Here is a 143,221-nt window from a genome sequence, read left to right as displayed (position 1 = left end):
GGGCAATTTGAGTCCTCTATCCATTTTCAGAGGCTATAGTAGACAAATATTGTCTCTTCCTAGCCTCTCTTTGATGTGGAACACAAAATCCTTACCGGTCCTTTTAAAAGAAGAAAGATTAGCTTTTCTACTTTTTCTGCTTCTGGTCCAAAGAAAATAAATGTGCCTTTCACATTTATGTTTCTCTGGTTGTAGCCCGCAAGAAGGTAAAGACCTACTAAAAGCTCCAGAAGTCAATTTTCTATGCCAGGAACACAGATCTCAGATGAGCTTGGCGCAGCAGCACACGGAAAGCTATCTGCCTTATCCCTGGGCTCAAAGCAGACCTCTCACTTCCAGTGGGAGGGTGGTGCCGAGCTGGCAGGAGCAGTGTAAGAAGCCAACCACCTATCTTCTGATGAGCAGATAAAAGGCATCACATTTCATTGTTTCAAGGGAAAGTAAATGGAAACATTAAAGGAAAAATCAAAGGATGAAGAGGAAGAGGAAATCCCCTGAGTGTATAGCGTATGGATAGTACGTAGTAGGCAAAGTGGAGCAGCTAAGAAACTGTGCATTATGTGATTTATGTTATCAGAAATCCTCTTGGACTTTCTAGAAATCAACTATGTAATCCTTTACTTCATAGGTAAGAGAATCAGTGCCCAGAAACCTCAAGGTCAACCCCAAATGTACATAGTTAGCAGAACTAGAAATTGAATTAAGCTCTCATGATTCTTCTTATTATGAGAAAAATCAGTATGAAATGTAGGTTCTGTCCTATGCTAAATTTCTGACCTTTAGGGTACATGTGAAAACACCAGGCAGCTATTTAAAAATATACTGTAGGAGGCAACCATTTAATGGCATTAAAAGTAGGTTAAGATTTATAACCAAGAAAAAAGAAGGTTAAAATGTCACATGTGATATGATCTATTTTATTTTGTACGACATGGAAAATACCTATGTGCATAGAAAAGACTGGAAAGAAATTATCCATTGAAATGTTATCATCAGGTATCTCTGGGTGGGGGAATTATAGATGAATTTAATCTTCTTGTTTTGACTTTTTCCATATTTCTCAAATTTTAAATAGCATGTAGTAGTTTTAGATTTAAAAAAGTAATAATTATTTGGAAAAAGAGAAGACAGAGTTGCTTTGGGATTCAAAATCGAAGTCCTTGAATTTCAGTCTTTGAAAGTGATTTTAAAAGAAGAGTATAATTTCAATATAAATTCTTCACCCTAAGCTTTCCTGAATTTTGAGCACTTTTAGGGCCGATCTTCTCCACAATCCAGACAAGCCCCTGTTCTCTGTGCCTTGACCCACCAGAAGACTTAGCTCTACTCTAAGCAGTGGGCGATGAGACTTTACTTTTATTCTTTTTGCTTCTTTTATCCTTTTTAGGAGTATCTATTATTCAAACACCCCGAATTTCTAAAAACTCATTTTTGAAATGCCACCAAAATAAGATAAGAAATGCTGGACTGTATCATGTTGTGCTTTGGCCAGGAATGAGCTCTGATGCAAGTTGCAAGAAACAGCCTTAATTAGGAGTTCAATTTCATTAGCTAATGAGCCAGATTCCTCCCGGTCACAAGCCTCTCCCTGGGAGTAAGGTCAGGATCTTTGGCTAGTCCAGATGCTGTCTGGTTGGTGCAAGGGTTGAGTTCAAGTTTATGTGATTTCCTTGGCTGGCTTCTTAAAAAATAATGGTGCTGCAAGTAACAGATTGGTATGCTTATTAGGGAATTAAAATACCAGATTGTACAAACAAAAGGTTTCTTTCCATACTCTATGCTTGTCCCAAATCAGGACGGGAATCCCATCTCTACACACCTGCACAATGTGAAGAATCTCCTGTAGCCAATAGCCATTGATAAGAATGAGTGACGTATTTCAGGTGTTTTTCAGACCTGAAATTCTTGGAAAAGAAACTAGGAGGGAAATAAAACCCCAAAGTGTAGTATTCAGCCCAGAAATCACAAGCCAATTTCTTCTATTTTACTTCCTTCTTAAGGAAAAGTGAGGGATGTATTGAGGCAATGACTCAAATAGTCAAGGAAAAACACACCAGATGTAGACTGAATTACCAGATAACAGACAAAAAGAAATCTGGTGTGAAGGGTGACTCATTCTGTCTGTTTACACAGCCCAAATTTTCTGGTTAATTGTCAGCTCTTCACTTTGCTTTGTGCTAAGTAAAAGATAAATTATTCTCCCGACAGGTTTATTTTTGTGTTGCCTGGAAAAAAGTTCATGCTAAAGCAGTTGTGGAATGTGGCTACAGGGACAGAGCTGGGTGCTAGAATTGAGTATTACATTGTGTAACCTCAGTAGAAACAATAGGAAAAGGATGAAAGACCAAAGAGCCAAGAGTTAAGAACTTATTAGCTAAATTAGATCATATATATCCAACTTTCAAATGCCCATTCACCCATCTCTTCATTCATCCTTCCATCCACCCACCCACCCACTTAACCATTCATCCATCCATTCATTCATCTAAATCAAATGTGTATTTAGCCTTTACTTTAGGTTTTAGCCACAGTGGTAACTGTTGCAGACACGATGGTAAATAAGGCTGATCCATTCCTTGACCCCATGATTTTGCAATAAACAAAGAAGATGGACAATGCACAAATAATTACAATATAATTCTTGCCACAAAAGGGGAAATAGTACACTGCTGAAGCATATAATAGAAAGGCAAAATCTAGTGAGAGAAGGGAGATGGGGTGGTCAGTGAAAGCCTCCTTGTGGAGGTGGAATTTACGTCAAAACCAGATGTATAAATGTCTGAGACATCTGGGTTTTCTTAATTTGTCTCCCTGAGCCCCTGAGTACACAGATGGTCTTGGCTACGTTGAGGAAGGACAGAAGGATCCAGGATAAAGATGTCAGTAACAAACCCAGCATTTGGTTGAAATGGTGCTCCAAAAAGGCTCAAAAAGAAACCAGTCTATTTCCAATCATTCATCAGCACCAGGCCAACATAACGAGCACCTTAACAACCTATGAATGTGGCTTTCTGTCAATCTCTCCACACTCATGGGTGCCTGTGGTTACTGGACATCCGGCCCTGGGCACATTTAAAATGGCAAAACTCATGAGCATGCTCTGTGGTACGCTGCGTTGCTCCTTCCTTTCCCCAGTCTGCTGGGGCCTGAGCTTTCCACGGAAGCCCCAGCCATTTAGTGTGAAATGGGAGGATTATTCTATCAACACATCAATCAATCTGAGTTTTGCTTCTTTAGTACAATTACCCTAGCTCCAAACAGACCTATAGACTCACAGAAGGTGCTCAATGTACAGTTGACGGTGGATCCTACAAATAACCCAATCATTTAGCTTTGAAGGGATGCGGCACATTTCTTGGTCAGCTTTCCCTTATTCAAGAGATTAATCTCTGTTTCTGTTTACTTATCTGAAAGGTGATGAGGTTGCAGAATCCCCACAGATTCTTCCCAGCCCACAAACTCATGGCTTCTAGAATTCTTGGTCCGGATGGTCCTGCCTGGGAAATACCTTGTTGGAGGAGACGCTGCCGAGTCAGCTCGTCTCGCACGGGGCAGGCGCGGCGATGCCCAGGGCACAGGCAGAGTGTGCAGCGGCGCTGAGGGTGGCTTCCTAGCTGCCTGGAGAAAGCAGGTCTCAGACTCTGCCCCAGCGCCCTTGTGGCCTCCCGCACAGGAGGGGAAGACTAGGATCATTTTATCCAATATAGATCAGGAAGTATCTTAATGGTCTCAGTGTCCCTCCAGTGAAAGTGGGCTGCCTTCTAAATTTGGGACTGGAAAGCATGCCTGGGGAAACTAAGAAGGCTGGCCCTGCTGTGGTTGTCTCGCGGAGGAGGGCCTGACTCCAAGACTGGGCTGGGTCTGTAATCAGTGGAGTGTTTCAAAAGGAAAAATTAACGCCGTCGACGTTACTTGGTGTGAGCCGTGAAGACACAGCTGCAGCTGTCCTTCCCACAGGCTCAGCAGGCACCTCCCCCAGCAAGTGCGTCCCAGCGACATTACTGGGTCTGCAGCAGTCTCTTCTCCCCTGAGTAGCAGACCAGTCCCAGCCAGGAGGAGCGTCAGCCCCTGTGGCGATGCTTGGAGTGTGGGGACAATGGCCCTGGATGGGGAACCAGGGACTTGGCCCTGGGCCTGGCCCTGCCACTGGCCGCAACAGTCAGTAGTCATTGAGTCCGAATTCGGTTCCAAGCATTGAATTAAATATTTCGCACTCACTACCTCCTGAATCCTCACAATAATCCCTGCGGTGTATGGTGTCATTACCTTCATTTTACATGTGAGGAAACCGAAGACCAGAAACCTTAAATAAGATGCCCATGGTAATACAGAAAGGGGAAAAGCTGGGATTTGCAGCGGAAAGTTTTGACCTCAGAGGCCGTGCTGTGACGCTGTGCTATGGTGTCATCTTAATCAGGCCAATAAAGTCACACATTTAAAAATAAAGTTTTCTTTTTTATTCTTATTACAAATGGAATACAACATTGTATGAAAGTCAGAAAACACAAACACATAATGAGAATAAAACAAAAATCTCCCACATCACCAGAAATGACCATAAATACTTAGACGACTTATGCTTTTAGATTGCAAAAACGGCATTATACTGTACATAACGTACTTTCAGCTGTCAAGCCACAGCTTTTCCTGCTCACCCAGCCCGCGTTATGCTCAAGGGAGTGCGACTATTGGTGATAAGGAGATGTCAGAAGCACAGGCCCTCCCTGCCCTCCCAGAATCCCATTCTAGTGGGACAGAAGGCAGGAAAGAGTGGGAGGAGATGTGAGAACTTAAACAGCACATTGACAACACAGGGGCAAGAAATGGCTGCGTGAAAAAGCGCAGGAAGAGAGGACAGAGGAGGGAGGACTGGAGCTGGAACTTAGCGGAGCCAGGAGAATGGCTGGGGCTTGCTGAGGTGCACGAGGTGGCTCTGGAGGGGCCGGCATGGAAGGACAGCACCGCTGAATCCACTGCCGACGCACAATAGCAAGTCGTGGAACAATACCTCTCGCACAGGCCCATGAGAAAGGTCTAGTATTGGTATAAAAACTGGGGGCAGTCTGAGGGTTGTGTATCAGACCCCGGGCAGTAGTTGGCTTTTTGGGATGAGAGTGGGGAGAGGGGGGTGCCGAATGGCTTCACATGCTGCAAGCACGTGCTCATCTTGTAATTACATTGAGACTGAAAAATAACTCTGTAGGAGTTAGATTGACAGAAAAAGTGAAAGGTATTTTGAGGGAAATGGGACCGGGGGACAGAGTGGCAAAAAGTGCAGAGAAAGGAACAGAAGTCCAAGAAGGAGATGGGAAGAGAGGGGTTTTCAGTGGGCTATAATATATCCCGCGATTGTCCCTCCTGTTGGAACTCCAGGCTTGTGGGAGCCAAAGGATGTTCAGCAGGCCCACTAGAGAATCTTCCACAAGCCTTATCTAAGCTACTTTGCAGGGAACCCGGTTGGGGCCCCATGCCTAGCCCATTTTATATCATAGAGAGGAAGAGAAAAACAGCGTTGGTGCAGGGAATAGTGGAGCAACGCATTACAGGGTACGGGAGGACTATGCCAAGAAATCAGCTTCTCCATAGGCGCTCTGGCACACACCGAAGGACAGGCACCTGCGTACCAGATGTGTGCACATGTATGTGTGCCACTGCAGTCGCATCTGTGGCTCAAGACAAAGGCTTGGCTTTTGATCATGGAAAAGAGAGACATTCATTACAAAGAACAGGATAAGAAGTTCCAGAGCTGGAGTGTGAATAGACAAAGTTCTCCGCTCTTTGGTTTCCTTTCATCTTATCTTCTGGGTCTCTTCGATAGTAGGTGACAACTGTGCTTCGAACAGTATCTGGATTTTATCCCACTAAGTCTTGATAGTTTGTTTAGATATTTCTTCCCTGCGTGGATGGAGTCCTCTGAAGCTTCAAAAGTTTTTTTCTAAATGAGATGGAAGGAAGGAAGAAATAATATGTAAAATGTAACAGGTATCTGATGTTTTGCTTCGATTTTCCTTAAAGTTAGTGCCATTCTTTATGTCAAACTTAACTCTTTTTGTGTGCACAGAGTGGTTTAAAGAATGATCATAAGTTGCTGTGAAGAGGGCTCCTGCATTTTGGGGACTTGGGGTGGGAGAGAGGGAAGGTTGGTGGTGGAAGTGTTGAAGACCCTTGGGAAGCACAGGTTCTGGAACTCACTTCCATTTTTCCTCCTAGGAGATACTAACTTGCAGTTTAGCTTGTTATGCTGAGAAAAGGAAGAAGGTGTTTTCATAGTGAGAACAGTAAACAGCTCGGGTAACTAGTCTAGAAACTCATTGGGCCTTCTGTCAATTGTGTCTAAACTATGCTGAGCTGACTGTTTAGGCTGTGCAGTGGAAACACTGTTTCAGAGAAGCAAATAACTCTTCTCCTTGGGAGCCAAAAGGTACGCATGTCCTTAGATTGCTGACTTTGTTTTTCTCTTGAGAATCATAAAGGTCATATGGTCATCTCAACGGAGGCCCTTCCTCAGAGAATTTAGTGTCACAGGACATGACAAAGAAAGCCCAGCACTGCCTTGCACTGATCACACACTCATCCAACTGCACAGTCATCGCAACCCCACCCCCCCCCCCCGCCCCGCGCAGTGGCCTGGTGTTATCACCCCCTTTGACAGATGGCAGGACTGAGGCTCGGGGAGCCCCTGCGGGGCAGTGCAGCAGATGCTGCGCACTTTCCCACGAGTTCAGACCCCCTCTGCTGGAGGACCGTTTGCTTTTGCGCTGTTCCATCCATGTGGATCAGGAAGCAGTCCTTCTATGGGAGCCCTACTTAGCCCTAATGCTTTATACTTTTTGCCTTTGAGACGGTGTATCTTTTTTCTTATGGTGAAATACACATAAAACTTAACGTCTTAGCCATTTGTAAATGTGCAGGCCAGTGGCATTAAGCACATTCATATGTTGTGCAGCCAACCCCACCGTCCACCTCCAGAGCTTTCTTATCATCCCCAACAGCAAAATTCTGCCCCAGCCCCCCAGCCCCCACTAACCTCTATCCTACTTTCTGTCTGTATAAATTGTAGCGTTCTCAGGACCTCATATGAGTGGAATCACACAATATTTGTCCCTTTGTGTCTTGCTTATTTCATTTAGCATAATGCACTAAAGTTTCACCCATGTTGTAGCATGTATCAGAATTTCATTCTAAGGCTGAATAATATTCCATTGTATGTATATGCCACATTTTGCTTATTCATGCATCTGTGACTAGACACTTGTGTGGTTTTTACCTTTTGGCTATTATGAATAATGCCGCTGTGAACATCAGTATACAAATATCTGTTTGAGTTCTTGCTTACAATTCTTTTGGCTGTATATGTAGTAGGGGAATTGCTAGATCATATGGTAATTCTTGTTTAATTGTTTTAAGGAACTGCAATTCTGGTTTCCACCATGGCTGCACTATTTTACATTCTCAACAACAACGCAAAAGGGTTCTAATTTCTCCACATCTTTGCTGTTAATTCCTGTTTTTTGGATAATAGGAATCTTAATAGGTGCTAAATGCTATCTCACTGTGGTTTTAATTTGCTTTTCCTAGATCATTTGTGATGTCGACCATCTTTTCATGCTATTATTGGCCATTTCTGTGTCTTTGGATAAAAGTCTACCAAAGTGTTTTCCCCATTTTTTAATCAGGTTATTTGTTGTTGTTGCCATTGAGTTACAGAAGTTCTTTATATATTTTGAATATTAATCCCTTGTTAGAAATATTATTCACAAATATTTTCTGTCATTCTGTGAATTTCCTTTTTACCTTCTTGATAGTGTCCTTTAATGTAAAAAAATTTTAAATTATGATATCTAGTTTTAAATTTTGATATGTATTTTTTCTTTCTTTTCTTTGCTATTTGACTTTGCAATAATCTATTTTTTTTGTTGTCTCTGCTTTTGGTGTCATATACAATGAAATCATTGCTAAATCCAAAGTCATGAAGCTTCCCTCTATGTTTTCTTCTAAGAGTTTTATAGTTTTAGCTCTTATGTTCAGATCTTTTATCTATTTTGAGTTAATTTTTGTATATGGTGTAAGTTAAGGGTCCACCTTTATTCTCTGACATGAAGATACCCACCTAATGATCTATTTTTCAAAGTACTGTTTAAAACAAAACTTACTGCTTTGCTGAGCATGCTCTAGGCAATTTACAGCAGTGGTGGCTTATTTTGTACCATTCAGAGCTCTAGGTTACACTCTTCCACACCATGAGAAGTAGTGAAAGAGGATGGAGTTAAGGTCCTAAAGGGTTGCTGTCTATATGAACTCCACGTAGACAATCCCAAACTCCAGAATTGCTCAAAAATCACACTGTACACTTACAGGGCAAGAACCCAAGTCTTTTCAACATTGATTTTTTCAATTCTCTTACAAATATAGTGAATACAATTGTAGTTAGTTGTGATCGATATAATTGACCATGGGCTATTTAAATGGGGCAACATACTGGAACTGACTGGCCGTAGGAGACTGGCTGGAGCTTCCTTAGCTCTCTTCACAGACATCTGTCACAGAATGTATTGCACTTTTTGGAGATGGTTGATTTATGTGTGTGTCTTCTCACTGTCATGTGAATTTGCTGTATTCCTAGTGCCCAGCACAGTGCCTGGCATGGACATTTATTAAACTCAACTGAACAAATACCCTCTCTCTTCCTTTCTTCCGAGTTAAATGTGCAGAAGCAAAAGATGAGCAGTAAACTCTTGTTTTAATTATGACACCATCTTAACTGCATTATTAGCTTTATACAGTGAAGGATCATGATGTTGCTCTGAATGACATTTAGTAGATTCTCATGAACTTTCAGAGTCTATGTCTTCATTAAAAAGGGAAGGGAGCCAACCATGACAAATTTTAACTTCCATCTACTACTTGAAGAAAATGGAATCTTTGGGGGTAAAAATCTTAGATTAAGCAGCCCAATACTAACTTTTCAAAAACAAAAGTCTCCTTAATGGAATAATTCTACTCACCAAAATGAGATTACACTGTAACATGCTTACCATGGTCCTGAATCTATGTATAAAAGATATATGTTCCTTTAGAGCAGACGTAAAGATTTTCATATTGTCTACATTTTCTTCAAATGGGAAATGTATGAACATTCCTGCCCTTTTATTCTTACACCATGGACCATGACTTGGGGCCACTAAAGCTAATCTTATTTCAGAGATCACCTAAAACCAGACTTACATGAGGAGGGCATTTTAGCTTTATTTTTCAGAAATCCCAACTTCTTATTTGATCCATGTAATTATTTTATTTTTCTTAGGAAACATCTCATTTCACATCAGGTTACCAGAGAGCGACAAGAAGCCAAGCAGGTGACGGGGTGGTGGAGCCCTGCTTGCTGCCAGACCTGTTTCCAAAGCAAGCCTCTGCCTCGCCTCAGTTAAAACCGAGCGTCACCACTGGGAGCATGACAGGCACTCGCAGGGAGCAAATCTGGCCATCAGGGACGGACGAGACAGCCTTACCTCGCTGAGTCGGTTCCCTTTGCTCCTTCCCCTCCCGTTCAGTGCCCACGCTGCTATATTTGGCTGGAGCATAATTGGGAGGATAGAAAATGAGGTGTGATTCGGGGGGTGTCACAACCAGTAACACCGTCTGCTCCCCACCTGCACCGCCGCGCCCCCCGGGGCGGCGGGCGGAAGACTGCCTGTTTTCCAGCTCTCCCGGGCGTGACCACACCCCCGGTTTGAGGAGGCAGCGCTATTAGAAACATTATGGTCGTGCATCCTCTTAAGCCATGAGCGGAGGGTTCCCGCAGGTAGTTGGAAAGAGACCACAGACCTTGCGGGAGGCTCACTCAGGACCTGTGCTTCACCCTCTCTCTCCGCAAAGTAGTAAGTGAGGTGTGCGTGAGTTTCCGTCTAGAACTTTCAGTCTCTTTTCCTTTTCCTGTTTTTTTTTTTCATTCTGTGGAATTAAAGGGTCAATTGATGGGAGCGTTCAGAATGCAAGTGGGCAAGTTTTCTCTTTCTCTTTTCATATTTTTCTGTGTTCCCATTCAATTGTTTAATAACAATTTTCAAAAATACTTCCTCAGCTTATCAGAAGCGTCTGAAATCAAGATTGTGTTTCATTCTTTTCCCTGCTTCGTAAAAGCAAAATCATGCATGTTTTGGATACTCACAGATTACTTGTCAGAAACTCTGAATTTTCTTCCCAGATTGGAGCAGTTCCAAAGAAATAAAGCTGTAGTTAAACATAGTAATTTCTTTTTTGTCCTCTTTCACTCCTAGCGAGCCTTTTGTTTTACTTTTTACTTTTTTTTTTTCTTTTTTTGCCTGGCAGCTGAATGAATTGCTTTAGAAAGGAGATTGCCACGGGTTTGAATCTTGCAAACCAAACTGGCCTGTTAGGTGTTTTCCCCTGTCGAACCCCTAACTCAGAGCGCTCCAGGGATCTGCCACGTCCTTTGGGACTGCAGTTGCGACGTGCTGTGTGTGGGCAGGGGGCGTCTCAGAGTTGGGGGGCACGTCTTCCCCCCCGCAGTCTGTGCTTCCGCGGTGCTGTGTGGGGGCAATTCCTCGCCATTCGGTGTTTTATCCGGCAAGGCCCCTTTGTGTGTGGCTTCTCGTTTACTGTTAAAACATCTCTGTTACCACCTTTTATAGTATCATTTTTTGTTGGCAAAGTCTTAAAAAAAGATGCGGGGCTACTGATATCAGGGCATTAACTGCGGGTCTCCCTGTTACCTTTTGGATAGGTGTTTTTTCTCTTTTAAATCTCAAGGCCATTTTTATTTGTACCCCATACCACTGCCATGTGACTGGAAAAAAAAGATTTGTTAAACAACAGGAAGCACAGATTCTAAAATGCTAACTCTGGCAGCTCCATGGATTTGTAAAGTTACTGATACTGCAACCCTTTGGCCATGTGTGGTTTTCAATTACACGGCCTCCTTCCTTTTGCTCCAAGGGCACGGGTTGCACGCAGGGACTGCTGGGTGGCCGCTTTGACGGTGGAGATTCTTACTCACCTGTTCCTGAGTGAAGGGAAGGGAGAGCTAATGAGTTAATGTCTGCAGAGTGCTTTGAAGATGAAAAGGTCTTTTCATGTGTTCAATAGTGTAGTTATTAATATTAATATTTGAAGAAGCATGCTGCTTCTAATTGTAAATCAACAGCCTCCATCCTTGCCAGCTCAGTAGTGAAATAACAAACAGTGCAGGCAGCCTCTTCCGTCCTGGTTCCGCCGCTGCGGGTGCGGGAAGCCCAGAGTCTGAGGACAGAGGGGCATCTTTGTCCTGCAGGCTTCTTGCACGGAGGTGCTAGTTGCTAGAGGTGAGAGGAGGTCCGGGAGCAGAGCCGGGGGGAGGGTGGCAAAGGGGTGTGATGGTTCAGCACCTGGCAGTCTGTGACCTTGGAGAGGCAGCCAGAGTGTGGACCTGGGGGCCCAGATGATGGTGGAGTTCAAAGGCGAGTAGGGTCAGAACTGGAACCAGCACTGGATTTGGAGTCGGGGAAATGGATTTGCACTGGGATTCTGTTAGTGATTATCTCCGGAACTGAGAAGTTATTGATCACGACTGGGCCTTATTTTCATCTGCTCTAAAAGGTGAATAAGCATTTGCGCTCCACCTGGTTCACAGAGATGAGAGAATGGAAATAAACAGCTCAGAGCTTTGGAAATTCAAAGTGCCAGTAGGATTAAGGACAGTCTGAAGTAATAGTGCAACACATTTGGTGTGTGGGTGCAGGTCCCTGCGAGGCGCGGGGTGGCGAGACAGCAGGGAAACAAATGCTATGCGGCAACGCAAGCAAGTGGTGGACACTCACGTTGCTCTCCTGGATTGCACACGGTCTGCCACGCACTGGCGAGTTTCTTCCTGACAACTCGGGTTCTGCGGTACCTCATGATTTTATTTGTTGGTGCACAGATCTATTTTGCACAGCAACTATCCTTTTCTAATTACCCATTCAGAATTCCCAATTATGCACACCAAACAGCAGAAGTGAATGGTTACATCTCAGAAGCTGGGACACCCTTCCTTCCTTCCTTCCTTCCTTCCTTCCTTCCTTCCTTCCTTCCTTCCTTCCTTCCTTCCTTCCCTCTCTCCCCTCCTTTCCTTTTTCTTTCTTTTCTTTTTTTCTTTTCTCCTTTCCTTTCCTTTTCTTTCTTTCTTTATAGAAATTATAAAGTGTTTAGCATTTGAGCAAAACTAATGTGGTATGCAGCAATTTAGTGGCATTTGAGGCAAATCTTGTAAGTTTCCTCAATCCTGGGGAAACCTAGATATGAAGACATAACTCATTTTCTGTCTCCTCCTCTCCTTTCTCTCTGCTGTACTGAAAATGTAGCTTTACAGGACTCAAACTTTTAATCTAGATGAGTCTCTGGAAACCATACCTGATTTTCTCCACTTTATCTGAGGAAGGATAATTATCCCTAATGTTTATTGAGCACGTAGTATGTTCCAGCGCCCTTGCTAGGTGCTTTGCAGGGACTGATTCATTTAATTTACAGTGAGTCTTTGAGCTGCACTCTCCTTATCCCCATTTAACAGATGGGGACTCTGAGGCTCAGTAAAATGCTCTACTTAGTTCACGGTGGAACCCTGATTAGAGCCAAGAGCAGGTGAGCCCAGAGCTTGTGGTTGGAATTGCATATGGTAGAAACCTAAGTAACTCTTGAGACACTTACAGAAATTTAGGCTGGATACTTTTTGCTTAGACTGGTGATCTTTTTATTTGGGAGAATACTGAGGATTAGGCCTATTTTGCAAAGGGGAATCTGTGGATTAATTATTTGTTGTTAGAAAGATACTGACTCTGAAGAAAGGCTACGGGGCCTAGTTGGCTGGGTGAGTGAATCCATTCCTCTTGTGACAAATCATTTTTGTCCAGCCTCGGGTTGGGAGCTGTGACAGACACAGAAGAAACAATATGTAAGCTCCATTTTCTAAACTCACATAATTTATTTTAGAAAGTGACCTTTTCTCTGAAAAGAGGTTAAAAGAACAGTGTAATTGCTGAGCACTGTAGTATAGTTCATGAATGCTTTGGGTGTTCAGGTGGGAAAAACGGCATCTAGAACAGCGCGGGAAGGATGTTTCCCACCCATCGTTTTCCTCAAAGCAAAGGGTTGATTTGACAGCTCTGTGACCAAGTGCTGGCACTGCCTCAAGCACTCTGAGGTGACAGGCTAGATAGTACTTACTAGGATGAGAGTAAAGCAGACATTTAGTGCAGATGTCAGGAACATATTCTCAATGGGGAGAAAGAAAAAATACAGACTCTAGAGAGATGTGAAAAAGTAGAAGTCACCAGAATTTTAGTCTTTTTAGACATTTTTAAAACTTTTCACTTTGGAACAATTCCAGATGCACAAAATGTTGTAAAACATAGCACAAAGAATTTCCAAAAGGTTTGAGTGTTTTAAAATTGTGAAAAATATAATGCAGATCACTCTTCTAAATCGTGTTTTGGTACCTCCTGTGATCTTTGAGGCAGTGGCTCCTGTCGTTGGGAGAGAGAACCATCGCCAGGTTCCTGCTGTAAGAGGCTAAATAAAACAGCTACAACCATGTCTTCTTAGGACAGGCAAGAGGGCTTGACAGATGTTTCTCTTGTACGTGGACACAGACAGGTCCCTGGCTGGGTTTGTGTTGCACCTCAGGTTATCAACTGCTCAGCCTTGGCACAGATGCCTTCTTGCCTGTTCCTCGGTGGGCTCTGCCTCCTAAACACCCACCTTGTTAGAATTATTTGTGAATTCAACCAAATTAGTGCAGATGCTGCCTTTGCAATGCACAGTGAAGTCCTCCGACCTGCAGCATCACGTGGGAGCTTGTTAGAAATGTGGAAAGTCAGGCCCGGCAGACCTACTGCGCAGACTCCGCCTGTAACACGATCCCCAGGTGATTCGTATGCACATTACAGTTTGGGAGGCACAGCTGTAAAGAAAAGCAGAAACAAAAACAACAAAAAATGAAAAAACAAGCAAAAAGCCTTGCAATATTTTCTGTAAGACTTTACTGCTTCCTTATATTTATGTCTAGTTGCTAAAACGTTACTCCACAAAAGATTGACATTATATCAAAAAGATGTCGGTTTAACTCAGGAAGCTGCAATATTTCCCAATTTTTGCAATGCAATCTTTCATAGAGTTTGTTCCCCAATGTAAGAAAAATGCTTACGTCTTGGTCTCATGCATAACAATGGCACAAACAGGCTGCCATTTAGCAGAAACTGTGGCTCTTTTCTCCTGCAAAATTCTTCACTGGTGCTATCCAACCTAAGATAAAGAAAGGCAATCCTTTTTTGATGACTGAAATGCCAGTCTTTAGAGAAAGAGGGGAGGGGTTGTGGCTCCACCTGGGTTCTTGCTCTGATGCATAGTTAAATAACCTGTGCCATCTTAGACAGGTAAAAACATAATAAAAATTACTGGTACTGCTAATTAGTAAATGCTTACTTAGTAACCAGGCACTAATTGATAAAATAGCAATAATAATATTTATTTATTGACCATTTTACCATGTATAAGGCACTCTGCTAAGTACTTGTATTTTGTATAATCCCCCTTGATAATCCTGAAAGCATATTATAATTTCCATTTAAGGGTTGAGGAAACTAAGACTGGGAGGTCAAGACATCTGCCCAAGGCTGTACACTGAGTAAGGAGTGCTGCATTCATCTGTGGTGTGTAACCCCAGAGTTCTTGATCACTGCTAAACATTTACCCTCTCAGAGCTCAGTTCATTGAAGTAAAAAATGAACAGATTTGATGAATTTTTTTCCAACTCCAAAATGTATTCAATTTGAAAAATCCCCTCTTATATAAGAATACCAGCAAGCTGTTTAGCATTATACTGAGAAATTGGAACCTTACAATTTGAGCAATAAAACAAATGAAACTCCACCATGAAAATCACAATCAGACATAGTCCAGGAAGTTGCTTGCTGGATTTGCGAGATCTAAGGCAGCTGGTGTCTTTTAGTTCAATCTTAAAGGGGTGTTATTAAAACGATCCAGTCCCTTTAATTGCTTTCCCCACATCGATCTATGTTTATGGTGCCTTTCAGGTTTGCTGAGAGCTCCCTAGGAGCCAGAACCAAATCTAAACTCTAGATTATATCCAACATGCTCCACACGCTATGAGTTGAAATTATTTAAAATTCTAGGCTCTTTGAAGATTTCTTTGGAAGCAAGCATCACGTTAGAGTTGATATTTTTAATCTTGCTGCCTTTCTTTGGGTTTGAGTTGGCCAAGAATCTCCCATACTGTGACCTCTACTGCAACCATTGTGAAGGGAAGAGTCCTTAATATCATTCCTCCCACTTGTTCTTTTCTGTTCCCAGGTTCTTAGTAAAAAAACAATCCTAATTTTTTTTTATTCAGTTATATATGAGTACCTACAATGTTCACGGCACTTGAGTATCTCTGAAGGCTAAATGTGATCGTTTGCTGAATTTCATGGTCAAAGTCAGGATTTGAGGAATAGCATTGAACACACACTATGGCCACTTTTACTAAAAAACAGTTTATTGAATGCTGCCCTTTGATTTTCTCAAGGATCTTCTCACATGAAGGCTGATTCCTAGAAAAAGTGGATTACTAGTTTCTGAAATGTTTCAGAGACTAGAATTGGCATTGTCCTGCTTAAATTCCCAGGCAGGTTTTAACTTATTCCCTTGATGCTTAGGAGAAGCAACACCTTTCTGCCCATTGTTGACATGCCGTTGCAGCAGGGTGATCCTGAGGGATTTGTTTTCAGTGAGGAGAGACGTATAAAATAACCCACCAAGCATTCCTTGTTTCCTAACTGCTATGCTACAGTAGAGGAAAACCATCTTTTATTATCTCACTTTTTCAGGAGATATTAGTGAGTTACCCATTGAGGAAGGGTAAAAACAATATACTCTTGTAATATTATAATAACATGAGTCCCTTTTAGTATTCTAAGACTGATTAGGTGACCTATGCCAATTCAGATAGGGCTTGAAAGTGTCATGCCTTGTTAGGAGATGTGTTTATTTTTAGAGAAGTAGGAAATGGGCATGAGTCATTATCATTTAAGTAAGGGTTAGGGGAATAATTACCAGTGAAGTTGGGGAGAAATAAGACTGAGATGTTAATTATACTGTGAGTTGCTGCTTTGTGAACTTAATGAAAGAGTAAGTGGACTTAGTTTAAGACACGAAAGCCAATAGCACGTAATTCAGAACATCGCTGTTACCGGTCAGTGTTGGCTCCTGACAGCAGGAAGGAACATTCCCTACTGTGATGGTGGAATACTTAGTCAAAAAAAATAAGGTTCTTATAGATTTAGGTCAGACAGAGAAACCATCTCAAATTCTTCTAATCATTTTTCTTTTCTGTGCATTGTAACCACAAAGTTTCCATGGGGGCGTGCGGAATGTTCAGTTTTCTAAATAAGATGTATCTTAAATTCTAGTTCCTAGAGAGTTGGACTTGGTAGCTTTTGTTACACTGACAGATCAGAGGAGACATCTACTAAAATGGTTTGAGAAGGACGAATGGACTACTCGTGAGAGTTAGAAGGAAAACACCGCAGGACAGACAAACCCGTCAATCTAGCACATCCATTAGTTTAAAGAAAAACACCATCTTGCTTGTAGTCAACATTTAAGAAGCCCAACTTCAGGACTGCACATGGACACACTTTACCATAGGTTGTGACTCTTCTTTTTGTCCCAAAGATATCTTCGCCCTCTTGGGTGTGCTTGGGCACTGACACACAGCTGTAGCACATACTAACTCTGTTACGGACACTTTATTACTTTGCTTCATTTAGTCAACAAAGACCTGTTGCATGGCTCCTGTGTGTCATCCTAAAGGACACAGTCCCTGCTCTCAAGTAACTTATGATTCGGGAACAGAAACAGACACAGATACAGGAGGTATCATGGATTTTGTTGCATTTTTAGAGTTAAATCCCACGGAGGAGGATCAAGGATGTCTGCATAACTGCCTAGGAAGATCAGGGAAAGCTTCCTGAAAGAGGTGAGGCTCCGAGTCTTTAAAAATACATGTATATGGTATTTAGAAGGAAGATAAAAGTCTGTACATTGCCAGTTAAAGATGTTGCCTTGATAGCAACGGTATTGTCTTTAGCTTAGCAAAGGTGCCATTGTTTGGAGCAAGTTTCCTTTAAATGGCTAGTGCTTTTGATCGCCAATTTTTTTCTCTCCTGCATTCCAAGCCAAAAGGATATCCTTTTTGTAAAAGTTGATGGGAATTCTAAATTGTTGATATTAGGAGAAATGCTAATTGTAAATCTATTCGAATTTTGCATAGCTTTCAAAGAGGAAAGGCTGGGGGAAAAATCAGCGTTATTGCACTTTTGTATTCGCCATGTGCAATCTTCATGCTAGAATGTGTTTTAGCCACAATTCCTGGCCTGTGAAGCTAGCATGAAGACAAGAGGGTAAACTGAAATTTAAAACACAATGCCTTTGTCAGAGGGCTATAATTTTGGCTTATCTATTATGGAATGCAGTTTGTCAATATGTATTCAAACACAGAATGCACACATTCTCTGTCCCAAAAACACTACTTTTAAATAAGGAGAATATAAATATTTTAGGAATTTTTATAATGACAAGGGATTGGGGACAAATTAATTAAACAATAGTATTTATTGACATAGGAAAAGGTCCATAATAGCATTATGCCAAATGTCAATGAAAAACGCAGATTATGAAACGTAGTGAATAACATGAAGGTGTAATTATCATAACATGTATGTGTCACGTCTATATTTGTATAGATACATTGAAATATCCAGAAGAAAGGCTGGGCGTGGTGGCTCACGCCTGTAATCCCAGCGCTTTGGGAGGCTGAGGCAGGAGGATGACTTGAGGCCAGGAGTTCCAAACCATCCTGAGCAAGAGCGAGACCCCATCTCTACAAACAATAGAAAAAATTAGCTGGGCATGGTGGCACGTGCCTGTAGCCCCAGCTACTCTGGAGGCTGGAAGGATTCAGGAAGGATTCCAGGCAGTGATAACTTCTGAGATGAGCCTAAAAACTTGAGGAGGAGGGTTCACTAGATGTGAGGAACAGGAGGGTGGGTGGGCATTTCTAGCAGAGGGGATGGCACCAGAAGGCCAGGGGAGTGAGATGTGGCACCGTGTGTTTAAGGGAACAGCAGAGAGTTCCCTGTTTTGCTGGAGGATGGTGAGAAGGGCAGCCTCATTTGGGACCCACTCATTCCGACCCACCCACAGCTCTTGCGGTGCTGGTCCCATTAAAGTAAAATGAACTCAGCTCTTCAGGAACGTCTGTTGCCAAGTGTCCAAATTATTTCGGCACCATCCAGACAGGTCTCATGGATGCTTCTTGGTTGGAGTAAATCTCAGAATCACACAGTTGCTTTGTATTTAGGTAATAAACATGTGCACGTGCCAAGAGGAAAAGTTTGTCCAGTTGATGTTCAATCAGTTGCCATGTGGGAGGAATTCTCTCCGGCCAAAAAGCCAAAAAAAAAAAAAAAAAAACAACACCCCACAAAACATCCACCTAAACACTCCTTTTACTTCTGAAAGGCTTTATGTCTCTAGCAGCTGTTCTGTGTCACAATCTACAAGTGGAAAAAGGGCGGGTTCTTTTTTTCTTTCTCCAAAAAATAATAAAGCAGCGATCCATTTCTGTCCCAGAGTTATTTCCTGAGATGACAGCCCTTGAGAGCCCCAGCGACTCCCACTTGTCAGTTTCCTCTCTGGGCAAAGGGCTTTTCCCCAAGGGAAGTGTTGTTCATATAGTCAGAGCTTCAAGAATACGGTCCAGCACAGAACGCACCAGATGTTGGGCCAGAGGTTTCTTCCCTCCCTCTGTCAATTAGAAGAGAAAACATTTCCACCAAACCTTTTTCCAAGGGTGTTGTTATGAGGGGGAGTGTCGTCTGGCCGGCAGACCAGAACTCTTGGTGTCCTTAAGCTGGGCCTTCAGGATGTGGCTGCCAATTTCAAAAGTTCTTTCTCTTACAAAATATAAGTAAAATAGGCATTCCGATGGGGAGAGGTCCTTTGCTGCTTGTGAAAGCCTAGGGCTGGTTTATGGGGCCATGCGGCCACACCAAGCTTTGTGTAGTCTCTGCAGTGCCTGTTCCCTGCACCCAGCAGAACTGTGTGTTTGCTTCCCATTTTTTTCCATGTTGCTGGCCAAGTCCTCACCACGTTATGTGATGGTTATACATGAGGCTGTCTTCTCCACTGCCTGAAGATAGAGCCTCGGTCTTTCTCAGCTTTGTGCTGAGTCTGATAGAATCTAAGGGCCAGGAGGTCAGGAATCTTTGTTTACCAGTGTGTCTCAAGTGTGCAAAACAGTGCCTGGCACATAGTAGGCACACAGTAATTATTTACTGACTGAATAAACAAGTTCCTGACACAGGAAGCCTACTACTGGGTTGTTGACTACATACAGTTGTAGCCCTTATCATCTGAGGTCTTGCTTCCCAAAGTTTTAGTTATTCCTGGTCAACCGGTTTGAAAGCGTACAATGAAATCTTTTGAGAGAGAGAAAGAGAGAGTTACTATAATAGTTACTGTTGCTAATCTCTTACTGTGTCTCATATGTAAATTAAACTCTCTCACAGCCACATATGTGCAGGCAAAACCATAGCATACGCAGGGTTTGGTACTGTCCGAGGTTTCAGGCATCCACTGGACGTCTTGGAACGTAGCAGCAGATGGGGGCCACTAGAACTGAGGTCTGTGAGGATTCAGGAGCTCCTTGGGACTTTTTTGGAGGAAATCAGAGAGGCGAACAGCTTGCATAAAGCCAAATTCCCCCCTCTCTGGGGGGAATTCCAAAAGGTACTCATTTCCAAAAGATGTAAGTTGCCCTGCAGGACCCTGGAGGGATGATCAGCTTTTCCCTAGGGGATCTGATCGTGGCTAAGCTGTTCTCAGTATGACACAGTCAGTCTTGTTAACTTTTAAGTCACATCCATGAGCAGATCAGAAACCTTGAAGTGGGGATATATCGTTTGATGACGATTTCATTAGGGATTTAAAACTCGATTTTAAGATGACAGATTAGGAATGTTTCGCTGGGAAGGGGCCATCGAGCTCATCGAGATGACCCTCACCGTGCGTGGTGAGGGCAGGTCCGTGTGATCTCTGTCATGTGCACCTCGTTCTTATTTCACGCCCCGTGTCCAGCTCGGAGTCTGGCACGCAGCAGCTGCTCGCTGTTCTTAGAATCAAACTCTGAACAGGTGACCACCGATCTGGGTGTCGACAATGTTCCCGGACTGGCGCACTTCGATCTGTCTCTGCTACTCGGCTTCACCGCGGAGGAGCCCTTCCTGGGGCTGCTTTGCTGCAGTAGAGACCAGTCCCTTGGAAAACCAGAGGCGGGGATCTTGATGAACGTAGCCTAGTTATCCAAAACCCTTAGTTATTTGTTTTTTAAAAAAATTAATGTTATTTTGACTGTATTTCTACCTTTGGGAGGAAAGACATCATAAAAAGGCAAAGTTTTACTTAAAACAAAAAACGCAGTTCTGAAATGTTATGTCTTTGGGAGGTTTTTAGCTTACATCTCTCAACCGTATGGCATCAGCGGCTTTGTGATTGTAGCCCTTGGGCGGTATAGTTTTATATTGCTGAGCCTGTTTGTATCATTTAAACACATTTCCTGTGAAGGAAGGTACCTCTAACTGGCTGTCCTGTGGTATCCAGATGGTGAACCGAAACTGAAACTTGAACATGAGACAAATCTTAGTATTCTATTCTTCTTGAAATGTATCCATTGCCTTAAATGTTAACAAGGGTAAAGGAAAAGGACGCACCAATGCAAACGGGAGAGCAGTGAAGTTGAAATGTCACCTCCTAACAATAGGAATTTGGCCTCTGAATGATATGCCTAGAAATGTAAGCTCTTAAATCATTGAACAAAGACATTTTTTAAGTGTATAGTATTAAATTTATGAAAGTGTATAAACTAATGCACTTCAGAAAGCGTGTAGAACAACAGAAATGTTCGATGTGTGATCGTGGGCAGCAGCTGGCTGGAAAATCTGTTGGGCCAGAGCACTGCCCCAGCAGTCTGGTCATTCGCACTTCCAGTGTCCACGATGGCTCTCAGCAAGAGTTACTTAATAGCCCTTCTCCTTTTTTAAAAGATGAATACTGTTCACTCCCTTTTGCAAAGCTTCTCTCTGTCTGTCTGTGTCTTGGGGTACTACTGCTTGACGTGCCTCTGTAGGAGAACTAACTCCATCCTTCCTTTCTCTGATCCTTTCTCTATTCATCCTTCATCAATGAATTTATGCCGCAACTATGTATTGTGTGTCTGCTATGTGCCAGGCCTGGTTGGGGGTGGAGGAGGGTGGCACGGGATGGAGATTTTATTTAAAAAGGCACACGAGACCTGGTCACTGCCCAGAAACCCAGCACAGGGCGCCTCCTGTATGTGCTTTCACTGCCGTTGTCCGCGGCATGCAGACACAACTTTCTATCTATGTTACCTTGCAGCCAGGGGGCTGCTTCTGCTTACTGTCTGCTCACTCTGTGCTGGGGTCGGTCCCTTTATCTTTCTGAATTTCATTTTCCTTTTCTCCCACACAACAAAGTGAACTGGTTGGTTCCTAAAGGAGACTTCTAGTTCTGAGAGTCTTACCGTCCTCATGGGTTCTAGGCCACGTATCATGTGCACCCAGCGGCTCAGCAAACGCTTTCTCCCACCAGGTGCTGAGAGCAGGATGAGCTACTTTGTGGATCCCGCTGTGAGCAGCCCTGCCCCGTACTCAGCAGCTCGCCCTGCAGCGGCGGTGAGTGGCGGCCCCTTCCCTGCCCCCCACGCCCACAGCCTTCTCCTCACCTCCCCTTGCGTCCTGAGCCCTGACTGTCCTGGGCAGGAGAGCCAGGGACCTGAACTCCACGGTGGGAATCAGCTTTGAATCTTACGCAGAGGCTCAATCGTGAGATTATCTATCATTTTATCAGCATATGAAGGAAAATCCAAGATTGACAGATTTGCCAAGGAAGAGTTTTTACTATGTTTGAATTTCAGAGAATATGACTCAAACTTGATGAATAGTTAAAGCCAGTTGATTTTTCTCTGCTCAGTTCATTTGGCGAAAGTTTTTCACATATTGATGTACCTTAGACCTATTCATATCATAACTTAACTTGTATTTGGTCTCAGACATAAAAATTCAGTAATGCAGATTTTCTAGTCACAGAAACTGAAAGTGAAAATGAAATGTGACAACAAATTGATGGGAAAATTTTATGAATCCTAGAATAAGGGAGGTAAGTGGAACTTTACAATCAGACTCTATAAAGCTTTTTGTCTCTAGGTGAGAAGACCCTTGCCCAAGCTATATGCTGATCAGTAGAAACGCTTCCATAATTTTTTAAAAATTTACTGTATAAGAGGTCCTGTGATGCTTTCATTGATTCATTCCAATGCTAAATGAAACTTTAATGTGTTACTAACTCTTCTTTCTAAATTCTAGTATGTTTCTATACAAAGATAGCCATCGTAAACTTTGAATTTTTCTTTTTACTCTGAAAATGAACAAATAAGATTATCATTATTATTATGATTAACTCTTCCCAGTACATTTATGGATGTAAATGAACACCAGTCAACCCGAGCTCCTTTCTGACTTCCGTCTTTGTCCTGCCTCAGGTTCTGTGTCGTTTTCAACACTGGTGCCCTGAAGTTCACGTGACTTCACTGTAATTTTATGTTAAAAGATCTGAATTGTTCGAAATTCTTTTCTGTAGTATTAAAAATAATTTCTCAGAAGCTATTCTATGTTCAAAGGAAAAGACACACTGTAAGGATGATGAATACTTCTCTCTTCATTGGCTGCTTGTACCACATTTTTCTTCTTTTGGAAACGGCTTCTGTTGTCATGTAAGCACCACTCACTATTCTAAAAACTTAGAATCAGAAATATGTTCTGATTGCCCCCCCCACGGCACACACTGCAGGTTCAGGCGGGGGGTCGCTCGTGTCTGCCAGCAGATGTTGCCAAGGGACTTCCAGGTGAAGGTCACATCCAGGCTGGAGCAGCTGCCAACAAGGGTTCCTCTGGCTCCTCACATGGAGGCTAACATCTGAAATCAACACAAATTAACTGGATTTTTCTGAAAGATGATATTGTAGAGATTTATTAAAAGGAATAATCATATTGTGATTTTAGGCAAAATGTGTCATTGACTTAAAAAAGAAGATTTAAAAGCCAGTCCATGTTAATTCTCTTTACCAGTATTATAATCAAACCCAACCAGATTAATATCTTGGCTAAGAAAGGAATGCCACACAAAGGCAATGAAATTAAAAAATGGTGTGTGTATACAAGGTGCAGGTATAATATGATGTTATCCTAGACAGGGTATCTTGAAATTGTAGGAGAATAAAAATCCTAAAACCAAATCACTCTAATTACATATTTTCAACTAAAGACTCCTCTTCCCAGTTGAGTACAGTAGATATTTTTAATACATTTTTGCATGGTTTTCATTGGTTTCAAAACAAAGAACCTACCTGTACTCTACCTGACAGCCATATCTGAAAAACATTATCCACATGTGAGAGTCTTTTCCCTACAAATTTCAAAGTTGCCGGAGTAAAAGCAGAAGGTGCATAAGAGAGCTGCTAAATTATTGTTCCAGCACTTTCACTCATAACTTCTTCCTGGGCCTCAGTTTCCCCATCACTGGAACTGTTAGGCAACCTCTGAGAACCATAAAGCAACCAAAGAAGTCCTTTAATTTCTTCACATACACACACTCTCTCTCTCTCTAATAAAAATAAGTAAATAACATTTAGTTATTTTTATTTTTATTTTTTTTGAGACAGAGTCTCACTCTGTTGCCTGGGGTAGAGTGCCATGGCATCAGCCTAGCTCATAGCAACCTCAAACTCCCAGGCTCAGCCTCCTGAGTAGCTGGGACTACAGGCATTTGTCACCATGCCAGGCTAATTTTTTCTATATATATTTTTAGTTGTCCGGCTAATTTCTTTCTATTTTTAGTAAAGACAGGGTCTCGCTCTTGCTCAGGCTGGTCTCGAACTCCTGACCTCCAGCTATCCTCCTGCCTCAGCCTCCCACAGTGCTAGGATTACAGGTGTGAGCCACTGCACCCAGCAAAAACATTTATTAGTACAAGCTCAAGTTCAATAATCCAGCTTTAACAGATAAACTCCAACTTTGGGCGGAGCTGTAATAAAGAGAGAATCTGTAAATTGGTCTACAAAATATAAGCTTGGGGTACTGGCACTAGGGATACCAGCAAACAAGCCTTAGCCTCAATCCCGGTCTGCGACTTCGTGCAGGAGCGAGTGCAGCCTGGTGAGCTCTCCCCCATGAGGCTGTCAAAGCCCCAGGCACTGGTGTCTTCTCGCTTCTGCTGGAGCCTCCTTTCCTGGAGCTCAGCCCATGGTGTTTAATCCAATAATCCAAGTCCTCCTGCCTACTGCTCTAGTCTCTGGCTTAGTTAGACTGATCCACCAATAAAAGAAACTCTGTCCCAGGTTTGGTGATTTTGAGAGCAAAAGGAAAACCATGACATTAGCGGGGTTTTCAGCAGAGGGAGATTTTGCCCCCCAAGGGGATATTTGGCGATGTTCGAGGACATGTTTGGTTGTCAGAATTTGAGGAGGGCTACTGGTAACAGAGGGTAGAGGTTGAGGGTGTAACTAAACACCCCACAGCACACAAGTTAGTCTTCCGTGACAACAGACCATGACCAGGTTACCTGGCCCAAAATACAAACAGCGCTGAGATTGGGAAACTCTGGCCCGGAGTAGCCACGGTCAAGTCCGAAGGCAGGACGGCGCTGTGTGTGCAGGCCGGTCTAAGCAGGTCCTGGCTACTTACACATTATTGCTTTAGAAAGAGAAATCTAAAACAAGAAGACAGTGAGAATGTGTTCCTGCTCTGAGAGGCTCTATTTAGCATGCTGTGTCGGTTGGCCAGTAAATAATCTTCTAAAATATTCTAAAATTTTCTAGCACCGGCAGATTGCTAAGTCTCAGATTTCTTGTTTATAAGTGAGAGGTTGCATTAGCATTATCTGTCATTTGCGGTGCTAGAAGAGTTCTTGACAATAATGACAGGCACAGTTGCTGCAATCTGTGTCCCCCTCAGGTCCTGCCCGCTTCACACAGAATGCACATTCTCTGCCTCAGGGCAGTTTATCAGAAGCAGGACACATGTTTTCCCACTTGAAAGGCCAGCCCCTCAGGAGACTAGAATGAATGAAGTGATGTCACAGCTGGGGAGGTAGAGGAACAACAATTTTGGAAGTTGTCTGGCCATTGTGTGGGAGAGGGTGACCCTTCCAGGTACTTGTATGGGTTGTGTGTCAGAGACCCTTTCATCCAAGGGGAGGAAGCAGTCCTTCCTGTTATGCTACCTCTGCCAGCCCAAGCCGGCGGGAAGCCCTGGAAGTCCCTCCCGAGGCCAGTACTTTTGTCCTCGCATGCGTCATTCTGTCCTCCATGCTGTAGTGCTGGCCCAGCTGAGGGAGGGCAGGAATGAGTGGCGGGGCTGTCGGAACAGAACCCGTCCCAGGCCTTGGCTAGCCCGCAGTGGAGGATGCGTGCAGGAGGGCCTCGGGGTGGTGATCCCCAGACCGCGCGGACTTTAGGAAGCACCGTGAGCGTTCAGAGGAAGGGGACAGATAGCATTGCCCACTCACACCCTCTCGGCTTCAGACTTTCGGGGATGTAGCCATACGCTCGGGGCAAGAGTGGCTGCCCAGAGTGCTAAGCTACATGGAGGTTACAGATGCCCAAGAGGTTACATGAATACTCCAAAATGCCAGAATTCCTGCGATAAGACCCTGGGTTTAGAGGACATTCCTGAAAGTTCGAGGGTGGAGTAACTGCATTTAAAACTTGCCACTCTTTCATCCTCTTTGGGTCAAAATGCTTCTCTTATAAATATGGTGCCTATATGTTTTGGATGAAAACAGGGGTTTAGAAACTGTCCAACAAAAGACTTTTTTCAGCTTGTGAATTCATGATATGAAAGACTTCAAAGGTGTGTAAATGGGATGCCATTTATTAGACACGTAATTGCTTTTATTGTATAGAATACAATGACATGACATGAAATCAGGGCTGTTGAAACATATGACCCCTGAGTGAACACAGGGATGGAAATGTGCCTGAGTTGGGCAAATTCTCTCGTGTACATTTTTCTTCCTTCCGTGATTGATTGATTGACTGATACACAGACCTCCATTTCCACCTTCAGGCACTCTGGAGAGACAGAAGGGGACCCAGCTTACTGTCTCCTTTACACCAGACATTGGCCGGAGCCTTTAGTCCTGGGACGGGCAGCTATGCGACGGGTCTCAGCCAGTGATAGCAGAGCACCTTGGCTTTAGAGCCAGAAAGACCCGGGTTAAATTCTGTCTGTTATTCCTTAGCCCCATGACCGTGGGCAAATTCCTTAACCTCTCTGAACCTCAGTGTCCTCATCTGTAAAATGGGCAGAATGTAACTCGCCGTGAAGGTCATGGTGATGGTTACGTGAGAGAATGCTTGTCAAGTGCTTTCACGAAGACGGCCTCAGTTAATTTCCTTTTCCGTTTTCGCCACTGTCTTGTCTCTTTTAATTCTAGACTTGTGATTGTGTTAGGTGGACACGTGGCTGGAGGAGTGGAGATGATTTCCACTGGTTGTCCATGCAGTTGTGTTGCCAGAACAAGATGGGGCTACCGGGGTGAAGATGGAGACATCCTCGTTGGGAAACCTCCTTGCCTCATCACCCTGCATGAGAAACACCCCCCTTGCCACCAGATCAGAGTTCTCCTGTTGTGGGCTGGTGGTTTACAGCCCCATTGAGTAAACAGACCTGGTCCTCTTATCTTGAGTAATTGCAATTTAATTGGGCCTCCCTGGGAAGCAGTTCCCTTCCTACCCAGGGCTCTGGCTGTGGCACTCTTCACCTCCACTTCATAGGCCTCGGCAGGTCTGCCTTTGCTCCTGTCCCCAGAAGAGCCACTGAGCCGTCCCTGCACTTCCCTGATTCCCTGCACTTCCCCCGGAATAAGTGATTGTGCTTATTCCATGAAGCTCCGGGCAGACAGCGTTTCCCTCCCTCTGGGAGTCCTGGAGAGCCATAGATAAGGTATTTGGGATTAGAGAAGTGGGAATTGTGTAAAAAGGTATTTAGAATCTAAATGGAAACTGGAAAAGAAATTTTTTCTTGTTGCTGGTATGGTGATGGCTTTACCCCTGGAAAGACTGCTGAAATATGACGTTTAGGAAAATTATTTATACTCATAACTCTTAGTGGTTGTCATAGAAATTTAAGGAAAAAAAGTAATAAAATATATTTTTTCAAGCATCTTAGAAAGTGAGCGTCTCTAAGCTACTAGGTTCAATCAGCACGAACTAGAGAATTTCAGAGTCAAGCCACAAGTTAAGGACCATCTCACAACATCAGGAAATTAAGGTCCTAAGAAGTTGAAAGAATTGTCCCAGTTTCCAAAGCTGGCAAGGGATGGGATTTGGTTGACATCTCCTGACTCCTGGCTTAGCGCTCTCCTGTCTTAGTGTGTTTGTGCTGCTGTAACAAAATACCCTAGACTGGGTGATTTATGAAGAACAGGAATGTATTGCTCACAGTTCCGGAGGCTGGAAAGTCCACCGTCAAGGCATCAGCAGGTTCAGTGTCTGGTGAGGGTCCCATCTCTGCTTCCAAGATTGTGCCTCGTTGCTGCGTCCTCACAGGGCAGAAGGATGGAAGGGGCTGAACCCACTCCCTCAAGCCCTTTTATAAGGGCCCTAATCTCATCCATGAGGGCTTTGTTTCAACATATGAATTTTGAGGAACACATTCAGACCATAACAAATGGTCCTTACTATCAAATTCATCTTATTCTCTCTGTTTTTTTTAGATTTTTGGTGATACAGAACTTATACTTTTATTCATGTGTTCATATGCCTTGTTTATGATAAACTGGCCTTCCCTGATTTAGGAAAAATATCACAACTCCATTTTGTAGACTGCTGAGCAAGTTGGAATCACTGGATGGTCTTTGGGCCATGCCAAGCTCTGCCAACCGTGTTCTGTGACAAGGTTCTGAGTCAGCCTCACCTCTATCCACACCATGGGGTGCCTGAAACTGTCACCTGTGGTGTCACTGGGCGTCTGAAGCCTTCATGCTAAGTGAGGAGCAACCCGGGGCTCTGCAGAGCCAGAAGCTGACAATGACAGGCACCTCAGCTAAGATCTCTCAGCAAGAGAGTGTCAACTGCGGGCCCAGGACTGTGGCCTGAGGTTCTGCCCACTCTCTGTCCCTCAGACATGTTGAGTTTCGGCTGTGTGTGGAGGCTGTTGTGCCCGCAGGCTGGTTTGAGGCGTTACAGCGTTTGGGGGGCTGCAGCACTCCACGTCGCCCCAGGTGGTCTGTGCAGAAGCCGAGCGCAGCCTTGCCACCAGGACACAGTTAGGTACCCCTTCTCTACAGCCCCTCGGTGCTTCAGCCTGGAAACCTGGGGGGCATCGGAACTGCACTTTCACCAACGCCCAAGCCCATGGCTCTTATTGTTTTTAAAAGAATTTCCTGGCCTGAGTCTAAAATTAAATTGCCCTTTGAGAGTTTCCTATTTTGTCTGTTCCTGCCTCTCCTGGTGGCGGTGCCCCCCTCGACCCCGCCTCCCCGATAGGCGTTCTCCAAAGAGCTGGGAGCACTTCTGCCCCTTCCCTCTGCCTCTCCAGGGGGCAGGACGGATGTGCCCCAGAAACCGCCTCTCCCTGCCTTTGCCCTTCCGAGGCCAAGCACGGTCTGACCCAAGCTTCCCCTTGGCGTTGCTTGGGGAACAGCTTATCCCCAAAGTGCTTGACAGTCGGCGTAAGGAGGTGCCGGCTCACCAAGCATCTTGCGAGGATGAGGGAGTCCAGATGTAACGAGAAGCCTGCGCAGTTGTTCAGCTCAGTGTCTGCGGACAACTGCATGCAATGAACTGAAAGGCTTTGGGCTGAGAAACGGCCTCTGTGTGTCGCACAGACTCTTACTGAGCCCCTGCCGGCGACAGCCTCTGTAACTGTCAGAGCCGGTCACTTCCTGAGCTCCTCTGCTCTCTGCTGAGAGCCGGAACGGGGTGGCAAGTCCTCGTTGGAGGATGGCTTCGGGGAGGAGTGAAGACAAGCAATGTAAGGGCTCTAATGAATTTTAAGGGGACAGTGAATGCCACACATCCGCACGATGACTCCGATACCTTTCGGCTCTGCAGGCGTCCCACTTTGGTGTGCCCGTTTATTAGACGAAGGCTGCGGGTCACAAGGTGGAGAAAAAGCGCAGACGGATCGGCAGGAAGGAGACGGCGCGGGCAGGCAACTTGGAGATCACGGAGCAGCGGAAGCAAAGGCTTGGCATGGCTGAGGGACAGGCCAGAGGCTACGCCGCTCCTCGGTGGCAGGGCAGGGCTTGAACCCAGGCTTCCAGATTTCCAGCCATCTGTCTTTCTCCCAGAGTGCGTGAGCGCCTGGGGTACTCGTAGGAAAGAAAGAACACAAAAAATCCAAATTGTAAAGTCAGGCTTGTTATTGCCGAGTTTTCCTTTTGCCTCGGGCCCCGGCGTGGCTCAGCCAAACTCTGCCGGTGCCTGTGGCCACCTCCTCGCTTCTGCCCCGGCCCGGTCCAGCCACCCTCGCAGTCTGCAGCGAGCCTTTCTAGAACGTGGTGATTCACCGTGTCACATACCTCACATGCAGCCTCCAGTGGCTTTTTCCTGAGGCCAGATTCCCGCCTGGCCTTCGTGGCCCTTTGGGCTGTGGCCTTGCCCTGCGCGCCAGCTTGCTCGGTCACCGCTCCGCGCTGCAGCCTCCTCCCTGCCCAAGAGCATGTCCACCCCGCACACACGCCACCACCAACAACACCGTCTTTATTTCTCTAAACACCTCCCTGAAGCCTTCTCATCACTCCTGTGTCACCTTTGGGTGTGTCACCTTTCTCTTCTTTTCTTCTCTTGGCCCTTCATTGAATGTTTTAGGTCAAATCTCTCGCAGCCTTACAGTTATCGCCTTAGTCTGCTTCCTCCAGGAAGTCTTCCTTGCTGGCCGCCCCCCCCCCTTGGTACTTAATCCTGTCACATGCCCTGCTGTCTTTTCCTGGTTATTGTCTGGGTGCTCCTAACATCACGGTTTATTTCTTGCCCATATTGTCTTCTTAACATCTAACATAATACTTAGCATAGACTGGGTGCAGCAGTCATATTCGTTCTGCGAGTGCACATTGCCGTAATTCACCAGTGCCTGTCACAGAACAGCAGCCACCGTTCTTGAGCAGCCCCTACTTCAGCCGTGCAAGCTGCATGCTGTACACACAGCAGAAAAGAAGGTCTGAAATCAAACAACCTGTGTTAGAATTGTCTCCACTGTTTCATTAGCTATGCGGACTTTGGAAATTTACTTGTCCTCTTAAAGCCTCAGTTTGCTCTTCTGTAAAATGGACATGAAAATACTAATCTGGCAAGATTGTAGTGAGGATTGGAACATCTCTGTACAATGCCTGGCACACCAGTGGGCACCGAGCCGGTGTGTGATGCATGATAGTTCTTTTCAGCAGTCACCTGTGGGGTGAAAGTCTGAGAACCTGTGTGATGGTCTCCTTAAAACTATGACAGAGATGAGGAGTGTTGCTGGCATCCCACTGACTCCTCTCCACTTGCAGCCAGGAAAGAAGGAAGGTGCCGATGAAGAGACTAAAAGGGCAGGAACCTGTTTTGGGTGGTACGTTTTTCAAGCAATGAGGTGGGGACTAGGCTGCCCTGGTTTCTGACCTGCCAACACCCTGGTTATTCTCTTCAACTGAGACAGTTTCATAATGAATTGTAACTGGAGATGTGGTTCTCTTAGTAAAAATATCATCTTCATACTCTATGAAATAGTTATCAATCTAGTTCATGAAATGTCTAATAAACAGGCAGGTGTCTAGATAATAAACCATGAAAGGTGTCTTAGGGCATCCAGTAGCAAAGATGCTTGTGGTTTATGGTAGGTTTGGGGTATGAGGGCCTTCTCATTCTTAAAAATAGGGTTGTCTGGCTTACTGAGAACAGCTACAGAGGAAGTATGTCCTAACAACACAGACAGTTTCATTTATAAAATAAAAAATGAACTATCCTTGTTGACAAAAAGCCTGGTTTGGGGGCAGGAGTGACTCCATGAAAAAAGCCAGTCAGATAAAACCAAGCTGATGCTGCACATGGTTGTTCCCCGAAGGCTGTGAGCTGGCCCACGACACAGCTGCACCGTCGTCCCCGGGCCTGGAGCTTCAGCACCGTGTACCTTACCCACGAACAGGCCGCTGCCTTCTTGCTCTCCTCTGTGCCCTGTCCCCAGATTGTCTTTCTTCAGCACGTCTTTCCATCTACACCTTGCCTTCAAGGGGCCTCCGTTGAGTAGAGAAAACCTAAACTTTTAAATAGGGATTCAGGTTCTTAGGTTCCCACCCTCCTAGCAGGGCCTGTAACAAGCTGCCCACTTCCAACCTCCACGGACCCTGTTTATGACCTACGACCACCTTGCAAGGATCTCTTGCTTTCTGCAAACCATGCAGAGACTGTCCCCAAAAAGGACAGATGTGGGTAACTTAGAGTTCTCCTTTGTATGATTTAGAATCAAAATTTCCTTGCTCGAGGCCCTATTCTTACGACTCTGATACTTGGTGTTGAACTTTGAGGAAGGCGCTGAAGCAACATGGCGGGACGGGGGTAGACACCGAGAGTGCACGGCTGGACTGATAAGTCTAGGAAATGTGTTTTAAACTGATCCACAGTATTGCTGAAGACCTGCTTACTGTTGGGAATTCAGAAGTGCTTAATGCGGCCGGTTCAGGAGCTTACAGTGTTCAATCAAATGTCAGCAAAATGGTTTGAAGCCAGAAGTAAGGAAACATTTTTTGACTGAAACTCCGTAGTGTATGCTTGCCGATGCGTTCTCTGAATCTCTTGGCCCCAAACACATATAGGTGGCAAGTCTGTCATGGCTCCGTTTACGTGCCCGTAGCGCTCGGGAAGGCCTCTGGGCTGTGACAGGCTGGGGATGTGAGCCTTCCGTACATGGCAACTGGCGCGCCTCCACGAGTCCCAAGGGTGTTAGTTTAACACAGTTGGAAAATGAACAGCCCCAAAGTAAACTTCCTTCAGCCTAGTTTGAATGATTTTATGAATATTATGGAAAATAAGGTCCAAATTAATGAGGTTTTGCAATGTGCATAAAACCTTCTTCCACATTTTGCATTCAATTGTCATTTTTTCCCCTGTGCCAATATACTCTCTTGTGTTATTTTTACTGAGATTAAGTGAATGGACTGTTGCAAAATGGGAGAAAGTAGATAGTGAGCACCTGAATCTAATGGAATAGCGCTGAATTCTTGTGTGCCCAAGGGGAGAGAGGACATAAGAGGTTCTCCACTTAGGGGATTGTCTTGAGTCTTAGCAAGATGCCCTTTGGGGCTGAGAATACCATCTTAGGAGCTACATTTGTTAGTACCTTAACATCAGTAAATTTAATCACATCAAATTCTGACAGTTTGATTGAGGTTTTTGTGTAGGTGGAAGGGCCATAAGAGAAGAGAGTAGAAATAAAACAGAAAAAAAGAAAGTTGAGGATGGGCCAGTATAGATTCCCATTCTCAAGAAATCTTTCCATGAATCTGCTGTTTTTCCTTTTGCATTTTAATTTTTAACTTACTCAAATCCAGGAATGTTAAGGGTCTCATATTAAGATGATACCTACCTTATATTGAGGACCAGGCTTCACATTATATACTATTTATAACATGCATTTCATACAATACATAATCTTATTAAATGCACTTTATATTTTATTTTGCTTTATATATAATTTTCTTACACATATTATTTTATTCAATCCTTCTACCTTATGAGGTAAGTATTATTATTCCTCTACTTTATTCTTCCAAGACGGGGTCTTGCTATTGTTGCCCAGGTTGGCCTTGAACTCCTGGGCTGAAGAGATCCTCCTGCTTCAGCCTCCCTAGCAGCTGAGATTACGGATTTGTACCACCGCTCCAGCTTCTATTATTACCATCTTACAGTTGAGTCAACTGAAGTTTAGATTAAGGAACAGGCCCGTTTGTAATTGGTGGAGCCAGGATTTAAATCTATGTATGCCTGGCTTGAAAGAATAGGATTTTAAACACCGCAAAATATGGTCTTCTACACAGCACATTTGCCTTCCCTAGAGAGTACTGGGTGGAGGGTATATTTTATGTGTTTCAGTAAACTAGTAGGATGGTGGCACAAGAGAAACAGACAATTCCTCTCTGGCAACCAATGTCATGAAAACCTACACACAGTGATTAATTGAAAAATGAAGTGAATTTTATTATGTAGGTCCAGTTTTTGTTTTTCCTTTGGTATTTGTAACCTATTAGTTCTATGATATTGGAATAAATTTTGTAAGAATAGCCTTTCATGGTGTTTTTACAGAGTAAGATACCATTTTTAAAAACCAGAATTGTATAAATTTAAGACGATCAACATTCTGCCCTGCTGTTAACCGTGGGTTCTTATTTGAATGTTAGAAACGGTAGTCTTCTAATTCTTGAAGAAATGGGTGAAGACAAAGGTATACATAGCCCAAGTCAGAAACTCTTCTCATTCCTTTGTGTCTTTTTTGTGGGTGGGGAAGTAGGGAATCAATAGTTGGTTCTGTTCTGTTGATCATCTATAGATGATTCCTGCTTATGTGTGATTGAATAATATGAAGTCATAATTCCATTAGGGCTAAACTTATAGCGATTTTCCTCCTAATATGTTTCCTTTTATTTTCCTGGTTACAGAGGCAGGGACCTGGCAACACATATGAAGATCTTCGAATGACCTGTGGTTTCCAGGCCAATTATCACCAGCAAAGACCTTGCTACCCATTCTGGGATGAGATGCCCATTCAGGAAGTTCCAACTGGTCTTGAACACTGTGGCTCAGGTAGGAGCATAAATGACAGCTTCAGCTGGGAATGAGGATAGAGCTGAAGGACAATGGAAATTCGATGAGAGCTGCATTCCTTGAAATGACAGCTGCCGTGGCTTATGTAGGTGCGATCCCATTGTTCTCTATGGCAAGTCCCAGTCCGCCTCAGTAATGTTGGGCTACTTTATCCTCGCACAGCAAGACTGAACTCTAGGAATGGGCCCAAGAAAGGTTGCTTTAAGTCTCCATTTTGTGACGAGTTCTGCCTGTGTGCATTTCCTGATACTCACCTGCTTTGGCTGTTAACAAAGAGGTTGGAAGTTTTGAACTGGGTAAAGCGGAGTGTGTGAGTTTAGCCTTCCTACAGGACACAATGTTTTCCATTCGTTCTCTAACTCTCTGCCCACGCCTGCCTGGGTCTGGCGTCGTTTCCCTCTGCCCTCTCCCAACCCTCCTGCTAGGGAAGCTCTTGCTCTCTCCCTTCTCCCCAGACCTCCTGCTGCGGTGCTGCCCTTGGTGGGGAGTCTCGCTCCTCCAGGGAGGGCTGGAGTTAAGGGATCTGCTGTCCCAAGGACCTGAGAAGTCCAAAGTCCTGACCTGGTTCTGTTTGCAGAGTTACTCTGTTTCTCACAAAATCCATTCGTCTTAGTTCGTCAGCTTGGGTGTTTTCTTAAAAATAATACAAAACGTTAAATTTGAATTTTGGGATTTCTGAAATGATTGAGTCAATTCTATTCAATTCAAATTGAGCTATTAAGTTCACTTTTCCATGAGACCATGATGTGGTGATATATCTGAATAGCAAAAAGCCAGTTGAAATCTGTGTTTTCTCCCGGGATGAATTCTTAGCACAAGAAATGGCATTACTCTTACATGTTGAAAAAATGTAATTTCTCTGAGGAATTACAGGGGTGGGCCAGATGTGGGGGTGGGTGGGTGGGGGCGGGGGAGGGAGGGAGTCCCTGAAACTAGCTTGAAAGGCAGCTTTTTTGGTCAGTGTCCCTTTGCCCACACAATCCTTTGGCAAACCACTTTTATGATAGGGAAGAAATAAAATAAATGTTTGCTTTCTTGTGCATGCTTTGCTGTTCATCAGAAATAGACAGAGAGACACGGGGCAGGCGCTGCAGCAGCCAGGAGGGTGGGTGTGGCAGGCGGGGAGGCTGGAGAGTGCTTGTTAGCTGCCTAGCTCCTCTCCAGGGCAGAACGAAATAGATTCCTGTGTCCCAGGCTCTCTGGACCCAGTAGCCATGGATCTTGGCGGTATTCTTTGTCACCCCTCTAGATTGCAGACATAACATTTGTGCTGACACGTTCTACTTGTCACGTTCTACTCTCAGTTCTTCCAAGCATAACTACAAATGTTTCAACTATCTACTCATTTTACAAGGAGGCTGGGAGGATTTTGTACCTGTTCACTGATTAGACTTTAGGACTTAAAGTTTGAGGACATGATAAAAGTGATCCTTTAAAATTCTAAACAAAATAGATTTTGTTTGTATAAGCCAAAGGTCAAAATGGTTATATCTGTATTTATATAATTCTCGACTCTTCTTAATGCCACAAGGCTTAAGACTTACATTTCCCAGTGCAACTGACATTAAAGCTGCCCTGCTGTAGCACTGTCAGCTCTGGATATGCTTCTGCCTGCTACAGGCCACACCTTGTTGTTACTCCACACTTGCCCATAGCCTCAAGGTCAGAATGTCTCTTCTCATGGCAAAGAGACATGATCCTTCTCTTCCTTAACTGAGAAGTACATCAACTCCCAAGTGGAGGTGATTTTTCATTCTCCTCTTTGTCAAAATTCTCGAAGGTAAAAATGTTTTTATTTCAGGGCCAATGAGATGTTGTCTATGAAGCATACGAACAACCCCTTAGGATGGAACTGCTTTAAAATGCAAGGACTGTTAGCACTATAATACAGTCTGCTCCCCACAGTCTATTTAGTGTTGCGAGAAGGATCAGAGGGTCTGGGCGCATGGTAGCCATTCCTAGAATGACCTGGGTTGCTGTCAGCTGCTGCTCAGAGACGTAGATAGCTTCCATGGGGGTGTGGCCCCTACCAGTTGGTGGCGTTCTCTCTGCAAATGTGATGGTTGTAGCTCCCACTGTCCTACACTCCCTCTGATGGATGGATTTGGCAAGAACCCTGAGCCTTCCCAGCCCCGCCTTTGTCTTTTGAGCTTTGCAGAGGAAGGAGTTGCAGGGATTATTTCTGGGCTGTGGTCCAGCTCTCCTCAGTGATGGGTGTCATTTGGAGGGGGATTGTGGGGGTTACAGGGAAGGGAGATGAAGACATAGATCCACCAACAATTTCTCCAGCTGTGGCATATTTCCTTGGAGATGTGTTGAATATAAAGAAAGAGAGAAAAAAATGCTCTCTCTCTTTTTTTTTTTCATCTTCTTTTATCCTATTTATAACTTGTTTCCTTCCCATCCTCTGTCTCATGGCTACTGCCCACCCCACGTTTCTGCTCCCAGAAGGGATGAATGAACTTCTTTGCCAAGGACTACACATCTGTCAGTGCGTGGAATACCGACAGGAGGGGCCATCAAGGAACGATTAGGCCCCTCTCGGCGGCCCGGCCTTCGTCTGAATGTTGTTCTGTTCACCAAGGGGCAGAGGCTGAGGAGGAGGAGGGCTGGGAGGGCTGGAGAGGAGGCGAGAGAGTCAGGCTGAAGGAAAACGTGAACGAGGGAAGAAAGCCTGGCCAGGTGGGTGGGGGAGAACAGGCCTTCCCCAGGGCCAGGGGGGCCGTCTGGGTGGAACAGACGGTCCGAGGGGTGCGGAGGAGGAAGGAAGACGTGGCGGATGGGCAGCAGATAAAGGTGGCTGTCCATAGACAGGGAGAGAATAATGGGAAGAGAAGTTGAAAGATGAATGGAAAGTGAAGTGGGGAGCCCAGAAAAAGACAAGGCAAGAAGGGGGGGGGAGGGGAAGACATGAAAGAGAAAAATAGATGAATCTGAGGACGTTAACTATGCAGCTAAAACGGGAAGCCGCATTTGCATGCAATTGCCCGTGCAGCTGTACATTTCTTCACGACAATCTTGTAGTCATCATTTTCTTTCATTTCCACCTCCTCCTCCCGCCCGCCTCTCCCCTCCTCCCCATCAGCCTGGAGCCATTAGCAGGAGCCAATGGGGCTGAGCGCTGTGTTCGGCATGAATGAATGGGCCCTTTCTGTCTCAGCTTCTCGTCATCCTCTGTCAGGGAACCTTGTGAATCAATGCAGCCTCTTACACAAGACATGGCTGAAATGTCTGTCGCTGTTTATAGTCCGCCTGGAGAAGGGCCCGCTGACCCTGCCTCCTCTCTGTTCCCTTCCTCTAGTCTGTCCCTCAGCTTCGGCCCTTCTCTCACCCATCATAACGAGAATCAATTTTATGTCAGTCTCTCACTCCCCGTCTGTGAGGACTCACTGACATTTTGCTGTCATTAATTACCCTAGTGGTTCCCAGCCACAGCCGGGCTGAGAAGCAACAGGGAAGCAGCGAGCCTGGGGGCGGGGGGGGGGGGGGGCAGACCTGGCTGGGGCCATGCGGCCCGCTTTCCACTGGGAACTAGAAAACTGACATCAGAGACCCAGCTGAACACCCAGGACACAAGACCACAATCCCTCCCATCAATACCTGCTGTCCTTGTTGGATTTCGACCTCACAGTTATGATTGTGAATGACCATCACTTGTATCAGCAAATATGACACTTACTTGGTATTCTTCCACAGTGATGTAGTTCAAACTATTTTTCATCTCAGAGATGGATGTGTCTCGAATCAGCCAAACTTATGGGTGTGATGTTGTGACCAAAGTACATGTTTGCAAAATACTTGCTTAGCGCCAGAAAGCAGTCTGCAGCTCCCAAACACAGCAGGCCCGGCTCACCCTCACGAGAATGAGCCCATGGTCTCATTCCATGGTCCTTGATTTAAAAAGCAAGATGATATCACTTTTTTTTATTCCTGTATTATGCATATTGGTATGTCTTTGGTCACTGAACACAATAAAACCCTCATCCACTCACATGCATAGCCTACCTGCCACTTGCCCTTCTTCATGAGAAAGGACATCTGCATAGTGTAGTGATAATAAAGAAACCAGACTCGGGCTGGATTGCTTGGGTCTGTGTGCCCTTCCTGACTGTGGCACCTTAGACAACTGGATCTCTGTCCTTCGGTTCCCTCATCTATACTGACGGTGCTCAAAGCGTGGTCTGGGACCGGCAGCATCAGTATCACCTGAGAACTTGTTAGAAATGCAAAATCTTGGGCCCTACCCCAGACCTATTGAACCAGAAACTCCTGAGTGCATGAGAATCACTTGCAGAGCTTGGTAAAACACAGGTTGTGGGCTTGTGCCCCCAAGTTTTCTGATTCAGTGGGTCTAGATCAGGGCTCAAGAATTTGCATTTCTAACCAAGTTCTCAGGTGCTGCTGCTGCAGGTTCAGAGATCCCATTTGGAGAAACACTGAGTTAATATATGGAAATCATAAAGCAGCGCCGTCACTCAGCAAGCATGGTACGGATACTTGCTGTTATAACTCATTGTCCTGAAGTGCTTTTTGGGAGTCCAAAGGCAGTCAGAGTATCATTGAGTCAGAAAGGGACCCACTTACTGGCTGAGCACGTTCGGGGCCAGTGCTGCGTACTGCAGACTGAGAAGACACAATGAGCAAGGGGAAGACCCAGTCTTTGTTTAAGCAACTTTTACCCACGTGTATGTGGGTGTACATTTACATGACAGAGCAAATGGTTTCCATATGAAATATTATACTTATTTACGACATCAAATTTGGCAATGTAAATGTGTGATTTCAGATCTCACTATTTAAAATCTCTAAAACAAATTTACTAACAGAATGGTGGAACTAAAGAATGCCTTTCCCAAACAAACTCTAGAAGTTCAAGTGGGAGATACGTGGCGAGTCCGAGTTCAGTCTCTCCTGGGGCTTTCTCAGATGGCCGGGCGGCTGGGAGAGATCAAACCTGGGCCAGTGTTTGGAAAGGGCTATCGACAACCAGGTGGGAAACTTCAGCAGGAAAAACATGCCTCCAAATTGGCTTTTAAGTGTTGAGAACATTGAGGGAATGCCAGACTGAGACAGAGATCCACCTTGCTCTGAAATGTTTATTCTCACAGCAGGTTTGTGCTTTTAACTGACCACCTCGGATGGCCCCGCGGTTCTACAAAATGGTGTTTTAAACTCTATCTGCTGCACATATCTGTTCTTCCCTCATTCAGGGTGTGCTTTTCTTTTCTAGAGGCCCTGTTTCAGGTTCCTTGTTCTTCAAACCAGTTCTAATCCTGTGAGTGTGTGTGTTTCAGGGATGTTGTAATATTGGACTACTAAAGTATTAGACTGATACTGTCCCGGAGAGGATGTTGAGCTATGCCTCTCAGCGGAAACTTACAGGTGGTCCCAGGGAGGTGAATTGGGAACCTGCTGGGATGCTCTAGTCTCAGAATTTTATTTTCTCAATTTTCCGGCTCAATGTGGAACGTCTTAAATTTTCAAGACACTAAGCTACAACTGTTCTCTAGCACAAGACTAGGGAATAGAACTCCTTTCAGTAAATAAAGTCCAAACTTAAGGAAGATGGGAAATTGTGGACCTTCTCAGATTCTGACATGACCATCCTGGTGTTTGGGAAGGAGCAAGCTGCAACCCTGTCTCAGGTCCTGGCTTTTCACCGGAGCCCAGGAGGACTGCTGGAGGAAGGAAGCAGGATTGGCCTAGCCCAGGGAGTGCATTATTGAGAGAATCCACGTGCAAAAAGTACCCCCACCCTTGTATCATATAGTTCATCTGATAACAAGATTTCGACCAATGCCTGGCCGTGTTCTCTGTAAGAGAGGGCGTGGCCCTGAGGGCCAGGGCCTGCAGTTAGTCCTGTTGACACTATGTTATATTGCCTCTTCCTTTCTGCTGCCACCGCCGGCTCCCTTGCCTGCTTTCCAGCCAGTACTATTTCACATTCAGATTACAAGAACTTTTGGTCTAAGTTTTTGAGTACAAGCTGAAGGGCATTGAGTCTAAGCAGGAGGCACTGCCTGGCGTGGTGGAAAGAGGGAAAGTATGCGTGGGAGTCCTTCAGCACTGCCCACTGCCCGGCACAGGCCCTGCGTGGCCTTGGTTAAGTCCTCTGAGCTTCCGGACCCTCCCCTTTAACAGGTGGGACACTGACACTCATTGCGAAGAGTTCTCGTGCCCATTAAATGGGGGTCGTATATTAAAGGTCAGGACGTATAGCAGATAACCAATAAATGCTGCCTTTCTTCTTTTTCTTTTCAGCATGGTTAGAGCGTGAATTTAGGTGAGTAGAAGGAGCCAGATGCCCACTCTTACCAGAGTCTTGCCCACCCGCATCTGGCTCAAGGCTAATTTTCTGCCACCTGCCAAACCTGAGGCCGTTCACTGTGCCTCATTTCACCAGCAAAAGGAGAGGCAAGCCTGGGGCACCAGGCAGAGCAGCTCAGCAGCTTAGAGACCCCGACAGCCCAGGGAAGTTAGGAAGTTTGTAAAAGGCTTTTACAAATGTTAATCACCTTTCCAGGTCCTTGGAAAAGAAGGTAACCAAGACCGAGAAACTGAAGGCTGCAGGCAGGGTTAGTGGAGCCACAACGGGAGAGCAAGGCTCCCTCCGCCGGCCTTCTGATGCCTGCTTCTCAAACGTCCTAGGAAGTAACAGCATTGCATTGCAAGTCCCAGGGGCTGGGGAGAAAAAAGTTCTCTCAACTTTTTCAAACCGCAAATATTTAGTCCTAGTTGGGAAAAAGTCCCGGGGGCACTGAGTTCTTATTTGATCCAAGCAGTTTGACCCCTCTTCTGGCACTGGGAGCGCGGGGGCTGGGGACTGGGACGCTGCTGGCTGGCGTCAGGCGAGCGGGCGCGCACTCTGTGAATGGAAATCTCCGGGTGGGTGGGTGGTGTGGGAGCCGAGCCCGGCGGAGGGGACAGGGGGTGGGGGTGGGGTGGCTGCGCAGGGACAGCCTGTTGTGCTCAGTGTCTGGCCGCCGGGAGACTCTGACTCTCCAGATGTTCGCTGTGTTTATAGCTGCTGAAGCAGGAGACCCAGCTCCCTCATTAATAAGCTGCTTTCTTGCACCGCAGCCAGGGGTCCCGGCCCAGCCCGCAGCTGGAGGCGGCGGCCGCTCCCCTCCCCCCGCCTCCCGGCCCTAACCCCTGCCCCGCCTTCCTCCTCTGCAATCCTCCCAAAATACACGAGCACACAAAAAGAAAAACACCAGCAGATTTTTTATTTCAGAGAGTAAACACTTGGGCCATGGGGGTCTGGAGGTTATGGGAAAAGAGGAAACCATCAGGCTAATCAGGCTGCACACACTTCCCCTGCTGAAATAAAACAGAAATCATTGCTCCGCGGGGCGGGCGGGTTAACCCTCGCGCTGCCAGCAAGCAAGGCGGGCGCAGGCAAGGCCGGCCCGGCGGGGCGTCCCCGGAGGGTTTCCGCGCCACAGCCGCCTGCCCGGGATGGGGACGGAGGACAGGCGTGGGCTGCCTCGGCCTCAGCGCTCTCATTCGGTCTCTGGTAGCAACTCTGCCCCAAGCTGGGCGCAGGACATAGGCGGTTGGACCAGAAGAGATGCTGGGTTTAGATTTAGTTTTGCAAGAGGTTAGCGGGAGTTCTAGATAGGCTGGGGAAATACACAGATAGGTGAGGGAGTGCAACGCTCTACCCACAGCCACAGCGCACGTGGGTGTTGTTACCATTTAAGACGTGATCAAGAGAGTTGAGTGGTGCTGACTTGGGCCCAGGTTTTAGCTCTGACACCAACCAGCTCTGCAACCATGGACAAAGCATTGAACCTTTCTGAGCCTCGGTTTCTTCATTTGCAATGTAATAGTGTTGACCTCACAGAATTATTGTGAGTAAGAAAAAAAGTATTGGATATGGAAATGGTAAAGCACCAGGCATGGCATAGAGAAGGCGCTTAATTCATGATTTTGTAGATTACTGTAAATTGATGAGGTCCTTCCTTCCTTCCGTCCCTCCCTCCCTCCCTTCTCTCTTTCCTCCTTCCCTCCTTCCCTCCTTCCTTCCTTCCTTCCTTCCTTCCTTCCTTCCTTCCTTCCTTCCTTCCACTATTAAATGCCTTCAGCTTCCATCTTCATGAATCTGTCCCCTTGCTGCCTGTCTAAACAGCATAAATATCTCCTGGGAGAGCGGTCATCTGTCAAACATGAGGTCTAATTGCACTCTGAGAAAAACTGCCTTTCCACTGATGCATGGGGGAACCTCTGGCTGCCTCCAAGGCTGCCAGTGTGAGTGCCCCAGCTTTCAGTCCAGAGCTTGCCCCAATATCGCTATCTAGCCAGGTGACCACCCCTCCCCATCATTGCTGTTTTTAATAGGGGTATGCTTTTCCCACTCCACTCCTGAACATCCCAGTTAGAGTCACTTGAGACCCTTGAAGGATTTGACTCTTTTGAACTTTCTTGCTATTTAAGAAAATAGAACTTTGGAATCTCTGTTCATCTTTGCAGGTGGAATTAAAAAACCAAAAAAAAAAAAAAAAGCTGCCAATTCCCACCGTTGTTTCACCAGGCTTTTCTTGTTTTCTTCCTCAGACATGCTGAAGTGGTGCTAGAGAAGCAGGAATGTAAATATCTATAGAACCAGAGTTCTAGCTGCCTCTGCCATTTTCCTTCAATATCTTATTTACCTCATACATACTTTTTATCAACCCTGACAACTTTCTGCTCAGCCTTAGACCTGCCGATTCTCATAGAGCAGGGGTTCTTGCCCCAGACGACTTTCAGAAACGTGTGATCCTGCTGAAATGGTATGCAAGACTTTCCCAAGGATCTGGAGCTTTCCTCTGGATCTGAAAATGGTCTGAGACTCCCAAGAGTTTAACAAATACTGTGCCAAGTGAAAAGGTGCCCTGGTACCCTCCTGCAGTGCTTAGCATATTATACTTAGAGAGTGTGTATGCATATTTTGTAGAACTCGGATGCATTTACTGGTATAGACTGTCTTCCTGTAAATCGCTTTTCACTGCTGTGGTCAGTCCTGAGAGAGGGTATTAACATCTGGAAGCTGTTTCCATCCCATTGTCTCAGACAGAAACATTGCAGCCTTGCCCAAAGGGCAGCCACGTCTGTCCTTTTTTCTTTTCAAAACCTTTTATTTCACCATCCTCAGGATGATCTCTGCACACTTATGAAGGCTGTGGACTGTGGCCTCTCTAGAGTGAGCTGGGGGTGGATATGGGCCACTTTGGTCCACTGCAGAGGACCACAGGGAAGCCACACTGTGATCTGCTTCTCAGGGACTTTCTGGTGAATGAGAGATTTTTCTCCAGCGTTGTTATATAATGTAGGAAAAAAAAAAGTATAGTAGAAATAGTGCCTCTGAAGGGGGCAGAAATTCAGAGCTAACACACTCTTCCACCCCCAGACAATGCACAGCTTCCCTCCGCGTCAGTGGGTTCTGCGTCTGTGGCTTCAACCAAGTGCGGAAAATACTGGGGGGAAAAATGAATGGTTGCGTCTGTATTGAGCACATACAGACTTTTTTCTTGTTATATCCTCTAAACAATACAGTATAATATAACAGCTATGTACACAGCATTTACATTGTGTTAGCTATTATAAGTAATCTAGAGATGATTTAAAGCGTACGGGAGGATGTGCATAGATAATATGCAAATACTACACCATTTTATTAATATATAAAGAACTTGAGCATCCATGGATTTTTGGTATTCGCAGGGGAGTCCTGGAACTAATCCCCCATGGATACTGAGGGACAACTGTACACAGAAACAATTAAAGAACACAAACCACTGTATGCTGCTGTCTCTTCCAGCTGACTGCCCTTGACCGTAGGTCATCTTTAGCCCTCACTTCTGATCTTTGGCTCCTCTTTGAACCACTGACTGTTACATCTCCTGCTACAAACTCAGACAAGAGCAGACCGTTTTCAGACTTCTCTAATCTAGAGAGAGAGCTCACCCCAACCCAGGTCAGCTATTTTGATCGTGATGTCTTAGCATTTCTATCTTTGGTCACCATATCAGATGGGCATTCTCAGCTGAGCAGGGAAGAGCTTGCATCCTGGTGAGTGCTCATAGGTTGAATCTTGGGTTGGATAATGAAAGAAACAAACGCCTGTGGGCTGTTTCCTGGAGAGTTGAGTAAAGATTAAAAATAATAGAAAAGTAGGCATTTTATCAGTACTTTGTGCTTTGGAAAGTGTGGGTTTAAAGTTCCTGAGCATTAAAACCACCCTATGATGATGCAAAGCTTTTGAATTTTAGTCTTTTGTTACATTTTTCAACATGGTTTAGATCCCTCTGAATTTCTAGTTAGATATCTTGGCCTCTCTATTTCTATGTTGCTTCTGTACTAACTGATTAAAAAATTAACAATATAGATGAAAAATAGTTCATAGCCCATCCTTCTCCAATTTGAAGTGATCTTCTAGAAAGTCCAAAAGAAGTCCTGTTCTTCTAGATATACTTGAGAGGTGGAGTGGTTACTGCTCATTAAATATTTTCTCTATTGAGGATCACAAGGATGTGGTCTTTTGCTTTCACAATATTCCTATGTGCTTAATATCATTCCCATTTTACAGATGAGATGAATGAGACTCAGAGACCTAAAGTTACCTCCCCAAAGAAGCCTAACTGTAATTCCAGGAGGCAGGTTGGTCATTAAACTCGAACCTTAATGCCAAGCCCATGCTCTTAATCATTATGTAAACTTTGCCTGCCCAAATATTTTTTTACATCTCCATTGCCACCTTGCCCTTAGTAACTATTATCTACCCTCCAGGAAAAAAGAATAAAGCTTTTCCTCGGTTTCCCACAAACCCAAGACCCATGAAACTTTCACAGAGATGGAATAGAGAAAACAAAGCACTGTTGCCTCATTTCTTTTGGATCTTCTCTCTGGTTTCTTTTGGTCCAACACTGGTTGTTTAAGCGCATGAAGAAGCCTGGCAATTTGCAAGATTTCTCCAGAGACTGTTTTTCCCTTTGCTGGGCATTCTGTTCATGTCTGGAGGGTTGTCTAACCCCTTCCCCTAAGTATCACTCCTCCTTTCCCCTCACTCCTCCCCCACACCCCCATCAGCCGGCTTTGTGAGCAGACAGAGCTGCTGAGCAAGACTAAATGCTAAGAAGTTTCTGAAAGGTTATACCCTTGAAGCTATCCACAGTGTACACAGCACGTGCTGAAGTTTACACAGACTTCGCAGACCTCTGAATAGAGAGACTAATTGTGGGGAAGCTGCTTTTCAGCACACAGGATGGGCTGTTCCCTGTGGGTTTTACTATCAAAAGGCTTTTAAAAGTGCAGTGTAGCCATTGTTGAATATTTCACAATGAATTAAATACCATTTCTCTCCTCGCAGCTGTTCTATGTGAGTGAGCGTAGAGTGCAATTTTTTTTTTCCTGGCAAAAGACGTCTGCTGTATAAACCTAAGCACTGGAGTAATGAGATTATTTGTGTGCGAATTCTTTAGGAAAAGCATTTCTTTATTTTAAACTCAATGCAATGCAGGGCTGCTGCTCTGGAGACAGGAAAGGAGAACCTTGGAAGAGAATAGAATTGAAATGTCTCTGAGCAGAACTGGGAGAAGACAGGGGTGACGGGTGAGGGGATTAGGCTTCTAGCTCAGCGCATTTATCCAGGTTTCCCTGGGGCCGCCTGCATCTCTCAGCCCTACTCACTGGGCTATGGAGGAGGGAAATTCCATATTTTTTTTTGTAAACAATTAATCACGTTTCCATCTGCCCTTCCAAAATTCCTTTCTGATCTTACAGATTTTTAATTGCACTTTGCTTATTTTTACCTCAAAGAGCTTTTAAAAAAATTTAAGTGGCAAAATATATAAGGGACCAACTTTCTTTAATATTTAGGGCAGCTTCCACAATTCAGACATACCCGACCTAATAGTGTTGTACCATTGAGTGCTATATGGGGTAGCCACATGTCTCTCCTTGCTTGACTGATTTTTCTTCTTCAAATTTTTTGTTGCCTTTCTTAGGAATTGGGCTGCAGGAGAGCAGTGAGTTGGAACTAAGTATAGAATTGATTAAGGTTAAATACTAGTGTAGATGTAACTGTTCCTCAGGTATCTTCAGGAAGTGACCAGCTGTTTGTTAGCTCTACTGAAGACCAAGAAAAAGATGGGAATAAATGGGAAAAGAGGGATTTAGATTAGCAAGCGGGAAATTTGACTCTGAGACGTGTTATTGGAGTTTGTAAATTACTTCTCCCTTGGTATCTTTCAGGATATTTTGGGAGTTTGAGTAATTTTTTATTACTGTCCTTCTGGTTTTATTACGTAAGACAAAAATGTCCAAAACCTTTTAAGGGAAACTGAAAGGAATGCTTTAGGAACTATCAAGTGGGAAAGAGGAGGCCAGATATGAAAAGAGAGCCATTGACTTCGAGAATAATCTTTTAATTCTGCGTCAGGGAGAGAGGCAAAACGGGGCTGCCAGCAGGGCATAGTGACATGAAAACTCAGCAAGTAAGATTCTGGGGCCAAGGAGAGAAAGTCTGAGATGAATTCGGCACCCCTCCCATTGTTATTGGTCATTCACTCTTTTTGTCTTCCAAATTTTCCAATGTCTGTGGCAGAATGGGCAGGTGGAAATTAATAATTTTTCCCTCCCTCTAACAGATGTGAAAGTTCTGCTGGGATGTGTGTGAGAGAGAATCTATGCTGTTCTGGTTGTTTTCAGATGCATAATCTTTTCCCTCTTCCTGGCTATGAATTAGTACTTTCCATGTGCATATATATATAGTGTTTAGTTAGTTTTTGTAAAAAATAATTGTTATAAAAGTAATATGCCTCTTTAAAAAACGTATAAACTGAAGACTAATGGGAAAGGCAGCCTGGCCTCGTCACTTGAGTGTTACACGTTGTGGTGTCTTCCACGGGCATTGTTCTGGGACAGGTTTGCCTGGATCCCACACAGATACCTCAGAGCTGCAGGTGAGCTCACCACTTTCTCCCTGACTCTGTAACCAAATCTTCACCCTCTCTCCTGTCTTGGTGAAGGACACCACCAGCTACCAATCCCCAGGCTAGAAACCTGGTAGCTACTGACTCCCTCCTTTCTACCTTAACCCTTGTGTTGGTTAAAACTCTTTTCGTTTGCACGCGGCAGAAACCTGACTCAAAGTAGCTTAAGTGTAAGAGGGAATTGATTGACTAACAGATGGCAAGTCTAGTAGAAGAGCCAGCCATGGGGACTCTCAGGAATCAAATAATCCTGTCGAGTCTCTCTGGTTTTCTCCTCTTCCTGCTCCTCCTCCTTCCTCTCCTCCTCCTCCTCCCTCTCTCTCCATCTCATATCTTTGCTTTGGTAGAAGGGAAGTCCGTAGTCATAGAAATCACCAAAGAATGTCTTCCTCCTAATGTTCACATATAAAATTCCTGGGCTGTACGCCCATCCCCAAGGCAATTAATGAGATAATGGGGGTGGGGTGCTCTAATTGGCCATGTGGGGTCATGGACCAGCCTGTGCGTGGGAGGCGCAGGGGTGCTGTGCTCAGCAGTCCGCACTGTGCGAAGAAGGGCAGTTTCCTAAGGGGAAGTGGGAAGAGTTCTGGCTGGAAGAAGAAGGGAAAGACTCTGGAGGGAGAAAATCAGCAGATGACCACTAACCACTGTGTCCTCATGTTCAGTCAGCCACCAAGTCCCGTCACCTTTACCTGCTAAACAGCTCTTGAGTTTATCGCATCTTGTCTATTATCATCATCAATGCCTTAGTGCAGGCCCACGTGTGTTTCCTTGATACGGGTGAGCACCTGTGTTGTAGGGCTGATCGCACTGTGTTACAATCACTGCTCTTGTCTTTCCCGGGAGACTGTACGAACCTGTGTCCTTGTCATGTTCCTGGTACCCCGCAGAGCACCTGCATTGTCACAGGCGCTCAGTTAAGGTCTGTTGGGTGAACAAGCCAGAGTTATTAAATACATTCACCTGTCAGGGTGATTGTAATTATTACCCAGGATTTTTAAAATCAGTTAAGAGGTTACTACAATTAAACCAAACAAAACGGAACAACACAAACCCTCAATAATTTAGAATAAAATCCAAAGATTGGCTCAGAAGGCTTTTCATGTTATATGGTTCCTTTTGTTTTAGGGCCGGGAGGCTTGACCATTTATTCCACGTTCCCAGTGCCCAGCCTAGTACTGGGCACAGGGCAGAAGTTTTGATAACACTTATGTCCTGGCTGGTATCTTGGTCCTCATTTGAATCATAGGTAATACAGGTTTTTGACTGGGTTAGGGCCTTAGTTACATTAGTCCCCCTTTCCTCTGTCCCCTGTCGATCAACACGTGTCGATTGGGCCCTTGTTCTGCTTGGGGGATTGGGCCTGAAAAGCAGGGCCCCCTTGTCCTCCAGGAACATCAGCACCGCCTGGCTGGCGGGGTGAGACCCACGTGGCCCTGCCGGGCAGAGTTGGGGGGCCCCAGGGGACTGGCGTGCTGAGAGGGATGTGACTGCGGAGACTGGAGGTCAGGAGGGACCCAGGCATCCTGGGAGGGTGAGGGTGAGGCAGTTTGCCCTGAGGGACACTCATTTGTCCAAACTTGGTCAACAGAGTGAGGACAGAGTTTGATTTGAAAAGGGTTGTTTTAATGGTGTTTAGAATAGTGGTCACTCGGGCTCTGCTTTATGTATCCTACATCATTGTTATTCTTTCTTCTCTACCCCGAGTGGTTTCCACCGCCCGGCCCTGGGCCGGCCCCTCCTGGCCTTCCTGCCGCCGGTGGAGACGAGCGTAGACTCCGCTGTGCTTCCCGACCGGAATGAAATATTCCATCCCTGCGTCTGCTGCTCCTCACTTCATTAGCGTTCCTGATGTTTATAAAGCCAGGAGATAATATTTTTAGGTTCCATTTGGAGTTTCCCGGGCAGCCTCTCTCTTAAGCCACTTAGGAAGTTTAGAAAAGAAGTTCACAGAAATGTTAGACGTTTTCCCACTGAACTTTGGTTAAGCAAACGGCCTTAAGATGGTAGTCACAGGCCCACGGGCAGGCTGCACTGGGCGGTAGGAAATCCTTGCTCCTCTCGCCTGTCTTCATCTCTGGAAAAGCAAAGTTTTGTTTTGTTTTTAAGACAGTTTTATTGAGGTGAGCTTTATGGAGGTATAATTCACATATTATACGATTCACCCATTTAGAGTGTACAATTAAGGTGTTTTTTTTTTAGTACATTCGCAGTATTGTGCAACCACTACCACAATTTAATTTTAGAACATTGTTGTCCTCCTGGGAGAAACCCCATCCCCGTCTGCAGCCAGTGCCCACCCCCGGCCTCTCTGCCACTTTGCACCCGCTCTGGTTCCCGTCTTCGTAAACCTGCCTGCCCTGGACTTGCCGTATACGCGGAGCCATGTAGGATACGGCCTCTTGGAACTGCTTCTTTCACTGAGTATGATGTTTTTAAGGTTCATCCATGTTGTAGCATTTATCAGTATTTAATGCCTTTTTGTCACCAAAATAATATTTCATTATATGGCTGTGCCACATTTTATTTGTCCATCATTTGACGGACATCTGGGTGCTCTCCGCTCCGTGGTGGTTGTAAATAATGCCGTTGCGAAACGCGTGTGCCAGTTTTTGTGTGGATGCCCCGCAGGCTTGTCTGAGAATCAGATGAGATGATTTAAGAGCAAGTGTTTTTTGTAAAAGAGAAAGGAAACTGCAACTTTAAGTTGCTACTGCTAGTCTCCCTCTAGGCTGCCGAGCAAACTCGTTTTCCCCCTTAGCTTTCTGTGTTGAGTTCTAGAACGCAGCGCTGGCAATCAGCGGGTGCCTCTGTGTCCCTGCACCTTGGAACCTGCTGTGCCTCATAACCTCCCCTCACCTTTGCAGGTCGTTGTTTGGTGTATCACAGTCAAACATGTGACTCCAGAGAAAGAAAAGAAAATGCAACCTTGTGTTCCTTCTAGGTATTTACTGTTCACTGAAAAATAATGCCTTGCCGTCTGTAAGTCAATCAATTTTCTCTTAAGCTTGTTTGAGTCAGGTTTCTGCCGCGTGCAACAAAAAGAGTTTTAACCAACACAAGGGTTAAGGTAGAAAGGAGGGAGTCAGTAGCTACCAGTTTTCTAGCCTGAGGATTGGTAGCTGGTGGTATTCTTCTTAATCTATGGCATAAATAATTATTTGTATTAAGGATTCTTCAACATTGCTCCCTATGATAAATATTTTGAGGATATCTGAGTTTAAAACTGATTTGGGGTGTGTGTGTGTGTGTGTGTGTGTGTGTGTGTGTGTGTGTTGAACTTGGAAAAAAATGCTCTGCCATTTATTATTTACTTTAAGCGAGACACTGCCATACAATTTATGTATGTTACCCTATTTAAATCTTACCAAAAGTCCTGTGAGTTATTATTAACTCCATTTTACAGACTAGTAAGCTGAGCCTTGCATAGTTGAAGTAACTTGCCAAAAGTTACACTCTTTGTAAGTGACAGAGCCCAGATTTGAGCTCAGGTCAGTCTGGCTGTATAGCCTAATACTAAATAAACACTGTGCTGAGCCTTGGACAAGTTACGAGAAATAATAGTAACCAGGAAAAGGCAGCAGAAAGTAGGCACTGCATGTGCAATTTGTGAAGAATGCAAACTCTGAAGCTCTGGTTACGCTAAATGGCTGTGAATTTCCTCATCTCTGAACAGGAACGTTGACGGCCCTCCCTTACCTCCTAAATTACAACTAAACCAAAACAAACAGTGTTTAATTTTTAATTTACTTCAGTGTATTTGAACTCCAAGAAGAAAAAAGAAGTCAGCAGACTTTCCTAGGATAAGTTCATCATAGTTTTATGATTCAACTGTATAAATCTCATTTAATGCAAGTTTGTTTGCCCAATACATTAATATTAATATATATATTTTTATTTTTCTTGTCTTATCTTTGATAAGTTTCAAAGAAAGTAACTAATAGTTGTCTGGCAGACATCCTGAATCTACAGAGTTTACCATATAGAAGACTTTTAATAAAATTAATATATTCAATGTGGGCATCTTGAGGAAATAAACACTGTGAATCCAAGGCAAGTAGAAGTATCTTTTGTCCTGGAAGCGTCAGTACACATTATTTCAGAGATCACCCCCATGTCTTCTTCCCCATCTCTTTCCCTTGTTGCAGGTGCTCACTTGGCTTTTGGTGAAGAATTTGGAATACATGGCTTTAGAACAATCGAAAGTTTCCCAGAATGTATTGTTTGTGTGTTTGTAATACTGTGTCCTACTTGTCCTGAAGTCTCTACTGGAACGTGTTATTACAAAATCCCAATATACACATATAAGTGGAAAGAAAAACAATTAGAAATGCATGTTTTGTGACCAGCTGCTCTTATTTCCAAGTCTTCCCAAAGTTTTCCTGCTGCAGCTGTGAGGGAGATGTGCAGCGGACTTTTGAACATTCTGGGTGCTGGGGTGTGTTTCGTGTCAGTTTCCCTCGCCCCTAGTTCCCATGGGAAGGGAGTGGAGTCCTTGCTCTCCTTTCCCCTAATCCCCAACTGTGATTTCATTCCTGTTTTGGTTCATCCTTGAGCTGAAACAGATGCATCACGTGGAATCCTACCGTATCCACCTCCCAGTGACGGCTTCACTTATTCCTACTCTGAGTGGAGATAAGTTGGAATTAGTGCATTAATAGCCTCTTTATCCACCTCCCCATGCTTTCCCTCCCTCTCCCCCTACACACTTTTTCTTGGTGGGAAAATAATGACTCACATGGTTTATGGTACATAAGTGATAAAAGGCCTAATAAAAAATCCAACAAATGATGACAAGACTTGGCAGGAGAAGGCCACATTTTAAGGTCTTGGAGTGGTAGGTGAGAGTGATTTTGGACACATGAATGATTTGAGAGAGTTGAGCTAATGTGCATCTTCAGTATTTTGCACAGCTGACTTGGATCAAAGTTGTGCAAGACATTGGAGAGAGTTCTATACCCCCGACCCTCCCTGCATGCAGGGAAGCTGGGATGCCGTCCTTCCTCTTAGGCATTTCTCAGAGGTGCTATGAGATGACATTGATCAGGTATTTTGTGATCCTTCCATGCCAGACAAGAAACAGCACTGTGGTTACTTCAATCAGAGGAAAGAGGCAATGTTAATTCACATTTACTTCTGAGGTTTGGCACATAAAAAATTCTTAAAGTGACCCAAACTCTATGAAGATTATATGAAATAAGTTTCTCCTAATTGCTCCTCTAAAGGATCCCGTTTGCAGCACTGTGTGGTCAGCTTAGCCTGAAGTCATCTTTCCTGCTCACTGGACTGTGTATTGACATGAACTGTCCACACGCTGCTCCCTTCAGTCAGTTCCAAGCTCTTCCTCCCCCTAACGAGAGGTTTCTTGTGTGTCTTGATTTGTCTATATTATGCCTTTTAACATTGCTCACAACCTCCACTGGACTCAGAACACAGCTATTTCTGGTCCATGTAAGATATGCTATCTCTAAGATCTTAATACTGTATTTACCCAATGTACATAATTCTTGTACCCAGTATCTTCCTGATAGTGCTCATATTTGCAAAACAATTTCTTATCTTCTGTTCTTACTCTAATACGCTAAAGTGCATTGGTTGTATGCATCTGATATTTCTATTTAATTAATACGATGGCATTCACACTTAGGTTCATTTCCAATCATTCTTCTTTTTCAACCATGTTTTCCATTTATCTTTGTTGTAATAATTTATTTCTGCCTTGTAGTATATTTGGTCTGTCCTTGATAAATTAACAGGTGTGATTTTTACATGCTTAATGTTAAATGGCTGCTTTGAATTCATGCCAAGCTGTATCTGGAGGAGATAAATCTGTATAAAAATGCAGATCCCTTTATCTTCATTGATTGTCCTGTTTTCTCTGTTTTAGAAGTCTTGGATTAGTCTTCCTTAAGGCGACATCTGAGAAAGGAGGCACACTGCGGTAGAGGAGAGTAATAATGAGCTTGTTGCCAGCCAGAGTCTAATTTTACAGCTTTCAGTCCATTATGAGTATTATAAAGTGAGCTTTCCACTTCAGCAAGTGGGAAGCTTGCCAGAACAAAGTGAATGCCAGTGTTTTCTCCCCTAGTCTCGGGTTGGAGGTTATGAACTCTCTTCCTGATATGATTACTTATTAACTGCATCATTGTGGAATCTTCCTTTGTTGCTTTATGCCTTCATTTCTCTTTCTATATGGAAGGCACCCATAAATATTAGAAAAACACATCGTTTTGAAAGTTGAGATTGTGATGGTAAAATAACAGGGAAAGAACTGACCCTAAATATCATTGTGCACAGAAGTGAAGTTAGACAAGATTCATCAGCAGTGACTTTTGCTACAAGGCTTTATATGTTAGGGATGGGAACCATTCAATGACTTTGGTTGTTTTTAAATGTTTGGGGATATGACTGAGTTCAAAATTTATTTCACCAAGTACTTTAATTTTTCTTTTTCTCACTGCTAATTTTGAGGCCCATGTGTATTTCATGGGAAACTTAAATTGCATATGGGATTACTTTATAATCTAGTCATCTACTCATCTGTATGGGCCATCCAAGAAGACTGGTGAGTCTTCTTAAAAACACCTGGAAGGAAAGGTTTTGTATGGTCTAAAGAGTAAATGAGCTGGAACCTCAAAGACTGGAGTTGGTTTGAAAAGGTAAGCTCCAGAACTGTTAAGCAGATTAGAAAATGGCTAGCCTGGTCTCATTAAAAAATTGTATCTAAAAAGTGTGTGTACCTGTGTGTGCATGCGTATGAGACCTGACAGTTTCAAACAAAGAGAACCATGTTGTCAAATAATAATGCCCTTTCCTGAGCACAAAGAAAGTCTGCAGTGAAGCTGGAAGTAGGTCGGATTTACCATCTCAGATCATATTTAGTATAAGATGTTTGTTTTATTCCTTCATTCACACATTCATTCATTCCTTATCTCATTTACTTCTTCATTTATTCAGTTATCTATTCTTCCAACATTTATGAAGCATTCACTATGTCTAAGTCACTGTGTTTAAAGCTGGAAATTCAAATTTGAATAGAATATAGTTCCTGGCCTTGAGTGGCTCAGATTGTCTTCCATAATGTGAGTTCTCCCTCGGAAGCCTGTGCATGCAGGTTATCCTGAGAGTGTAGCGGAGAAAGTGCCTGATGTTTTCTAGGAAGGCCCTGGAAACCTTCACAGGGGAGGTGATGTTTGCTTCTGAGTCTTGTTTGAGGTGTGGGGCAGGTGGATCAGGGCTTTCCAGAAAGGGCAAAGCCTGTAAAAGTGCACAGTGGGTGAAGAACTAGGTGGGTCCCGGAAGTTGCCACAGGCCAGGATTGTTGAAGAGCACCGTCTCTCTGGGGGAAAGAAAGCGAGATGCAGGTCAATGTGGACAGGACCAATCTGGCATTTTGGGCTAGGCTTGGATTTCTTCTGCTTGGCAGTAAGGAGTCTTTGAGGGAATTTCACCTGAGGTGTGGCGTGTTATTTCTACATCATGTGTAAAAAAATCTGGTGGAAATATTTTCTCTTATTCCTGCTTTCCTGTGTAATATCTTCCTGAGAAGCCTGGGCTTCGTCTTTCACAGGTCTGAGTACTCTACAAAGCGTGCAGAAAAGCGGGGAGCGGCCGGGGCCACCTTGGCCGCACCTCCCCGGCCCCGCGACTCTGGGAAGGCCCTTCACAAACGCGCCGCTGCAGAGGCAGCTGCGGCAGGTCTGCTGCGCTGTGAAGGGGTTCCCAGCACAGATTACACCTCGCGATGGAAACTTTTGCCTTCCCAAATAATTTATTTAAAAAGTAGTATCAATTTTCTCCCTTCTTTTAAGCTGGAGGTGACTAGAGTCTGAGCTGTGGCTGAATATGGAGCATGAACAAACTCCACAATATTGACAGGCATAGCTTTTCACAGGCCATGGCTAATTGGCGATGGCGGTGGGGCTGATGGGATGGGGGACATTGGCTTGTCTATCTCTAGGCTCTTTGCAGAGGTTTCTGACCGAGGAAAGCTGATCAGAAGACCTGCATGGGAAGACAGGCGTGTTATTTAATTAGCTTTACAATGGGCTGACTTGAAGGCACGTGGTGGTTTTAATAGAGGGAGATAGATGTCCTTTTTTGCAGGGCTAATTGTTGGGAAAAAGCAGGGTCTTTGTTCAGGCCCAGCATGAGGGCTCTGATCTCTTGGAGCCTAGGGCTGCCCCTGCTAATAATTTTAGCCAGAGCTATTCAAGGCTGCTCTGCAGAGAAAAGAAGAACAAGAGCAGCATTGTGCACGCAGGATCACTGCCCAAAACTCCCCAAACCTCCCCAAAGTCACTGTGTAAAAAAGGAGAGGGGAGACCGAGCCATGTGCATATTGGAGCATGTCCCCATCATTTATTTGCTACGGTTGTTGGAAAGGGCAAAGCTACACTTTCACCAACTTGGAGCTGAGGTGGGCTGACTTAACTAAGCACCCCCAGAAAACCAATTAAGTCCTCTTTCCCAATGATACAGCATTTGTCCTGCCAAGATGGAGCTGGCAACCAGTGAGAAGACTGTGGGTGTTCTTTGCTGCCAGCCTTGAGGGCTGTTCGCCAGGCAATGGCAGTGTCAGAATGCAAATTATGTAGCTGATGCTCCCTAAGTAGCAGAATCTGTGATAGTAGAGGGCAGTACTAAGAGCACCTATGGCTCTGACTGGCGGCCCAAGGGGCAAGGCAAGGTACCTTTCCCTAGGATTCTTTTGGGCAGCTGGCCGGCACAGGTAGTTGATGCCAGAACATCTGAATTCCAGGTGGCAAGTCCAAGGTTGGAGGGAGTGCTACATGGGTCCAGAATTCTGTAACTAAAATGCATGTATATGGCACAATTAGAGATGTGCAGAGGTTTAGGGTTATAGCACAAGTTGCACTGTTAGAAACCTTTCAGGCGGCAGGAAAAAAAAAACAGCCAAGGAAAATGGAAGATGAGATAAGAAACGACTTCTGTGAAGTGAGTGCAGTGGGTGCTAGTTTGGGGAACACCTCAGGGAGCATGGCACAGGGCATATTAGACAGCACCTAGGGTTCTACTAAATTCCTGCGCAGCTTGAAAGTCAGTTGCTTAAGAAGGTCTCATTTTGCTCAGGTTGTACAAAATCACTGAATGGGTATCAAATGTGCAACCCGGAGGATGCAGAGCCCACTATTGGAAGGAGTTCAAAAGGTGCATGTTCTTCTCTTAGCTGTTAATTTTTAATGTAGCTGTGAGTATATGTATGATTATAACTTCTAAATTGTATCTCACGTCTATATAACAGGAATTAATCCCCTTTCATCCAAAAGGGATGGTGTCAAGGACTTGTGTAATGTGCATACCCAGACATGAAATTATCTTTGTCACTATGTCGTGATTTTAATGGCACACACCATGAAGGACACCAGGCCCTAATCTCCTTATGAAAATACTATATACTACAGTTTGGATTAAAATTTCTGAAAAGTTTATGCTCACTGAATCTGCAGTCACAATTCTGATTTTTTTAAAAATTAATAACAACAGGTAAGAGTTATTGAGTGCTCACTCTGTATCAGGCACTGTGCAAAGCACTTGGCGCACATTCATCTCATATTTGGTTCAACTCCGCGACCCAGGCCAATGGACTGACAGCCGGGAGCAGCCAAGATGAACTCAGATTCTTGCCTGTCTACTGCCAAGCTTGTGCTCTTAGCCACTTGACTATATTGTCTCCCCAGTTATTGCAGAGTTGAAGTTTATTCTATATGGTGAGGAAACCAAAGCCTGATAGTTTCTGCTTGGCAAGGAACTGCAGGTGTTTGCATGGGCTATTTGGAAGCAGGAACGTTTGTTTGGAATTGCCTCCTTGGCTCCACACCTCGGTTCAATCCAACTCAATTCAACAAATTCTCTCCAAGGGGAATCACTAAAAATGGAAGTGTATGTGGATGCTGGGCCTTTTCTGGGTCTGGAATGCCTGCTGCAAGCCATCTGTCTGTTCTCGGTCAGTGCTGTGGAATGCCCTGAAAGAAAAGTCCATTATCTTTTTGATTTAAAAAAAAAATTCTCAGCATTATTTAGAATTTTTAATTCCTGGAAAGAGCTCTCCTAGGAATCTGCCGCCGGAGAGCTGACTGCCCTTTTTCCTTCCGTCCCACAGTCTGTCCCCAGCTCCCCACCCAGCGCCCTGCCCTCCCCACAGGTCCCTTCCCACCCAAGGCCTCTCTGTGATGAAGTCTCTCAAGATGGTTTCCCAGTCTGGGGAGAACACATGTTTCCAATCAATCTGATGAAATACATGTCCATTAAGAAGTAACTTCCATGTACTTTCTACTTTCTTCATTTTCCACGTTACCTATCATTACCTATCCCTGCAAGCCCTCAACTCTGGAAAGTGTTTCACAGGCCTGGCTGATTAAGTGGCGCCTTCTTACACGTCACACGTGTCGAATTTGCTTCTCTGCTCTTCACCAACTCAAAGGAAGAAAGCTTTTCATTGTACGGGAGCCAATCCAGATAGATGAGATGCGAGCTGGGTCCATTCCACCTCGTGAGTCACGGGCAGGACCATCCACTGCATTCCGACTCCTTCTCGGGCTGATGCAAGATGCGGTGTGAGCACAGCTGGCTTCTTGTAAATTAGAGAAGACTTCATTTGTTTTGGGCCCTTAAGAACTGAGAATCAAATGTGAGCTGTAATCCCAGAGAGGCTGACATATCCCTTCTTGAAAATGTTTTTCATCTGTCAACTTTACATCAGTGGCATGCCTCGTGCTCAGTAAATTCTAAAAATGAATAACACTGGACACCCCAAAGTTGTTTTCATGGATTTATGTTCCTGCATATTTATGAAACTCAGATCTTGTGCACACTCTTCAGGAGAGTACACACCCAAAAAGAAGTTTGAAGCAGCACAAGAATTTTAAAAGTGCTGTGCATCTCACTTCTGTTAGTAGATTTAGCATTGCAAAGGTGGGATTCATATTAATTCACCATAATGTTGCTCAGTGAAGGATGCGTAAGGTAGACAGAAATAGATTCTTGAGTAGATGTTTATGGATGACTGCAATAATGCACTCAGAGTATGTTCTATTTACCGGCTAAGTAAGATGTTCTCAGTGGGACACACCCAGTTTTTTCTTAGGACTCTTACATGGACCCCGTTCTGCAAGAAGTGATGTAAAACAATGTGTGTTCTTCATCCCTATCACAGCTCAGGAGCAATGATGGACCCCAACCAAACCCTTTCTTTCCTTGCTTTCTCAGGTTTAAGATCAGACAGTTTTTCTGTTGCAGCATCTTGATCATCCATTAGCAGATACAAATAATTAAGTGCAGACAGTGGTATCCACCACAGCCAGACAGGCCAGGGCTTCAGTGCAGGAGTGTGTGCCACCCGCCGGGCCACAGCGGCCCAGTCGCCCCTCCCTGTCCCGCCCACTCCTATCTCCACTCTTAGCCCATCCCCGCTTCCCCCCATTTCTACTCCCAACCCATCCTCTTCCTCGATGGAGGGGAACCTGTGTAGCAAAAGGATACATTTCAAAATGTAACGCTTCTAGGGACCTGACTGACGCCGGTGAATTTGAGAAAGCGGCGGGGGATGTGTAACCGGCACTGGGCTCCCCGTAAAGCATGTCACAGTCTGTTCTTCCTCACCGAGATGGAGAAAATCGAGTTCATTGTCTGTATTCCCTTATCTTACAAATAATGTCTTACCTTTATGGCAGCCACTGAGATAAAAGATTGAACTTGAAGTTCAGAAATTCCTGAAGACTCCTTCTGAGCAGCCGTGCGGGAATACGAGCAACTCGCTGTCTGAAATGTCCAGGCTGACGATCAAACAACTGGTTTGCTTTGCGCTGAGCCAATGTCATTTTTTTCACAAACAACTATATGTGTCTACACTCAGATGAAAAATAAAATGAACATTATGATCTTAGCAACGTTTTCCTTTGAGGGGCTGAGAAAAGCAGAACAAAACTTTACAAAGACCTTTTCAGGTAGAAAAGAGTCAGCTGGTTAGCTCTTTAATCTTAAACTCTGGGCAACTTGAGTCTCACTTTCAACAAAACAAAGCAAAGCAAAACTGATACCTGAGATTTATCTTTCTGTGAAGATGTTCCAGGATATTAGGAAGTCATCTGTTCATTAATTAAATGATCAACACAACTTATTGAGCACCTGCTGTCTTGAGCTAAACGCCGTGGGGCATGCTAACCTGAGCCTCAGTTTCTGCCCACAGGGAGTGCACATGAGGCCTGCGAAGCTGCTGAACCTGAAAGGGGCGACTGGTGGGCATGGGGCTAAAGCGGCGGAGAGGGCGGCAAGAGTCCATGTGGGGAGAGACTAAGAAATACCCTCTATGTTCTGCATAGATGTTTGCTTTACCTTGCCTTGCACCTCTGTGACCTCCTGAGACCCTTCACCCTGATTCTATCCTGCATCCTTTGCAGCTTTTCTGGTATGAGGACCTCCCATTGATCTGTTTTTTTTTTTTTGTAGTTCCATGACTATTAGTTGTGCCGGACAATTAAATTGGCTTTGTGAAGGTGCTGGATGCTTTATCAAGCCTTAACTTCATTCTGGAATCTTGGGGACTTATGTCCCGGTATGACAGGGACATAGACACTGTGAATCTACCTCCCCTCTCCCCTTATCTCACCCTCCCGTTGCTCTCAGAGGAGATCCCTTCCCTTGCGCCCTCTGGTACCGTCTCCCCTTTTCCTGTCATGTCTATTTCTTCTTCTAGTGCTCCACCCATCTCTGCTCCTTGATCTCCAGAGTGCTAAATGTTAATCCTTTGGGGCAATTGACTTGGCATTTAAAATGAAAGTGGTGTGGAGAGGGGGGAAGGTTCCACAATGAAATTACCTTAATGTAAGTTTCCAACCACAGCTGCACAGAACACCTGTTTTTTTTTTTTTTTGAGACAGAGTCTCACTTTGTTGCCCGGGCTAGAGTGAGTGCCGTGGCATCAGCCTAGCTCACAGCAACCTCAGACTCCTGGGCTTAAGCGATCCTACTGCCTCAGCCTCCCGAGTAGCTGGGACTACAGGCATGAGCCACCATGCCCGGCTAATTTTTTTGTATATATATTTTTAGTTGGCCAGATAATTTCTTTCTATTTTTAGTAGAGACGGGGTCTCACTCTTGCTCAGGCTGGCCTCGAACTCCTGACCTCGAGCGATCCACCCGCCTCGGCCTCCCAGAGCTAGGATTACAGGCGTGAGCCACCGCGCCCGGCCCAGAACACCTGTTTTGAAGTTTGGTGTTGTCTTTGTAACCCAAGGGAGAAGCAGGATACGATCAGAGGAAGACCTTAGCCTTCCACCAGGATGAAACCACCTGCAGCCTTGGGGAAAGGGTGAATCCTGTTCCCCTGGGGTGCAGCGCTCCATACTAGGAGCCTGGTTCTCTGTTCTGCCATGTTATTAAAGAACATCAGTTCTCCTGCCATCTGTGCTAATGCCATCATCCTTCTATCTCCTCAAGGGGCCAATTTAGGACAACTTAAACTGGAATCCAAATTGCATGATCTCCAAAAGCTCACAGGGGAGCCTGCATTCTACATTATCCATGCCCAGGAGGGAGCAACAATCCCAGGAAACATGCTCAGTCTGCTCCCGGGAAGCAAACTGACCCTGGGCATGGAGGAGGGCTTGGAACCCTGTATCCCTGACTGGCAGCTCTTTGCCTGTTTCTGTGGGAGCCATGTCTGATTTGCTGCAGGAGGAACACATGATGTCTAAAGTGGTGGATTTTAAAATGTCGCTTGGTCTGTGGATTAGGCCAATCCATCCCACATTGTTGGGGCTGCAGATGCAGTTGAATCCTTCATAATTATAGTCTAAAGAAACTGCAGACAGCAATAGAGCCAACCCAGACCCTTTCTCTTCTGACAGCCCATGCCAGGATGTCTCCCACAGGGAATGATAGTGTAGTTATCCTGCAATGTGTTTGCCCAAAGACAACACATCCAATGCAGGGAATAGTGTTGGATTTCTAGAAATGAAGTCTGATCATCTGTTTTTTTTTTTTTTTCCTATGTCCATTGTAGCTTGCTTTCTGTCTCAAGGGTGTCTGGTAACAGATGAGGCTGAATGACATTGACTTTTCCTGCCAAAGTGAAGTCTGTAAATGCAAGGAGATGCTGGGGAGAGAAGTGCAGTCCAGTGATTGGGTTCTAGGACCAATGCTGCCTTTTTTAGGTTGTGTGGCCCTGGCTGGAATGATTTCCTCTCACTCAAATTCATTTTTTTCCTCTGTCAAATAGGAGGGCTGGACGTGGAGAGCACTAATAGACTCCCACCTAGCTCTAATACATGACAAATCCAAGACCCAAGGTTTTGTCTTCAAAGAGGCACCACAAATGTGATCTTCCTTCAGAATTTGAACTATCACTTTCTGTGATCTTAAAGCAAATATAAATCTGCAGTTTTCCTCTCTGATCAGGTAGTGACAGAATTTCTTAAGTGAGGCCAATGCCAGGTAGGTTCCCCATTCAACAACTGAGGAAGGGCTTGAAGAGATTTTAAAATTAAACGTGATAGTTGTCCCTATATCTCCCTGGAGACAGTGCAAGTAAATTGAGGATCCAAGCTGTTTTGCAAAGGGATGGCCAGACAGAGAGATTTAAAGTGATTTCTCACATATTGTACCTTATACTGGATCTTAATTACAGGAGTCAAATAGTTATTCTGAACTAGACACTGTGCTAAATGCTTTGCATGTATTATCTCATTTAATTATCCAGATAGCCCTAAAAGGTGGGTGCTATCATTATCCTTACTTGAAACATGGAGGCCCTGAGGTTCAGGATTGTCTAAACGACTTACCTGTGGTAATTCAGCCCATGAGATGGTGGAGTTACAATTTGAACCTCAGTGTTATCCCAAACCCCACACTCTTCACGATCACCTTGATTATAGAGAGCTTTCCAGGGCAAGCAGGCCTCCATTCCTGCCTGCCCTCCTGCTCCTCCCCTCTTCCCTCCTGACTGCAGCTCCTCTTACCCTCATTCTTCATCGTCCCTTCTAAATAGCAGCCAATGAGTCTATCACAGGGTAGGGAGAGCTAGGAGTAATTTTATTCTCCAAAACAGAGATGAGGGTGAGACACAAAAAGGTTAAGTGGCTTTGGTGACATCACAGAAACAGCCTGCCATCAGCAACTGCATGATCTGAGACTTGGGTTCCTGAACTTTTGGCACCTGAGTTTAATAAAGAGAGTTATTTTAATTTTCCTTCCTTTCTCTGATTTTCCATTATGTTACTGCTGGATAGTGGTACATACTGAAGCCCCAGGCATTGTTTCCCCCACTGTGCTTTTTAATGACTAAACTTATCACATAGAAACTGCTGCTCTAGAGGTGAGCTTTCAAGGCGTGTTTCTGTGTAGAACGGGGACTGCTGCCTTTTCTCAGAGAAAAACGAGACCACAAGTGCAGCTTAGACAGGTTGTTGTTAATTGAGGGCTCTTTTTTTTTTTTTTTCCCTAAATCTTACATTTATACCAGTAAATCAACATCTGTGAGTCATAAACTGGTTCTGGATCAGCCGTTAGTGGTCTGTTTTTGTACCTACCTTCAATAAAGCCTATTTTAGCTCAAAATTCAGAGATTGTTTTATTGAAGTTCAGGATTCAGGAGTAGGCAAATAACATTATAATACACTTCCGGAGAGGGAGAGTCTATCTTCCATGATTGTTTAAAATTGGGTATATATTTATGTTTCCTTTTTATAAATAAGGAACCTTTTTATAAGGTTGGGGTGGAGTTCAGGGAGGAGTATAAAGAAAGGAGAAAGTTAATGTTTCTCACATACTCCGTGTGTTTGAGAGAATTCCTGTACAAAGGTGACTATTTTCTTGATATTATTAATGTCTAGCTCCATACCCGTGCTCCCCAACTCCCCAGACTTTTCTTGACTCTTACTGACTTGATGTTCCTAGTCTAAGGAGTTTCAGCACTTGGTTGATGTAATTAGCTAAAGCCTAAGGAATGCTTAAAAATACAATTCTGTTTTCTCCCAAGTGCAGGAGGACCAGGCTGCTGCATTACGAGCAATAGCAAACAACTCTTTCTTTGGTTGATTTTTTTCCTTTGTGCCTTAAAAACCAGGAATAGTCTTGACATATCTTGCCCAAGTGGATGGAAGGCAAGGTTTAGCTGCTCTTGTTTTGCTGGTAGGGAAACTGAGGCACACATGAAAGTGAGTGGACACGAGTGCTGGGGACAGAGATTCTGCTCTACGGTGAGGGACAAAGGGCAGATCTGGGGCAGAACTGCTGACATCGTTCAGATTATCTTCACAAACCATGGCCTATCAAACTCAAGCATTGCACTGGGAGGAATTGGTGGCAGAGTAGAAGCCCATGGTGACCAGAAGGCTGATTGTTCATCACTCAACACATATTTATCGAGCATCTATAATATCTTAGGCCCTGAGCTAGGCATGATTTTTCAGGATGTGATAAAATAGAAATGTCATTTAAAGTCCATATGAACATTTAGAAAAATCTATTTATGTCCTAAAGAGAATATAAATTTCATTTTTCAAGATTTATTACCCAAGTATGGCATTAACAGACCTGTAAAAATTTAGTTATTAATATCCCAAATATGTAAAAATATTTTAACCTGACTTTATTAATGCTCTTCATCCTAAAGAAAGTTTCAACCAGGTCCAAGGTTAGATGCGTAACTCCTGATAGCACAAATATCCATAATTAGTATCACCAAGACGTGACTTTCCTGCCAGTCTGTGGTGGCCCCTGGCTATCTCCCAACCCTCTTGACTTTACTCAACCCTATTCCTTGATTAGACATTCAAATATTTGGAGTTTCTGTGCTTCAGGACTGGGTTAGAGAAAGGATGATTGACTAGCTGAGTTGTCTTTGTTGAAGAATTAGAAGGAATAAATTTCTTCATTGTGAGAGTGGAAAGTGTTTACAGTTTAATCATGGTGGACTCTTTTAGTATCTAATTTTGGTGGCTGTTAGCAGCAGTGTTTATGCTAGCCTGGGGAAGAAAGTTGAGGGGCAGCCTGGGGAAGAGAGAAAGGAGTTGTTCTGAGGAAGCTGCATTTGAAGATAAAGAACTACTCATACTTTGATTAAAAAATACCAGCAATTTCTTAAAACAAAATTCCCCAAAGCAACTCTTGATTTACTAGTTTCATGTCCTGATGTTTTCATAGTGGGTATAGCAGCACTGCTTCAGGAACCTTTTCTCTGCTGCTCATTTGGATGTGTGAACGTACAATCCATTCATCAGCTGTTTCCCTAAGCTTTCCCAGGACCAGAAGTGTCTGTTCTTGTCATCTGGAAGCCAGCATTGTTTTCTCATACCTTTTGGAAACACAGCTGGGTTGCAACAGTCTTTGTTCTTTCAAAAATTAGGGTTATCACATACAAATATTTTCCTCTGGTCACTGAGGAGGGGCCTAATCAGGAGCTGGAGATTTTTCTGTCCCTGGCTTCTTCCCTGATTTGCTGTGGGAAACCTGCAAGTTAGTAATGCTTCAAGGAGAAAAAAATGGAGTTTAGATGAAGGTGAGCAGGTGTGTTAAAACTTACCAGAGGCAGAAGTTACAGTTACAGTCAAGTGGTGGGAATTCAACATAATGCTTAGACATCAGGAAACAGTATTAAAAATAGCTTTTTTTGAGGTTGTTCGGGAAGATTTATGTTTAATTTCTTATAGACGAATCTCAGTGCCTGGCTCTAGCTGTGTATGCACGTGTCTGCATGTACTGGTTGATATGCTAATTAGTACAAAATATCTCCATGTATGATTACCAATGTATCAGTGGTATATCATGGTTTATTCGGGTTCCTATCGTCTATGTCGAGTGCTGCGATTCCATCACGGCTGCCCACCATGGGCTCCACAAGCCACAGGGCTTTGCATCACTGTCCTGGTGGTGGTGGGAGGGCTGTCGATTTTATTTAATAGAGGAGAATCTGTGAAAGGAAAGAGCTTTCGCCACTAGTGACATAATTAGCGGATCAGAACAATTAGACAGAAACTAGAGCTTCTCCTTCCACGTAGCCTACTGTAGGTAAACTGGAAGCTTGTGGCAGCCCATGGCAGGGCCTGATTTGGGTTCCCCATTCCGGACCGCCCCAGCGGTGCGGGGGCGTTGGGGGTCTCCCGGGGGGCGGCGGTGAGCAGGCACGGCGACGCAAGGCTGCACGCGCCAACGCGGCCCCTTCCTGACCGCCCCTTGGTGGCCCCGAGAAGCCCACGGCTCCTCCAGAAACAGTCCCTGACTCACTGCCGGGCCGGAGTCCAGTATTTGCGCGCCCTTTGAGGACGCTGGCCACGGATCCCCTGCGCCGGCTCGCACGCCCGGCCCTTCACCCGCATGCCTCACGTCCTGTGTGTCAGGCTTTGTGAATGAATGATGCACACGCACTCGGAAAGCTATGCTGTTCCCGCGAGGGGGCGGGGGCCGGTGACCAAGCCCTTAAGAATGCGTGGAGAATCGGACGGACTTTCCCGAAACGGCCGCGAGGCAGCCTCGCTCGTCCGCCGGGGCCCTCCCTCCCCGCCTCCCCGCCGGGCCGCCGCCCTGCCCCGCGCCCCGCGCCCCGCGCCCCGCGCCCGCCGCCCTCGCTTTCGCTTTGGGCCGCGCGGCGATTGGGGGGAGCTGGCCCCGCCCCCGCCCGGCCCCGCCCCGCCCGGCCCGGCCCCGCCCCCGCGCCCCGCCCCGCCCCCCGCGGAGAGCGCCGGCCCGGGGCGCGCGGACCCAGCGCGAGACGCTGCGCGCAGAGACGCCCTGAGCAGGAGGCCGAGCGCGGAGCGGGCGCGGGAGCGCGAGAGCCGGCGGAGCGGCCTGCGGCGGCGAGCGGGCGGCGGGCCGAGGGCCGGGCCGGAGGCAGCGGCGGGGCGCGGGCGAGGCGCGACGCGAGCGCGCTCACTTCCCCGCAAAGTGCCAACTTCCCCGGAGACGGTGCCGGGCGCGCACGTCGGGCGCGGGGAAAGTCAGCGGGAATTTGCGATTTTAGGGCAGAAAGTCGGATTCCCCGGGCCCCTGTCCCTGCTACTCATTCCCGTTAAAAAGAAAAACAACAACAGCAACAGCAAACTTGCTATAAGCCCGTCTGCCCCGACTCCTGGCACCATGAAGGCGGCCGTCGATCTCAAACCGACTCTCACCATCATCAAGACGGAAAAAGTCGACTTGGAGCTTTTCCCTTCCCCGGGTGAGTGGTGACTGCCCCGGCCCCCACCCAGCCCTCGGCAGGGCCAGGGGTCCCCCCAACCCCTCCCCACTGCGCTTTCCCCTCGGGCCGCGCGTCTCTGCAGGAGCGGGGGATGCTGCTGGCCGCTGGAGAGAGGAGGAGCAGGACTGTTGGTGGCCTGAGATTCTTGGTTTGTGGGGTGGTATTTATTTTCACAGCTGTATTTTTGTGAGTGGTGGGAAAAAGCTTATAGAATTTCCAGCGTACCCCCCCCCCATTCCTGCTTTTATATTTTCCCAAGTGAGCGAGAACCCTCTGGCTTTATTCCTCAACATTAGGGGAGAGGATGGGCAGTGCCTCAGAGGACATCATCCCCCAGAACCCGAGCTGGGTGGAGGGCCCTGGGCCGTCTGACCGGCTGGCCTTCAAGCAGACTTCCAAGTGATGTCTTGCCGCCCTGAGTGCCCCTGTCACATGTCCTTTGCTGTCCTGCTCCTCTTTTCTGGGTTGAGGGTAAGGAGATGGGTGGAGAACTGAAATTATCCCCTTAACTGTGGGAAGCATCCTGTCCTATTCACTCAGGTTACTTACTTTACTTGTGTTTCTAATGTGCCATAAATGTGTCTGTCCCCTGATACCAAGAGCCGTTAGAAGAAGGAAGGCATCCTAACCCCAAACATCACTTTGTGTCTTTGGTTCATCATATTGTCCAACTCTTTGATTTGTATAGAGTTGAAGAAGAGAAGGATAGGAAATAAATTTTATTGGACACTAATTTTGGTGCTAAGCAGCTTAGTGGAGTCTGGCCCTACAGCATTCCCGGAATGAATGCAGTTTGGGAAGGAAAGATGCTTCTTTAGGGTAGGGAACTGCCAGCTATCCTTGGAGATTGGTAATTTTGAAGGTGAAGGTACATAGAAAAATTTACAGAGAAGGTGATGCATTCTGGAAAATAATTAATTGCAGTAATATCACCTCTGTTGCATGTGATTGTCAATGAGTTCAGTTGCTGCTCCCTGTAGTTAACACTTCTTTGCCTCTGCCATAATTAGCTGCTTCTTTTAACCCTTTCTTAATCATCTTAAACTTTCAACACAAGCCAAGATGATGTTTTGTCATTCTGAGATCTTTCAGAAATGTTAATAAAGACACGTAAATCATGTCCCTTCCCCTGGGCCCCCAAACATTCAACCCCAGGACTACAGTGTATAAGAAAGGCTGAATTTGTTTCTTGTCACAGGATGACGATGGTCAGAGCAATGCTAAGATGGACTACAACCATGGAGACAGTTCAGGCACTTAGAACTACAATTCAGAAATGATGTCGCTTATGATGGCTGTGTTTGGGGGTTCAGGGAAGCCAGAATAAGTTCTGTTTGTCACAATTAATTCAAACCATATAGAGAAGTGAGGATAGTTCACAGCAAAGACATAAACTCAACTAATAGGTGTCTTCCTTAAGAGTGGCTTGTTTCTATGTGTTGTTATGAGTGTTTATGGGGAAGAGAGATTTGCTTGTCTGGGAAGTATCCTGTAGATATGTCAGTGCGCATACCTACAATGGATCTTTCATGCTGGGAATGAAAAAGAGCCCCTGGCAACACATGTTTTAGATCACAGTAAACAGCTGAGCATTTGTTTTGGCAATTTAATATTAAATATTAGAGATTTAAAGTATATGGTGCTATTATTTCAGTTGTTGATAAAAAAAGAAGCCCCAGGCAAGTAACTTTTTTTAGTTTTCTTATCTGAAAATAGGGACAGTAAGGCCGAATGGTATAGTCAACATCCGCTATAAGAAGCACCTTTACAATGGCTTTCTTTTTCAGAAAAGATTTCCAAGCCACTGATCAGGTTTTGTAATTGACCTTCAATAAAACACATTTTCAACTGGAAAAAAAAAATTGAGCAACTTTCTGCTATTCATTGTAAGGATATTTGATTTCTAGCATTATTATTTATTTTGTTGGGAAAAATAAAGAAAGAAACTTGAAAATATATGTAGAATGTAAGAACTAGGTTTTAGCTGATTTTTTCTGGACCATTACTTGCTTACGTGTGAGTATTATACCCACACCGCAGAGAGGAAGATAGAGGCACAGAAAAAGTAAACTGACATAAAAATACCTAGTGAGCTGCTGGCTGAAGTAAAATTATCCCTGTTTCTAACCTCTCAATGCATGTTGCCTTGAGTAATATTGCAAGTCACCTTTCAAAAACTCAGCAAAGAAACTTCAGTTGAGACTTAAACTTGCAGGTGCAAAGATGGAAGAAACATTGGCCAGGGTTGCGTGCTTTTGTTAGTGGAAGGACAAGACATTGGCTAAGTGGGGATTTGCTTTGCCCATCAGACCATATAGGACATGTGTTTAAAGTTTAACTTCTCACAGCGCAGCTTTGTGTCCACAGCTGTGACTTAAATATTTGTCAGAGTGATTTCTTTGGACTGCTTAGTTTCTTATGTGTGGAGGCAACTAGTGTGGGATCTTGTCTGGCTTAAATGTGTAAACCAGAATTTCCTCCCCGCCCCTCCAAAATTTATGAGAGCCAAAGAGAGGGAGTAGGGAAGTGGGGTGTCCTAACAGGAGTTGGAAGACCTGAACTAGTTGCCTGTCTTTGTGCTAGGACCTGACCAAGCACCTTTATTCGCTTTTATTCTATTTTGCGACCTCACAGGATTTTGATAGTGTTAAGTACCAAATTAACATATACTTTGAAAGAACATTAGAATTGAATTTTCCTTGTAAGTGTAATATACTGTTTGAATGCAACGGGTGTGATTGCAAGGTTCTCAGATCTTAAATAGGCTAAAAATAAATATAGCCATTGGGTTCCCTCCTGGTTCTCCCCTGGTGTGGAGCCTGCTAAGAAGGGGCTACAGGCTGAGTGCCAAAGCAAACACATTCCCAAGCTGCTTAATTTTTCCTCTCCTTTACCACTCTGCTCCACCTTCTCTGTGAGGTGAGCCTGACGTCCAGATAAGAGCAGGAGTTCCGATTTTCGATGCTTGCCCTTTTATAAGAATATAAAGGATCACCCTCTCCCCCTACCACACCGCAGCAGAGGGTGTCCATCTGTGGGGGACTGTACCGCCCTTAGAGATAGGAAGAAGCTTTGTCCTCATCCTGCTTGGTCAGTTTTTGTTTCTTCATCAGTGTAGACAAGGAAGAAGGGCAGAGCTGCCTGGGCAATTAGATGGCTTGTTCACTGTGCTCCTAGATCCCTGCTGACCACGCTCCATTAGTGACTAAAGAGCCCAGTGGTTCAGAGCAGGGACTCTGGAGCCAGACTGTCTGGGTTTGAATCCCAGCTTGGCCACTTAGTAGCTGTGTGACTTTGGAAAAATGACTTAATGTCTCTGTGCTCCAGGTCTTCCATCTGTAAAATGAGTGTAATCATTGTACTTCATAGTGTTGATAAGAGGATTAAATCTATGAATATGTGCAAAATCTTAAAATAGTGCCTGATGCATATAAATTATATTTACATATGCATTATATATATGTTAACTAGAAAACAAATCAACAAAAAATGATCCTGACCAGTGTAGAATTTTCAGAAGCTCTTGAAATGTCTATTGGGGTATGGTGGTTGTATTGGGCACTTCCCCATATCTATTAATATTATTTGGGAGGGAAAAAAGAGTAAAGTTTCAGAGACTTTTTTACCTGCTTAGCTGAGATCTCATGCTGATGAAGCTTCGTGCTGATCTCCGGGGAGCAAATACAGTGAGCAGGAACTTTCAGAGTGTCTTCAGGTCTGACTGTCACAGAGGCACACGAGTTGGCTGGTTACTTTAGGTGACGGAAGTTGGCAGTGTCACTTCCAAGCAGGAAGGACATCGAGTCTAGGGGTAAGGGGGACATTTGCAGGGTTGATGGAAAAGTACAGTTTTTCAATTGTGCAGGGTTGAGAAATATATGTCCAGTTATTATAAAGTATCTCACATTTTATTTATTTATTTGGTTGGCAGAGCTTGCATTCCTGGCATTTTTGGTTGGTTTGTGTTGCTGTTTTTTTGTCTGTGTAACTTTTTTTTCTCTTAAAGAGGCCAGACCACCCTGTAGGAGCATCACCTCCCTCTAGGAGACAAACCAGCCCATGGTCAACCTCCCAGAGCCCCGCTTGCTCCGGGCTCCATCAAAATTTCTGCAAAACTGAGAGCTGATTAGTGTAGGGCAGGATTTTTTCAGGAAAGAGGCTCCCTCTTTCAAAGACTACAGCAGATAACTCTGCAGTGGCCACAGTGACAGTATAAGTACAGATGTCTCTGCAGTTTGTGTAGGGAATAGCCAATGGCTGTGGTGGCATTCCGGGAGCTTGCATTGAAGGTGGATTTCTGCCATTCAAAAGTTACAGGGATACAGGGATATTCTGAAATGCATACTGAGCCTGTATTGTGTCTCAGGCATGTTCACATAAAAGAGCACTTTTATGCTTTACGCTTACTCTGGGGTCGGGGGAAGTCTTATTTTCTCCATTTTTAGAGGAAAATGATATTCAGAGAGGTGCATACTTTGCCTCAGGCCACACTCTAGAAACTTACAAACAGATGAGATGTTGCAGGCATTTTGTTTTTAAAAATAAAAGTACATTATTCTCAGCATCTCTGGAAATTAAAACCTGGGCCTCTGAGAAGGCAGTGCCGGTTGATGCTTTGGGGTTGAGGAAGTACGATGTCGCCCTGCCCTCTTGCAAGACTCCTCTGAACTGAATCAGATGGGGTCATGGTTACTCTAGTGCTCCCTTGGGGAAAAGGCCTGTCCTGTGGGCTGTCCCCAGGCCTGGCATTCCAGATATGTTGCTTTAGGAAGATGCTTAAAGGTTCAGCACTGCTTGACTCCGATTGCACAGCAGAGAACCAGGGTTCTTGTTTTCCCAGCATCTTCCAGATGCCATGGTTCTTGCACAGGTGGGAGGTGATTGTGTTTACTTCCAAGATCAGTCCTTGCCTGAGCCTCCCGATTCTGCCCAGTTTACCTCCTTCATCGCCGGCACTGCTGTGTATTGACTTTTCCACAGTCTGGATGATGAGAGATGTGGATCGGCAAACTAATTCATTTTTTTAAGACAATTGAAGTTTAATTTTCCTGCCTATAAAGAGGCTATGGCTAGTTATATTTGCTCTCTATGCCTCAAATAAATTTTGTTTTTTCCCTTGCAATTTAGTTTTTCTTAGGTCCATTGCGTGTGTCGGGGTGTAAGGAAGGCAGGCTAGCCCCAGGACTCCGCCTGCACACCTGCGGCAGTCTGCAGCCATGGCTCACAGAGAGGCAGGTTCCCTGCCCACTCACTTGTCTAGGGTTACCGTGTGGGTTCCTGCATTGTAGGGAGCATTTTCTCGAATGATTGGTATGCTTGGGCCCACGCGGTGATTGCAGGCAGGAGTTTGCATGTGAACAGCATGGTCTCCACTTGAGTATAGCTGCTGCTAAGGCGGCCTCAGCTCCCTTTCTGTGCTCAGATGGAACCCCTGATGGCATTTGCCTCTGTGTTTGTGGTATTCTAGGTCCGCCCTTCCCTCACAGCTGTTAACCTGTTCTTAACGCAGGGTTAGGAATGTCAAGGCTATTCCCAAATCTATCATTTTTACTTGTCATGTGTCCGTAGCTACTTTTTGCTTTTTTTTTTTCCAGTTGGATTGAAGATATCTTTTTTCTAAAACTTTAGTGGATGTTTTCCAAATTGCATAAACAGGCTGTTTCTACTTGGCTACTTTTCTGAAGCTCTGTGCCTATCTGCTTTACCTTTTTCTTTTAATTGTGTAGTTTATAATCTCCATGCAGATTCAGAAAGAAATAGGTCTGTAACGTAAGGTGTGGTAGGTCTGATTTCATGGGCAGAGAGCCATGCTTACAGACACACTCAAAATATTGCTATTGAAGCTGTAAATATTTATTGATTTGGCTAATTCTGCCATATTTCCCAGGTGCTTTCTTTGGAATTAAGCCTGTCACTTGACCCTCCAAATGTGGTTTCTTACTGCCTCTTTGGCTTTTCTCACTCGTTCTTTTCTGTAGCATTTAGTTCTGTGCCTGAGAGTTGTAAAATATTGACTCAGATAGTGCTCTTAGACCCAAAGTAGCATTGGAAATTTTTAGGCTATTAGATTTTAGATCCTGGTGGTTTATAGAGGGAGATCATATAATTTACCAAGTGGCATTATTGATAATCATACCAGAATGGAGACAGTAACTGGGACCCTCTCAGCAGATAAGAGTCACCCTACTTAGACACTAAATTTGGACATTAGTGCTCTTTAAAATATCTTTTCTCACTTGCTAATCTTAGGGCTTAGATTATCCAGAGTAAGCTGACAGGACCAGATTAAGAGTTTGAAGCAATTCAAGTTCACTGTGGTTTCCCCCAACCATGAGTTATATTTTTAAATTTGTTCTTGATGCATAATATATAATATTTCTCAGCGCCTGTGAAACAGGTCAAAATCAACCTCAAACAAGTTCACGTCAAGCATTTGAAACCTCTTGGTAGCTTTGGGTAGCCATGATAAACCGTTGAGTTTTGCTTTGCAAGGTTCTGTGGAGAAACTGTAAACTTTCTGCATGTAGAACGTGTGTGTGTGTGTGTGTGTGTGTGTGTGTGTGAGAGAGAGAGAGAGAGAGAGAAAATGAACTTTAGAGTAGAGGGAAGTGCCATCACTATACAAGTGAAGACAATTAAAATTTTCATTTTATTTTGTTTTAATGTTTATCCAAGATGAGAAGTTTTACTGTTGGGATAAAAAGGGGTCAAAAAGGTGTTCTTTTTTTTTTTTTTTGTACCATTAAAGTGGGCAAAAACAAAAGTAAAAAACAAGCCCTCAGTTCTTCAGGAGGGAGGAAGGGGATGATGGGTTCAATTGCAACATGATTTTTGGCTTAAAAAAAGATGAGAAAGAAAGAATGAGGACAAGAAAAGAATAAGAGTATGAAAGAACTAAGAACTAATGAATCAATGAAAGAATGAACAAAAGGAAATAATAAAAATGGAATGAAAGAACCTAAGTGATATTTCACAGACTTTTGGAAAAGCCCCCATCTGGACCATGCCTTGTCCTTGGCTAGGAATTCCAGTCTCAGGTGGCCTGGTGGGCAGTCCTGGGTCTGCTGTTTCCGCTCTGTGTTGTGTGGTCACTTCTGAATATTTCAAACCCCTCATGGCTGGTCAGGACAACTCTGATGAAGTCTTGCCTGTGCTCCAGGTGCTTCCATGGCTAAAAGTGCAGAAGGACCAGTGTTTGAATTTATGGAAACATGCATGGATCAGTGATTATTTGTGTTTTCTGCGCCCGTTGTGCCTTCTCTTCCAACGGTTCTTGGCTATAACGGTTTCATGAGTCAGCTTCATGGAGGGCATGGGCACTTGTGAAGCATCTGAAGGAGGTATAGGAACAGGGATAGGATTATTTTCCGTATAGAGATCAGCGTGGGCAGAGTGCTGCAAGTTTGGAATGAAAGAAAGTCTTACATAAACATGAAGGAAAAAAACGTAGTTGTAGAAAGGGATGAAAGAAAGAAGTATGAGACCAGGACCTAAAGAGCATTTTGAATCTCAGGATGAATTTTGCCTTTGAAAGCAGGGAGATTTTAGGGGCAGAGCAGTGTTACTGAACAGGCTTATGAGAGAGGTGTTTTTTTTTTTTTTTTCCTGGCATTACTTTCCCTCCCACTCATACTGTTAGTTGTTAAAACCTCCATATCAGTTTATCAGAATAAGCGTTAAACCTCAGAGAAGATGACAAAATCAATCAGGTACATATTTTCAGAGTACAAATGGAAAATAACCTAGGTCAGACTAGGGAATCTGCTGAATGGTGAATGTAGATATATGTTTTTTGAAGTATTTAGGAACTCACACTATGTGCCAGGTGCTATACCTGTTCTCAATGACATTTTTGTGCAATTACAGTTTTGTGCTGCAGTAATTCATTATCATCATTCACGTTCAAAATAAGAATGTATTGTTGAGTCTGATTTTAAAATATCCTTCAGAAAATTTATCACAGGACATTTTCAGTGAAAGAGCTTCCTTGTAACTGGCTTTTATACTTCTAGTATTTATACCTTTTTCCTTTTTGATATTGCTTGCTAAAAATTTACGCTAATGCTACATATTATGCATAGCTTGTCTCGCATCATCAAGATTCTATGTAAGTGCACAGAATGCAGTGAAGGATCCCAAATGATAAGGGAGACCTCTCAGCATCGTGAGAAGAAATACTGTGTGCAAAGTAAGCAGAGTGTCCACTCTGGGGGGCCGTCACCACTGCAGAGTCAGGAGGCTCGAGTTCTAGCCGTGGCTTTGCATCTGCTTGTCTGTGTGACCTTAGGCAAGTCATTGCACTTTTCTGGACCTCATTTTCTTCATCAGTCAAATAAATCAGTTGGAAAAGATGACCTATAAGATTTCTCCTAACACTGAAATTTTATGACTCCAGGTAATATTATATTTAAAATAACCAAGGCCCAAAGAGAGCACATACTGTCATTCAAGAGGTAGGCAAAATTGGGATGTTTTTGGATGTTTTCTCCCAAATTCTGTTAATAACAATTCAATCGTTGGGGAATTTTGGGTACCTTTGTAAAACGCAACTTCCACAGAGACAGAAAGATGTCAGAATTTGTTGTCAACCTTGCTCACCATTGGGGAAACATTGTCTTGTGGTGACAGTGTTTGAGAGGTGACCACATAAACAGAGTGGAAACAGCAGACCTGAGACTGCCCACCAGGCCACCTAGACTGGAATTCCCAGTCAAGGACAATGCTTGGTCCAGATGGGGGCTTTTCCAAAAGTCTATGAAATACCACTTAAATTATCTTATTCCTTTTAAAATTATTTCCTTTTGTTTGTTCTTTCATTCTTTCATTAGTTCTTAGTTCTTTTATACTTTTCTTACTCTTCTCCTGTTCTTCTTTCTTTCTCATCTTTTTTGAGACACATTGTCCTGTGGTGACACTGGACCAGGAGTCAGGCCTTCCCCTTGTTCTCTCTCAGTGGAACAGCTTCCTTTTCCATACGCCTTCGCTACCTTTGCAGCGGAAGGCAGCTCCAGTGCAGGTGCTGACCTGAAGGAAGGAGATGTAAGTTGGGGCCCAGTAGGTGAAGCAGCCAGCCCAGCTGCATCCTCAGGCTGAGCATGTGGCCAGAGCAGTGAGCTTATTTCATCTGCCTGTCCCTCCTCAGTGCACTGCTCCGCTGAGAACCAGTGGCCCCCTGCATCAGGGGTGCATTCTGCCGTGAGCTGCCTCCGTGCTTCTTCCTGACAAGGCCGCGAGTCAGGGCCCTGCCTGCTGTTTGTACAGAGGGAAGGGCCAGGCCTGCTTGCTCCGGGCTGCTCTTGGACTGGGGTCTGGACAGCCACTGGCTCACCCTTCAGAAGGCATAGGCTGCCCGGAGGAGTCGGGGGCAGACAATATACCACCTGCTTTGGCTCCACCAGCCATGCAGGAAGCTGCCACTGTGCCGTGGGCTGTGGTGAGCGTGGGCTGCTTTGCTTTTCAAAGGCCCCTCCCATGGTGGTACAAGAGCGTCCCCTGCACACAGTTGTTATCTGAAATCTCATTTTATTGATGTTATTTCTGCATTCTGAGAAAGGTCTATCATAGTTACCCTTTTCTTTCAGAAGCAGGGACCTAAGTTCAGCATGCCAGTTTGGGGGGAGAAACAAGGAAAACTGCCATGACAGTAGGGTGGAGTTTATCTGCTGTGTTTGTGTGGGCATTTCTCATCTCCACTCATCTTCACGTTTTCCCTTGTGCCTTGTTCATTTTCTGTGAGATACTGGGTGGTAACCTTGTGCCAAGATCCTCATCATTTCACCCTAATCCCTAATAGTGAAGCATTATTCCCACTTCCAGGTGAAGAGACAGGGAGGTGAAATGAATGCCCCAGGGTGCAGAGCTGCTGAGTGGAGGAGTTTAGATTCAAACCCGGCAGAATTAACTTTTAAATTCCATGTCTGTTGTCTTTGGAATTCTCAGAAATATTTGGAAGTTTGCTGAATTTGGGGAAATTATTACGATCTGTTTGTGCATATTATTTACCAGTTCATCTTAAAACTTGGCTGTAATCTGATCACGTTTTACAATTTGACTTGTGACTTCACCACATTTAAGCCCATAGTAATCCTTTGAGTTTGCCAAGTTCCTCTGCCTGGGTTGCATGGCAAGTAAGTGGCAGAGTTAGAATGTGAAGCTGGGTTTCTCCAAATATGCAGTTTCCTTCTGGGGAAGGTTGACTTTGGACTTTGAGAAATACATTTTTTTGTGTTATTCGATAGAGATTTGGAAAAAATTCCTGTCCAATTTTTGTTTTCCCACATTGAACTATAAGGCACATTGCTTTGGTCTTCTGTGCCTCAGTTTACCCCCTTTAGCAAAGAAGGTCCATTTTAACAAGTAGCAGGAGCTTCAGGCAGCTGGAAGAGTGCTTTTGGAAAGACAAAACAAAACAAGACAATAAGGAGAAATCTTTGAATCTCACACTGCATTCCCGTTACGGGAAGTAACTGTGCCAATGAAGCATAAGAGAATTAATGAAATCTTAGATGAGTGATTTCTTTCCCCCTGTTAGTTTCCATTTAGGACAAGGGGGTGTTTGCTAGGGCAGCAGGTATATACACTCAGAGTTTAGCAAAGTTATGTTAGATTATCTCCTTAATACAGTGTGTTCCTTAGCAAAAAAAAGGAAGCCCTCCTGCACCCTCCCACCTTGCTGTGAACATTCTGGAAGCTAGAGCATTCCAAGGCCACATATCAGGTTGTTAGCCCGAGCAGTATCCCCTCAGCATGATGCTGTGTCTGTGGCAGTAGGTGTAAATCCTGAATAGTGTCATTGCCTTCAGGTGCCTCTGGATTACTGGGGCAGAGGAGATGGGAATGGGAAGTTGATGGTGGTACATCTGATTGTAGCAAAAATGGAGGTAATAGTTACAGGTTTGGCATTTTTGAATCTGTGCACTAATTTTAATGTTTGTCAGGAAAATCTGATCTTGTAAACCAAATCCTAGCGTAGCTGCAAAGTGTGTTTCTTCCTGAAACTGGAGTTCAGCCCTCTGGTATAGTATTCTTCACTTGCGAATGGTTCTGGGTCAGGCCTAAGGGGTCCTTGGTCTTACCTTTGTCTGGTTTGACGTTTCCTGTGCTGTCAGCTGGGCAGGATGACAGAGGTGGTCATCGTGTTACTCCCTGCTGCCCGGTGTGAGAATCGGGATACCTGAGTCTGCCTTTACTCCAAGCTGCCAGACTCTTGCCGCATCTCTGCAGCCCCTCCGTATTCTTCTTGAAGAAGAAGGATGTGCCTAGCCAGGGAGCTGCCTTTCTCTGGGCGAGAGTGGGAGAGTTAATGAGTCATGTTTAGGAAGTACTCTGCAGTCTTTCGTGATGCAAGGAGTGTTTTTAAATTAGTGGGAGATACGATACAGAGTGGGGATGCTAAATACATACGAGCTCCCCAAAGAGGAGTCATATGTGTACCGGAAATAAATCCTGGATTTCACATAAGATCAAGAGTCCAATCTTACACCTTCCTTGTCTCTTAATGGGAACCGAATGTTCTTCAAAACTGTTGGGTGCTTGCTTTTGGTCTCTATACATATCTGCGTTTCAGTTAGAGGAGTGAGAAAGGTGAAACTAGTATTTATAGAGGACCTACTATGTGTCAGGCACTTTGCCACGTGCTTTCCAGAAATATAGACCGTTGAACAACACAGGTGTTTGGTGTGCTGACCCCTGTGTAGTCAAAAATCTGTGTTTAACTACTCATAGCCTGCCTTCCCGTGTTGAGGGGAGGCCTTACTGATAGCATGAACAGTCGATTAACACATATTTTGTGTGTTCTGTGTATTATGTACTGTATTATTTCAATAAAGTAAGCTGGAGAATAGAAAATGTCATTAAGAAAATCGTAAGGAAGAGAAAATGTATTTACTATTCATTCAGTGGAACATCATAAAGGTCTTCATCCTCATCTTCACATTGAATAGGCTGAGGAGGAGGAGGAGGAGGAGGAGGAAGAAGAGGTGTCTTACTGCCTCGGGTGGCAGAGGTGGAAGAAAATCTGTATATAAGTGGACATGTGACGTTTAACCCCTTTTGTTCAAGGGTCAGTGTAATCTCACTCTTCAAACAACCCTATGAAGTTGGGGGTTGAATCCCCATTTTGTAGATAAGAAATTCAGTTTCAGAAAGGTTTAGATAATTCGCCCAAGGCCGCAGAGTGTTCAGGTTACAAATTTTAACTTAGATCTTTCTAATTACAAAGTCCTACCTACTTAGGTCTGCTTGGAGACAAAACTTGCTAGTGTTCCTGTGAGAGGCCTCGGTTCTTGAGATGTTCATCTGCGGTGTGTTCTCTTCTCGGCTCCTCATTACTGTCAGGGTTAGGAAGAAAACATTCAGTTTGCAAGTATCTACCACTGAGATAAGTTATTAGAGGGAAAGCCAAAAAATACAGTTCACATAATTTGCACTACGCATTTTCAAATCCAAAAGGGACACATGGAAGGTGGCTGACGAAACTTACTGAACTTGCAAATGGAACTGGTGCTTTGGCCCCCATTTTCCAGATTGGGAAATTGAGGACTGAGATGAGAGCTCCACCCGTACTTGAGAATTCTCCAGGGAGGGGCTATTCAGAGGCACAAGTCTAGGCATTGAGGCCACTTGATGCAACAGGAATGTTTGTAGAGAAATAAATACACACATGGAATGAATCAACATCTACGTGGTGGACCTGGACTTAACCTCTGATTCCATTGGAGGTTTTTTAAAAAATAAAGGATTTATTTCTGAATTTGTGAAGACCTCTCTTGGGGGGAGCTTTGTGGCTTTTCCATGCTCTTTAATGGATGGTCTGATGAAAGAACTTTGAACTTTCAGGCTAGCTGCAAAGTCTCCAAAGGATTTTGGGTGCTGGGTGAACAAAACAGCGATTCAGTTTTTCACATGAGATCGAGCCCTGGGTGACTCGCTCTGCTGGGCTTTGATCAGCGTGTTCTGCTTCCTGGCATGGTGCAGGCAGAGTGATGAGCAAAGATGAGTCAAGTCTCCAATTGCCCCCAACTGCTTTGCTTTGTAAGAAAATAATATTTTCAGTGTTTTTATGGCCAAACCAATTCCAAGGAAGTAATATTTGAATTTCCAAAAGCTGGTGCAGAATACACACTAGGCTCTACCCATGTAAGCAAGTCTCAAATCTCTTTGTGAATCTTCTCCAGATTCCTGTTCTAATGGAGCCGAAATGCAGTTCACTTCATTTAGTAATAATTGGTTCTTGGTTTTTATATTTGTCAGGTGGATTTATTTATGCCACAGATTTCTTTTTTTTTTTTTTTTGAGACAGAGTCTCACTCTGTTGCCTGGGCTAGAGTGCCATGGCATCAGCCTAGCTCACAGCAACCTCAAACTCCTGGGCTCAAGCGATCCTACTGCCTCAGCCTCCCGAGTATCTGGGACTACAGGCATGTGCCACCATGCCTGGCTAATTTTTTTCTGTATATATTTTTAGCTGTCCAGATCATTTCTTTCTATTTTTAGTAGAGACGGGGTCTCGCTCTTGCTCAGGCTGGTCTCGAACTCCTGACATCAAGCAATCCTCCTGCCTCGGCCTCCCGGAGTGCTAGTTACGGGCGTGAACCACCACGCCCAGCCTATGCCACAGATTTCTTACCATGATTTTATGATATAGATAAATTCTGTTTCTCATTTGATAGGTGAGACCTCTAAGTCGAAGGGAAGGGATTTACGTGTGGGTTGCTCGGTAGTAAGCAGTCCGTGTCCCTGAATCACATAGCCTTACTTTTGTTATGTGGGGTATGGCAGTCCTCACTGGAAGCAGCACAGTGTCATGGAAAGAGCAGGGTTTTGAGGTGAGACAGCCCTGGGTTTGAATTTAGGGTTACTGTTTACTCATTTGTTTTTAGGCAAATATTTAACTTCCCTAAACCTTGCTTTTCTGCTCCTTAAAATGCAGATAATAATAAAGAGCTTTGGGGGCTATTAGGATTTACTCTTGTAAAATACTTTCTCGTTGCCACAGAGACTCAATAAACCATTATCTCAACAAACCATTGTGCACCAAATTCTGCACAAATGTTCATTGCTGCTGACACTGTTATTACTTCAGTGGTTGTTAAAACTGTGGTTACTGTTAACCTCGTTACAGAAAATTTTCCACTTGACACCTCCATAACCAAGCGGGCCAGAGCAGTCCCTGTGGCCAGTTACATTATTTTCAAATTCCTCTCACGCATGCTTACCAAACTCCAGTAAGGGCTTGGGTTATGTTCCCAACTCTAAAGCATTATTTTCAGGCATTATCTTTGCCACTTCAACAGGGAGGTTTCTTGGTATTGTTGTTACCAGGATTTGACCTTATTTTAATTGCTGAAGTACTTTCTCCTCTTTGCCCTGGCATCCTCTCTGTCCCTGGAGGTGACCTAGGCATCCAAGGTTTAGGGAGAAAACTCTGTTACCTGGTAACGCAGCCGGGCAGGATTGGAACTTCCATTCTCTCAGGTGTCACTTCCCGAGCCAGGCTGCGTTGGGAAGGTCTAGGTCAGTGAATTCATTTGGCCACCTGGCCACCTGAAGATAATAAGCCCCAGGACTAGAAAAGCCCACTGTCCTTGCCTTCTTCTCTGCCCCTCGCCCTCCTGTCACCCAGCAAATGTCTGATAGACCAGCCCAGGTCTGGCCGACGTCCCCAGAGTGCCTCCCCTGAGGAAGACTGTAGGAACCGCGCACCGCTGGGGTTTGCCGGTTGCCGATTGCAAAGGTTGATTTACAGTCAGAATCTGGCACCTAGAAAAGGGGATCCTGTGTCTTTAAACAGCTGCGTGCCAGTGTGTGTAAATGTGCTTGCTAATCCAGTGACTAATTCAGTATATTATAAAGCAGCAATGAGCCGGCTGCCAAGGCAGGGCCGGATCCCAACTGGAGTGGTGTGTGAGGCTCAGAGAATTATTTCTTGAATTCTGCTCCACCGCCCCTCGCTGAAATTTCATCTGGTCTGTTCCCTGAACCGGCGTCCGCACCGGCTCCCCGGTCCCCGCCTGCTCGTGGCCACTCCTTCCTCCCCGGCCCTCCGCCCTCCCGTCTGTTTACTCACGGAGGTGGAGCCCTGCCCGGCTGAGTCAGGCCGGAGCCCAGCAGAGCTGCTCCGGGGCATTCCAGGGGGCAAAACTCCTGCTCCCTCTTGGAAAAGAATTTCCCCAAAAGATCCCTTGTCGTCAGTGTTGTGACTGCACCGTCCTCAGTTCCGCCCGGCCAGCCTGCCCCCACCCCACTGAGGTTTTGTCACCTGAGGTGCTGTCCTGTCTGCTTCTCCTCTGTCTCCCCCCAGAGGTTGGGAGAGAAACCTCCAGCCGGGGGAGAGCCGTACACACACAAATACCGAAATGAAAATGTCACCCTCAATGAGTGCCTGGCAGTCTCTCTGGGGAGACTCTTTAGGCCAGGGGATTTGAGGGATTTTGTTTGTGTCTTGGAGCCCGTGGCCTTTCCTCTCCGTCCCCACATAAGTGGTCCCAGGAGGTGCAGACGCCAGGTGTCTGCCTCTGGGAGTGGACCTTGCCCAGCCTCTGCCGCGGCCTCCTAGTGAGCGCGGCCCGACTGCCATCGCACAGGGTTTCAGTGTGACAGAGGCAGGTGTGGGAGGTCTCATCCCCTCCCCACCTTCCTTCCCGGTAATGCCAGCCGTCAGCCACGGGCATCGTCCTTGACACCTCGATCGCCTGCCCTCTCTCACACCCGATGCTCAGGACGTCATGGGCTCCTTCCTGCCCTCCCCCCAGTGCTCTGCAGCCCCCTCACTCAGCCGCCTTGCAAAACCTTTTGCTTTACTCGTAAGCACAGCTCTCCCCGCGCTGTGGGCGCATCGCCATTGTTTGTGCACCCAGTGGGGCGTGTTCCCCCCAGGAGCAGGGAAACTGTGTGAAGGGTCCCTGGCTCTCAGTGACCAAGGTGTTGCCATGGCTGGGCTCCTAGCAGGTGGGCCAGCAGCTCTCTCCCTTTCTCATGTTTAAATTTATTGTCTTTTAAAAATTGAGATATAATTCACATGGCATTCAGTGTTTTAAAATATACAGTTCAGTGCATTTTAGCACATTTGTAGAGTCGTGTAACCATCACCAATATCTAATTCCAGAACATTTTTATAACCCCAAAAGAAAGCCCTGTGCCCATTAGTATTTGGTAGTTCTTTTTGAACGAAGGGATGCTGCCTAGCCTGGGCATGACAGGGGCTCAGAGCACACACCTGGGCAAGTGCTGCACCCGCCCAGCCTTCGAAGGTCCCTCCTCCCTCATCACTGAAGCTCAGGCTTTCTTCTGACGGCTCACTTTGTTAGGCTGCACTGTGTGGTGAGCTAGTGTCATCTGGGCAGGATAATAGTGCTTTCACCAGCTGCATGCAGACAGTGCAGTCCGGGGCGCTTGGGGCTGTGGTGGCTGCAATTTCCTAATGGCTTCCTGATGAGGCAGAGCCATTTGTTAGCAGCGGATGACGGCTGTGCATCCTGGTCTCTCCCATCCCTACCCACCCAGGCAGATGGAGAGTGGCTTTGGCTCCTCCCCCTTTTGCATTGATCACTTTTTCTTTGCTCTCCACACATTGGTCTGTCTTGCCCATTGATCTGGAGATTGGGTCTGCCTGGCGACTTATCGGCCTCTTGGGTTTGCTACTGGGAGAGGCGTCCGATGCTGTCTGCCCTGGACCTGCGTGGGCGAGACTCTGGGGCAGCAGCAGGCTCACCAGAATGCTGAAGTCTGGGTGTTTGGGGCCATTAGGAGAGGCCCATCGAGAAGGAGAGGAAAAAAATCTGGGAGGTAAAAGAGATCACAGCCAGGTGTATCTTTCCTGGCCCTTAGGTCTCTGTGTTCTGAATGCGTTTGCATTTAGAACTGGAGCTGCTTGTGTTGTTTCAGGCCATGGCCTTTTTGGGGTTAGACCGATAGTTTCATTAATTAGACGCATCAGGTTCAACTCATCGGCCAATGCCCCTGATGTTATGTTTGGGCTTTGTCAGTCAACCCTATCACTGTGTTTTGGTGACACCAATGGGACTGGAATGGCAGTGTTGTGAACCTTCAAATGACGTGATGGCAATCGATTCTTTTTTCAGTGCTTCTTAGATAAAGTTCCCTAGATCACTGAAATTAACTACTGTCTTCACTCTTTCCGGATTGATAGGAATAGTACTCTCCAATTTCAGGGCTGTCATGCGTGTGGTCATGCAATTGAAGCTGAGTATTGGAGATTGCTTGCTTTATGATCCCTGGTATGCAACAGGAATTTCTGCTCCCAGGAAACTCTTCTGTGGTAGAGTTTGACCACTGGTATTCAAAACTTACCACCTGGAGTGGGAGCAAGTAGCGTCATGGGTCCATAACATCCCATCATGCTTATTAGATCTCTGGATGGGTTGTTCCTCTGTGGATCCTAAGAACTTGGGGAAGAACGGTGTTTACCCAGAATGGTGACCCAGGGCCTGATGGTGGTAGAGACATGAGGGGGACCTTCCCCTTCCTAATCCACTGCTGCACGTAGACAGCAATGGTGTAGAGGAAAAAAGATGACCAGACAGGGAGTGAAGAGGTCTAGAAATAATGACCACATGACTTAAGTGAGTTGATGTCACCTCCCTGAGCTTCATTTTCCCCGCTGGTAAAAGAAAAGGTTTGGACTTGATAACATACAAAGTCCCTTCTAATTCTGTGTTCCAGGGGTCGGGTAGGACCCCCTGATCAGTGATGGAGCTTGGCTTCTCTTCCTCTCCACTTTTCATTTATTTTATAACCACGTCTGGTTGTCAGGAAGGAGAATGCCCCTCCAAGGAGTTGTTAATGTTTTATAGCAAATTCTGTAAATTCCTCTTTTCTACTTTTTGGCCCTGGATAAGGCTCTATGCATCATATAGCCATAGTGAGGGCAGGACAGAGGCACAGGGACAGTGTGACCACACCAGGAGAATGCACGAGGTGCTTAGGTAGGTCTGCACAAACCTTGGGATAGTCTCAGGTGTTACGACAAGCTTAGCAATGAACCTAATGGTTTAGGGGGAGTAGGTAACCAGGCTGCCTTCGAAGCTTTTCTCTCGGGGTCCTAAACACCTCCTTTGCAGCTCAGAAAACTGGAGCTGGGACTTCAAAATTATTAAAGTCACAGGATTTTTCACTCCTCATTAGGGACATACGTTTGGATTTATTGAACTGAGTGGGGCCTTCATTCCATGAGATATTCAGTGTTGGGGCAGTGCCGTTGGTTTTTGGTGCATTAGCTGGTGTGCAGGCATTTTCTGAAGACTGTAGGTGTAGGGAAGGGCTGTGTCATGTGCTTGCCAGACATGCTATGGGTGGGGATTTTCGCGTCTTCTCTGATGTCAGCCTTGCTCCAGGGTAAGAATGTGTGTCTTTCTGCCTTATCCCCACTCCTACCATGTGGTTCCCATGTGGCTCTCTTGAATTACACTGGGATGATTCAGCAGGGACCTTGCAGAAGAAGGGAATGTTTAGCTGTGGGGAGCGGGGGTTGGGGGAAAGCGCAAGGAAGCAGTGTTTGAATGAAGTCCTGGGCCAGGTCAGTGGCCCATGCACCCACTTAGGTCTTCACAGTTTGCTGCATTTTAGGTGGTCAAAGCTTCATCTGGGTCTCAGTCTCCACCATCTGCATAGAATGAAAGACGTACTGAAATGTTTGCCTCCTGCAGCCTTGTACATTTTATCTCAGTTATTCTGGTAGTTCAAGTTTATTAGCGCACCCTCCAGATGGTCTGAACTCTGAGCATCTTGATTCATGCACTTGTGAGGCCGATGCAGAGAGCGAGGGGCTGGGAAGGGACACTGCATCCACTATAACTATTCCTTGGCTCCACGGGCACCAGCAGTGACCAGCACTTGCCTGCTCTGTGCTTAAGCCTTTATATTATAAAACATTTAAGTGTTTGATACTAGTTCCCTCCCAACATGGTGACCTGGGATATTCTCAATGAAACATCTTAAACTATTTAAATGAAAAGGAAAAAAAAATGATCCCATTTAGGTCTTTATATCTATTTAATTGTTGGTTTTCCAGGAACAGGAGGGAAGTCAGAAGCTGCTCTGCAGGGGCTCTCTTTATTAAGCCCTGAATTTCTTGTCTTTGGGAGGTTCCAGCTTTGCACTTAGGATTCTTAAGGCTGTGAGGTTGGACAGGATCCAAGGGGTGCAGTTGCTGACTGTTGGCTTCTACTGATGCTGAGGGCTGCGGGTGGGAAGTCGCAGTGAAGGCAGGCAGCGGACGCGGCAGGGCCCGCCTCCCGGGCCCAGGTGCTGCTCCTTTTCAGTTTGGTTTTCTGTTTGGTGTCTATTGCAGGCTAATCTGACCACTGGTGGCCCTTTTTAGTAAGCCTGTAGGAGGATTAAGAATGTAACTAACACAGTTGGGAAGGATTGAGATTGATTATCACTCCAAAGTCATGTGAGAGCGAAAGATGAAATTCCAGAAAATAGAGACACTGTCAAAAGGGGCTGAAGTGCTGGGGAAGGAGAGGTGGTCACCGAGATGCAGACGTATCTGTGCATTGCATCTCTTTATCAGCCTGGCCTCTTCATTAGCTCCAAAGAAGTGAGGAGAGCACTCTCCCATGGAAAAGCTCTGTTACAGTGTTCCGGAACACGTGCAGTTAACAGACCTGGTAAGACTGCTGTTCCAGAAACCACACAGCTGCCCTCCATCGATTGGTTAGTGTTTCCTTGTCATCCCCACCCTCCTCTGACCTCTACAGAGAGAGGCCCTCATTGCTCTGGGCTGGGTGAAGCTGCAGGTACTTTTCTCATCTCCTCAGCAGCGGCAGTATTTTAGTAGTAGGCAGGCAGGTTTCTTCACTTGGCTAAAGAGATTCTTTAGGCTAAGAAGGAACTATGTGAGCAAAAAAGAAGCCCATTCCTAAGCAGGCAGCATTCTTGGTGACCTCATCTTCCTCCCAGCTTGGGTCCAGTTGGAGCTGTGCATGCAGGGCAGACTTCCAGTTCCTCCTGTCTGGGACTAACAGTGGCAGATATAAATAGACCAAGACTTTGTCTGTAGCCATTGTTCTCTAACTGCCCATTGTTTCTGGAAGCAGAGCATTGCTGTGGCTGCAGGCTCCCCCCCTCCCCTTTCTCCCTTCTCTGTGTGTCCTTCTCTCACTGTGCAGAGGTCTGAATTCCAGCCCAGCCATTTCTGTCGGCTGCTCTTGCCCCGTCTGGTGCTTGCGGATAAACTCGAGGGGAGAACGGGCTCCACAATGGGTAGATGAACTGAATACTGTAACCTCCTATTTTGATTCCAGTAATGCTTTTATCTGAGTCTTTCAGTGATATATTTGTGGTCAAGGCAAAGATATGTGGATCTAATGATAGTAAAGTCAGGGGGATTTGTAACTGGTTGAACAACGATACCCAAAGGGTCTTGATTAATGTGTCAGTGTCAGAGTAATGCATGGTCTCTGGCATTATGTTATGGGGATCAGTACTTGGGCCTTGCCTTTTCAACATTGTATCAGGGGCTTAGAATAGAGAAAGATGCAGGAAGCACACTTAGTAGGTTGCAGATGGTGCAAAACTGCGAGGGACAGCTAAGAGGATGAGGACAGATTCATGGTACAGAAAAGATCCCTGCACATGGAAACATGGGTCAGAACAAACAAGGTGAAGTTTAATCTGGCTAAATGTAGAGCCCTACAATGAGGTTAATAAAATTCAGTGAGTAGATCAGAACTGGTGCGATACCAGTTTATAAGGAGCAGGCTTGGCAGCGTTCTTTGAGAGGCTTTTATAAGAAGGCTATTAGAAAAATCCCTGTTGCCTTAGTCTGCACCAACTGAAGTTTATGGAGTAAAACGATCATCTCATTGTACTTGTTGAACTCCTGACAAACATGCAGTTGGCCTGGGAATGTGCAGCATGCTCTTTAGGAACACAGGCATGGAGCAGTGCTTCTGGGTCGGGGGGCGGCCACAGACCACGCCAGGGAGGAATAAAGCCATTGAAAAGCTGTCAGATGAAGAAAGATTAGCTTGTATTTTGTGGCTTCAGCCTGCAGAATGAGAGCCGATGGATAGAACTCGTAAGAAGGCAAATTTTATGTCTGTAATCATTTTTTGAAATAATTATTATGGCTTATAAGTGAAATTGAATGGCTCAAAATAAAGGTAGCCACTGAATGTCTTAAGTGAGCAGACTTCTGGGAAGTGTGGTGGGCTGTTTCCCACTGGTTACCACTCGGTGCCAAATCCTGCTTTGTGGGTCTGGAAAGCTCTGTCCGGGTGTGCTTGTCTAGGCAGTGTTGCTTGCGCCTGTGGCCGGCATCCCGAGAGTGTGTCTTCTACCCAGGGAGGAGGGACTTGCGCATTCGTACCTTTTATCATCGTGGCTTCCCTGGGTTAGAGGCAGACAGGGGCACTGTGTGAATGTGTGTGAGTAGGCTTTTTCCTTGTCTGTCCAGATTTATTTATTAAAAGCAGATACATCTGCATAAGAAAGCGGCAGAATGCGGGAAGAATGTCCACTTTGTTTTTCTTTCTGCAGCACCAAGATGTGGGGTTTCAGCTTCCTCCAAGGGGTTTTTGAAGACTGGCTTTTATCTCAAACAAGGCTTTTCCCCATTGGAAAACAGTCCTTTTTTGGTTTTAAAATATATTTATATAATGTGTAAATAAGGAAGTTGAGAGAGAATTTCCTTTCAAAATTGATGGAAAAAATGTTGCTTTCTGAGCCTCATTAACTGGGAGAAAGTCATTGCATCTTCCCAGCCCAGTGGCACTCAGCATTCTGTCCCTATATTCTGGTTTCAAATTGTGCAGTCTTCCTTCTTCTACTTCCTCCTTTCTTGCCCTCTTTTCTCCCTTTGCTGCCTGCCCTTCCCTCTCTCTGCTGCCCCAGGGGCCACTGCCGAACCCCCGCCCCAGTCTGTCTTCCTTCTGCCCTCCATGCTCGCTCTGAGCCCTGGAAGAGGCCTGTCTCTGTGTTTGTTTCCTGCGTGGGAGGGAGAGGCAGGCTTTGAGAAAACAGTTCAAAAGTGCAGAAAAACTTTACCTCTTCCAGCCTAAATAAACGGGCTCCACTCCATTTCTTAGCCCAGATTTCTCCTTTGCCCATGGAGAAAAGTCCTCATCCTTCACCCTGCCAAGCCCAGGCTTTTGGTGATTCTCAGGACCCCTCCCCTGCCCCGTCAGCCCCAGAGCAAGTGCCAAGTGGGCCTGGAGTGGAGGGTCTGACCTCAGCTCTGGTCGGATGTGCGGCGGAGCCTGCGAGTTGTGTGTGTGTTGCAGCTGCTGTCTGCAGTCTCGGGGACAGGGCCTCTTCCTTGCTCCAGAACGCTTTTCCTGTGGTGAAGAGAATGGAGAAAATGAAAAGAAATGTTCTTGTGCCCCGTCATTTCTGCTGCCTCTGCTTTGAACTCTGCATAGGTACAGGGAGAAAACACCTGGCTTCAGTGCCTCAAGATCTGGGAATGAGCCCTGGGTGTATTAGTTGACCGGCTTGACAATCTTGGTTAAATCGCTCATGAAACTTGTGAGTCTCAATTTCCTCACCTATATGGTGGAGATAATACTAAACTTCGTTGTTTTGAGAATCATACTAGGATATTCAAGAAAACATGTTCAAAAATGTAAAATCCTGTTTGGATAGCAGTGAAGATAATTATGGGTGGGAATTGAGTGAAATTATAATAGATTGGTTAGCCCAGTTCACCAGCACCCCCAGGATCTCAGAGGATGAGGCCTCAAGGACTGATACATAAAGCAGAAGGATGGAAGCTGGGCAATAGCAAGGTGGGGCCGTCAGATATGCTCTATTTTCTTCCTGTACGGGGTTATCCGGTGCCACATAGGTGCCAAAAGCCTCATGAGCCTGTCACGAGTGCATCAGTTGGGGGCAGAGCAGGAGTCTCCCCACTCACAAGTGTCAGGCGAGGGTGCCGTATGGCTCTGCAGGGCCAGGAGCTGCCGGGGCCCAGCGCATTCTCCCCTCCTCAGTAGTGTGGGCGCCACGGCTCTGCATTTCACCATGAAGAAATCATGCTGTTCTCGGACATTTAGGGCTTGTGAAATGTATGGTGGCCGTCAAGTGCAATCATCTATGTGGGAAAAAAGATTTGAAACATGTGAAACGCCATGTAAATGGCATAAAATGATCATTTAAGAACTTTCTGTTTTCTTCCAAGTGCTCTATTGAGATGATCCTTGTATGTAGGAATCTTAATAGTTGAAACATTCTTTTAAATTATGAGAGTGTCATTAATTTGAAGGCTCATTCATGACTAAGGTAGAAGGCAGCTTGAGTTTTGGCAAATGCCAAACATACAGAAAGGAGTTTTGAGCACAGAATCCCACTTTTGTTTTGTGCTGTGTAGATTCTGAGATGGCACTCTTAGGAAGTTATGAAACCAAAACTCATCTTAGGTCCACGGTATTCAGGTAGCTGTGAAGTGCCGTCATGGCAAACATATTGTAGGTGATTATTGCTACAAAAAGGATTTCTCCCTTAGCATATTGGAGGATGCAGAATAGGTAAGAAATTAGTCTGTTTGTTAAAAAAAAAACAAAAGAGCCAGTTTCAGGCGATCTCAATTTCCATTTATTTGTATCTCAGAATCTGATTTTTGTTTTTATTTTTCTCAGTTGCTTTGTTGTACCTGGGGAAATTTCTAGATTCCTTCTGTCTATCTCTCTAAGCATTGGGAAATAAAATCTTATATATTCTTTTAGATTTTATATTTTATAAGATGCTTTTCAGTTCAATCAAGTCAGCAGTACTTGACTGAGCGCCTGCTGTGTGTTGGGCTCTGGCGTTTCCACGCGCGTTGCACTCAGCCTTCGCTGCAGGGCAGGTGGGGTGCGCTGTGCACTGGAGGGGCGTGCCGGCCCAGAGTCCTTGAGGCCTGTTCTGTGCGCCTTCCTGGGGCTGCTAGAGAAAACACGCATTTAGAAGTCTTTCCAGCAGGGCATATTCATTCAGATATTTCCTCTTTTAGGCTGTTTGCCCAAAAGTTAAGGGTGGGAGATTTGAACTATTCTAAGGAAAGAGTGAGAAAAGTTAGCTACAGGACCCAGGGGGCAGTTCTGCTTTCTGGCTCGGGTCCTGGGACGGAAGAGCTCGCTGGGTTTCCCTGAACACCTGGAATTGATTTGGGTTCTGCTCTGACTTCGAAACATTTGCTGAGGTGGAGGATGGTGGAGGGGGGTAGGAAAGAAATAAATCCAGCGATTAAAAATAGCTTTTGCGTGTCAGGTGCCTGAACGAATTTGGGAACATGCCTGCAATCCCTTTTGTCTGGCAGGTCTGAACTCCGGCGCTGCCGAATTACAACTGCTTTCATTTGTTTTTCCTGCTTCCCCACCATGTAATGGTCAAGGGCTCATTGGAACCATGTGTGAGCCCAGTGAGTCACCAAATCCTCGGGACTTCAGTGGTAATAATGTGTTAAAACTCCTTTTGGGGGGATGGGGCAGGGGGTGGACGGAGGGAAGGAGGGAGAAGTCTGAGGTCACTTCCTACAGATGTTCAGCATACTGGGCCCTCTCTGTAGGCTTCTTTCTCAGGCCCTGTGCAGAACCGAGGCCGGCCTCCCCGTGCAGCCTGGGGCACACTTTGCCTTGCAGAAGACCCTGTCTTCTGTCCCAGGGCAGCTTCCCTCTGCAGAGAGGTGTCTACCTCAGAGCTGGCACGTTGTACTCGAACAGTGTGCATTCCCTAGTGGCTGTGTGCACTGGCAGCAGAACCAAGACACAGCAGTTTTGGACTGGCTTGCATTTTTGGTCAGTCAGGTCACTGGAAGGTGAATTGGGGATTTTCTGTGCAGCTTCTTTCTCCCTTCTTGGGAGTGGTTTTTATTGGCTGGTGACCTCAGGGGGATTGGGCATTAAGAGAAAGGTCAGAAACCCAGCTGCATGTTTCCCTAAGTGACATGAGTCTGCTCCAGGTCTCTGTGCTGTCCTATTGTTGGACAGTGATGAACTGTCTGGTTGAGATGGATGGCCCCCAGCAAGGGCACTTGGGGCATTTCTTGCGTAGCACTTGCTGGAGCCAAGAGTCCTGCTCGTCCCCCATTGCTCTGTCACATCACTGGCTTTATGAAAACAGAGCTGAGGAGGGACACTTACCTCCCTTCTTTGCATTAGCCTCAGCCGGAAGCTTTGTGGATTATACTAGGTCCCTCAGCTGGAAGTCCTGCCTGCCTGGCTTCTAGCACCTATGGCAGGCATCAGGAGAGAGGGAAAGAGAAGACACAAGTCCCTTCCACTCTACTTGCAGCCCACCCTTTCCTGAATGAGAGAGGGCAATGGACTGTTCCTGAGATTCCCTTTCGCTGCTTCTGAGACCATTAGCATCTTTACTGGGTGAGTCCTCTTAGAGGCCAATGCCAACTTTCCAGGGAAGATCAGCTTCAGAGTCAGAGCGATCAGTGGCTGTGGCCACAGCCATTCTTTCTATTTGTGTTGGTCTGAGGGATAAAGGCACCTTATCTCCTATACTGAGACTGCTTCCAGGGAGTCTGGCAATGGTATTGCCTTTCAAACTGCCCTTTTGGTGCTTGCCGGATTCCCTAGCCTGTGTTTGCATGCTTCTTGGTATATTGCAAGTCCCTGAGGATGTTAACCGTTAGGAAGAATTGTCCTGCAGTCCTCTGCTTGTAGGAGGTAGAGGTCAAAGGGACTGGCTTATCATCCTGACTCAAAATCAGCTTTCTGATCCAGCTTTTCCACTTTGCAGATCATGGCAGTGTTGCTCTCAAAGAAGTTCTGTGGTTCAAGTGGGCCAGTAAATGAAATACAGACCTAGATTTAAGCACCAGGGAAAATAATTTGAAGCCCTGTTCTTTCCTTGGAGTTTCTCTGCCTTTTGTAAATTTTCATACTATGATCCTCCTTTATCTAAAAAATATCCTTGTGACAGTAAAATATTTGTGGGTGAAATACTGTCTGAGGTTAGCTTTACGGTTCCTTGGCCATGTGTGTGGAAGATGAAATAAAAATGGATAATGTTGATAGATTTTGAATAGCGGTTCATTGTACTATTCTCTCTACTTTGTGTATGTTTGAAATTTGCCAAATGAAAAATTTAAAACCCTATGAGGGATATAGACACCACCTATTAACAGGCCGCTTTTAGAAATAAGTGAGTCAACCAGTGTGATTACACTGATGTCACAGCCAGACTCCACGAATTTTGAGCAACAAGTCAGCAGTGCATGCCCCTCTGGCTCTTTCCTCGTCTTCAGAAACAGTCCTGTCTTTCCATTTAGACAGTGGTTCTTTTTCCTTCCCGTAGGTATCAGAAGGTTTCTTCTTGGTTTCCTTTTACTTTAAGAAACATATTTCAGTAAGCCTTTATGTAACTAATTAACAGTATATTATATCACAGTTGCCCATTAGCGTGACTCAGGGGTCCGCAGAGACAGGGAAGGAAGCCGGGTTGTCATTTAATTTGTTTGCTTCAAATGGAAGGAAGAAAGCCTCACTACCTTGAGTTCCAGGAAAGGAAAAGATTGCAGTCGATTCTGTAAATGTTTGTTAATTATGTCCTTATGGTGCTAGCCATATGAAACTCTGGGTTTCGTGGAATAGTTTTGTTAGAAGTTTTTAATTATTTCCTGAAATTTATCTAATTTTTAAAGTAAGGAACAAAAACGTCCCATTTTCTCTCTCTCAGCTCTGAAAATTTTAATTTTCTTGAATCTCTGATCCATTCCTATTTGCGGTGGAATAGAGGAGAAAGACCCTGGATTGTAAGAGTCGGAAGACCGGCTTCCAGCCCTGGCTGGTTCTTCCTGGCCTTATAACTTTAGGTCAAGCTCTTGACATTGTGGAGTCTTGGTTTCCTCATCTATGAAATGGGGACCCTGTAATACCTTTCCAGGCCTCTCAGAGGTTTCATTTTGTGAGGATATTGTGGAATAGTGTGTGTGGAGGGTCTTGGCATACTGTACAGCAGTTTTCAGATGTCAGGCAAGTTATTCATTCTTGGTGTTTCTTTCATGCTGCTATTCATTGTGACAACACCCAACTCACGTGGCTCGTATCATTGTCATCCGCTAGACTTTGGTCCAGTCCGGTGGTCACACAAAACTGGGACGTGAACCCTGGATTTCTTGTTCCTGGCTGCGTCTCTCACTCCTAACCCCAGGATCCCAGACGCTCCAGTCTTCCCTTGGTCATCTGTTGGGAACAGTGAGAGCATAGACTTGTGAGGTCAGTGGGCAAGATGTCTTGAACCTCCTGCTGACAAAAGTTTAGGTTCTGTGTAACATTGTTGGTGTGAGCCATTCGGTTTCAAAGAACTGAGAAGAGTGGTTTGAAAAGACACGTGAAATACCCTTGAATGGTTCTTGGAAACTGAACAGCCATTAACTTTAAATTGCATATAAGTGAGTGGAAACCCTTGTCTTGTATTTCACTTGAAACATCTGTGAGGTGACTCAGGGTTAGGCCACAATGAAAAATGAGCAGATGTTTCTCTGCATTCAAAATGCCACTGTCTTATAATGCCCTCCCCTGATTCAGGGAAAGCCACCGACCCACTTCTGTCTCAATACCGTGCAATCTTGGGACAGTTATCTGTTAGCTTCTGCACAGCTTTCCTCCCAGAAACCCAGGGTCATTCTTGAAAATGTGGGCTGAGATTTAGGGTCCTAAGGAATAAACAGTAGGCAAGAAACTTAATATAATTGTGGTATATTTATGTCTTCAACTTCCAGTGCATTGTGTTTAGAGCCTCCACTGGATTGGCAATAGCATTTCTCTAGGTCATGTTCTCAGCCTTTGGAGACAAACATGTTATTTGAATTTAAGATATTATAATTATTAACTCAAAAGGAATCTCAGTATTTTTCCATAAAATACAATTAATGTCTGTGGAGGTATTGATTAATTTCCAGATGCTGATCCTAAAATTAGAAATATTTGATACCTAATGTAAAAGGGTTATAATAGGTAATGAGGTAAAATATTTTAAGAATAACAGAGATGTCCCCTTAGGCTAATCCACATCAGATTCTCCACTGGTGTAAGGATTTCATTGCTGTTATTGACCAATGTAATTAACAGAACTGCTGCAATAATAAGCAAGCAACACGGGGATTTTTGCATTAGTGTTTTATATGATGAGTTTAATATTTTCTATTAGTACCCACTTTTGTACATGATTATTTATCGTCCCATTTAAGTCCCACACCACTGGAAAAGACAGTCCTTGCCAATTGTTTACTTACTTACAGAGGGGGTTTGATTTTTTTCTTCAAACAAAATTCCACACTTTATAAACATGGGCATAAAGCTCTGACTTTCCCATCCGAGTCCTTTGGGTCCAAGGACAATGAGATTGCTTCTCTGGAGCTCATCGTGTCCCGGTGCACGGGTCCCCAGTGTGTGGGGATGGTTTCCACCAGCTGAGCTGTGACCTCTTTTTCAGGAGATCCAGCACTTGAACCCCACAGCCAGCGGGCAGAGCCAGGCACTGCCAACGGGGCCCCTGTGTGGCTGCAGCCCAGGACATGTGACTGGGCTTTTGGAGATGGTATTGGGGTGAACAGGCAAAAGTAATTCCAGCTGCTTCCCTGGAGGAGAACGAGTGCAGACCTGGAAATGTCCCCTGACAGGAAGCAGGAACTTGCGGAGAGCTGTCAGCTCAGCAGTCCCGTCCAGACCACTCTGCCAGGGCACGTGGAGTTGTGGGAAGCAGACTCCGGGAATTCTTTCTCAGGCTTTCTGCCATTGTCCGTGGCCCTCCCCTCACGCCGGCGTCCCTCTGCCCTGGCTTTGGTGCTCAGGAAGCCCTGGGGCCTCGGAGTCAGCTCATCCTACAGCTCTCCTTGGAGCAGCACCGTGGCCTGGCCTGGCTGTCCCACATATGTTGTCCTGGCCAATTTCCTCCATCAGTGAAGTCCTTTTCGTGAAATCATAAATCTAATGGAGGGAACAAACACATGAAACAAAACCTACACAGTTCAAGTTCATGAATTTGTGTTGGGTGAGGGTGAAGGGAGGAGGGTTGGTTCAAATTTGGAAAAATTTAATTCACTCAACGTTTGTTGATCAATGTGTGTGTTTAGCTGTGAGCTAGGAGCTAGGTTGGGGGGGCTACAGTTGTCCCCTCTCTCAACAGAAACACTCTCTGGTTAGCTGAAAGTCCCTTTCTCTAGAGTAAAACTGACTTCTACTCTAAGGGAACAACACATTTCTGGAGCTGCCGGGGGAGCAGCCATGTGTGTCTTCGTGACTCACTTGATGATTACTCCATTGTTTGAAGGCTGGATGTTATGTAGTCAACATTCTATCCCCTCCCCCAGTTCCCCCCCCTAACAATCTGGGATTTTCCATCATTTTGTCAACCTTCCTGGAGACATGTTGATTTTTCCACTAGACTTTTTTGGGCATGTCCCAGGGCAACCCAAACTCACCACTCCCTGGAGCTCCAGATGCCCCATCGCCGGCAGGGCCTGGGACAGCAGTCAGGGAGCCTCCTGTTCTGCCAGGCAGAGCCTGGGCTCCAGCAGTTTCCTGACAGCGTCACCAACGGCAAACAGGAGGGAAAGTGCTGCCTGTCCTGCTTTTGCGCAGTGTAATTTCCATTCATTTTGACATTCAGAGGGAATATATTTGCTTCTTTTTTCCGAAGATTACCAATTGTCATCTTTTCCCTTATATGTTTCCATTTTAGTCAACCGATAACACATTCTGTATGTCCAGGGAACTTTTTTTAAGTAGCCAAGGTTTAGAATTGGCCAGGTGAAGAACTGTAGTAGCCTTTCCTGGAACTTGGCCACTGACAAGTCAGTTTCATAGGCTACACTGAAGATTCAGGTTTCTTAGAAATCACCTCAGTAAAGTGTGTTACAGCCAAATGGCCACAGGAAAACTAGTGGGGATTCTCCGCCCATTTCTTTGCTTATTAGCTGTTCGTGAAATTGTGCCTGAGGTGAACGCAGATGTTTAACTTCAGCCGTATTTATGTCCTGACTCTGTGAGAATGGTCTGCAAGTGCAGGAGAAGTGGGCGTGGCGGAGAGAAAGGCGCAAGTGGGTGTGGCAGGTGATGCTGTGTTTGTGACTTGCAGGCTGTAAGGCCTCGCTCTTCCCCCACCTGTGCAAATCTTGTTCTACAGATTGTACCTCCTGTGTGCGCTGCACCTTTGCTCACTCACGTTACCTGCACTGCCACCTTCTTAGTCAAAGCCACCATTACCTCTCACCGAGACTGATGCAGTAACTTCCTAGCAAGCCTTCCCGCCTCCATTCATACTCACCTCCTAAACCGTTCCTTACGGAACAGCTAAGGGGATCTTCTTAAAGCAAAATGTGGTCGTGCCACTTCTCTGTGTAAAACTCTCAACAACTTTCTGTTGTACTCAGGGTGAGGTGACAAGTCCCTTGACGTGCTCCCTGCTCCCCTCTCCAACTTCATTCCAGGCAGCTGTCCTCTTTGATCACTCTGCTCCAGCTGTGTTGATTTTTTTGATACTAAAATATATCACCTCCCCACCCCCACCTCTCTCATGACCTTCGTTTACGCTATTCCCTTTGTCTAAGACTGTGGTCCTCTAACTTTAGTGGTCATCAGATTGCATGGATTCTGTCTTGAAAAACACAGATTTCTGGGCTTCACCCCAGAGGTTCTGATTCAGTAGGTCTGGAGTGGGGCTGAAAATTTGCATTTTAACAATTTCTAGTTGATGTTGATGTAGCTGGTCTAGGGAACCACACTTTGAGAGCCACACTTTGAGAACCACTGGGCTAGAGTGTTCTTTCCTTCCTAAACTCCTATGCGTCCTTCACATCTCAGGTCAAACACCTCTTTTCTTCTACGGGAGGCCTTTCCGGATTCCTCCAGATTTGCGGGAATTCCTATTACACGTTAACATTGCATATTGTACTTCCCCTCTGAATCCCTTATTGACATTGTGTTTGAATGTTTACTTGTGTAAATGGAATTTTAGTGACTGAATCCACTGCAAGAATCAGGTATCTAGCTTCTTGAGGGCAGAGTAACCATTGCTATCTTGTTCAGTGCTGTTTCTCTAATTCCTTGCACATAGCAATGCTAAATAATATCTGTTGAATGAATGAGTACTGTTACTGCCTTTTCACAGGTAACTGAAACTACGTGGTAACACTAATACTCAGTGAGTGTGAGAGATAAGCAGGGACTGTGGGTAAACTAGCAGAGGTGTACAGAAAGAGTAAACATGCTCTGTTTGTCAAGGATGCATAACGTTTTAGGCAAGAGTTAGGACTTTTTTAAAGGTGCCTAGCCTGTTGTGGAAAGCCCCTTAAACTTTACCTGCTCTGGTGATGACGTCAGCACGGTTGTTTCTCAGCTTGCCTTCTTCAGCACATCCATGCCTTACTGTGTTTGTGAGTGGTTGATTACCTATGCAGTTTTTGTTACTCATATGCTGTTTTTTCTTACAGATATGGAATGCGCAGATGTCCCGCTATTAACTCCAAGCAGCAAAGAAATGATGTCTCAAGCATTAAAAGCTACTTTCAGTGGTTTTACTAAAGAGCAGCAACGACTGGGGATCCCAAAAGGTATGTTTTTGTAGTTGGAAAAGGAGAGGCTGGAGCCAGACCCTTGGGGAAGGTTCATTTCCTCACCTGCAGTGTGTGAGGCAGACATTAGACTAACCACACTTGAATCAGCCGTGGTGGGCTGTTGCTGACGTCGGTTAGAACCGTTGTAGACACACGTATCCATGCTTTTCCATCGCCCAGCCTTGTCCCCGCTATCGCGATCTTAGGACAGTGGTTCCCAAACTTCTCTGCGCATTAGAATCACCTCTGGATCTTTGAAAACTTCCACAGCCCAGGCCATATTCCAGACCAATTAGATCTTCATCGCTGGTGGCATCAGTATTTTTGAAGGTCCCCAAGTGATTCCTACCTGCAGATGAGTTTGAGAAACACTGTCTTCGGGCCATTCTGGGCCACCATTGGATGACCTCTGAGCCGCATGTCTTGGAACGTACTGATGGCTCTTTTCCCCTTCCATGTACTTTGGCAAAATGCGTTTGTCCTTGGGTGTCTTTATGTGAAAGGGTTTATTCGGGAACATGAGAGGATTAGAGTTGTCAGAAAGGAGAACTGACTGGAATGAGCCTTCCCCAGAGAACATTTCATGAACAATTGAGAGCAGAAAGAACACTTCTCTACTGCATGAGAGTAATCCTGTCGTCAGAACAGGCAGTTCTAACAGCTCATGAGGTCGTAAGCAGGATTGGAGGGGCCCCTTGGAGCAGCGGTGACGTGGACACTACAGCCTGCCCTCCTCCGAGTCCTTGCGTGTCATCGGTGGGTGCAGCCATGGTGAACCTCAGGTGCTGTGTGAGGGGCGTGTGTTGTACGGCCTGCTCAGAGCTGGGCTGTGGAGTGTACAGACTTTGCCGAGTATCTGGGATAACACGGGCCCCTGATGTTACCAAGTGCTGTTTGAATGACTTACTGTTACTGATTGCTACAATTGTTACTAAACGTACGTGGCTGAGATAAAAATAATTGAGCGTGATGGTCTGAAGTGCACTGTGAGAGTTCAGAGCAGAGCGGGGCACGTGCCTGTGCAATCTCTGGGAAACGCTTTATTTTGTTCTCATTGCCGTTAAAGAAGCCATTTGTCCCTTGTCCAAGGCTTTTAAAAAAGTGCAAAGGGAATAAGTCAGCGAGAGAAGGGATCTGTGGAAACGTTGCCCGTGCAGAGGGCAGAGAATACTCACGGAACCTCCTGGTGATGCTGGCGTCGCCAACTGGCCAGACAGAGAAGGTGGGGTGTTCAGCGCGGAGGAGGGTTGGGAAGGTGCCCACTGATACGTACTCACAGGCTGGTGCGGCCTCGTTCTGTGACTAGGGTCGCACCCTCAGCTGAGTCCAGGCCTTTCACGTCCTCTCTGCGGCTCAGGTCGCAGTCACGGGCCTGACCTGTGGATCTTCCTCTGATCTCTTCCCCAGACCCCCAGCAGTGGACAGAAACCCACGTTCGGGACTGGGTGATGTGGGCCGTGAATGAGTTTAGCCTGAAGGGTGTGGACTTTCAGAAGTTCTGTATGAATGGAGCAGCCCTCTGTGCCCTGGGTAAAGACTGCTTTCTCGAGCTGGCCCCAGACTTCGTTGGGGACATCTTATGGGAACATCTAGAGATCCTGCAAAAAGGTAAATATGTGGCAACAGGGAGAGGTGGAGGTTGTGTGGGCTGCTGTGAAGGGAGGTAGGGGCCAGGGGAACTCGCCTGGCGGTGGGGTGTCGAGGCCTTTGTCTGGGAGTGTGCCATCATGGCCTGAATGGGCCACACGGTGGGCCTGGTACAGTGCCAGGACGTAGCAGGTGCTCTTGGGTAAGTGTTCGCTCCTTTTTCTTCTATATAGTGGAGGTTTGGGTTTTAATCTTCAACAATATTGTACTTCTGAAACTTCCCCTGGTATGCAAAATTCTGATCCTGGTCCTTATCTCAGACCCATGCACTGTTTGAACAGGCAGTGCCCACAGCCAACACCAGAATATGTTGTTTTTCTGGCAGTCATACACACTCCCTCCGTCTGTGGCCACGTGATCCTCGGCCACAGCCACAGGAAAGCTTAGAGCTTGTTAATAACACAGGCTTCTCTGCCCACTCAGTGGGCTGGAGCTGCAGCCGCGCGGCATACCTTTCCCAGCTGCAGCAGGAACTGGGGTTATCTCGGGACGCTGTGTTGCAACCTTGTAATGACATGGCCTCCCCTACCAGCCTCTTCCAACCTTTTTGGACAGAGTGACTCATGTACCACAGTCCTGGCTGAGTATAGAAACAGCAGCAGGCGGCAAACTTGGGTGTTTTTGCGCTTATTTTTCTGAGTTTCTTCTTAAAATAAATTGCAGTTACCAGCAGTCAGCAGTGCCCTCGAGCTGACTGTAAACCTAGAAGCCCATTGCCCTCTCTAACCCAGGCCCACCCTGTCCCTGTGGTCACCAGCTCCAACCCTTGGCACGGACCCTGGGGAAAGGAGCAAAGCTCAGGATTAGCACTTCTAGTCCATATAATACCTTCCTTTGTTTAAGAATCGTTTCCACTCTGCAGTGTACCAGGAAGACCCAAATTAGATTCCTCAGAATCTTCTGGGCTCAGAAGTAATTATCTTTATTCCTTCTCTTCAACTTCTGTTGCAAAATAATAAACAAACACAGTAAAGAGCCAGGTGAATCTTTCTGTGGCTGCTGTCACCGAGGATGGGCAGGCGGCTTGTGCCAGAGCAAAGCATGTGCCCCGTGCAGCTGCGCATGCGCCTGCCCGTAGGTGTTGACGTGAGCGGCCTGTTTGCAGAGAGAGGCAGGGTCCTGACAGAGCTGATTTAACTGCTGGCTTCTAAACATAACAGCAGGTTCCACCAGACTGTGCAACCCAGTATGTTCTACTGGGAGGGCATGTTGCTGTTTACCACAAGGGAGCTGCCAGGTGATGTGGGGCGTCTAAGCCAGTCTCTGGTCGTAGTTACAATGAATGTCTCTGCGGTGTCTCCCTGTTTCCAAAGTGCTGTAAAACACATTTTCCATATGGATTATCAAAACAACCCTATGAGATAGGAAGGACAAGTACTGCTAGTGCCCTTGTCCGTAAAATGAGGCTCAGGTTAGGTGATTTCCTCAATATAACTCATTTCCTTAAACTTTAACTTTTAAATCTTTTTGACTTTTTAAATTTAACTTCCTGTCCTGTGTTCTTTGTATAATATCGATAGTATGGACTCATGGAGAGCTTCTGGCCCCTGAGATAGGTGTGGCCTGCCTTGCTTGCAAAGGAGCAATTTAGGAGAATTAGGATATAATTCAGCATGTTAAAGAACAAAAGTCATCCCATCCCGCCCAATGTTCTGTTGAGAGAGGCAGTAGGAATCCTCCCTCTGCAGATCGAGATACTTGGAGAGATGAGCAAGATACGTGTACTGAGGCTACAGCTTTTGTTCTGTAATTAAAACTAATGCCACAGAGCACCAAAAGAACATAGCTGTTTGGGGTGGGGTGGAAGGCCAGAGGTACAGGGGATGTTTCAATCTGATAAACTGCTAAAGCAAAGTTTAATCGTCTTATCTCAACTGGGAACTATTTTTCTGTGCAGGCATAAACTTGTTTTCCCATCTGTGCTCCCAACAAGCTATCAAATACCTGAGGGAAAACCCAAACCAACACTGCCTGCGTATGTCTTATTCTTACAGTGAAATGTAATCAGACTACCCCATGCAAGATCAGGCTGTGGCCATTGATCTCAGGGAAAGTGGGGACCCCAGGTTCTCCCAGTTCAGTGGAGAGCCATTCTGTCCCTAGTCACCCTCCACCGCCTAGAGAAGCTGGCATCTGGGCAGTGTCTGGTTGTGGGTTTCTCCCCCTTTACACAAGCCCGGCCACATTTCCCCACATGGAGTCACCTCACCAGTGTCCTGCTTCTTGTCTGGGCCTGAACTTGAAATCTGAGGGTAGTGGGAAAAATACAAAACAAAAACCAGACATCTATTAGAGAGAATGGAGGATACAAAATCTGCCTGCCTAAAGATTGTAATACATTTCTAAAAAGTTTTAGAATTGATCAGTTTGAGGGTTGGGGGACTGATCTTGGTCACCTCCTGGGACGTCTCCACGCCTTTGACTCTAGTGTGGGTCACACATGTACAGCACAGCACTGAGAGTGAGGGCTCAGTGCTCTCCCAGCCCTCAGAGATTACTCACTGATTCTCTTTCCAAGATATTAAATCCCATTTTGCAGCTACTGAAATAATAAACTTAGCCCCATTTTTGTGATCTCACCCTTAGACAAGGCCCCAGTCAGGGTAGACTCAGACACCAACTCAGCTAATGAACATGCAGATTTCTTAGAAAAGGCGTTGAGATCATTGTGGTCTTTGCATCCAAGATCCTTCTAGTCCAAGCATTACTTGCACATTGACCTTGTTTTGTTCCCTCCCCTGTCTGTTGCAGAGGATGTAAAACCATATCAAGTTAATGGAGTCAACCCTACCTATCCAGAGTCCCGTTATACCTCGGATTACTTCATTAGTAAGTTCATCTTCCACTCCTCTTCCCTAACTTTGCTCATTATGATAGAAAGCTTGGAAAGAACCCCTGCCCAGTCTGTCTCAGGCTCCTTCATGGTAATTCTACAGACAATAATATTTTCTTAAATGTAGACTCTTCTTTGTTATTTATTTTGTTATCTTCCACAAAGCAAAAGGTTTGAACCTATTTACATGTTTGAATCACCTACAAGTTCCTATGCACTAGGATGTCTCTCTGGCATCTTTAATGTGAAAGTCACGCAGAGAGAATACAACTTGACCCCTAAGCTTTGACATAATTTGACCCTGTGCACTCTGGTGGCCAGCAGAGGGTTGAGTTAGGGATTTGATCTCGGCCTTTGTTCTTTCCTTTTCACTCGTGGAGATGACAGCATTTCCTCTGAAGTCCCTCTGTAAGAGTGTGCCTTGCAGCTTCAAATTCTATTACGGGAAATTAAGCCTTCTCCTTCTTAGTGGAAGATACTGTTCTCCATAGTGGAGAGGTGGCCAGAGGGAGAAGATGGATGTGGGGCTGTTACACTGATGTACGATGCGGGGCTGTCTTACCCGATGGCCCTGCTTTCAAAGGGAGTCCTAATCAGGTTTGTTTGCATTTTATCTTCTTACTGTATTGTAATTTTTATTCCAATAACACAATGATATTAACTACTCTGTATCAAGAGCTGCTGTGTGCTGCAAACACACGTAGGCATTTACCTGTACATTCACTTCATCTTCATCATAGTGTTCTGAGGAAGATTGGGATCCTCCCCATTTTATAGATGAGGAAATTAAGTCAGAAAAGGGATGTATCTTGTCAAGGGCCATCGCTGCTAAGTCGTAAAGCAAGGTTAAAAACCCAAGCCCTTCTGACTTAAAATATTTCCCTTTTATTCTCTAAGGTAGCCAGTTGATTCCCCATGTGGGGTCACTGTAGGTGGTGAGGACCTGCTTGTTTTAGATGCAGACCTTTCCTCTCTCTGATGGCAAACATCCTCCGTTCCAGGCTATGGTGTCGAGCACGCCCAGTGTGTTCCTCCATCGGAGTTCTCCGAGCCCAGCTTCATCACGGAGTCTTACCAGACGCTCCATCCCATCAGCTCGGAAGAACTCCTCTCCCTCAAGTATGAGAACGACTACCCCTCGGTCATTCTCCGGGACCCTCTGCAGACAGACACCTTGCAGACTGACTACTTTGCCATTAAACAAGAAGTTGTAACACCAGACAACATGTGCATGGGGAGGACCAGTCGTGGTAGGTCAGATTTCATCTCTGAAGGCACTTGGGTTGACACGAATTACCTAACCTTATGAGTTGTTCAGGTCCCATTTTTTTCCCTCACTTGTTAGACCTATAGATTCTGCAGTTTCTGCCTTCCAGTCTTGGAATGTTTAGATATTAAGAACTTTCCATCATGGTATTTTAGCCAAATCCATCATGATGATGAAAGACCATGGGTCTATGGTGGGATTCAAATCTGACGGGATGAGCAGTCAAATGTCTTATTTGGGTAAAATATTTTACCCAAATAATAACTGTGGTTGAATTTGGTTGTAGGTATGCTCTATCTTCAAGAACATTTTGCTTGAGGAGGACATAATCAAACACGAGTGGCTCAGGTGACCATCCTAGAGCATCTTCAGCTTAGCGTGTGTCCGTGCTCCTGCCAGAGCATTCCTGGGTCAGACTGTACCTCCTGGCGTGGTACCTGGAATGACCTCTGCTGCTCTGCCTGGGATCTTTAGCCCCCTGTGACCTCTTTGGTTTGGGAAGATCCAGGATGGTTAACCAGGGGTTTATTTGGAACCAGTCATCAGCAATGTGGTCGAAGTATGTATTTAGCTAGAGGACCCAGGGAAAGAGGTGGCCAGAGGTTTCCAAAAGAAGGTGCTCCTGTTAACATGACTGTTATAATAATGATAAAATATTTACTGATGGTGAAGTAAGTGTTTCAAAATAGTGCTGGCTGACATAAAGCGTAAAACAGTTTTAGGATCAGGACGTAGACACTCAGATGGACAGCCCACCTAGTAAGGTGCCCAGATTGTTCTGTTTCTGGGAAAAGTGTTGTCTGCTGTAGGGGGGGTTTCTTCTTCCTGCAAGAGGTAGCTGATTGCTGAAAAGATGACTTTTCTGGTGGCTAAATGGGAAAGAATTACAACCAGTAAGAGGAACAGGAGAAAGGTGGTCCAAGGGGTGGTCAGAGGCCTCTGGTCCTAGAAGTGAGGCTCGGGCTGGCCTGCTCACGAGTGCTGTGCCGCGACTGGCTGTGTGTGCGATGCTAGGCCCCGAGGCACCTTCCTGTGAAGGTGTCACCCCTTACACATCGGGGCCACGCACGCTGTTATCTTCCTCGAGTATTTGGGCTCACACTTCCTCCCAGCAGGCCTAGGGATAGCTACAAGCCCTGCAGAGGGAAAGTCCCTGCAGAATCAGAACCTGCAATCTTCCTTCTGACGGCCTCAGGGTGTTTGTGTTTCAGACCAACGGGGCTGGGTGGGACCAGCCGGCCTTCCCCTTTCTAGCTCTTCTTTATTTTGGATGCGTGTCTATTTAAATACATACACACAAGTGTATGTATGTGTGTGTCTTTTTTTTTTTTTTTTTTTTTCCGGGCAGGTCAAAGCATTAGAACAACTTTCTTTCTCGTGGGACTTTTTCATACATATATGCAATGAGGCTGATCTGTGGGTTTGGGCTCAGCCATGTTGTAACTTTGAGTAGATCTACTGTCACATTGTTTTAAAATTGCGTCTGGCTTTGCGTTCGTGTAATTGTTCCTCCTCCTTCCCTTTCCTTTTCTTGGTTCTTGGTTTTGATCCCCACCACCCTTCCAACCCCAAATTAATGACTATGGACCAAAAGTGACCCTTACAAAGAGGCATGAGGCATTTCTTTCTGACTCCACTCTTCTTCCCTCCCTCCAAGTTCAGGCCACAAAGACTTGAGGGAAGACCATTTTCTGCATGTTAGAAATGCTACAAACAGGACATATTCCAAGGGCTGATTGAATCTGAGATGGTATGATTGGCCTACGCCAAAAGTGTTACTGTTAGCTGATTATTACTACTAATAATCATAGTACAGTCTTCATCTCCTGCGTTATAGTATACGGCGTGCTTCTGTGTCCCACGTACGTGGACTCTGAGGATGTCATTGTGCCAGCTGGTTCAGTGGGTTGCTGCGGGGCTTTCCCATCTGCCGCTTGGAGTGCGCTGAGGTCTGTTCAGTGAAGTCAGAGGCTGTGGAAGGCCCTTGCCGAGGCATTTCTCAGAAAGGCTGGCCAGTGGGCATCTTAGAGGACACACTGCCCTGCAGGAGCACAGTAGCATAACTGAGTAGCTAATTCAGTTTGATTCAACCCATTTTTAAGGCAAATAGCCATAAACGAAGGTTCCCAGCTCCAGGGTTGTGAAGTAGAGCTAAAATGAAAGCTGCCTGTTGTAAACCGCAGCTCTCGGCAGGGTTGCATTTGGCTGGGGCTTGGGGTTGCCAGGCTGCGAACGGCCCAGTTTAGTGCCTTTGCTTGTTGGGACTCCTTGGAGATTTAACTCTTGCTTGTGGAAAACCTCGTTTCCCTGCCCTTCAAATATAAAAATGGCTATAGAGATAGAATCATTTCAGAGAGACATAAGCATAAATACTGCTTAAACATCCGTGACTCAGTGGGGTGTTCTTCATGAAAATACAAGTCCTCTTTCTTAGGCTTTGGGTGAGTTTGTCTCAAGGAAACAATGAATGACCATTAAGATCAATAGCTAGTATGAACAAACATCTTTTGCAAGATTCCACAAAAATTCCTGTTCTGCTAAAAAGAGGCTATGGCATTCTGGTTGTAGGCTGCTTTCCTGAGTCATTGAATGTGAATTTCCTGAAGGGACAACTCCTTCATCTGTAATAATAATAGAGAGGTACCAGTGTGACTGTGGACTGGGTAGGCAGGGCTGGTAAATCCAAGAAGCTCTTTAATTTGCCTTCCAGAGACTCCCCCTCCTCTGCATGGGTAAGTAGAGGAAGGAATGACATGGATTGGATAATGCCAGCTTTCTGTTAAAAGCAGCACTGGGGGGAAAGGAGGCACAGCAAATCTACAGCAGTGGGTTACACAAAAAGTACATGCTCAACTGAATACATTGTATCTGGAATTTTCTTTTTAATCTTGGGAGTAACATATTTTCCTATATATTTAATTTTGGTTTGGCACCTGTTCATTTTTGGATTTTATTGTTTTAACCAGTCTCCACTGTTATGGAGGGGAAAGTATACCAGAAGCGCACTAATGTGAGGTTGTATAAGCCAGTGTTATTCCGGAATTTGAAATTTATAGATCAGCCATGCCTGCGCAATTGAGAGTTGACTGGCAGATATTTCTATATGGGTATTTGTCACATTCCTTTGCCTCTTGCTTGGTGCTGAATTAAGGTGGCCATCCAGTCTCTCGTGATTTAATTTAGGTTACCTGAAAAGAATCTGAAAGTAGAATATAGAAAACATTCCTGTGAGCCTTGTTAGCTCTTAGATGCATTTTGTTTTCCTTTAATACTTTTTTTTTTGTTAGCCTCCTTTTTAGTGGCATTTTTTGCCAGTGGAAATTTCTCCAGGAGCTATTGAGCAATCATAGCAGCTGTTTATAACCTGGTTTGGGAAATTAATGAACTTGCATGATCTTGTGGTCAGTTAAGATGCCTTAAGCAACTCACAGAGCAAAGGGTTTCTGACACTGCTGTGGACTTAACTCTTTAATCAACTTCTTCTTTTTTTTTTTTTATTGCCCACACTTTCCAGTGTGTAGTATACATTTCAAGTACAGAATTTTACTGGAGAGGGTAAAGAATATGGTTTTCTGTTTAGAATAGTGATAGTGTTTTTTTTGTTTTTTATCTCTTGGAAAAAGCATCCCATCACTTCCTACTCTATTTGAGAGGGCATGGAGGCAGCACATGTATTTCATTTTAAAATAGTATTTGGCAAAAATGCTAAAAAAAATAACACTTTAGTTCCAAGGTCAAAAAAGGCTAATCTGCTCTTAGTCTAATGGAATTTTTTTTTTCTTATGACCAAAATATTTTGCCAAATTGGGCCTTTTGAAATCATCTCAGTGGCTTGAGTTGGAATAAGGAATTCAGCCTGACACTGCACCAACTTCTTCATGTATTCATCGGGCCCGATACGTCAGCCATCAATCCCGTAATAACGTGTGTGATTCTCAGCTTTTAGATTTTTGGCTTTAGAATTCTTGAGGTTCCACACACTACTGTGTCTGTCTGACAGCTGTGAGCAGCATTTAGCTCCAAGTCCCTGCACCAGGAGCTGTGGACCGGGCAGCAGAGTGGCAGTGGGTTCTCAGCCTGGGGCCCTGGGCAGCCGTCGCCCCATAGTCGACCCATGACTCTCAGAGCTTCCATTCCCACCGGCCACTCCCTTCCTCCGTGCCTCCTGCGGTCTGATCAGCAGTCTGTCCTCCATAAGAGGGATTTTACAGTTGTTTTTTCCCAATCCCTCCTCTCTCGTACTCTTCCCGCCTCCTCCTTTATCTCCAGGTAAACTCGGGGGCCAGGACTCCTTTGAGAGCATAGAGAGCTACGACAGCTGCGACCGTCTCATCCAGTCCTGGAGCAGCCAGTCATCTTTCAACAGCCTGCAGCGCGTCCCCTCCTACGAAAGCTTCGACTCAGAGGACTATCCGGCTGCCCTGCCCAACCACAAGCCCAAGGGCACCTTCAAGGACTATGTGCGGGATCGTGCAGACCTCAACAAGGACAAGCCTGTCATTCCTGCTGCTGCTCTGGCTGGCTACACAGGTAGGTGCCTTCCCCTCACCTGGGCAGCCTCTGTCTGCGTGTTTCTGTGGGTGGGCCCTGGAAGGCAAGGTGTGCATCTACCCAGAGACAGAGTGACAGACTCCTTCTTTTGGGGGGCAGTGGGGAGAAGTCTCTAAGAGGTCTGTAGTGTCTCAAGCCACTCTGCTCCTTCGTAGCTATTGATTTTTGGAAGCAAATAGTATCATTCTATCCCAAGGGATCATTTCCAAGAGTGGTAGGAAACTTGTATTTCAGATCTTTTTCCATATGTGGGAGAAGGAGCCCTAGTGCTCTGGTGTCCTGGAGACCATGCCGTGGCCTGGCGTCGAGGGGCTTTTCCTGGCCTGCTCTTGGGAGCTCTTTCCCACGCAGAGCCGGTGACAGCGTCGCTCACAGGCACGGCCGGGCTGCCATTCGGCCAGCTGTTCAGACGCAGGACGGGTCTCCAGTGGCCCTGCACCCTGTCTCCATCCATCCTGGCCTACACAGGAAACTTCTTTCTCACTTAGCTTTATGATCGGTTTTCTTCCAGGAGGGAAAGTTATAGTAGTGGTGAGTGAAGAAAGATCACAGCAAAAAAAGACGCAGAGGGAGAGCTTGAGCTGTGGTTGAGCATCTGGTAGTGGAGAGAGGTAGTTCAGTGTTTGCACGGCTTGTAGCACATCTGCCTGACCTGGGAGGCGCTTGAGGAAGCCCATCTGAGGAATATCCAAGGAGCATTAATGTGTTAATAACCAGATCTCTCTGTAAGATTATAGTGTTTTTTTAAAAATTAGAAATTGTGTTGTGAGTGGAGCTTACTTTAAGCTTTGATTACTCTGATGTGGTCTAGGCCTTTATCCTCTTAGAATTCCCTCCGCCGTGGGCCCTTTGTGTGGATGGAGACGGACAGCAAAATCTGTGTGTGTACTGCGGTGTCCGTCGGATCTTAAGAGCACGCTAGTTCCTTATTCTTGCATTCAGGGAAGCTTCCGTTTTTTATGAGGAAAACCGGCTGACCTTTGAGAACAACTCAGATGCTTAGAAAAATTACTCCCCAGTCAGAGATCAGGAGTACGTCTTTTATGTTGCATTCCATGTACGCCTCGTGAAGTTCGCTGTGTGAGCAGCGCTCGGAAATTACGTCTGTGTGTTGGGGCAGCAGCGAGGTCAGGGCCAGAAGGAACCTAGAGGCCCCCACTTTCCTCTGTCTGCAGTGCCCCCTGCTCTTTGCGTGAGCATGGTCAGCGTGTGGGAGCTCGCTTCTTTCCAAGGGAGTCCTTTCCTATCTGCGACAGCAGATCATTAGGACGTTTACCCGTTTCCGTTAAAGGTATCTGGAATGGGGAAAAGCATACGAATCTCTGTCAGGATGCAGAGGAGTACCAGTTCCTGCTGGTATAACTCTTAGGGGGTGGAGAACTAGATGCCAGTTGGCCAGACTATTAAAAATGGGGGGGGGAGTGCTGCTTAATTGGGAAGAGAAAGGAAAGGCAGAGGCAGCTCTTAAATGACTTTGTGGCCTTGGGAGGTTGGCTTTCTCTCTCGCTGGTCTGCTGGTTTCTGTTCTGGTGCGGGGGAGCTATGCTGTAGGTCTGGGTTGCGTTTGAAGTCACCACACCTTGTGTGGATAGGCTGTTTGATGGATGCTGACCCTTCCCTCCTACCCTCCCTCCTTCCTTCCTTGCCTTCCCTTCCTATCTTCCTCCCTCTCTGCTTTCCTCCCTGCCTCCGCCCTTCCTTCCTTCTTTCTCTTTTTCTTTCTTTCTTCAGACATAAGGTAAAGGATTAAAACATTCAGTGAATGGAAGAGAAGGGACAGTGATTATCAGTTCAAAGTACCAAAGACTGAAGTAGTCATTTGAATTAAAAAAACATTTTTGAAGCATCATACCATTCAGTTGTTTCTTCTTTATAATTGGCAACGTGACTTTTTGTACCATCTCAAATGGCGGTGGGAACAATGGCCCAGAAAACAGAAGTCCCCTGTGCTCCCTCCCACCTCTAACACACTGTGTGATTTTAGGCAAATTTGCCTTGTACCCCTTTCTACTTTTAGTAAAGTAGAAGTATTCATCCTTATCGGTAGGAGATCGGTGAAAATGTAATTGAACCAAATCAATTAAATAAACAAATAGGTGCTAGACACTGTGCTAGAAGTAGGGAGAAAACCTGTTAATTATAACAATTCAATTATTTCTGCAAATGTCTGACCACATATTGAGTGCAGATAAGGCAGTAGCCCTTGAGGGCTCCCTGTCTTCCCAAATTCAAGGTACTGTAAACGTCCTTAAACTTGAACCGTTCTCTCATTGCTGTGGTCTGAATGAAGGTCGGATTTGTTGGCTGCCCAAATGGGGGCTTTTTCCTGCACTTCGTGCCAGGGGAACCTCCCGCGTGCACAGCGAACGGGTCCTGTGTGGCCTTTCCCCAGTCTCACACCCTCCTTGTGGTCCCTCCTCATTTCAGGTACATCCTGGGGAGTGGAGAAGGGGATGGGTCACACCCGTGCAGCCTCGAACACCACCTGGGGCAGTCACCAGAGAGCCCGGAAATGGGTGTCTGGCTTTATGGGGACAGGTGAAGAGGGCCTGAAATTTGGGAAAGTACTTTGGAAAGTGGAGATCATTGTTCAAGGATGTTTTATTGCTCATAAAAGTCACACCTATTTTCTGTCTCAAGTTCTTCCCTCGCTTTCTGTCTGTTCCCTTAACACTTGATTGCTCCAAAGGATGTGTGGCCACATGGTCGAAGCATTCGTACCTGCATGTCCCCGTTGGTTGGCCTGAATGAACTGAAGGGTATGTACTTAGATCTCCGAGCCAGGGAGAGAATTCCTCTTCCTGCCACCAAGCTTGATCTGTCACCTCTGAAAGAATACACGCCACTTCTTCAAACGGTGTCTTAGTTACTGCACTGTAAGTGTGGAAATCAGTTAGGAACTGAATTTTCACATTGTCTTGCACAGTTACATTCTTCCTCCAAAGATAAGAAAATTGCATCAACCTTCACTAGGCTCCCATGGCAACTTGTTCAATTAGGTCAAGATGTGGGGGCAGATAACAGGGCTTGAAAGCCTGCCTGTTAGCTGGGTTAAGAATACATCAAATGCAGAGCTGGCTTCCGCCAGAATGTACCTCCTTACCTCGCTGTGAACTGCTTACGGTTATCACCTGATACCATCAGAAAGCTCCATTTTCTTGTGTTCGAAGATACGTTATGAACCCCTTTTAATGACAACACCGTCTGAGAGAAGTAGCCCAGTGTTTTCTATATGTTTCGTAAACCTAAGCAAAATGCTTTCCAGGGCCTTGAAAAACATGAGCATCTCTGATTTTTTTTTTCAATGTCATTACATATAGAGTAATATTGTGGATTGTCAAATAGTATCCTCCCTTCCTCTTAATCTCTCCAGCCCCATTGTATAGTTGATGAAACTCAGGTGCAGAGGAGTGTCCTCTTCAAGGCCGTGTGTGTAATTGCAGTCTGCACACACGGCAGCTCCTGTGTTGAACCTCCAGTGCTGGATGTCTCACCTGAGTGGAACCTCTTTTCTCCTTGTTAAGGAGTGAGAATACTCCTTGGGTATCTCAGTTGCCCCCATGGCGTGATTGGGACCTTGTCTCCCTCTTGTCACTAATTAACACTGCGTGCACCTGGGGTGGGTGAAGCTAGCCTTTATTGAACAAGTTGCCATGGGAGCCTAGTGAAGGGTGATGCAATTTTCTTATCTTTGGAGGAAGAATGTAACTGTGCAAGACAATGTGAAAATTCAGTTCCTAACTGATTTCCACACTTACAGTGCAGTAACTAAGACACCGTTTGAAGAAGTGGCGTGTATTCTTTCAGAGGTGACACGGGCCAAGCCTGCCACATGTAACTACACACGGGAAGTCTACTCCCGTGGCTTCTGTAGCTGGTCCTGAGCAGGCCAGGGATGGGCCCTGTCAGCGCCTAGGTGTGTTGCCACTCTTTATTTGCAGTATGAGTGAAGTAGCTCTCTTTTTTTCCTGAAGCCAGAAAAAGGCAAAGCCCAAAACCATGCATCGACTGTAATAAAATTATATTTTATAGTGTCGTACAGATACGTAAATAGATAGTCCCTCAGTTTCCTTAAGGCTAAATTAGGAATTATCTGGAATTCTACTTTCAAATTTTTTTGTGTGTATGAGACGTCACAAAAAAAGATACCAGTCTCGTGGTAAAAGAAGTCCCATACAGTCCCCTACAGGTCCTCTCAAATTACTTCCAGCCTGAGATAAATCCTTTTCTTGCCATTTCATAGCCGGTCTAAAGTCACGAAGTAAGAAAGTCCCAGGGCCAGGCCCAGAACCTTGGAGTCCTGGCTTGTGGTTGAGTCTTAGGGTTAGTAACGCAAAGCTACTGCTAAAACATGTTTTTGAAAATAAACAACTGTACTGCAAAAGGAAGTGCTTCAAAGCCCTTCAATTCAGAACGAAACCTGAGATTTGGCAGCAGTACCTGAAATCACAGTTTTCTGAAGGAAAGCTGGGTTGCAAAATAGTCTCTGTGTACTCGGGTATAAACCATGGCTGAGGGAACTTCTGGGTTGAGCCTATGTGAGTGATAAGGAATGGGGGCAGGGGACGCCCAAGAAAGTTACTAGTGCAGTGTGTATTTGTGCAGAAGACTTCCGGTATTCTAAACACAGGTGTGTCACTAGGAACAGTGTAGAGCTTTTAATTTGGGGTGATCACCTAAGCTGAGAAGCTCTGGAACGTAGTGTCTCCACGTAAATGTTGTTGGTATAAGACTGTGAATTGACTAAAGTCGAGAAGGACCAACTTGTTGACATGATCATAGGACTCTGGTACCCACTGTATGCAGTAGCCACCTTTTCAGAGGCCAGAGAAGTTAGGGGACTTCACTGAGTTCTTGGGCCAGGCAGAGCTGGGGCTGGTTTGCAGTGTTGCTGAAGCCATCACAGTCTCAATGTGGAACATCCTTGGGCAGCACCTGGATGGATAAGAGGAAAAGAGGTTGGGAATGGGAAAGGTAGACAGAGTGTCTTCCCCTTCTTGCTTAGAGGCCACTGTGATTAGCAGGTTGCCAAAAGCCAGCCAGACCCCTGCAGGCTAACTGCAGCTTTCCTGCCGGCCCGCAGCTGAGAAGCCAGGAGGGATTCTATTCCCTGTGCTGTGTTTGCAGGTGGATCCTAAAGGGGTGCGTGGGATGGATTTGGGGATCTCAGTAGGTGGGTTTTCGGCATGAGTTCACATGCTGCTCAGTTATGAGATTGTTGAGAAAATACTTCAAGCACTGGGAAGGGAAATTGCCAGGAGGATTTGAACTGGAGGGAGCAAAGTTGTTTCACTGTTTCTGCCTCTTAACTAATTAGTTTTCTGCCAATTTTTCGTAATCATCTGCCACCAGTAGAAAAAGATCACATGGTAAGAGGATTTGGCTTCACTATTAACTTTTAAAATAGATGTCTTCTTAAAAATGTGGAAAGCAGAGGTTCCCTTTGAAGGCCACAACTGGCTGAACCGCTAGTGTCTTGATTCAGCTACGGGGACACCTTGCAAGCTCTATTTATACTTTAGCGTCTGTCCTGGCCCTGGTGCTATTTCCAACTCTCTGAGGCCTTCTGGGTGCCTGGGTTGGGAGGGCAGGGCACGCACAGGCTGGCCCATCTGTTCTGGGTACAGCCCCTCTGCCTCTTGGAGAGGAGTCTCTGAGTCTCACATTTTTGGTATCACTGTTTCTTTAACAAAATCTCACTACAAATGATGGAACTGGGTGGTGACTGTTCTGGAATTTCACTCTGTCTCCAGTTTGAAGCTCCACCTTTTTGCCTTTGAAGCAGAGTGTTTCCATCAGCCAGACGCAGCCGTGTGCTGCTGAGGCCTCCACCCAAGTCCTCGCTGCCTTTGAGTAGCGCCCTGGAAACTCCCCGCTGCCTCTGCTGGAAAGGCCCCCGGCGTCCTGCCTCTGCCCCGCCGCGGAGGGTGGGCCGTGGCTGCCCCGGAGGGAGGCCCACTTCAAGAGAAGCCCTGCTCTTCCTGGCTCGCGTAGATGTGACTGTCACGGGCGCCTGCAGGTCGGCGGGCTCCCGAGCTCCCCGTCCGCCCGTCACTTGGGGGTGCTGCAGTTTGAAGTCCCTGTTAATAAACACATGGGGGGTGGCCAGCCCATGCTGCTTCACCAGGGGTGACATTTAGGGTCTGTGTCATGTAGGACTGAGAGCATGAACTCAGGCCCTGCCACCGACGGGCCGTGTGACCATTGGCAAGCTGACATCTCTGTACCTCAGTTTTCTCATCTGCAAAATGGTGATAATAGTAGTTCCTGTCCCAAAGGCCTGTTGTGAGGATTGATGAGTTCGTTTAGGGAAGGCAGCCAGAACAGTGCTAGGTACACAGGAAGTAACTAAGTGCTAGATACTACTACCATTCCCTATTGTTCTCTAAGCCTTTTATGTTTCCAGTATAATTCTAAGTTCCTTGAGGTCAGGGGACAATGTATTTTACTTATAAAATTCAGTAATTGCTGGCAGTGTCATAGGGCATAATAGATACTAAATATTTAGTATCAGATTAGGTCACTTTGGTTAGTCGGCTCAATCCACATGTATTAAGCTCCTATTTTGTGCTAGACTTTTTCATTAATTTTTTTTATCCTTCACCAAAAACCACTTGAGGAAGGTTGTATTACCTCCATTGTACAAATGAGGGAATTTACGTTTTTTTTTTCTTTTTAGAGGAGGAGGTCTATGCCAGTGTCGCACGTCAAAGGACAAATTAGCTGGCTTTCAAAGTTTTCCACAATGTCAGACAGTTAGGAGGAAAATGTCCAAAATAGTATGTGTGTCAGTCTGCTGAGAAGCAGATGCCAGCACACGATGAGATGTGTAAGACATTTATGGGGTGGGGGCCTCTGTAAGGACAGACGGGGAGGAGGCAGCGAAGAGAAGGCCCGGAGAGCCTTAGACCACACTGCGGGTCTGGAGGAAGCAGCTTTGGACCGGAGGAGCCTCCAAATGCAGCTTGGCTCCCGGAAAGGTTTGGCCAGGCTGAAGGGGCACGGCTGCCCGGTGGAGGAGCTCTCCATCTCAGTGGGGGGCCTGCACACCACAGCCCCCACCTGCAGTCCTGGGCTGGGCCGGGTTCCAGGAAGCGTGGCCTTACGTGGACGCGGTAGAACGGGCCAGCTGTGCTCCTGCAGGAGATCTGGGCAGCACGGGTGGTGCTTCAGCCATATGAGACCTGCCCTGTACTTGTGGCTCGTCAGAGAGGCCAGCACAGCTTTCCACCCGGCTGGCTGAAAGGCATAACTGGGGACCATGGGTCCCAAAGCTCTTGTTGGACCATGATGGGCTTCTGAGCTCACTGCATAGTTTTGACTGTAACTTCTCAAACTTTATTGTCTTTTGTTTGACTCACCTCTCCCTGAGAGATAATGAGAGTGAAAGTTCTCCTGGGGTGATTGAATGTGAAAGTTTAAACTCTGAAGTGAGGCTGGGCCTTGCTTTGCTGGAGTTGTTCATAGGCCGCAGCTCTGTGGAGGTGTTTGACATTCAGGGCCCAGGCGGCGCAGTTTCTTGTGAAGGCGTCCGAAGGCTGGGTTCTCTGTCGTTTGTTCTTAAAAGGCGTAGGTAGGATACTTTCAGCTCATTGCATTATGGTGAAACACAAAGTATTTGTTCTGCTAACTCCATGCTGTTGTTAATATTCTGTTTTGCTATTGAGCCCAATCTGGCTATAATGCCTTATATTTGAGGAGTGTTCAGAAATTACTTGCTAGATAAATGCTTGAAAACTTCACTGTGCAAATGATCAGTTAGGATCTAGTTCAACTACCTCCTTAAGGATTCTAATGTACCTAGCTAGTGATTTCTCTCATCCGTGATCTGAACTTTACCCCTAGGATAAAATAAATTCCAGAGATCGAGTTGAGAATCCTCCTGAGAAAAGTTAGTCTTCAGACTTCCAGAGTCCTGTTCTCCAACACTGATCAGTGAACACATCTTTCTTTCTTCTCGTTACCTAGATACTTAGGGAGGCATTTGTTCAGACATTTACATTGGTTAGAAAAACCATTTCTTTGGTTTATAAGAACATTGTCATCCCCTACCTCCAAATTCAAACCTAACTCATCTCTGGTGACTTCTTAAAAGAACCAGTTACCTAGAAGACATGAGGAGGAAAAGCTATAAAGAAACCCACTTCCTGACTTGAGCTTCACTGGCTCGCTGTCCAAGTTTGTGTCTGGGTGTCAGCGTGAATGTGGTTAGACAGAGTTAGTGGTGGATTTAGAGGAACGGGGGGGGGGGGGGGGGGCTGCATTTGAATAGCGGCTGCCCCTTTAAGAGAGGAACAGTCCCCTTTCTCCTGCTGCCACCCCCACACATGTGTACTTGAACTCTTGCAGGTGTGCAGGACCAGAGCAAAAACAAAGGTCTTTCCCTCATACACTAAAAATGCGTAACTGTCTTGTGCTAGACACCAGGTCAGAGTGGCCAGCCGAGCCTCACGTAAGCCTGTCCCAGGGGGCAGCCCCACCGGCCAGTTGCCTGCCATCTGGGCTTGCTCTCGTGCCTGTCTTGGTCACTGAGGCTGGACAGGACTTTCTGATTGACCCCAGCTAATGCTGTGGGATGTGTCTCTTTGGGCCCAAACTACCAGCATGTGTAGGGAACACTGCTGAACTCGGTCTGGGTCGGCCCCACGTACTAAGTAGGTGGAGGGTGCCTGGAGAGGAACATGAGTGGTGGGGAAGGGCGCACCGGGGAAAAGAGGATCTAAGTCCATCTGTGGCCAGGATTGCCCCGAACCATAAATGTCTTTGACACTTTCACTTGCAAAGCAGTTTGCATCTGCTGTCTTTTTTCGTGTGTGTATACTTTTAATTATAGCAAGGATTTCAGATTCATCCCTAACATTAAAAATCTTAAATGCTTATTCTCACTTAAAATGTTAAGAAATTTTACATTTATGTATTTTAACTTTTTTCCCTTAACCTCTAACTTTCTACTTTTTTAAAGTTGCCATACAAAAGGCCAATTTAATTCTTGGAAGCCTAATTAAATTTTATCTAGTGATTTTATATATATATATATATTTTGAAACGAAGTCTTGCTCTCTTGCCCAGGCTAGAGTGCCGTGGCATCAGCCTAGCTCACAGCAACCTTTAACTCCTCCTGGATTCAAGCAATCCTCCTGCCTCGGCCTCCTAAGTAGCTGGGACAACAGGCTCCCACCACCACGCCTGGCTAATTTGTTCTGTTTTTAGTAGAGACAGGATCTCACTCTTGCTCATGCTGGTCTTGAACTCCTGAGCTCAAGGGACCCTCCTGCCTCAGCCTCCCAGAGTGCTAGGATTATAGGCATGAGCCACTGCACCCGGCCCCATATAATTTTGTTTAAATTTCTTTTTTGTCTTGTCTTTCTTTGAAAATGGTGTTTTTAAAAATATATTTTCTATCGTTTCCTTCTTCTGTTTAATTATTATGTATTCTATTGCCCTAAAACTGTTCTGTACTGTGGGTGCTTCTTTAGCGCACGCTCTCTCCCTCTCTCTCTCTATATATACGTGCATATATATTTTACTAACATATTTATAAACATATTCTTGTATAATAAGGAATTAATTTACATCTCTATATAGTAAGAAGCAGAGATTACTGCTTTCATTTTATAGATGGAAAAACTAAAGTCCAGAGAGCTTAAATGAGTTGCATAAGATTGCACAGTGAGTCAGGGAAGAGGTGATATTAAAGCCCTGTACCCCCGACTCCCCATGTGGGGCTTTCCCACAGGAGATAGATAGATAGATAGATATAAATTTTATGGGATGCTGTCATCTTTCAGTCCTCCCCTGCCTGACATGTGACATGGTTTTTTTTTTTTCAATTTTTTGAAATACTTTGGGGTTTTTTGTTTTTGTTTTTGGTCTAACATGTCAGAGACATGAACTTGACAGGCGAAGGTTGGTTTTAATTGATTTGAGAGCTATTTTGTAACTCTTTTTCATTGTTAGAAACTGGCTATCTCAGCAATAAATAAGTACACAAGTTTATGAAGTTGTTGTTCAGCATTGGGTTCACCAAATGTATTTTTAAAATACCTGTTAGAGTGTTCTTTGTCGTTATGGGTTGAATTGTAAGAACTTAGGGGCACATTCACAGAGCCTGTTGATGGTGCAGGGTTCATCAGCCCAGGCAGCGTTGGCTGGCTGCAGGGGCTGCCGTACGTGGAGCATGATAGGCAGGAGACGAGATTTGGTGGGGACGGGGCAAAGGAAGGGCATGGCTCAGAAGAAATGGGAGAAGGCACCCACAGGCAGAGAACGAGGCCAAAACACCAGATAGTCCTGGCCCTCACTTCCCCTGGAAAAATTCTTCCATTGCTTTGATTGTCACTCAGTGTCTTGAGTTCTTCATCCTCAGCCAGGAGACTTTGTGCACCATTAGGCTGAGTTTGGCTCAGAGGGCCAGAGACCGCCAGGATGTTTTCTGTTTAATTTGTCATTCAACTTTGTTTCCTAAGGACTTAACAGAAATAAAGAGATTTGGAACTCTTTTGTGAATGATGATTTGGAAGGGGGTGGACAGAAAGGGGTCATGCTTAGATTCCACCCTGCCCTCAGAGCAGGACATCCCATGGCAGTCTGAGAGGAAGACAGATACACTCATGAACAGATGGGTCATTTCTGGATTCGAGTGTTCTGTTTTTGCCCTCGTCGTTTGGCTGTGGGTAGAGACACCTGGCTGGAAGGGAGGGGCCAGTCGGGCCTGTTCCTCTGTTTCGGGGCCACCTGCCAGATGTGTGCTATCAGGGCAGAGTCAGCCCTGTTGCAAGGGTGACCAACCATGAGAGTTTCATAGGTTAAAATAAATGCGGTGTTTGATTTGACTTTGAGAGTAGAGCTAAAGGAGATTAGCTTCTCAAAGTAGCAAATTAACCCCAAAAGGGCAGGAGGTGTGGTCGTTTTTATTTTGGGGTACATACTGATGAAACACAGCCTGGGGTCACCCGTATTGTTTGGCCCCAAATATAGCTTAATAGAGAGAAGCCGTTGGAGTGGCTTTTCAAATCCTTATGCTTTTTTCAGAGGAGGACTGTTTCGGTCCCATAATTTAGTAAATGTTTACTGAGCACATGCTGAAGACGAGATACCGTACCTCACTCACACTGAGGACATGAGGATCAGTAAGACACAGCCTGTGATCTCAGGGAGCTGACGCTGGAGCCCTCCAATGGCAAAGGATTGTTTGGTGGTTGGTGTTTGTTGGTGAGGCACTGCTCTAGGCTTTGGGTCACAGCAGTGAAAATCAAAGTCCCGGTCCAGAGAGCACATGTGCTAGTGATGAGAGAGGCGGACCACGTGCAGACCACTGCGGCTGGTCTCGTTGTTGGCAAGCCACAGTGGAAATACAGGGATGCCCAGCCTTGACCTCCATCTGTGTGGGAGACGACTCTTCTAGGTTAGCCTCGCACCAGGGCACAGATGCCAGAGTGAGAACTTGTGGTTGAAAGGGAAATGAGGAAGGAGGAGAAGGAAGAACTGAAGTCCAACCCTGACCCTGGTCACTGGCCATGAGCAGGGCACTGCCAGGGGCAGGCAACTCCCAAACCTGGAAAATGAGAAATTGGTCAGTGGAAAGGATTGTCATCAGGAACATCTTACCAAGATTTTGTCCTAGCCTATCGCTGTATGATTTGTGCTGCTCAGTTCTTAGCCTCAGGGTGAGGGACCAGAGGCAGGCGTTTTTAATAACTAGCCGTCATTGAGACAGGTGATGCTCCATCAGCTCCCGCACAAAAAGAAGGAACTTCAAGTACGACCCAAGTGAGCAGGAATTTACTGGAAGCTTTACCTTTTCATGAAAAAAATGAGACTGTTGCCTTAGATTTGAGGTGCCTCCCGGGTCCCCTCTGGGGGTGACATCCTCCGTGCGTGTGTGATTTGCTCTGCTGGCCTGAGACTCTGCCGGGTACCCACCTCATCTCTCCTCTTCCTCGGCGGCATCATGCGCTTCAAGTGAGGACTGTCAGCGTTGTAGCGAGCGTTTACCTCTTACCCAGAAGTGAGAGGAACAAGGTGGGGGGGCAGTTCCCGCCGCCGCCACCGGTAAGGGAGGCTTGGGTGGAGGCGCGTCTGGGAGGGGCTTGCAGAGTGTGTGTGTGGTGCCCTCCCTCCCACGTGGCTTTGGAAGAGACCTCCTTCTAACAGGGACCCCTCTGTTGTTGTGGCTCAGAGCTTCGACTTGAGAAGCATAGTTTCCCAGTGATGCCACTGGATTCCTGACGTGTGACACTAGGGCAGCACAGTGAAGGGGGCTGTTGACTGCCTTGGGGCTCCCAGACAGGGACCCCATTGTGAGTCACACTGAACATGTGAGCTCCCTCCCCATGACTGGCACTATTCTTAGAACAGTTCTCTGCTCCCAGGGACAAAGGTCACTGGGACCACAGTCCATTTGGGTAGGAGGATGGGCCTGGGCCCAGGAGTGAGGGGGCGGTGCAGGGAGAAAGGAGAAGAGGCTCTCCAATTTAAGGTTATGTTGTACCAGGGCGAGGGATGGAGGCCAGGAGCCCTGTGCATTCGGGCAGCCCGGCTCTAGGCAGTATGGAAACACCCTCTGCAGGAGCCGTGACCGGGAGTGCCAGACTCAGTCACTGTCTGGAGTCAGGGGCCTGAGAACTGCGGGGCGGGCTTGGCTGTGGCTGGCAGATGTGCGCAGCCAGCGTGCATTCCGACCCAGAGCTGCCTCTGAGCCTTGGGCTTCCAAGTGGCCCTGACTTCCCCTCCAGACCTGGGGTGAGAGTGACGTGTTGCATGGAGACAGGCTGCTGGGTGTCAGGCACCCCCAGGCCCACCATCCTGAAGCCAGTGTGGAGTGTTTCCGCTGGCCCAGCGCCTGTGGCTGGGAGAACAGCGCCACGCCTTTCCCGCTTCTCTTGCTCCCCACAGCAAGAGGGCAGTTTGCGAGTCAGCAAAAGGTAGAGAGGGGAAGCTTTGGGAGGGGTCCTGCCTTCCTCTCGTTTGGTACCGTACGGTGGGCTTTCTGAGGGGCGCACGTGTGTGCTGGGCAGCCGGGCGGGCTTCCCGACTTCCCTGCAGGACTTGGGGGGGAGGCCGGTGCTCCCATTGTGCCCACGTTCCTACGTGAAGCGAACCAGAGGTGCTTCTTCCCATCCGAGCTCCTGTGCTTACTCCAGACGCCTGCTTTTCCATGTATCCCTCCTCTTCCTCTTGGTCTGAATAGAAAAAAAAGAGTTAAAGGACCCACCTAGGACCTGGGTTCCCAGTGCCTGAATTGGACACTTTTATGTTCCTCTGGACAAAGGAAAACTCATGCTGAGGAAAAGAATCCTCCAGCAGGGACTCACCATGTGCCTGGGCCAGACACAGTGATGTGGGGGTCAGATGTGCAGGGGGCAAGGGCTGGAGCAGGGCACGTGCCCCGCAGGCCTTTGACATTTCAGTTGGGGACATGGCACGAGCAGGAAAAACAGGAGTAATAAGTCCCTCCCGGGACTCCTCTGCAATGAGCTGGTGCCAGTGATGTGGATTGAAGGCGCCTTCTCTGCTTTCTGGCGGCGAGTCCCGAGGGCAGGGGACGGTGCTGAGCTCTTGGGCTCTGTTCTCCAGGACTGGCTCCGCCCCGCCAAAGACTAGGACTTACCCAGGTGGAAGGATCCCAGTCTCCTCATCCCTTTCCTCAGCTCCATATAATCAGCCCTCTCTCCCCAAAAAGATTTTAAGATGAATAGTGTGAGAGAGGTACTAAGGTGAATAGTGTGAGGGAGAAATAATGAATGAAGTGACATAACAGCCACCACGAGGGCGCCTGGCCAGTTGGGCTGGCAGCGTACCTGTGGAGGTGGACGCCCAGGTGAGGAGGCAGCACGGGCACTAGTGATCAGACCAGCGGGGGAAGCCGCTGGCCACCAGTGTCCCGCGCCTGCCGTGGGAAGTGGGAAGAGAAGAGTTGCTAAAGCCAGGTCCTTCTGTCCCTTGCATCACTGCATCCAGGCAGGCAGTTTAGGTGCCAGGTCTCTTCCAGGGGCAGCGTAGTGTTGAGATGAAGAATCTGGGACCAGACTGCCTGGGTTCTAGTCCCAGCTACGCCAGTGCTGATGGGAATGGCCTTGCACGGGTCAGACAGCCACAGCTTGTCCGTTTGCTCTGCTGTAACGTGGGAGAGACAACTAGCATGACGGCAGCACCTACGCCAGGTGACGGGGGAGGACTAAATGGGATGACCGCAAGCATCACACTCGTGTGCGGTGCGTGTAGGTGCACAGTCATGGCTCTTGTTGGCCGCTTTCTCTCTCAGGGGTCTTAAAGCAAGTCACCCCCCCCACCCCCCGTTACGTCCAAGGTCTGCAGTCTTGACACAGGAGAGGCCTCCGTTACGTAGCTTTTGGGGTAGGTCCTTTTTATTTATGTGTCTCTATTCAGGGGTCCTGTTGGTGTCCACAGTCATTGTGAATTCATTCAAAAAACCTGTCATGCCATCTGGGCTCTGGCAGTGCATTTCTTGAGAGAGAGTTGCCACCTTACCACCGTGTGCCCGTTAGGATGGCTTCTCAGTGTATTCCTCATGTAATGTCATGTTCAGTCTTGTGAGCCCAGGCAGGAAGCAGTGGCTGGTGACTTTTCTTAATTCTTAAGAAACCTGCAAATGGATCTGAGTTGTAGGAAGTTAAGGCTTTACCAGTGTAGACCTCTGGGCTTTTCTTCAAAGGTTAATTGACTTTTTAGACTTTCCCTGAATCACTTTATTCTAGAATATGTATAAGATGTTTCTTGCAAGATGGTTTTAAATAGCTAAAGGTAAACTCTCAGAAAGATGAACTAGAAATATTTCATGTTTTATGTTTAGCTTGGGCATTGCTGAGGAAGCCGCCATTAGGAAGTTATTACAAAAGGAGCGCTTCCTTTGGCTGCGGGACGGTAGCGTGTCAGGGCTGTTTCCTCGTATGGTGTCCGTGCAGGGCGCCCTGGTGCTCGGAGTCTCCGGGCCCAGGCACTAGACCAGCACCAGCATGTGCTGACTGCGCCATGGAGCAGAGTCATGGCACTGTTCTGAGCACCTTTTCCTGCACCAGTAGAGTGGAGGCAGCAAGACCGCTGTGCCTACGTCACAGCCGCGGGGTGGGGTGGGTTTTAGGAGCAGGTAAAAATGATGCACTGGAATGGGCCTTTTAGAAGTGTAAGATATAGTAAGAGATTACTCTTACAGATCATAAAGGCTATTTCTTTTTTTAGATCGACAGGGAACCTAAAGCTTGTTTCCTGTTGAATATCAGTTTACTATGGATCAGACAAATTTGAAACTTGGGGAAGGAATTGGAGCTAGAACATTCCAGGCTTCATTCATCTACAGGGATTGGGTCTTTTCCCAGTCCTGCTCTGCCCCGATTGTTTATGAGATGGTGTTATAAGGTACAGTGTAGACATATAACAAGCAACATGGACTTTGACCCCATAATTGTTTCTCTAGCCACACCCAGAAATTATATAATAGCATTGTCATTTCAGAATAGAAAGTTATCCTAAGAGGAAATCTGTGTGATAGAAATCCTTTAGCATAGTATAAGCTGCCTGTCAAGAGTATACCAGGCCTTTTAGAGCTAAGGTCTTGGCAGTGTTGGTGGCTAAGACAAGAGAACTGTGTGTGTGTGTGTGTGTGTGTGTAAGTCAGAATATACTGAACCCATGAAGAATTTCTGAGACAATCCTCATCTGACCTCTGAGAATTTTCTGGGTGGCAAATTAATTCCTCAAATAGGAAATATGTTTTTTTTTAATCAGCTGAATTTAAGATTCATGGTGATGCCTTTTTTCCCCTTAGTTTGGGTGTTGCCTGTACATGGCCTGGGAAGGTGGGGTGGTGTTGGGGAGGAGTGTGATGGTTGGAAGGACATCTAACAGTGATTTCCATGTGCGAAGACCCGAGAGTAGTGATCCTTCCTACTCACAAATCAGAGGCCAAAGTCTCCCTCCCGTGGAGGAGTGCCTGTGGGCTTTGACTTCTGCTTGGAACTGGCGAAGACATTCATTCCTTACTTAATACTTTTCTTAACTTCTTAAGGCGAAAATAACGACTGACTTTCTGAAGACACAAAAGATTATGCTGCCTTAGAATATGTCAGAGGATGGGCTCAGTATTTTCCTTCTAGAGTTTGCTTAGCAATAAAAATGGACTGACCCTTGAGTCAATCAAAATAATTTATATATTTTCTCGTATGCTTTTCTTTTTGGGGGGGTGGATTTCTTTGTCTTTTCTATCTGTTCAAGCACGTAACATTTCCTCCGATATTGTCACTGCGTGCTGCCTTCCTTTTCTCCCGGCGGGAGCTGTGGGGAGGATGGAGGGAGTGCTGGACGTGGGGATCAGTGGCTGGCAGCCACTGTCTGGTGCAGTGACTCACAGCGGCTTGTGCTTCCAGGCAGTGGACCCATCCAGCTGTGGCAGTTTCTTCTGGAATTACTCACCGATAAATCCTGTCAGTCTTTTATCAGCTGGACAGGAGATGGCTGGGAATTCAAGCTCTCTGACCCAGATGAGGTAAGAAAGGAGTGGCTTGAGAGTGCTGTGTGGAGGAAGGGTCAGAGAAAACCCTGGGCGGGGGCTGTGTGGGGCTGGAGGACGTTTTCTAGGATTGGGATCCCAGCTCTGCCACTTGCTACTTGTGTGACCTTGAGCAGGCAGCCTTGTCTGGGCCTCAGTTTCATATGTGGAAAATAGGGAAAATATCTATGTCACCCATTCGTTACCCAGGATTAACTGGTATCATGCGCACCAAGTGCCTGGTGCTTAGTCAGCCTTTTATCAGTAGAGGTGCCTTGCCTGACTTAGCGCTCTCCCTAGCCCGTGGCCCTGAGTGTGAAAGGGGCCAGACAGTTCCAGAGGCCTTGGAAGATTGAGACAATTTGTTCATTAATTTATTCTTTCATTACACAAACACCCACTGAGTGTGGTTCTGTGCCATGCCCAATTCTGAGGATAAAAAGCAATGAACGAGAGAGACAACATCTCTGTTCTGACAGACATGAGAAATATTTATGCCCTGCTGTAGAAAAAACACTTCCTGTTGATGAAAGGCAGGTACGATTGCAGCTCAGTCCCTCCCTCCACGCCCTCTGTTAGCTTCATGCTTTCAAAGCCAGGAAATCCTACTAGTAATGTGGAGAAAGAGGAGAGTCTGTAGTGTGGCTTTTCTTTTGTTTTTCAAAATCAAATATTTAACCTCATTCAAAGTTCAGGTCACTGTGTTTTCATCAACTTGACTACCATCCCTGCCCAACCCTTGAAAAATGGAGTTCAGAAAAGACAGGTCAGAAAAATACCTTCCATAGCTACATGGATCTCTGTCTGTCTCACTTGAACATCATGGGGTGCCGTGGGTGGGGTCAGTATGGGCATGTAAACATGCATATTAGGGTCGCCCTATCGATTTTTACCTATTCTTTTTTTTTTAAATTGTAGGTGGCCAGGAGATGGGGAAAGAGGAAAAACAAGCCTAAGATGAATTATGAGAAACTGAGCCGTGGCCTGCGCTACTATTACGACAAAAACATCATCCACAAGACGGCGGGCAAACGCTATGTGTACCGCTTTGTGTGCGACCTGCAGAGCCTGCTGGGGTACACCCCCGAGGAGCTCCACGCCATGCTGGACGTCAAGCCGGATGCCGACGAGTGATGGACACAGGAGGGGCCGGGGAACCTTGCTGAGACCTTTTGAAGGATAACCGCATTGGTCGGACTCTTAATTTTTAATTGTTATTCTATTTTTTATTTTCCAGAACTCATTTTTTACATTCAGGGGTGGGAGCTAAGTGAGCTGCAGCTATAATTGATTGTGCACGGTTGGAAAAGGAAAACTAGGACTTGTGGGGCGGGTGGGATAAGAAATTTTTGAGCACATTTTCAGGAGAGAGAGAAGGGTCTTCTTAGAAGCTGGAAGGATCTGGCTTAAGGGAGGACAAGACTAATGTGTCCAATCATTTTTAAAAAATCATTCATGAAAAAAATGTGTCTTGAGTTATGAACCCATTAGCAAGAGTGATTGCCACATCAGAAGTCGCCAGGCTGATGAAAGGCAGTTAACTCAATTTTGTTTGTAGATCTGGGTGGGCAGAAAGAGGGGTGGGATTAAATATTTTTTGGGAAGGATGCGCTAAAAACTGAGAACTATTTACCTTTCACTCTTCTTTTGAAACAAAGATGGACTTCCATGGGGAGGGGCCAACACAGTTTTGTGTTAAAATTTATTTTATTAAATTTTGTGCCAGTATTTTTTTTCTTAAAAATCGTCTTAAGCTCTAAGGTGGTCTCAGTATTGCAATATCATGCAAGTTTCTTTTTATTTGCCGGCTGAGGATTCTGTCACAGTGAAAGAAAACTATTTATATAGACCCCACTGGAAAAGCAAAGCGCTATCACTGAGATCAGGGATCCCAAATTCATGTGAAGGAAAAATTAATGTTGATTTGGGTACAGGGGAACTATGCATGTGAATTTCATCTACAATTTTAAAAAACTTATTATTACACCCCTTTACTTGTTATTAGCGGATTCTCGGGTTTGGACTTAATGTTGAGCTAAGAAACATTAAGTCTTTGAACTGAATGTATTTTGCAGCCCTGGCTTTGAACCACATAACATAGGAGCACTGTTGAAGTCATGGAAAGGAAATTAAAGGGGGAAGATTGGCTTGGTTCTCTCTTAGTTTCATACCTGTAACATAGATGACTTGGAGTAGAAGCTGTATGCATGGGCATTACCCCTCAGGTCGTACGAAGTAGGTTCTGAATGCATGTCGTTCCAAACTAACACTCTGTAACTTCTCTTTCATATTTTATTTTTCCAGCATCCTTCATTTTTTGCTCATAATCTCCCTCCTCCCCATTGTGCAATCAGTAGAGAGAAATGTACAGCTTTCTGATTGGTGAGTGAAAGAGTGACTTCAGACATGACATGAGTTGAAGAGTTGACCTTGCTGGGTTTTAGAAGTGATGGAAATTAAGAGAGGATTTCAATAAAATGGGACTTGGCTGTCTTTGGAAGAGAAGAATTTAAACCAGTGGGGTAGGATGTCAGGTGAGACCGTATGTGCCGGTACGCACAGTGTTAGGGCCTTGTGCTTGCATCTGATATCTTGGCGCAGGGTAAGTCAAGGTTAATTGCAGAAGAGAGGAATGACTTGAAGGCAAAAGAAACAAGGGAAGGAGCTTGAGTGAAAAAAATAAGGTGTCCGTGACATTTGAATATATTTTTAGTTCCCCCAAAGTTCAAACACAAACATAGTCAACTGAAGTATTCATCTTTCTGCTGGTTTTGAGGAGGGATCTGAAAGTGGGGTTTTGGGGGGAAACCATCATCTACCTGGTGAGAACAAGTGCCTAATACAATTAGAATCCCTCCCCCTGTGTAGCTGCCTAGTTAAAAGGATGAGGAAGGAGCGGTGGCTTTATTGGCCTGGTGAGAGGGGAAGACACGTTCAAGATGAGCTGCTCAGGGCTGGCTCCTTTGGGGATTTAGCTGAAAATTGGAAGTACTATCTACCTTCTAGTATTTCTTCAAGAAAGCTGATTGTTGACTCCCAGATCCTCTTGCCGACCCTGAATTGTCAGGAACATAGCTGTGTGATTCATGAATGTCCTCACACTGATCAGTTGGAGAGTCTACGTGGAAAGCAAAGGCAGAATTATCCCAGTTGTGTATTTTGATCTTTTGGATGCAGGTGCCTTAATGAAGCTCTCAAAGTATTTTAGGAGCTGCTCAGGGAGTGTTAGGTGGAACTGTTTGGACTACATTGTTTTCTCTTAGAGTATGTGATCTTTGTTGGGCACTGGCAAAGGGTGTATGTGAGAGAGAGAGAGAGAGAGAGTGTGTGTGTGTGTGTATTTGCAGACATGCAAAACTGCAGCTGAAATAATTCCTGAGTTTTCTAGTTAAGTCTTTCCACATTTCAGTAATGGGCGAGGGTAGAACCAAGGCTGGGTATCAGTCATTGCTTGCTGTTTGCAAACAGGCATAAAATCACTTTTCTAAATCATCAATCTTTCCTATTAAATTTATGCTGAAAACTCCCCTTCTGTGAGTCTGTCTAACCCTGCAATTCCTGTAGCAGATAAGATGTAAGAAAGTGCCTCCCGGTGTTCCTCAGCCTGCTTGTTGGCTAAGATTCCCTTTTTCTCTAGGTCCGCCGTTGTCGGGATTTGTAGGTAGTGTATTAAGACAGCTTTGTCTATCTGGCCAGATGCTTTTTCTCCTTTTGTCCAAAGGCCAGAGACCATCCCAAGAAGAGTGGTGGGTGGTTTATACACTGGAAATGTAGCAAAATTGTTGCATTTATGCTTTTTAAAAACACATGTTAACTTCAGAGGGAGGAATGGGCAAATCTGGTCTAGCTGGGTGAAATGCTTATTTTCCTGGAGATGCCTTAACCTGTACTGGTTTTGGCTTTAGGGTTCAGAGTCACTTTCGTTCCCTTCTCCATTCAGAAGAGAGACTTCCCTACACAGAGCCCCGATTTTGTGGCTGTGGGGACTGGAGGTAGCATTCAGAGATCAGATGTGCTTTTCCTCACTTTGGAGATGAACACTCTGGGTTTTAGAGCATTAACCTGCCTAACCTTCATGGTGAAAAATACACCTGTTTTCTAGTCATGCTGTGCATGCCGCTTTCTCTGTTGGGGTCTATATAAATTTGTTAAACTCTTACCTACATTCCAAAGAAGTTTCAAGGAACCATAAATATATGTATACATATACATATATAAAATATATATATTAAAATGAAATTATCTCTATCAGGAATACTGCCTCAGTTATTGAACTTTTTTTTTAAGAATACTTTTTTTTTAAGCTGAGAAGTATAGGGGTGAAAAAGATGTTATATTGTGTTTGACTATTTTCCAACTTGTATTTTCATATAATTTATATTTTTTAAAAGCTGAAAATTTAACAGCAAGATGAAAAAAGGAAAAGCAGGTGCTTTTTAAAAATCAGAACTGAGGTAGCTTAGAGATGTAGCGATGTAAGTGTCTATGTGTTTTTTTTAAAAAAAAAAGCAAAAAAAAATTCTTATGGGGGAGTTTTTTGTTTGTTTATTTTAGTAGCTGATGCTGGCACATCATTTTGCTGGAGAGTTTTTTATATACTGTAGCCTGATTTCATATTGTATTTTAAACTGTGTGAAATTAAAAACAAAGAAATTAATTCATAATGATGTGGCTTTGCTGTGGTTCTTTCCTGTCAGGATCGCGTTTGAAACAGGACTTCTGCTCTCACTGCCTCAGGACCGATTTAGACAAAGATTGCCCAGTAAAGCAAGAGTTATGATAGGAATACAGGGAAGTAATCTGACATCCCAAATTATTGAATATATTGTGTCATCCTTTGTGGAATGTCCCACGTCCCTGGCCTTGTCATACCTCATTTGTTCAAGTCTGAAGGACGAGAGCCACGGGAAGGAAATCTTAATGACCCAGCCGATGAGCATTGCTTCCAGCTGGGTGCAGTTCCTGACACTCACACAGAGCCGGACGTCGTTGCTGGGTGCTCTGAACAAGGAACGGTGTCCTTGTTGCTGACGTTGACACTGACTTCGCTCCGTGGCAGTTTGGCCCCTTCATACCCACCTCCTTGGCCCCGGCTCTTTCACTGGAGCTGGGATTGGGAATGACAGGGTCCGCCAGGACCCCAGCAAGCCGTGCCATAAATAAATCCCTATTTATACGTGCTTTGGAGAGCAGTGCTTAGGAACACATCCTACATGGTGCTTTTCCTTGTTGTTGAAACTGTAGAAGGTGGATGTTTTTAATTAACACCAACATTTGCAACATGAATCCCAACTCACAGCTGGAAAGAGAATTTTTGCTGAATTGTTCACAAAGAGAGCTCTGTTTTTGGAAACTCTTTTTCTTCAGGCCTGGAGCTTGAGGTTTGCTGAGTACACGTTCAGCACAGACTGTGTGGTCCAGTGGTCAGGGAGCCGGACTGGCCATAGGAGGGCTCCGGGCCCTCAGCCCCAGTCAAGCCACCGCCACTCAACCAGAAGCTTTGGGAAAACGGCTTGAGGTCCTTATAGTTTTCAGTTTTCAGTTTTCAGCTGCAAACCTGGGCAAAGCCACAACTCCTGAGCCAACCTGAGGCTAAATTTGAGCTCTTCTCCCCCTGAATAAATAGAACCCAGAACAGTCTCTGCCTCAGTCGAGGAGTCAGTGAGAAAGCTTTCCTTAGTGCCAACTTGCTGTTTCCCCTCCTGATTTAATGCTGACCAGGGTAAAAGACACAATGTGTATCTGAATAAAATCAGCTTAGTCTTCTGTTTCTCAAACCAGGAGCTGGAGTTTAGATGGGGGTACCCCTCAAGCTCCTGGGCTTTGGTGATTTCTCTTAACGGTCCTGCCGAGACCACGGTATCGAAGCCGTGGTGGGGGGTGCTGGGGAGAGAGACAGTATCTTCAAAGACAATCGCAGGATTTGGGAGGATGGGGTCTGGTGAGGATGGAAGGAGACACCAGGGAAAGGGGAGCTTCCCAGAAGGTGGTGGTCACAATCTACAGATCTGACAGGTCTCTGGAGGTGTTGGGGTAAGAAAATTGGCCAGGCCCAGTCTGACTCCTGCTGCTACGGCTGTGGAGTGAGCGACAGCACCCAAGCCAAAAACTAACAAAAAAATTGAGCTGTCTAATGTCATGAAATGTAACTATTTCAGCCTAAAAAGGAGGAGGATTGTGATTTGTGCTGCTTTGGGTCATACGAGGCACGACGGTGTGAACGAGAGCTTCACGCAGACCGATCCGTGCCGCGGGGGTCTTCAGCGTGGCCCGAGCGCGTCGCGCACTGCAGGAGGGTGACGATGTCTGTGCACTCCGGGGTCCCTTCACAGCACCTGCTGTGGGTACTGGCCGTAGGCTGCCTGTACAGATGGACACGAGTCTCCTATTTTGTCTCTAGTCGGTCAGGCCTACATGGCGACGCTCCTGCCCAGTCCGTGGGGGATTTGGGCCTGCAGCCGCGGGGTAGGCGTCTGTCCACATGCGTGTCTACTTGGCATGAAGCTCGTTTCATTCTAGGGCTGAGAGCGGAGGAGAGCACAGGACGTCACCAGGTTTGTCAGAGGACCCGGGCCCGCCAAGCCCTCGTCCTTTCCGGCAGGGCGTGGTGCCACCACAGAGCTCCGAAAGGTCCGCGTGGCGAGGCTGGCTGAGGCCCACGCTCCGCGGCGCACGGCCCTGGTGTAAGAGCTGCACTGCGCACGCCACTCGCGGGACAAGGACAGCGTTCTTTCAGCGAGGAAGCCGTTCGCCTCCACAGCCCTTTCCCAGCCCTGCTCCTTCCCAGGGGCTGCTCGGGAAGGCGCTCTGGGATGTGGTTCCCGCGGTGCAGGGGCCCTTCCCCGGCCGGACCAGGGATCCCCGACCCACCGACCAAGGGCCTGGCCCTTGAGTTTCATGGGCACGTGGGGCGGCAGCCTGTCGCTCAGCGGCTGGGACCCCCCACCGTGAGAGTCTTTATCCAAGAACAGCGAATGACTGACGGGAGAGAACAGCGCCGTCCTGGCTCCTTGTGCAACGAGGCCGGCGTTTAGGGCGCCCAGGAAAAGCAGGTGTTGGTCAATTGGTGAACATGTTCAAAGGCTTGCAGTTGAGGAAAAACCACTTACTGAGAATTTAGAACCCCAGATGAGGGCATTAGGTGGCTCTGGCCTCTCTGTTCCTTAGTGCCATTTCCTGTTTTACCCAATGTCGTGGTTCCTTTCCCTTTTCCAATTTCCTGGCAAAGACTTCTGTTCTTGGAAAGCCAGTTTCATTCGATTGCCAGACGTACAACGGAGTGACAGTGCCGATTGCCCAGGGCAATGCTGGGGCATCCACGGGGACCAGACAGGCTACACAATCCCCAAGGCCCGCTGGAGTTTCCGGTCCTATCTCTGACCTCTCGCTCTCCAGCCAGGCCCACACGGTCTCGGCCACAGCGCTCACAGCAATCGACGTCGGGTCAGCTCTGGTCGCTGTGCAATGTGAGGTAGAGGCGAAGGAGATTTTCAGCAGCCACTTGTGGTAATTACTGAGGGTCAAGAGAGAGCCACTACCTTCTCCCTGTCCACTTCACTCCGTCAGCCTGAGGCACCAGCTCTGGGCAGTAGCGAGCTATTTTTAACCTCCTTACAGGCAAACCTGCAATTTCAGCTGTGACTTTTTTAATACTGTTTCAAGAGCTGTCTCCCAGATGTGCCTGGAAATAGTAAGTGTCCAGAGATACTCGAAGATGTGGCAACTGTCTTTGCAAGCCTGGGAAGCTAATGATTACTATTGGCTTGGTCTGGGATTGGCTTTTTGAGGCAAGAACATTCCAAGCTTTAGAAGGAGAGATGGGACTGAGAGCTTCCAAAGGGCTTTGCAAATTGTGCCGTGTTCGTAAGAAATGATCCTTATTCTTACAGATTTCAGGGGAGGCAAGTTCAAAACTCTAAAAGTGATTGAACTGGGGAGCCCTCTCTCTGCCAGTCTTCCCGTTCCACTTGTTCTGGCTTCCATGGGGACAGGAAAGCTTATGAATATAGTGCAGCCACGGCACCTTTCAGTGGGGACGTTCGTCCACGGGAGAGGAGAGGTGAGCGTGATGGTGGAGACAATGACCAGTGTGACCAGCGTTTGGGGTAAGGGAGATTTCATTCACGTGCCTGTTTTCTCTGTGGCCAAGTTTTCATGATAAGAGCACAGAGCTGTATTCTTGAGCTCAAGGGGACTTAAAGTATTTTCTTCCCTGACTAATCATGAAACACTGGGGAGTAGGGAGGGTGGCTGAACTCAGCAGGGTGCAGCTGGGAGGCCGTACCAACTCCAGGCGTGGGCCTCTTGTTTAGGAGCAGATAGGGACCAGGTGTGTCACCTGCATGATGGTGGCATGTGTTAGCTGCTCTAGGAACCCCTATATATGGCCTCCTTGCGATTCCATATCAGAGCCTGGACCTCACATCTCAAATAGCCTCTCTGCTATCACAAGTAGCAATCTAAAACTTGAAGCCCAGCCAACAAAGACTGAATTAAAATAAGGGTGACCACACATTCTCATGTACCTGGGATAGCCCCAGTGTCCACCCACTGTCCAGGCATCATTATTCATAGCAGTTTCTGTCACTCCCATGATACTGTACATGGACTCCTCGTCAAACCCAATAAACCCTAGAAGATGGTCAGTGGAAGAGCAAACACCAGAATCCTAAAATTCTAATTCTGGAGTCAATGGAGACCTTGAAGATTATCTGGTCCAACCTCTTCCATGAACTGAAGGTTCAGAGAGGCCAAGGGACTTGCCCAGTGTGTCCACATTAGTGATAGAACTGGTGCCAGGATGTAGACCTCGCTGTTCCCGGGTCCTATTCCCCTGCCGTACCTAATCTCATCCAGCTGCCAGGCAGTGCACCCTGCTTTAAAGCTGACCCTAGCTGATTCAGTATTGGTCTTGATAATTATTAATATTCCTGTTAGTTTTGATGGACACAATCTGCTAAATGCTGATGTTTGGGTTGGGCATGGGAGATTAAGAAAGTTGGATCCTTGGGTGGTGGGAGGTCTTGTATCTCTTAGTTTGCAGAAACTGAAAATGCGCGGTCTCTGAGATCCCAGTTTATGGGGCTATAGGATGTGACATTCAGAAGATACCTTACATAATGATGCCACCAAACAAATTTATTCAGATAACAAACTTTCATTAAGCACGTACCGTGCGGTTGGCATTGGGTTCAGTACTAGGGAAACCACAAGGAAGAAGACGAACATGACTTTTTCCTTCACTCTGCTTTTAGTAAATTAAGGTTTATAGAAAAGTGAAGGGAAAATTACTATCCAGCGCAATAACACTATGGTTTGATGCTGAGGGGACCTGACCTGAAGGAACGCACGGCCTGAAGGTGAGTGGCCGTTGGCAGGTGGAGGGACGGAGGCGGGTTCCTAGAGGCGGAGCAAGGTGCAGAGCAGGGACAGAGCAGGGACGCCAGGTGAGGAGAGGGTGGGTGGAAGATGGCCCGGGGCCTTGTGGGCCCTGTGAGGGGTATCCGAGTCCTAGGGATCTTCGGGCAGGCTCAGTCACATGATCTGATCTATGCTCGGAGAAATCACTCTGACTGCAGAGTCGGAAACTAATCAGAGAGGACTGGGGTGGAGGCAGGAGACCGGTTGGAGACTGCTGCATGTGCTCAGAAGAGACGCCTCTGAGAGGAGCAGCAGTGGGCACATCAGGAAGGTGCTCAGGACACAACACTGCCAGCCCTGGTGACAGGCTGGTGTAGGTGGGGGGTAGGCAGCGGGCTAGGACCCAGGCCTTGGGTGGTACGCAAAGGCGATGATCAAAGTTCCTGTCCTTAAGCATAATGTTATCAGAGTGTGGATTTGGGATCTAGAAAGAACTTGAGATAAAGTCCAATCCACTCATCGTATAGATACAGGCTTTAAGAGCAAGAGAGTTTCAGTGGCCTGTCTGGGATCACATTGCTACCTCGTGACAGAGGCAAAATTAGAATTTAGGTCTACTAGCTCCAAGGCCAATCCCATGTATTTAATGAGGGCTGTGGGCTTGTCCCTCCAAACACAAGCAAGAAATAGTCTCTGTCTGTCTTCCTGCCCACTTTTCCTTCCAGCTTCTCCCTTCTTCCCTTCCCTCCTTCCCTCCTTCCCTCCTTCTTTCCCTCCTTCCCTCCTTCCTTCCCTCCTTCCCTCCTGCCTTCCTGCCCTCCTTCCTTCTTTCCCTCCCTCCCTCCCTCTTTCCTTCCCTCCTTCCCTCTTTCCTTCCTTCCTTCCCTCCTTCTCTCTTTCCCTCCTTCCTTCCCTCCTGCCTTCCTGCCCTCCTTCCTTCCTTCTTTCCCTCCCTCCCTCCCTCTTTCCTTCCCTCCTTCCTTCCCTCCTTCCCTCTTTCCTTCCTTCCTTCCCTCCTGCCTTCCTGCCCTCCTTCCTTCCTTCTTTCCCTCCCTCCCTCCCTCTTTCCTTCCCTCCTTCCCTCTTTCCTTCCTTCCTTCCCTCCTTCTCTCTTTCCCTCCTTCCTTCCCTCCTGCCTTCCTGCCCTCCTTCCTTCCTTCTTTCCCTCCCTCCCTCCCTCTTTCCTTCCCTCCTTCCTTCCCTCCTTCCCTCTTTCCTTCCTTCCTTCCCTCCCTCTCTCTTTCCCTCCTTCCTTCCCTCCTGCCTTCCTGCCCTCCTTCCTTCCTTCTTTCCCTCCCTCCCTCCCTCTTTCCTTCCCTCCCTCCCTCCTTCCCCCCTTCCTGCCCAACTTCTCCTTTTTCTTCTGGGGACAAGAGGTATTTAGCTCATAGAGGGATGTGACAGGGCTCCCTGCATGACTGACACAGGCTGTCTCTTTTCATCAGCATGCTAATCTTTTCCTGGAGCCCTGGGCACCTGCCTCCACCCAGGCTGTAGCTGGAAGACAAAGCGGAGTTCATTTCCCTGCTCTGGCCACCGATCTCAGAGCGTCCCTGAAAGCTTGCTGAGCCCCACTTGCCATTCTGATCTCTGAGCCTTACTCCCAGACTTCTACTTGGGACACAGGACAGAGCAGCTGCCTGCCCGGTGCTGTTGTATCTTCCGTCCCCGACTCAGTGTTTCTTGCCATCTCTGTATCTTGGTCTCACACTCCTCCTGGGCTAACAGCCTCCTGCTTTAAAAAATTTTTTTTTTTGTATTATTCTAATCCTTGGTGATTCTTCCTCTCTCCTTCTCATTCATTCCTTTATTCTCCATCTTGAGTTTCCTCCTTTTGTCTCTCACATGCTGTGTTCCTAGAAAGGAAATTTGATAAGCTTAAGGGAAGAGCCAGTCACATGCAGAAGTGTGGACTCTGAGGCTGGACTGCATGGCTTTAAATCCTGGCCCTGCCTCTGAGCTTTGTGACCTTGGGCGAATTATTTAACATCTCTGTGCCTTGTCTTTTTCATCTGTGGGATGGTGATAGTAGTGCCAAGCTCACAGTTAATCTGTGTTAAGTGCTCTGTAAACGGAAGCTATTAGTAAACCTGGAACTATGGTCCGGGAAGGTCATTTTCTCCCTTCTTTGAGAACCACTCTTTCCCTGGACTCCTCGGACAAAGAAAAGGCCTCAGCGTTCAGGGAGACGACTTTGGACGCCTGTTGGAAGAGAGGGGGGTGTCTGTTCCCGCCTCCCGCCCCTGGCCGGGCTCCGGGTGCCAGGCCCTCCCTGCCCGCTGCGGGGCTGGTGCTGCTGCAGCTGCAGGTGGGCCGCGCGGCTGGCTGCGGGCATGGAAAGGCGGACGCGGTTCCGGCCAGCTCAGGACTCAGCGTTTTCCACTACTCCTCGCTCTGTTTGTTTTGCTCTTTAGGCTCCCCCCGCCGAGCGGGAACTTCTGAATGACGTCCAACAGCAACGCTGGGCTGCCCAGAGTCCTCTCCCACTCTGCAGCCCCGAGCTCCTCGGTCCCCTCCCGTTGGCAGCAGAGGCAAGGGGGCCTGGCGGCCCATGCAGCGCTCCCACACAAAGTGCCATTGTATGGGGCTGGTCTGTGGGAGACAAATGAAAGGGATTTCAAAATCAATGGCAAGTTATTTTTATCCGTGGAACGGCTGAAATGCTTTCTTTTCCATCTTGGAAAACAAACCTTAAGGGATCATTGTGCTGCAGAGAGTGTTTTCATTTACTCTGGTATTTGAGCGTTTAGGAGGGAGGGCTCTAAAAGACTTAGACCCAGAGAGAATGAAGGCTAGAAATCCGGCTGCAGCCAACATGCCTCTGCCCCAGGCGGGGGTCTGCTGGGAATGGCCCAGACCCCCTCGGGAGTGTGGCCCTCAAGCCTTGGAGCAGTTCTCCTGCCCAGGGCTCTGAGTGCACACTTTGGTCCTTCAGAGTGCGTGCCTTCTAGTTCCATCTGCCCCGCCTGCTGGCTCCCTAGTTCTTTTTTTTTAAATTTCAAAATACTACGGGGGTACAAATGTTTTTGGTTACATGGATTGCTTTTGTTATGCTTGAGTCAGGGCTATAAGTGTGCCCACCACCCAGATAGTGTTCACTGTACCCCTTAGGTAGGTTTTCGCCCATCCCCTCCTCCTCCCCACTCCCAGATGCTTGATTTCCACTGAGTTTTACTTTCCCCGTGCACATGTGTGTTCATAGGTTAGTGCCAATTTAATAGTGAGTACATGTGGTGTTTGTTTTTCCACTCTTTAGATACTTCACTTAGGATAATGGTGTTCAGTTCCAACCAAATTATTGCAAAAGGACTTAATCCATCCTTCCTCACGGTTGAGTAGTATTCCACAGTATTCATATACCACATTTTGTTAATCCATTCATGAATTGATGGGCACTTGGGTTGATTCCACATCTTTGCATTTGTGAATTGTGCTGCAATAAATATTTGAGTGTAGGTATCTTTTTGATAAAGTGATTTACTTTCCTTTGGGTAAATGCCCAGTAGTGGGATTGCTGGATCAAATAGTAGTTCTATTTTCAGTTCTTTGAGGAATTTCCATACTATGTTTGGAACATACTCTATGTTTTCCATAGAGGTTGTACTATTTTGCATCCCACCAATAGTGTATAAGCATTCCTTTCTCTACATCCATGCCAGCATCTATTGTTTTTGGAGTTTTTAATAAAAGCCATTCTAACTGGGGTAAGGTGATATCTCATTGTAGTTTTAATTTGCATTTTCCTGATGATTAGTGACATTGGGCATTTTTTCTTACATTTACTGGCCATTTGTCTATCTTCTTTTGAAAAGCTTCTGTTCATGTCTTTTGCCCACTTTTTAATGGGGTTGTTTTTTTTCTTGCTGATTTCCTTGAGTTCTTTGCAGATTATGGTTATTAGCCCTTTATCGGATGTATAGCTTGCAAATATTTTCTCCCATTCTGTAGGCTTTCTATTTGCTCTCTTGATTATTTCCTTAGCTGTGCAGAAGCTTTTTAATTTAATCAAGTTCCATTTGTTTATTTTTGTTGTTGCTATAATTGCCATCAGGGTCTTCTTCATAAATTCTTTGCCTAGGCCAATATCTAGAAGAGTTTTCCCAACATTTTCTTTTAGCATTCTTATGGCTTCACGCCTTACATTTAAGTCTTTTGTCCATCTTGAATTAATTTTTGTGATTGGTGAGAGATATGGATCCTGTTTCATTTTTCTGCATGTGGCTATCCAATTCTCCCAGCACCATTTATTGAATAGGTCTTCTTTTCCCCAGTGCATACTGTTGTCTGCTTTGTCAAAGATCAGTTGGCTTTATGTGAATGGTTTTGTATCTGGGTTCTCTGTTCTGTTCCATTGGTCTATGTCTCTATTTTTGTGCCAGTGCCATGCTGTTTTGGTACTACAGACTTGTGATATAGTTTGAAGTCTGGTCATGTGATGCCTCCAGATTTGTTCATTTTGTTTAAGATTGCTTTGGATATTCAGGCTCTTTTCTGGTTTCAAACAAAGTGTAGAATTATTTTTTCTAGATCTGTGAAATATGACATTGGTATTTTGATGGGGATTGCACTGAATCTATAAATCATTTTCCATAGTATGGACATTTTAACAATGTTGATTCTACTGATCCATAAGCGTGATATGTTTTTCCACTCGTTTGTGTCATCTCCCATTTCATTCCTCAGTGTTTCATAGTTCTCTTCGTAGAGATCTTTCACCTCCTTGGTTAAATATATTTCTAGGTATTTTATTTTCTTTGTGGCTATTGTGAATGGTATTGAGTCTTTGATTTGACTCTCAGCTTCACTGTTATTGGTGTATAGGAAATATCATCTGTGGATACTATGAAAATCTCTATGCATATAAACTTGCAAATGTAGGGGAAATGGACAAATTCCCGGAAACACACAACCTCCGAAGATTCAATCAGGAAGAAATTGAACTCCTGAACAGACCAATAATGAGCAATGGGATTGAAGCAGTAATAAAAAAGCTTCCAACAACAAAAAAAAAAAGCCCCAGACCAGAAAGATTCACAGTTGAATTTTACCAGACCTACAAAGGAGAGCTGGTACCCATACTGTAGAAATTATTCTACAACACTGAGAAGGAGAGAATCCTCCCCAACTCATTCTATGAAGCCAGCATCACCTTGATACAAAAGCCAAGAAAGGACACAACATAAAAAGAAAACTACAGACCGATATCCTTTATCAATATAGATCCAAAAATCCTCCATAAAATACTAGCAAACCAAATGCAATAGTACTTCAAAAAAATAATCTGCCATGACCAAATGGGCCTCATCCCAGGGATGTGTGTTTGGTTCAACATACAGAAATCAATATGTGTGATTCACCACATAAACAGAAGCAAAAACAAAGACCATGTGATTGTCTCAATAGATGCAGAAAAAGCATTGGACAAAATTCAGCACACTTGCATGATAAAAACCCTCAACAAACTAGGCATAGAAGGAACATATCTCAGAATTATAAAAGCCATATATAACAAAGCCACAGCCAACATCATACCAAATTGGGAAAAGTTGAAAGCATTCCCACTAAGAATTGGAACAAGATAAGTGTGCCCACTGTCACTGCTTCTATTCAACATAGTGCTGGAAGCCCTAGCCAGAGAGCAATCAGGCAAGAGAAAGAAATTAAGGGTATCCAAATTGGGAAAGAGGTATCCACATCGGGAAAAGTGATCCTATTGTCACTTTTTGCAGACAATAGGATCTTATATCTACAAAACCTCAAAGAATCCATCAAGAGATTCCTGGAATTGATAAATAAATTCAGCAAAGTCTCAGGTAACAAAATCAGTGTACACAAATCCCTGCTTTTCTCATCCAAATCCTCAGCCTTCTGCATCTTAGCAGGGTCCAACTGACAATATTGTGACTACCTTTCTATAAGGTGGCAGTCTACAAAGGGGGAAGTGCCCACTCCAGGAACTGACAGAATACAGCATGGCATAAGGAAGGAAACTGTTAGAACTCCCATTCATATTCATTTTTAATCTAAAAATGGGAAACACATTTTTATTTGCCAATGTTGAATATACATATGGACCTTGGTACCCTTAGTCAAGCTCCCTTGGGTCATTTGCATACATGCAAAGCACTGTGAGGGAAAAGTGGGAATTACATAATGTGGGAAGGGGGTGTATGCTGGTGCCCTTATTTCTCTTTTAGCATATTATGCTATTTTAAGCTTTGCATATACACAATGAGTTGATTTACGAACCAGATTATCTAATTTTAACAAAATAACCCTCACAAAATGGACAAGTGGCTTAAAATGTTTCCTGTAAGGAAATTGTGGATTATAGACAGTAGAAAAAATTCAAGCACAAGAGGACAAGGAAAAAATAGTTTTACTTTTTCTACTCCTGGAACACATTATTTGCCAGCCATGTATTAAAGTTAAAAAAAAAAAAACAACACAATGATTTAATTATATTTGACAAGATTTGGTCGAAAAGTTTTTCCAAATTATCAAGACTATATTAAATGTAGACATATTTATTGTCATTAATGGTGATTAGTGTTCTGGGGTATCATGATTATCAAGCAATGGTAACTGATATTAGTGCAAGCAATTTTTAAATAAACAAATATACATGTACTGGAGGTGGTTCTTCAAAATATTTACTGATGGGAGTATAGGGTCAGAAAAGTTTTGAGATTGCTTTAAAGGAATATTTGCTCAGGGCCAGCAAGATTTCTGTTTGTGGTGGGAAAAGCCCAACATTTGCAATCAGTAAAAATCAGAGTTTAAATTCTGACTCTACCACTTAAGTAGAGTTTACATATTCACTTTACTACATGACTTTGGGAATACATGTAACTTCTCTGAGCTTCAGTTTCCTCAAAATCACAATAATGATACTTACCTCACTACTTTGAGGATCAATGAAAACTTCATGTTATATGCCTAGAACAAAACTGGAGATATCGTTAAGTTTTCAAAAAGTGTTTTGCTTTAACCATTCTCATCTAGCTTCCCCTGGGAAGCCAGGCAGGATCGGTGGGACCATTTGCTAAAAAATCCTACCACTGATCGTCGGAGAGCATTCCCTCCTGGCTGAGAAGGTAAGCCTCTGCTTTCAACACATCACTAATGGGCTGTTCTTGGCTGTAAGAGGAAAGAAGGTCTGAGTGTGCATGTGTTTAAAACCACTCTGGGTGGCTTCCTAACGGTGTGCAATAAATGGTTGTATGTTGGTTTCAGTCCAGTTCCCAGCAGACAATTTTTTTTTTTTTTGCTTCAGAAGGCATCATAGAACAGTGCTACAATTGGCAGTAATTAGCCCCCCATGATGTAACTCAGTCAAAGGTCTCAGAAGTGAATGAGCCGTGGAAATTAAGAAGCCCCCACTGAGCCTGGAGCCTGGCCTTTGGCAGAGCATTTGGCACAGCCACGCTAAACTATAAAAAACGAAAAAGGCAGTGTCTGTGCATGTATGTGTTTGGGTGGGTGGGGAGTTCAGTTCTTCTGGTCTTTTCCCAGGGTCCTATTTTGCACACAAGTATACAAGATGAAGGCTGAGGAGCCATCCAAGCAAGAGAGCCATAACCTTCCTCCCTACCAATTGTCATCCATATTGTTGCTCAAACTCAGATTTACATTACCTAATCAAAGTCATATGCTAGCTTTGAGGGAACATTGGATAGCTTTCATGGATGGAAGTCCCTGACCCATCAGACTCCCCATTCTAAACAAAGCTTCACACTTAAGTCTTAATCCTGGATCCACTACCCCCTTGTAGTTGGTCAGGGGAGAGCTTTCTGGGAGTCAGAGACTCCATTCCAAGCGTAAGAACATGATCAATGAATGTTTCCTTCACAGTTGTAAGCTGGGAAATGCAAGGGAAAGCAAATGAACTTTTTCAAGCTCAGCCCTCAGGGTATGTTGTAGATATTGAAAGAAATTATCTAGAAGAAACAGCATCCAACAAAAGGAGGAGTGAGCTGGTCTGACTGGAGGATCTGACCTGAACACAATTCACGGGCAAACTGCTCTGGCCCATTTTCTCTGGGTGACCTCATTGGTGTGCTCTCCTGCAGTCCCTTCCAGACAGGTGACCAACCTGTGAGTCAGGCTTGCCTGGGATAGAGGGAGCTGATATGGGGAATATACCATTTCCATTCCTCTAACCTGGCAGTCTTGACCCTTGACCTCTGAGGCTTTACTCCAGATGCAGACAAAGTAGCCCTTGTTTTTACGACCTGCCTACAGGTTATAAGGAAGGAACATATTCCTTCTCTCTCCTATGAGCTCCCATGCAGACTCTAGGTCTTTTGGATTTTCTCTGAGCCACCCATTTTCCTTGTCTCAGGTCAGATTTCCTTGAGTTTCAGATTAACTATGCTTGATTTGTGACTTGACACATTGGGATAATTCATTTTGCCTTTTTAAGAATGAACTCCCTGAGTCCAGTGTGGCAATTCCTGCTCCTGTAGACAGTGATATAGCTCTGGGATTCTTCCATCCTGCCAAGTACTCTTCACTCTGAATTTCAAAAATCCATCTTGGGGGCTTAATTCTCTGTTTAGGATCAGAACACATACTTCATAAGCAAGCAAACCTAAGACCAAGTGGGAGGGACTTGGATACATAACAGTCCGTCTGAACCACCATTTCCCTTTTTGAAAATGAAACTCTGCTTCATGGAGTTATACTGATCAAATGGAATAATGTAATAAAGTGACTTTTAAAGGACCTGCTACACAGCAAATGCCAAATAAACATTAGTTTCCTTTCATTTATTCATTGTACAAGGTAAGGCGTTCTCTCAAAATAGTTTCATTAAAACCTAATTTTATGCATTTTAAAAGGTATATATTGAAAGTTTAGATAACGTTGAAAAATATTCAAAAGATAATTTAAAAATCACCTGATATTCTTCACTATTGAAATTTTACACATACATTTAATGCTATGATTTTTAAATTGAGGTAAAATTTACATACAATGACATGCACAGATTTTGTTCAGTTTGATGTGTTTTAATAAATACATCGGTGTAAGCAATATCCGAGAAAGTTCCCATATCCACATCCTAAAGTCAATCACTGTTGTGATTTCTGTTACTGCGGGTTAATTTGCCTGTTCTTGAACTTTATAATTTATGGGACATTGGGTAGAATACTGGAAGGTTTTGCCTCAGTAGTGGGGCAAAATTAGCCTTAGACTAAATGTTGTTCTATTCCTGCCAAATAAAGCTGAAAAGCAAGACTTGAAAGGGTCAAACTATTTCCAAGTAACTTAGCTCAAGAATATTTTTAGGAATACAAAAATATCCAGCAAGTCCTCAATGTCTGACATCCAATAAATAATTACCAGGCATACAACAAAGCAGGAAAATAGGACCCATATTGAAGAAAAAAAATCAGCCAGTTGAAAATTTCCAA

The 143,221-nt window shown here is 45.6% G+C and overlaps 1 protein-coding gene and 1 long non-coding RNA gene across 4 annotated transcripts; one reads left to right on the top strand and one right to left on the bottom strand.

Annotated features, from left to right (window-relative positions):
• Positions 1–65,726: 65,726 nt before the first annotated feature.
• Positions 65,727–129,106, top strand: ETS1 (ETS proto-oncogene 1, transcription factor). 2 transcript variants are annotated; one of them, XM_045555406.1, is made up of 8 exons: positions 65,727–66,109; positions 97,518–97,637; positions 99,048–99,248; positions 102,039–102,116; positions 103,122–103,370; positions 107,657–107,917; positions 124,321–124,439; positions 125,361–129,106. In XM_045555406.1, the coding sequence occupies exons 1-8, from the start codon at positions 66,028–66,030 to the stop codon at positions 125,574–125,576; spliced, it is 1,326 nt and encodes a 441-aa protein (XP_045411362.1). In that variant the 5' UTR covers positions 65,727–66,027; the 3' UTR covers positions 125,577–129,106. The 2 variants fall into 2 exon arrangements, with proteins under 2 accessions (XP_045411362.1, XP_045411363.1); XM_045555407.1 differs by lacking the exon at positions 107,657–107,917 and having other exon boundaries at positions 65,768–66,109.
• On the bottom strand, positions 77,380–81,355 carry LOC123640991. 2 transcript variants are annotated; one of them, XR_006736192.1, is made up of 4 exons: positions 81,198–81,355; positions 80,563–80,625; positions 78,357–78,459; positions 77,380–77,410 (listed from the first exon to the last, which is right to left on the bottom strand). It is a non-coding gene; the product is annotated as an uncharacterized LOC123640991 (long non-coding RNA). The 2 variants fall into 2 exon arrangements; XR_006736191.1 differs by lacking the exon at positions 77,380–77,410 and having other exon boundaries at positions 78,231–78,459.
• Positions 129,107–143,221: the final 14,115 nt, after the last annotated feature.

This window comes from Lemur catta, chromosome 7 (genome assembly GCF_020740605.2).
Source record: "Lemur catta isolate mLemCat1 chromosome 7, mLemCat1.pri, whole genome shotgun sequence".
NCBI classification, from domain to species: Eukaryota; Metazoa; Chordata; class Mammalia; order Primates; family Lemuridae; genus Lemur; species Lemur catta.
This window is presented reverse-complemented; position numbering and strand designations above follow the sequence as displayed.

Coding starts and splice junctions, on each gene's coding strand:
- ETS1 (XM_045555406.1), top strand. CDS start 66,028: ATGAAGGCGGCCGTCGATCTCAAACCGACTCTCACCATCATCAAGACG. Junction 97,638..99,047: donor ACGACTGGGGATCCCAAAAG/GTATGTTTTTGT, acceptor TCTCTTCCCCAG/ACCCCCAGCAGTGGACAGAA. Junction 99,249..102,038: donor TCTAGAGATCCTGCAAAAAG/GTAAATATGTGG, acceptor TGTCTGTTGCAG/AGGATGTAAAACCATATCAA.